Below are 144179 nucleotides of genomic sequence, written 5' to 3' on the forward strand. Positions count from 1 at the left end.
CCCCATGACACCCGGAGAAGATAAAGGGCCGACAATAGATAATTAAGGAAGTGCCGGGACCTCTTTTCTATTCACACGACTGTTTTATTAAAGGAGATTCTGGGAGGAATATTAATATAAGCTACCAGCCTGTGTGACTTGGAGACGGATATAAATTGGAAGCGGTGGAGTGAGGAATTCATCAGGGAGCGTTTTATTAGGAGCGCAGGCGGAGGCGGTGATCACGGGGCTGCAAACTTTTGCACCATCATCAGCCTCCATATCAGCCTCAAGTGTCTTCATACGTCCGTGTCCGTATCATGTACACGCATTTACGCTTTTTTAAAAATAGTTTGACATCCTCATATTTATAATAAATAAAAAATAACAAATGGTGTAATATTACTTTTCTTTCTACCTTTCCTACCTGCTATGTAGCCTGACTTTTTTACATGCCGTTTTCAACATATTCACTCACTTTCTTTTCAATTATTTCATTAGATTAAAAATATCCTGCTTTCATTGTAATCTTCCTTGCTTTTTTTTGGGAAAATTTTTTATTTCTTTTGAATCTTTCTATTTTCAAATAAGCAAGATGTATTTTATTTTTCATTGAGCCTTCACATGTTGAATCATGTGCATCTCATTGCCAATTCCTGAAGATCCTTCCAAACAAAAGATGCATTATTTTCACATATTTGACAAAACCTTCCAAGTTATTTAAATCCATAAAGCTCTGCTTGCCTCGTACTGAAAACACGTTTCTTTTGCTTCACAGACCTTGAAGTCCCGCAATAATGTATTTTCTGTTTGCTGATTATAATCATGTTTTATGCTTCTTGCTTCTCTATGAAAACAATATCTCCAAAGGGATGCCGGAGTTTTGACCCTGTTCATGTAGCTTCTATTGTTGCATCATAATTGGCCACAGGCTGCTGTACCTCCTAAAAGAAACTTGTATAAAACACAATTTGTCTGCCCATCGACAAAGTAAAGAGTCATTTTAATTAGGAAATAAACAATTTCACACTTTTCTTAGTCTAGTTTTTATTGTTGGGTAGAAGGACAAGCGTGTTTTCTCTATATAAATAACAATCACATGGAGGAACATACGGGACATGGCTGTGTGGAGGCAAAAGCATTGATCACAATGTGCTCGGGGTACAAGATGTTGAAAGTGACAGTTGTGTGTTTTGTTTAAATATCTTAAAAAGGAGTGTGTCGATTATGAACTGGACCTGCGTGGATCTGTACACTGGATGGGAAACTAACTGGAACAAAGAGAGAAAAGCTCAGAGGTCATAATCATCGGTACATTTGGATTTTAAGGTCGGCAAAAAATGTGACCGGGGAGAGAAAAAAGAAAAGATAAAAAGAATAAGAAAACAAGTAAGATGTAAGAGGAAAGACGGAATGACTTTATATAATCTGTACACATCAAAAGTCCTTACTAAATTTTGAGATGCAGTTTCCCATTGTGGTTTACAGAAATGTGAGTGGGGAAATGCATAGAAATGTATCCAGCTAGGAAACGGATCATTTACTTGTCTCCTTCAGAAAGAGGTGTTCGCCATTCGCAAAGCCACAAAGGGCCTCTGCACAAAACAGCTACGCTGCTCCCCAACGGGCCACATTAAAACAGCCATTTAAAAACGGGCATGTTTTTCAATAGTTCCCTCTGTCGCCCTCTAAGATGCTTTCCATATCTTTCTTTTGGTCCACAGATATTAAAGTCGTAATTTTCCTCAAAACACAAGTGCTCTACTGACTCGCTAAGGAACGTTTTGAAATAAGTCAAAGCTCACAATGTGTGGCGTTTAAAGCCGGTATAACTCATCTAACATTCCTACTGAAATGTTCTGCTTTCGACTAAAAAGGAAAAAAAATATGGATATAATTCGAAACTGTGCAAACGCTCGTCGCGAGCTGATCAGAGATTACTGAGCCTAATGAAACTCTCCCAATCTCCACTTCAAACAGGGTTGGTTCACAGCGAGGGATTCTTTTAATTAGACTGAGTCGGCCGCGTTGGACGGACAGATAGACGGCCGCAATGGATTTCGGGAGGAACCGCACACAAATGGGGGAGGTGGAGGGTGGGGGTCAGAGGAGGAGGTGTCTGCAGTCACACTGGGAATAATTATGCTGATTCCTCTGATGGAGGGGAATTTTCCTTGAAGGCACAGGAAAACGGTTGGGATGATTAATTAAATTATTAATATATATATGATTTTTTTTGCCAAATCACAGATTATCTACAGCATTCTCACAGACTGATTACAACCAATAGTGAATAATTATGCTTCACACGTCAACAGATTAGTACCAATTTTTCTGAAATCGATTACCAACAAGCAACGTCATGTCGATACAAACATGATACAACCAGTGGGGAAAAAAAGGTTCAAACTTGGCTTTCAGGCAATATCAACCAATTACTCCCTCAATTGTATTTTTTGGATGACAGTCCCTCATCCGATGGATTCACTAATGGTCAATTTAGTTCATAAATCGGTGGCGTTCACTGTCGTGTTCCCACGAAATCAAAAACTTTGCAACAGAATTCGGCGCAGCAGTACCGTCGGGGAAAAAGAAAGCTCACAGGGTCTCGCCGTCGCCGCCTAAGACTCCCCGACCCAAACCACCACGTTGCCCTTGACGACGTCGGTGATCTCACAGTTGAGCTTGTTGAGCCGTCCGTCCAGGATGAAGAGGGACTCTCTGGACGGGGTCATGAGGTACTGTCCGAACAGGCCGCTGCCCGCCATGGGCCTGTTCCTGCTGCTCCACGGCCACTCGGGCGACTTGGTGGCCTCTTTCAAGCTCTTGATCATCTTCACTTTGCCGGTGCGCAGCTCCACGAACAGAGCGTCCGTTTGACGGCCGGAGCTGCCGAACACGTTGTACTGGTGGACCTCCGTGAAGGAGCGCTGGAAGGCCAGGTCGGACAGGTGGAGGTTGGTGTGGATGTCGAAGGGCTCCTGGATTTCTCCCCGCTCGGAAATCATCTGGATCCTCATCAGGCCGTCGCCGTCGTCGACGGAGACCAAGTAGCGGCCGTCCGGGGACACGTACGGGGTGCCGGTGACGTCGCGGTTTTGGCCGATCACGCGGTCCGTCACGCCGTCCACGACGAGCTGCGGCCGCGTGGCGCCGGTGGAGTCGGGCCTGCAGTCGACAAAGTAGTAGCCGCCCAGATGGGTGTAGCTCACGGACTTGGGGATGCAGTTATACTCCCGTAAGCTGATGTTTTTCACGTAGGACGTGGTCTCCAGGTCGATCTTGTGGAGGACAGGCTCATTTCGGTGAAGGATGAGGCCGAACCTGTAGATATAAAAACCATAAAACGCTTTAACCAACAGACCATTTTTAGTCGTGTGAGCGGCGTGGCTCTATGGCAACGTTGGTTGGTGTCCACCACAAAACTACTGGATGGATGGACATGAAATGTTGAGCAGATATTCATTTTTCTCAGAGAAGGAAGTCAAGTGAAATATACGCTCTCTTGGACGGACTGATGGATACTCTGGAATAGAAGTCACATCTCAGATGATGCATCTTATGACTTTGGAGATTCGGTTCTGCTGCGACCAGTGAGAGTGAGTTTCATGTTTTTGATGAAATGTCTGAATCGGATTGTAATTCCTTAACTCATCCAGCACAATCTTTATGTCACATTTCTAACTTCTTAGGTTCAAACTGACCACGTGCCAGAACTACCTCCGTCCCTTCTGAATTCTGTTCAATGCTACTCAGCGTCTTAAGCGTGTTACATTGGGATGCGGAAAATGGTCAAACATCACACCTCTGTAAAATAATGTTAGCAGACCAGTTAAAAATGAGTAAACAAGAGCTAGATGAACTAAAGTAAGAAAAAAAACCAACTTACTAAGAACCACTCCAGCATTTTTTTTATATTTAAACGGTAAATCTTGCAAATTTTGTGCAAATTAATGGTAAATGATAATTTAACCAAGCTGTGTTTTTGAACATGAATTTTTCATTAGTTGTGAATGTGCCAGTAAAGTCTTTTTTTTCAAGGATATTTAATTCTGAAGCAGCAAGTGGTAATATCCTAAAATAAAGCACCACACTCCATATTTGAAGATACATTAACTTAATTTAATCTTTAGTGGGTTTTTATAGTGGTTGGAGCGGAATACGTTTTAGAAAGGAGAAAGAAATAAGCGATCCATTTCACCACTTAAATAACCAAACAGTGACGTTCTTGCATCATCTCCCTTTTGCCCTAAATTAGATTAATTCATCATAAAACCAGGATGTTAATGGGACATTACATTATAACAGTAGGGGGGAATTTGCAAGGATCTGACCGGCTTCATTTGGATGTGAGTAGCACGTGGTCGATGCTGACGGCCTTTTGAATCATTTATTGTCAAGACGGTGACACAATCATTGGTCCGCAGGGAGAACATTTAGTGTGACCATTACGTTTTGGTGGTGTAGAAATTTAAATGAGTAATTGAGGAAGGTCTATTATTTGAGTAATTCCATGAATTAGTTTTGGCAAAATCTTAGTTATTATTTTCTATAAAATGTAACTATTGGATGTTCGAGTGTCTTGACTTAAATGTCGAATCAAAGACATCATGAACATCTAAATAAGAAAATGCGCTGAAAGCGCTGTGACAATAATCCTACTCCGTCCCATCCCAGCTTTATTCCGCCAAGATGTACGAATTTATATAGAAATGGTATTATTTTTTTACTGTGCAGCTTGAACCTCCACAGATTATTAAATACCAAAGTGACAATTTCTTTGTGTTCATCCTGCTGTGACAGATCAATGCGTAGTGCACGTGTACCGAGATATTCTGGAAACATACATGGAGGTTAAAGGTCATCGGTGCATTGAAAAGATTATTACATTGAACACATTATTTTTTTTACTCAACTTAATTCGGAAAACCATGTACGACGATGACTGACTAATTCTCTGCCCTGGCTGTGACGTTATTGGCAGACACAGATCGCTCTCGGCCAAAGTGACAGCTGCTGTTTGTCGTTTGTGCCAACGATTAATGCACTAAAGAGTCTCCCCGGTCCTGATTAAGCACTTTTAACCACATTTAACCACTCGACTTGGTATCAATATCTGCAGTTTCAGAAGGGACTTTGTCTCAAAACTTTGAACAGGAAACGGGGAAGAGAACCACGAACGCCGCGCGGCAGAAGAAATCCACCACGCAGCAGTTTCTCATTCAGTCCAAACCAGCGAATCAACATCTGGACCGGCCTGTTGTGCCGAGCGGCGGCGTGAGCGAGCCGCAGGGTGCCGTGCACCTGGGTGGAGGGAAAGCGGTTTTCTTTCTGCTGACTTGCGCAGGCTCCTGACTGCACGTCAATGCTTTTAATGAATGACAGACCCCAGAAGTTCCTGCTCGCCGCGGTGCGAACCTCCTCATCTCATTAAACAATCCCCAGCAGCTGCTCACGTTGCTGAATCGACTGATCAACGCTGCCTTCCAGCCAACAGACAAATGGCGGTCTGCATACGAGATCAATTCCTAAATAAACGCGAGCCACAAGGCAGCAGTTCATTTGCCCTCTCTTGCAAACAGCAACACCGATGCACATATGGATCTCAAGCTCCTTGTTGACTTCAACACGTTACTGATGCTAACGGCGTTACAGTAGACTGTTAACAAGTGTTAGTTGGACATATACATGATGCACTCTCATTCACCACCACTGTAACTTTCCTTTTCAATCGGCCAATTTACGTTTTGTATTGTAATACATTATCTTGTTTGATAAGTGATGAAGATTACCGCTTCGGTAAAAGTAAAAACTTTTGCTGTAGCTTTGATTTGGCACAATAATCCACTATTATTGGCAAAACGACCGGAATGAACACATTAAAGCCACGTTAGCGACGTTAATTATGAGGTGACCCGGCGACACAGTTCACAGTTCTGCGTTTATTGATAAGAGCATTCAAAATGACGAGCAGCTACTCGGTAAAGACGGCGATTTTCCAACACGAGGAGCCCGTTTTTTCCCGACGTGTTTCCTTCGGTCTCAGTGGATCTAATTACTGCCGCGCCAGCAAACCCACTATATACCCCACGCACAACACACACACGCTCTCGCGCAGACACACACACACGCGTTCTCCGGCCAAGTTGAGGCCGAGTGCGACACCTCAGCGGCGCGTCGGCCTTGGTGCCACCCGAGGGAGGGGGTGTGGCGCTGACCGTCTCCCTTTGGACACGTTCCCAAATGCAGATTACTAATTTCATCTTGAAAACAAATGGAGCGAAATGAATCAGTGGTCGTCGAACAGGTGCGTTGATGAAATGGTATTTGAGAAGAACCAGCCTCTTTGAACCCGGGAATTAAAGATCCAAAGATTGACACATGAAAGGTTTCTTTAGGTTCACCACGGCGTGTGTCGATTTAAAGACGGGCCGCGCGCAAACCCGCATTGAAAATGAGGTTGAGCTGCGTTGAGGCTGCATCTCTTCAGCATTCTGGGTGCTTGGCGGCATGATTACACCTGCCCCTGTTTTAGAAACACAGCAATGAGGTTAAAAGCTGAGCATTTATAATCTGTAGTCTGTATTCCCTTTGTGGACAAAAGATCAGACGGATGAACTCGTCTATCCACAACAGTTCTATACATTTAAGGTTAATAACTGTCGCTCTCTAGTTTCAGTATCCGTCGAGAGAAGCGAGACTCTCGAACTGTCTAATGAATGTGATGTTAATGAAAATATAATGATATTGGGATGATAATATACAAAAAAAAAAACATTTAATATGATGTTTTTTAGACCTTAACGTCCAGGTCCTTGAACATTTAGATTACTCATCCAACCCTGTGTTTATTTGGGAGAATAATTTATTAATTCCTCAATTTGTGCAGTAAACAAAAGTCTTTTATTCAAGAAGATCCGTTGATTTGAAGACCTGGATGTAAGTAAGTTCCTTCCACAGCTGATTATTTTCTCTCATTTTCTCAGGACCCGAAGGCTCCACACTCACACACACACACACTCACACACTCTCTTTCCCACAGAATGACCATTCCAAGTCATTACTGCGGCCTTGAGTCAGGAGCGAGAAAAAGTGAATGAAATGCTACTGGGGTGAATACAATTTGCAAATCGATCTCCATTAGGAGCGCTCTTGGATCACACTGGACGCACCTGATGTGGTTAGTGATGAGGCCGGAGGCGGGAATGAAGAAGTCGTCCACCCTGTCGAAGCGTCTGCCGATGGGCTGCGTGTGAACGGTGTGGTGGGACACTCGTCCACTGGCCTGATTGATCACCTGGAGGAGGAGTTGGGGGGGGTCAAAGCTCACAACCCAAAGCGGGTGATATTTGTAGTTTGTGTTCTATTTTTTGTGTAAATGAATCGTGTTCAGTCCATAAAAAAAAAATCAAGTCAAATTAGTCTGTTGCTATCATGCTTATCGTCGCCTCTCCTCCGCTGAGATGCTGGAGCTTCGCAGTGGGAGGTGACGTGTGCCTTTGTCGCCGCCGCCTAAATCGTACTTGTGCATGCATGACAGCGGGCGGACATTTGCTTGTGCGTAGGCAGGTCTGATTTGACTCCGTCGCAATACACAAAGACGATTGCCGCAGACCGAAGCCTTTTGTCAGCGTTATCATTTTGTTGCAGGCGATTACGAGCAGGATTTTCAAGTGAAGCCACTCAACACTCAAGCTGGATTCGGACGTCTCTCAGAGGACACGAAAGCTGCTCTTATAATAAATTACCCTTTCATTAGAATACGTCTATTTGCAGCATGATCTTCACGTCAGTGTCATGGTGACATACGTGGTGTTTCTATTTGGACAGGGTCTCATTTTACCAGTAATATGGATCTGAAATTAAACAGAACACTTCCTCCTTGTCTTGTGATTTGAGGAGAATATCCATTCCCACGTTGCAAATCCAGAAGACCAAAAGGGGCTCTGTATTCCACATCAACTACAATTCGGTTAAAAGCCTCCGACAAAACAAGTCCTGAATACTTTTAGATAATAAGCATTCAAACTCTTGAATTCAAATGTTGCTCTTCTCCCATGCTGATGGCCAAACCCGTCCACACTGCACTTTAAGAAACGATTAATTACCCGTCAACAAGCAACACGAAGCAATCAGCCACTGGATATCCCAGAGAGGATGCAGTGATTAATGCTGCATTTATGTCAAATTGTAAAAATAGGGAACAGCAGGACATTTCATTAAATGAAACGTCCTGCTGTTCCCTGCTTTTCACAGATGGTGATGATACAGTTGTTTACATCTGAACACGGTCTTTGTTTGTTGGAGGTAGAACAAAGTCTGTACTGTATGTGTGAACTATGACTTTTATGACCCTGCAAGACGACATTCCAGCCAATATGAAAGCAAATAAACCGTGACGCTCATTGTGATTAGCAAGAAGAACCTGCTGGAAAATGTTTGTAACCATTTTAGTGATCTAATCCAAAACCGAGTATGTTCAGTCAATGACACGTTATTTGAGGGCAGCACACATGCAGCAGCTTGCTGGACTCACCTGGAGCGTCGGCCGGTTCTTCTCCATGTCCCCCCAGCTAAGCAGCCACACCTGGTCGTGAGATTTGTCATAGTGAAGCTTCACGGGATAAGGGTCGGTGTCGACGGTCTGGAAAGAGGGCAAGTTGGGGGGAGGAGGTGTGGGGGGGGGGGGGGGGGGGCATCAAAATCAAACCAAGCGGAGCCTTTAAAGACAGCAGGACCGCAGAATAACAATTCAAGGCAATCGAGAGTCTGCTTTTAAGATCCTTCTTTGATGTGCGGTGGTTTCTGCTTTCGATGCATCATGGGTTGACAAGGAGCAAGTCTTCTCTTAACAAGGCGGGTGGAGGCGGGCTTTTTAAGTACACGCTGTTGTTTCTGCCGTTGAGCTGCATTTTAGATCAAGTGGTGACAGACACAGTTGCTTTGCTCCGCTGAAGTAATTGCTTTCGGCTTTTATCCGTTGCCTTGACGCACCGCGGCAATATTCCTTAAGTCAGAACAATAGGTGAGTCACACGTGACAGCAGAGGGCTGCTCGTGCATCATGTCCACCTGAGTGCGGATAGACAGCCGGCTTAAAGGGAACAGGGGAGGAGAAGACATGCAGCTCCGTATTCCCACAATCCCCCTTGACTGCAGCTCACTGTCTGTATTATTTGTGTTGCTATGCAGCCCTAAAAGTGTTGTTTGGCAAAATATATAATGCCTTGTTAAGAGAGACGGAGATGGGTTATTTCACACGAACAGGGGAATATCTGTTGTAACTTTATCTCTGAGCAAGAAAACTGTGTTTGTGTTTCAGGCTGAGGAAGATTATCAAGAATCCTGCAACAACCATGTTCTTCTGTCAACGACGAAGCGCAGAAAACACCGCGGCTCCTTCAAACATTTATCCGTGTGCACTTTGCAACGAGAGCGGTTATGAAATACAAAACACCAGCTGTTCATTCAACATTAAAACGTCTTCACTGGCACTTCATTGGTTACACATTTCAAAATGCAACTCGCTCATTATGATAGCGTTGCGTACGTCACGTGCCGCTCTCGCGTCGGAGTTGTGCAGCTTCCTGAAGCCGGCTTGGGAAAACAAAGTTCCCGCAGAAAAACAAACGCAGCTGTAAGAGTGCACTGCTGAGTGTTTGGGGAATTGTGTCTTAATCCATCAGTGAGGAAACCTGCGGTTGCCATGTTACGATATCTGCGGAGGGGGTTGCCAGGTTACGGTTTTGGTGAAGAGGCGGGTCCCCGGGGGCTGCTCGGTACCCGCATCAATGTGGCAGTTAGGAGCAGCAGGTATGAAACAGTTCGGGTCAGGGGTCAGCAGGCGAACCAAAGGTGGAGAAAATGATTCTAAAGCTGAAAAAGCAACATCTCAGTCCATCAGGAATAGAGCCGCTGTTGTTGACCGAGAAGGCAGAAACAGTTTTGAGTGGCAGCCTGTTTGATATTGAGAAGCTACAGCTACAACCTGAGATGAGGAGCAGCAGGTATGAAAGGTTCATTTAGAGTAGCTGACGCATTAGAATAACACATATGCTCACTGTGGCGCAAGCTACATGATCACTGGACGTCCTCGTTTAGAACCAGCAGGATGAAAGCCCAGGATGTTTCATATGAAGAAGCTCATTTGCCTGTGCGTGAAAAAACATTTATACTGTTTTTAATTTGTTATTTGTCTCGTTTTCCTCTGTTACAAATTACTTAAAATGTCATTTTTCTATGCAATGTTTTGTTGCATATTTACAATAAATAATACTTTTATAGCTGACAGACATGCTATGGAGTTGACGTATAGTACATATTTTACGAGGTGAAGTATCCAGGCAGAGAGACTGCTTAGCATTAGCTAATTATTAGATGGAACAACATTGTTAAATATATTAGCAGCGAGCATCCTAATGAGCCTCTGGTCAGCTAGAAACAGCAGTTTCCCTCTGCAAATAAACAATTCTATGTAGCATCATAATAAAGTTCAGCCGCCTGTCACACACGTCCTGCAATCGACCCCCTGATGAGCGGATGAAAGGTCACCAGGGACGACGTCACCACAGCAATCTGTCCTGTGTATCGCTGTCCTACCAAATAATTACTGGAGTAGAATATTATAAGTGCTTGCATATCTAATGCGCAAGCTGTTCTCAGAAAGGAAAAAATGTTCCCTGCGCACTTTAGGGTGAAAGTTGCAGGACGTCTTAGGGCGTTGTTAAAGGATTTAGTTTCTGCATGGAGGAGGACGTATTGTGTCAAATATCAAACAGGGGACAGATTGAAGACGAAAACGTGTCCTTCTTTTAACAAGAAGAAAGAAGAGGTATTTTGGAACAACATTTTACACAACAGGAAAGATTATTTAGTTTCTTTTCGCTCCTGTCAACTTCCTGCCGCACATCACATTGTTTTAATGCTGCTGAGAAAATCAACATCAAGCCGGTTTTATGTGTAAATGAATCCTTAAAACTACCTGCACAGCCTTCTGAGACTGGATGTCAACTACGAGCACTCGATCCAAGGTCGGCTGTGTCACGTAAATAAACTTGTCCTTGACGTTGACCGCCGATGCCCACACACACCTCTGGACCTCTTCTCCTGGGGAGGTGGGGCACACCTCCTCCTGCAAGGGAAGACAAACACACACATCACATCACGAGGGAATTAAAAAAACTATCATCTCCATCCAGTCGCTCTGTTTGGTCTACTGTGGTCAGAGGGGATGAACGGACGGCGAAAGGCGGCGTCCCGCCGGCCGGGTGTTACGTATTTTGGGGTAATTCATTTAGGGTCACGGGCAGCAGCAGCAGCAGCATCGCTGAGTCTGTTCGAACTCATCTCTCAACCACACAGCAGAGCAGAATGGTCAAACCGTGGCAACCGGAGCTACGGCTCTTTCGCCCTCCAGTATTCGCAGCTGTGACGTCAACGCTGTCCAGCGTTGCGCCATCTGTCGGCGTTTTTCGATCTGGAGCGGGTTCCTTCCCGCCCCCGGTTGAACAAATTGTGGGAGTCATGGAACTCTGGGTGACCCCCGCGGTCCCTTGTGCCTCTTGGCTGACAACGTCTTACTTATGTCACCTTTAGGAGGTGAGAAATCCAACATGTGATGCCCTGCTGAGGGTGTGAATGGAGGCGGCTGTGTGTGTGTGTTCCATACGTGTGTATGCGCGTGGGTGCAAAGCATGTGTTTATGTATAAACCAACAGCTTCCACAGCGGAAAGGCGTTTTTTAGCGGCTCTACCTTTTTTAAGGTCTAAATTCAAACTGCAGTAAACAGCAAGATGGTGATTTCAGGATGTAGTTTTTGAAATGGTCAAAAACACGTTTTTTTTTCTTTGCTACATTAGTTCAAACAATTCTTTACATGAAGACAACACAGCGATTGTCCTACAAATGGAAGGTTATCATTGCTCATAATGAACACAGGCTCAGTGAGTTGATTTCTTCAATCATCTCTTATGACCAACTGGTGGTGGTGTCTGTATAATTGAATGGACCCTGCCAGGTGTCTTCAGGGCAATGACCTTAATAAAGACAACTAGGTGCAGGTCTTAAGGATGAAAATGACAGATACAGCGCTGACGAGACACATTGCTAAAGTTTAGGGGAAACGCCAAGCGGCTTTGGCTTTAGCTAAATGGTAAAGAAAGCCTTGTTGTACTGGGACGGGGGGGGGGGGGGGGGCACCTTGAATGTTTAGATGAATGCAACCACAAAATCATTCTCATTGTGAAAGAGCCATTTACCAACACAGGAGGACTCGACACAAAGGTTTGGCTGGGAGAAAAAAGGAGGATGCTCCTTTCAGCTTCCTCCCGGCTGCAGAGGGAAGGAAAACAAAGACGCTTCCAGGGCCGAGTTCGGTACAATTGGACATCACGGTGTTTTCCTGCCGCTGTGTGTATCCCAGTGAAAGCACTCTATATGGCCGGAGAATTAATTGGCTGTGAAATCAATCCATGCAGCTGTGCGACGGGGAAAACGCCAGTTCCAACGGCGTGAAGGGCCGCGTGTGTTCACACCCCTCAGAGCAACGCTTCGCTGGTTGCCGCTCATTCACTTTATGTATAACAGCCAATAAGCACGGGGGGGGGGAGGGGGCTCCGGCTCCAAGGAAAACATCCGTTTGAGATGAAAGCTAACAGGTTTCTGTCGACTTCAGTGGTCGGTGTTCAGAAATCACTCCAATTACTTGAAAAATCGCATTTTATCTTTTCCTAATCCACGAAGGAATCAGAAAATGTGGACGTGCGATTAATTCAAAGGGGAACAAACGTGTTCTATCTGATGAATGGTGCCCATTTAGTGGCGTACTCCCCCTGATGAGCGATCCTTGTCTAAACTTATCACACGTATGTCGATACGGATCACGGATACACATATCTACTGTATGCGTGCGTTCTCGTCTAAAGCCGATGAAGGCGTGATGCCCGGAAAGGCCGCGTCCTCTAAACCGGCGGCTTCTCTGAACATCAGTTGAATCCTGATGGAAACTTTTGGCTGCTGGTGATTGATTTCAGTGTTCCTAGTAGGTCAGACAACGGGACGCTTGTCAAGGCCGGCGATGATAAATTACACGAGTCCCACATTATCCCAGTTTGCCTTTCAAAAACAGAAACACGCAGCAGTTTACTGACGCCGGTTCACTGACAGAAAACCACATCATAAATGTTTGGTTTCGTCTTGGTGGAGTTTCTGATTGACGCGCAGCTCCCGTGTCCACTTCTTCTTTATTACATTCTCTGTGTCCTGTAAAAGGTTTACTAATGTAATAGAGGATTTTAAAGCGAGAATTCAACTCGACGCTGGCAGGAATACATCTTTACAGTTTTCTGGACTAACCTGGGAGAGAAAGATGGGCCTGTTTGCACACGGATCATTTAAAGAAGGTATGAAGGAAACTCTTAAGGAATCGTTCTAGTTGTTCAGTGAAGTAGAACAAATGAATTGTAAAAGACGCCTAAAACTTTAAGCAGTTTTAATAAGTTCACTTCAACGTCTTGCATTTATTTTTTTAACAGCCTTGATGTCAAAACCTCTGCATTTCTGCCCGTACCAATGAGGATTATGGGTATTTAAACAAACCAAAACAAACTAACCGTGTACACGACTTAAAAAAATGCCTTTGAATTATAATCAAATGAGATGATTGAGAAATCTGATGATGTGCTAACGTCCCTCCTGCAAGCCTGAACCTGCGTGGTTGAGCTCGGCGAAGAATGAATCACATAAAAGCGAGTCAGCGTCATTTTTTTCCTTTTAAAATAATTGCACCATTTGCACGACTACTCACCTGCAGAGCCAGCAGCTTCTCACTGGGCTTAATGTGTCTTTGTATCTCACATGCCACCGGCTGAATGACTTTAATACCGTCTTCATAAAATACATAGAACATGTTGCCAATGCCCAGACCTGAAAGGACAGCACAAAAAGCCCCGTTAGCACAAAGTGCACGAATAAAATGCATCATCAGACTGCACAGGGCGAACATTTACAACAGAAATTGGCCTACAACATTGTTATCTACTTTGAATGCATCAAATCATTTAATCCCTCTCATCACAGTTCAGCAACCCCATTAAAAAAATTCAATTAACTCCGTTTAATCAACGCTACGGTGAATCAGAAGCAGTCCAGACGTACCTTCTTCTCGCCACAAAATGTTGGCCACTGTGAGGGAGAAAAAGAGGAGGAAGTGCTGTTGAAAATCAATGCGAGAATCAATGTGGTGGCTTTGTGAGCGCTAACACCCAAACGCTAACTCCTGCCGAGGCAAAGACCAAAGCAGGCTACATGGAAGTTTTATGGAAGAACAAACAATCGATAGTGACCTTTGCGAGGAAATAATATGATACCAAACAGTGGGAAATGGAGTACTGCAAAACGCTCTAGGATTTTTTTTTTCGGATGCGCCATGCTGAGTAAGTGTAGATGAAGGTAGAAGAAGTCTGCAGAATAAAACCTCCGTCATCGGACCGTCTTCCATCCGTGGGAGGTGTGTGGATCAGCTGTAGGTTTTGAGCTCAGATGATAATCACGCGTCATTAGGGGGGGGGGGATTAATGAGCACCCTTTTCAGTGGTAAAAAAAAACAACAGTTTTGGCTCTTGTAACATCATTTCTCATTAAACTCACATAGAGGCGACTAATGATGTGTAATGTCGACGAAAAAAAAGCCGCCTAACACGCTAAGTGCTTTTAATGGCCGGCCTAAAACGCAGACCAGCTGGTGGCTTTCAAAGCAGCCGATGGGCACTTACTTAAAATTACATGACTAAAGAGTGATGTGGCAAGGAGAACATTTAGAGCTATTATAAAGTTATTTCCCATGGAAATCCTGCTACTCAATCAGTCTTATCTTCTACAACACCAGCAGCACGACTGGCTTCTTAACTGTGACCTTCTCTCTCATTGTTCCTCTGCTTCCTCCCCGTCTTCCACTTTCAGGCATTTTCAGCCTACAAACCAATCTGCAGCCCCATTCACATCCGATTGTAATCTCACCTCTATTGCAACGCTCATTCCTGCAGCCTCCCGCTCGGGTGGACGGAGGGCTGCAGAGACAAAGGCGACCAGACGCCACTGTGCCGTTCAGTCAGCCTGAATCTTTCAGAAAGCGCTTCGTCGAGGCTTTCGCGTGCACCCGTGCGTACCTTTTAGCTCATTAAAAGTTGCACAGAGGGATGAGCCGGGGACAAATACAAAGCAAAACAATACATTTTGTTTGAGATTTGAGGGTGAAAATGGGAGCGAGGAGTTTGAGATGAGATCTGATGTGCCTCGGACTTTCCCAGTAGTCCACAGTATTGGTGCCATTCATCACTTGGCACAAGGACTGTGGCTGCTGCGCGCATGGAAGAGGCCCATACATCAACTTCGTCATCCATATAACGAAACAAGCCCGCCGCCACTGCAGGCGGCGGCTTCACTCTTTCTGGTCGTAATAACTGTGTTTCCGCACACGGGGAGCGCCACCGTCGCCGGGCTCACCGGCAGGTTCCTTCCCGCCAGCAAGGCTACGTGAATTCAATTTGTTTGTTTACTAGAGCTGTGCAAAGAGCCCGTGGTGCTCGCCACAGTAGCGGAGCAGTAGACGGCGGGTGCATAATATAAGTCGAGTAATTGGGTCAGAGTGGATCAAATGTAAAAAGTAGCTCGGGACGACTGCCTCCGGTGTGGAGGGCTTCGCCCGCCCCCCTCCACGAGATCATCCCGTCTTGGAAACTTTCACTGCAGTGTGCTAAATTATGCTTTCATTTTGATGCAAGAAACACACAAATGCATCGCGGTCTCCAAGCCCGCCGAGTGCCGTAGGCGGGTCGCGATGAGGGAGCGGAATGGGCGAGCCACTCAAAGAGGAAAAAGGATATTTGCAGACATCCTTTCAGCGCAGAGACGCAGAGCCACTCAGTGGGTACACACCACATATCCATTACCGCGGCTCTGCCAGAAAGGGTGTCTGGTGCTCCTGCCAACGCTTACAGTACGCCCGGGCTTGGATTAAGATGCATCAGGACCCCCTGCTTCGGCTCTTAGCAGAGCCTGTGAACCGCCAGATCAGCAGAAATGTGTGTTTATCGATGACGTCTCTAATACCATATCTCCGATTCTGTTCCCTCTTTTACACTCAAATGGGCTCTTTATATACTCGCTTTCTATAAAAGAAGGCTTTTTTTTTCTAATTAGAATCAGAGGTTACTTGGCTGACGATGTTAATTAGCTTCAAGCTCTGAGCTCAAGTAGGTTACACCTTTTGGCAAAAGCTAGAAGAGTTGCAATCCAGGTGAGTCATTTCAAATGCAATCCAGTTTTCGGAGGTTTTAAATAATACAGCTGGTTATCTTCTAGGCGACCACGGCGAACAATGCATCAGTCACAGCGTCTGTGGCCCCCGGCAACAAGCCCCATGGCCCCCGACTGCAGACTCACATCCTTAAAACAAGCCGTTTCTATTCAACATTCAGACAAAGTGCATCACAGGAAGAGAGAAAGGTCAAAAGAAGTTTAGAAATGGAAAAGAGGAGGATGAAGAGGGTAATTCACTCCTTTGAACCTCCATTGTGAGCCTTCCGCTCACTGTAACTATAATTATTTGGTACAGAATATCACTTCAGCCTTTGCCAGTGTACACACTCCACAGTACTCTGAAGGTCCCTTCTAGTCCATCCGTGTACTTTGTAGATAATATGAAATATCTTTCAAGAAAATAGCTGGTAAATACTTTACGAATAGAGTAGAAAACTTAACATCCAGCGGCAATGGTTCAGCTTTCTTTTCCTCAACTTTAAAGCACAGGGAGTTTTAGGGGCAGAAAGAAGGTCAAGCAATTCTCAGAAGTTCTGTAAGATTACATGATTTCTCTTGTGTGATTTTCACAATGAAAAAAGGTGATTCACATACTTCAGGAGATACATCGAAGTGTCGTTTTGAACTATTTCCCGTTTAAAGTGTTTTTCAAAGCGCTTATATTTTTTCATTGCTTTTGTCTTCTCTGCGCTGTATAGATTTGATGGTGCTTGAAGAATGAGGACTACCTCCAACAGCAAGTAGAACAAGGAAGCTGTGAGCCTGCAGAGGACTGAAGGCCCTGAAGAGGAAAAGCAAAGCAACAGACTAAAAGAAAGGACGTTACTGGTGGTTTTGTGTTATTGTTTCTGCCCTTTTTTTGTATTGATTCCTTTTTTAACTTGTTTAAAAACTCAATCATTACCATTATTGCATCCGTCTTTTACCGAACGAATCGTCACATTTATTCACAAACTGTCTCGTTGTGACCGAGGGCTGCAAAGCATTTCAAACTTTCCCCTGGATTTGCAATCCTCCTTTGGTGAAGTCCTGAGCGTGAAACCCAGCAGACAGGCAGGAGCCCGCTGACGCCACGGATGGCGTCACCGTCTGGGTCGAGCGCCGGGTGGCTGACAGCGTGTCCAACTCCGCGTGAAAGGCCCGCCCGTGATGGGGAGGGACGCCGCCGGTGGAAAACCTGGACGCCTGTTTTGGCAGAAGCTAAACTTCTCTGTTCACGGAGGACACGGAGCAGACGGCGTGGAGGAGCTCCGCAGAATCAAGCGGCTTTGTGCAGACTTCGGCGTGGAGCTGCGCTTCCACCGAGCCGCCGAGGCCCGAGAGATTCACGGGTTTTTTGTTTCCAATCAATCGCTTCACCGGCGGACCTCTCTGATTAAAACTGCCACTCGGCCTGAATTCAGACGGCGCCGGTTGCGATGGGAACAAACGCTTACCGACTCTTAAACGTCAAAAAAACGCTTCAGGACGACTGTGGAGATTAAAGAGTACCGTGTGGAATAAATCATTTGACAGTGGGGGCTTTTACGAGAGGCAGCGATGCTAACATGTGTGAATTAGGTTAGAGAGAATGATGCAAGTGCGATGAAACAGCGGTACAATGTACAAATTAGACCAATGAGATCAGGATTACGATTCCTTAAAATAACTTGATTAAACCTGAGCCCATAATAACAAAGGTTCAGTAACCCGAGAGATGCTCCTCACTTTTCAGCCCGCTGGAGTCGTGGAGACGTTCTTTACATGCAAAGGTCACGTGTTACTTATGGGCCTCTGCAACGAGTGATGAAGCCTTCAGTAAAGGAAGAGTCACGAGTCGGACATGAATCAGTACTCAAGTGATGCTCATGAGCTCATAAGTGCACCTTGTGTATAAAACAGGCTGTGATGTCGATGGATTAACCTGCACCTTAGTTTTAATCTCCATTTAAGCAGTAAAGAGTAAGAGTAAAAAGGTTTTCAGTGGCCACAAGGTGCACTGGGGTGTGCAACATGTCAGTCATAATGATCTCGTGGTAAACTTCATTTACAAAGCTCTATAGTATAATGTGCCAAGATTTGATTATAATGAACAAGATTGGCATCGAAAACGTCCCTGAATGTCATTAATTACGTGCTGGAGTCTACGGCGCAGATGAAGTACTGGTTCTTCCGCCATGTTGTGTCCTCTACGCCAATTATTTCCTTAATGAGATCCAATCAAGAATGAAACGGCCACGCGGTGCAACCTTAATATTTGGGATGAACTGCTCGGCGCATTACCTACACAGCGTGAACAGAACGGATCTCTATTTGCGATGACTCATCACTGTACCTGAGGAACGGTTTTAGCGCCAGAGGCGGACGGCGCTCTGCCTCCTGGTGACGCTGACTCCGATGCTCGGGTACGTCGGAGAGAAACAACACAATTCGCCGGAGAGAAGGTTTTGACCTTCACGTTCCCCGCAGGAGAATTACTCTAAAAAAGACGGCTCATGCCTCGCTCATCAGATGAGGTTTTTTTCAGTTCATCTGCTGCTTAATACCTTTCTCAGACCCTTTGACGACGGGCTCAGTTAGTTATTCGCCGCCGTCTCTCATGCAGGCGCCTGAATGAGAGACGCCCCGGGCGGCTCATAAACACCGCCGTTTCACAAAAATGAGATCATTACTTTCCACAAAGTCACACTTCAAGCACATTTCCAAGTATGATGGCAGCGCGTCGTTGGGATCTGCGTTTCACGCCGGTGGAATTGGATTTCGGGGTAGTCCGGCACCAGCACGCGGCCGTCCGAGGGATCAGAGAACGACGTTAGAGACCACCGTCACCCATTTAGAGGCAATTAAAGTGAGTATAATGGAGACGGGAACACAAATAGCAAAATGTTCATAAGCGTCTGACAGATGCTGCGTTTTGTCTTTGGGGTACAAATGCTCTACGTTTCAGATTTGTAGAGTTGCTAAATACCAACTGCTCATTGGCCACGTTTGTGTGCGCCAGTGGAGGTTGAGGATGTTTTAGTTTTTTTTTGTTTTTTTTTAATCTCCCTGAAGTTCCCTGCTTACTTTCCTTCACCTGAGAGACGCACCGAGCCAGCAGACAGGAGATTAATGAGCAGGTGACCGAGAGCCGAATCAATCCTCCTCCTGCTGCTGCGCCGCCTCAGGTGACCTCGGCAGAGAAATGTTCATTCCATTCAGATCTAAGAAATGAAACAAATATTTGTGGTGACAGGATTTTGCGTCTTGTTTTTTCGGTATTTATTACTTGTGCTGATATACATTTTGCATTGCATGTATTGTATTTTTCATTTAAACCGTAAATATTCTCCTAATATTTTAAACTTTTGAATCTTAAATTGTAAATAGGTGTAATGAATTAGCACCCACGATGGTGAAATGACTTCACTTCCTACAAGTACTATCCAATAATCTAAAGCTAGTTGGCAGTTCAATCATCACCACATTTGTACTGTGTAATATTTAGTAACATGAGCATGAGAATACGTTTACCAATTATTATATAGAGTTATATATATGTATATATAATATTTAGTTGATGCTACACACAAACAACCTCGTCATAAGCATCCGAGAGTACCAAGAGATGAATAAGTGTTAGTTTTAGTTGATTAATACATTAGTCAAAGTTGTATTTGTTGTAGACATTAATAACATGAGATTTAAAGGGACATTTTAGGACTCGGTGAGGGAGCGTTTGATATTTATTTCAGCTTCTGCAGCGGAAGGGAATGTTTCACGGGGGCCTGCAGGCTGTGAGACTCTCTGAGACAGCTGGTCCAGGGAATATGTTGCTCACCGGTGGCACGTAGGGAAACTACAGAGGCCCGTGTACGTCAGTCGGATTTTCATGCCAGACTACGAAGACGTAGTAAAACAAATGAACCTTCCTTGACGTGAAACTGTGTCCGCTGACTCCCATCCTGGGGGGGAGGGGGCTGCTCACACCAAAAGGCCTTATGCAACGACCATCTCCCAGCACCATTTCGGCCCCGGGGTCCAGCCACAGAAGGCTGACACCCGACCTCGGCGAGCGCGATGGAGCGGGCGGAGGAGGAGATCTAAGTTGGCCGTAGCAGAGGTGAGGGGGGGGGCGACGGACACTCGATGTGCGTGACCCCACTGCGAGGTGAACAAGTGAGCTTTTTGGGCTCCCTAATTACCCAAAGGAAAGAACGTCACGCTAACAACTGGTCTTCAACCCCGAAGACAGATCCTGACATTTCAGAGAAGGTCAACGTTAATCACCGCGTGTGAGACTCTATTCGTGTGGAGAGAGAAGGGTGTCTGGGGGGGGGGGGATACAACGGAAGATTGTTTGTGGCGAGAAAAAAAAGGCCTCCAAAGAAGGTTACTCGTGTCACAATCCAGATGTGACACGAGTAACCTATTGACAATGCCAAATACCAGACTAACCAATTAAGTGACAGATGTGGAGGGACGGAGAGGAAAATACGTGTTGAGCAATCAGTCCTTCTGTTGGTTTGTACGTCAACCAACATCAGACCCTGATGGCTTGTGAGCGCTAATTTCCGTTTTACCTTTTGAAGAAAGAACTATCCAACAGGACATATACAAATCAGGGCTGCTGCCAATGATTCCTTTCATTATCAGTTAATATGAAGATTCATTTGAGTTATTAATCAATCGGTTGCACAGAGACAGCGAGCACCAAATGCCCGGCATGCGGAGGATGAAATGTGCGAGAAAACAAAATGTCGCAAGAACAATTGATCCCGCTTCCCGAAACAGGAGACGATGAAAGCAAAGATGGCATCACCATTATTTCCATTGCGGAGGCTCCAACGCCGCATCTTAGGAAAAGAACATTTATGATCTGACGCGATGAATTATGAAGAGCTCCACTTGCATGACTCCATCATCCTCTGAACATAACATGCCACCGCCATGACTTATACATACAGGTTTTGCGAGCGGAGTCCTCCACGAATAGCGAAGAGATGTCCTCGTCTACGCCGGCATCATTTCTGGCGATGCAGGTATAAGCGCCGGTGTCTTCAAAGTGCACGTTACTGATGTGCACCTCGCTTCCATTGGCTTTGAGGAGCAGTAGACAGAGAGAACAGACTGTTACACAACAGCTCTCCCACATGTTGGGGGAGAAGGTGAGAAGGTTATTTTAGGGGGAATTAAAGGAGGGAGCAGTTCAAAGTAAGAACGCGTCGCGTGGCTGCCGCTTGCTGCGTTTCTGAAAACATGTAAAAGACTTTTGTGCCGAACATCCAAGGAACATTTGGCTTTGCTGTTATTTCAAAGGACAATAAAGGCATTTGAAAATGAATCTTTCACGCTGTGGACAAGCAATTAAAATGACACTATGAATCTACTGATCCATGGATTCAATATGGAGAATAGCTAATGTCATCCAACTGGAAAACCCGACCAATCGGAAACTAACTCCTAAACAATGTGAGTTAACATGAAAACTGAAATTAACAAGGTACTTAATATCTTTAAAACATGTTTTCTTTTTTCTTTACTGGGTATTTTCCTTTATATAAACCACTGTTTAAATCCTCTGTCATAAACATGAAGCTATCTTTAAATAGATACCTACAGCCATTTCATGGTGCACCTCTTATTTCATCCACCAGTAGGAAATAAATAACAATGGAAGCTGCTGTGGGAATAAATAAAAACAGTGTGAACGCAGTTGGAGGAGCACCTTGCAGGGTGAGCTGCTTGGACAGCTTGCTGGCGATGTCCATGCCGTTCTTCATCCAGGCCAGCCGGGGGCCGGGGATGCCCTCGGCGTGGCAGCGCAGGCTGGCCGTGACGCCCGGCTCCCTGGCCTGGCTCTCCGGGTAAACTCGGATGATGGGAGGAACTGGAGAACACAGAGGACAAAGAGCAGGGAGAGGGGGGAGGGGTGGGGGAGGAGAGAACGCGAGGTGAATAAATGCAGAGAATCCCGCAGTGTAGTTTCCTTAAGTGCCAGTGGAGGAGCGAGGCGAGCGTATTGAACGAGGAGTTCCAGAGGAGATGCCAAGTCCTGAACTTATGCTCTGGCATTAGCATCGCTGAATGCCTTCAGGTGAGGTTACCACTCCACCCCCCCCTCCCTCCCCTCCCTCCCTCCCTCCCTCCCTCCACCGGAAGCCAAAACCAATCAGATAGATAAATAAGGCAGAGAATCTCCGTCCGGAATCTTATTGATTTTGTTTGGTAGCCATTGATTTCACGTTAGCTTTTGTCAGGAGGAAATGACAAGACGGATGATGAGAAAACCGAATGTGCGGAATAAAGAAAAGTCACAAACTGAATGTCTACTACAAAGTCGTCCAAAAGCTGAGTGGACGCATTTCTGCACCTTGTGCCACCATCCCGCAGTTTCACTTATTTACGTTGCCCTGAAGCAAAAACAAACCAAAAACAAACTATACCGCACGCTGTATTTCCAACATAAATCAATAAAGCCCACAGATGCATTAACAATATGAATTTATACAGATTACGCCAACAAAAAGTCCTACAGCCGGTGGCTAAATGTTTAGTCTTGAGCCGCAAAACACGGAAAATACCAGAAGAGTGATAATCCTTCAGAGAAAGTCGCCTCCTCTCAGTAGCATGACAATGATGAAACCTTTTTAGAAAAACCAAGTAGCATCTCCGAGGACAGATGCTGACTGCAACTTGGACAGGGACGAGGCGCCGCGTCCAAGGCGACCCCAAGAAGCCCGCGTGAGTCATTCTGCAGCCGCCTGTCGCTTAGGAGACGACACAACGCACAGTCCGGGTTATTGTGAGGGGCCCTCAGCGGTAACAAGGACTGGACGGAGCCCACGGAGACACTCCTTTTGCACCACCATCTATGGAGTGGAGATTATTACTCACGCTTAATATCCTCCAGCTCTCGATCTGCTTTTATTATCCTTCTTTTCGTCCCTCTGCGTGTCGTGCGTTCACTGTCAATCACCTTGTGGCGGCGGCGGGAGGTGGAGTTGCTCCGTGTATGAGGACAGGTGGGAAGCAAAGCTGCACCCCTGCATCAGTCTTCCTGGATGCTCGCATAATAAAGAGAAGCAATCTCACTAGTCCTGAACGGTGTATTCTTTAGAAGCCCGGTGTAAATGGTACGATTGGATTTTGCTGCTGATCAGATGCTGCTGCTGCAGTTGGTGGTAGGTAGTGTGAAAGAAAAAATAAAATAAAAGTGTCCGATTTACACTGTGAAATGAAATTATAGCTGAAAAAATTATTTTTCAAGAATAAATTCCATGCCAAGCTAGAAGATATGCTGCTCTGGCTTGTACTAAATGACTGTTGATACTTTGGGGATTTAAATTGGTCTCGAAATAATAATAATAATAAAAATGTTTTTTTTTACATTTCTTGAAAAATTGTTTTTATCTTTTTCCTCATCTAAATTCAGCACGCAGCCAAGAACCGAACTGAGTGAGATGTAACAGACACAGAACTGCCAGATCTTTGAGTTGAGGAGTAACTCACACTGATGCAATCAAAGACTTAATAATTAGAGGATAATTAGACTATCTGCCTGAATAAACATGTTCAACTAAACTCCATGTCAACTCAATTCCCCCAATGTGATCGTTACAAGTGCACCAGATTCTGTACTCATTATGAAGGCCGGTCAGCGCTGAAGTTGGAACAAGTACATTATGCTCAGCGTCGAATGAATTGGATCAATCGTGGTTGTAGTTTTTGTGCGTGTGGCGGCGGTGGGGGGCAGATTTGGGGGTCTTTGCTGACTTTGATGGACAGTCGTACAGCGGGAGCACGGATCGACCGGCTTCCCTTCAGCGCCTCATTATTAAAGCCTCTGAGGAAATCCTACAAACGTTGTATTAATTGGCTGTTGGAGTTAAAGCAAAACAGATCCACAGGACTTTTAGTTCAAGAGAAAAACCGTGGTGCCTTTGAGCAAAATAGAAATGCATTTAAATAAAAGTAAGGCCATCTTACATTTGAGAACTTAGATGTTCTAAAGAGTTTGACTAGTAGTAGAAATGATCTGAATCTATTTCTGAATGAATCAAGGTCTTCAATGGCTTAATACACTGATCCTTATCATACCACACACACACATATATATATATATATATATATATATACACATGGTATGATCGTGTATTTGTCTAACCATAAGAATCTAGAAACAGAGGAGACAGAGAAGAGATTGTATCATCAGGATGGCCTGATAGGGTAAATAGAAATATCTTCTGATGCCATTGAGACTGATAGAAAATAGATGGCACGGCATCGAGCTCACATCTCATCTCACACACCTCTTTGAGCAAATTGCTGGTGAGCGTCGAGAAGATGGAACTGGTTGGTATTTTGTGCTGAAAATCTGCACTCGGGGCTGGAGTCAGAGAGGTCGCGGTGGAAGAGGAGGTGCGGTAATTGCGCGTGAGTGTGCAGGTCTAATCGGCGGCGTGGATCGCTGCGCAGAGGTCGGCTGAGGCAGAGCAAGAAGTTTTCAGCCGAGTCCTCAAAGCAGCGTTTTCATTGACACAATTCAAACAAACACCTGCGATGGGAGGGACGCTTGAATGAAACCCGCTCTGGTTTCCTCAAACACCCCGACGTCACATCGGTAAACATCGAATGAAAAGTGAGCGCGTCGGACAAACACTCACTCGCTTTGTTAGAGGAACAATTTACCAACCGAGGTACATTTATTGATGCTATTGATCTATTGACTCAATATGTTGTGCTGCCGCTTTCAACTCGTAATGCCTTTGGGAGGGTGAGTACGTCACCTGCTATCAATTAGCTGGACTGTAAATCATTAAAGCTTTTGCAAAATTAAAATACCCCTCCCCCCTCGTCCCCCCCTTCCAACCACCAACGTGGGATTGTCCTTGAAAACCTTGACCTACTGGGGACGGCTGTTGTCCTAAAAGGCTTTAAATGCATTGAGTGAAAGGAGTTGCTGTTAAAATTGAGGTAGGAAGTCACACGGTGGGAGAACATCGTGATGAACATGAGTGAATTCATGTTATCTCCACTAAGTGCTTCCCGAAGATCTAAAAAAAAAAAAGGGTTTGCGTTTGCATTGTATTAGCTTCTCAGACTCTTCTGTCGGGTATCTGCTCGGCACATCTACCTAATTTACCCATCTCTACTTTGAAATGATCCGCTCTATGTTACAGGTTGATGAGAGGGGGGGGGGGGGGGGGGGGGGGCATCAGGATGCCAAATGTATGAGGAGCCAAGTTCTTTCCCACTGGCTTTATAAACGTGACTCCTCAGTAAAAGGCCCATTATCTGAGGGAAACCTTGTGCCAATGAATATATTATATTGTGACTGAATATGGGAGTGAAAGCACATCCTGGGTGTCTTTAGTCGTTCATTAACCTTATGGAGGTTCCAACAAACAGTCACTGAAAGTGGTCAATTGTAAATGTTTTAATTTCCCCTTGAGGAAGAATTGAGGAATGGCCACGAGCCAAGAGTGAAAACCTAGTTAATTACAAAAGGGATTGATTTGATGAAGATTTGGAATTCTTCTTTCGGTCAGATTTACGTTCGGGGGTCGGTTCTTCTAGAGTCCAATATGACAGCTGGGGTTTGGTACCCGGCGAGCAAAAAGAAGCGAGGTCTCACTTTCTTTATGCATTCTGTATATATTCGACGGCACTACATGATGAAATGAATGCAGTGATTAGAATATTGAGATACTTTTTAAAATCTTTGAAGACATACATGAATATTCCTGATTTCTCAGAATGAATCGACATCTTGTAGATCTTGCGCCTCACAACCTTATTGTCCACAGAGAACCCTCTTAGTGTGTGAGGGTGTGTGAGGTACTCCAGTGTGCATGTGTAAACACACCCGGACGGTCCAGAATAGGAAGAGAGCGGGTTGGTCAGTGGGACGAAACTGGACGCAGGCCAGACGTGAGAGAAGTTGCACTCTAAAGTGTTTCTGAGTGTGGCGACACAGCAGGGCGGAAAGCGGCCGGCCGGCCGTCAATCAATCAGCGAGGCTCCCGTCGGCCTCGGCGCTCTGGAAGACGCTTTAAATCAATTCCAACACGCGGCTGCCTGCAAACCTGGCGGCCGTAATGACTGTTGCATTGAGACAAGTGAAGAACACAAACTGGAACAACACGTGATCCCTCTCCGTCACGTGCACACAAACACTCACCATGACGTGCACGCACACGCACACGCACACACACACACACACACACACACATGATGACAAATGTGCTCACACCATGATGAGAGCTGTCTCTCGCAGGTGTGATTACTGTCCCACCTGAGCGTCACGCCTCATGGAGACATGTGGCAATAATTCAACGGTTTTATCCGGAACCTGAATTTCAACACATTACATGCGCATCACATGGCCGACCAAAGTTATATTTTCTGTGAAACTGCTGGAGCTGTTCTAAAAAAAGATATAGGACAAAAAGGAAGAAGCATAACGGATCTCCAAGTAGCAACACTACGTTTGCATCACGTCTACCGTGCAGGAGATGTCTTCTGCAGGCTCCAATGTTCTTTTTCTTTTAAACATTTCCTTTGATCCATCAACCACTGAAAGGATTCTAAATAATACAATAAAAAATAATGCAATGTGGTGCATAGGGAACGTGATTCTTAAAAGACAGATTAGCAATAAATAAAATATATATCATCTATTTATCCTTTCTGAGGGAGTCGATGAGCTCATTGGACATGTTTGCGTGTGCACACTTTACATTGCATGTCATTTAGATGACGCTTTTATCCATATCGTACAGACATATACTACATATACTGTATGTATATGTGTATTTATTGGTTTCCCAAGATGCTGACAACAGCTCAGTAACCGTGGAAACGAACAAGGCCATAGGTTCTCTGCTGAGCCACAGTCGCTCCACTCGGCGCGGCTCCACCTCTGTCCTCCCACTGGCGATATGACATCACAGGTCATGTGAGGGATCAGCACAGCACATCCTGCCACAGGCAGCGAGCTTTGCAGGCTTACACGCTGGCCATTCTCACGTCACCTCCCAGCAAGGCCTCCTGGGTAACGGCTCGCCCGCTAGCAGCATCGGGTCTTAACGTTAAACCCAGCAACATGACAGCCGGGGTGACGGAGGCACACAACCCCCACCCACTCCCACCGCCGCGAGCTGGTAATTCCCAGAAGGGTGTTGCTTGATCGTTCTCAGAAACAGTGAGAGGGAAAAAATGATGACAATGACAAATAACTGCTTACGTACTCCGCATGAGTAATACACGTGATATGCATCGTGGATGTCTTCGAACAGCGAAGGCTACCTTTGGAACGATGGAGCTGCCAGGCAGAAGTAAACACGACATTAGGATCCCATCAGGAATAGTTTCATTTCAAAATGATGTTTTCAAAATGAATGCAGCTTCCAGAGGTGGTTCAGACTTTCATCAATTTCCCCCCAACAAAAAAACAATTGGTTGTCTGCTTAAGTGTCCGGGAGAGTGGCCAAAGTTTGCAGCCCAACCACAAATTAAATGCAACCTCATTGATTCCTGTGTGTAGAGGTCACTGCAACAAACACAGAGCTATGGATTAAACGAAGAAGATGGTAGACGTAGCATGGCGCACATCGTGAATAGTCATGAGCTAAGAGTGTATCTCGAAGACAAAAGTGCACGACGCAGAAAGCCGGTGAAAAGACACGGGACCACTCGCGAAGGGCATGCGTGCAATCCACAAGGGGCATTGTGACGACTGTGTGTTTGTGTATCTGTGTGTTTGGGTGTGATGAAGCTGTCAGGAAACTCGTAATCTGAATCAAATCCAAAGTTGTATCTCTTGTCCTTCTCATGTGGCCTCACAGTGATGGACACCCGTCCGAGTCCAGTTTCCCACAATGACTCCTTCAGCTGTTTTTCGTAATTGACTTTTATGAAATTGTCAGTAGTCACGACGGGGTGATGAGCTGGTTCTCAGAGACTCCCCCCCCCCCCCCCGCCTATGAATTTAAAATGTATAGTCTGCAGTACAAAAGGTCATCTGGAAGTTTTGGTATGAATTATGACTGAGGTCACAGGTCCCTTGAGATTCGCCTTGTTTCTGTAAACACGATACTTGTGTATAATATAGTGAGTGTCACGATAAGACCTGTAGATCATTGCAATTAACTTTCAGGCAAGTCTTTGCAAGAATGATAATGAACTGTCTGTCAAATGTAATGAAGTTGTGGAGCTATCGACATCGCCGCGATGTGGCTTATTAACACTCAACTCATTAGGACCAGAAAACAGGCTCATTCCCACTAACTCAAGGCGCGATGCACCTTTGCCCTCTGCTTCACGTGCAAGTTCACCGTGATCTGTAATTAATGAGCAGTACGAGTTACGAATAACATTGACTTTCATTCGTAACTCTTGCATCACATGAGCCTGGTAGAGAGCGGAGGAGGAGGAGAGAGCGGCGTGCTGCAGCAAACGCCTCCGTTAGCTTAATCCCACATGTCTCTATTCGTGGGACAGGTGAGTTGCTGCCTGTTGGAGGCTGGTATACGACCACACGGCTCAGTGCAAATTGAACCTTCTGGACCGGACCACGAACTGTTACAATACAACAATAACTGAGTTCCTGGTCGTCATATAGTCTTCATTAATAAGGAGGAACATCCACAGCTATTCAAGAAGTGCCATCGGGTTAAGGACCATTAAGGAAAGGACCTTTGTGTCCTTTGAGTCCTAAGCAGTGGGTTTTCCTCCAAAACCGTCCAAGACCACTACACTGTTATTCCACACAAATTGCGTTTGGCTTAAAGATTTCTGTCAAAGGAAAAATACCAGTTTGAACAAATCCCTTCGACCGAGGACAAGAGACAATGGTTCGGCGTGTGGTGGCTGATGGTGTGTAGGGAAATATTCGAAATCTTCCTTTTTCCACGTTTTGTTTTGGTCGACAGCAGTCAGGCTGTTACGCCGAAGGACGTGAGACACGCCGTCGTGTCTGCACGCCGTTTCTGATTCACGCCTGATTCGGTCGGCTGCACCTTTGGTGCGCGTCGGTCGGCACAGACGGACAGCAGCGTGGCACTAGCGGACGGCAGGCGATGGATGGATTGATGAACGGAAAAGTCTCTCACCGTTCACTTGAAGCGTGTGGGTCTGGAAAAGCTTCTCGTAGCCGTCGGCATGACAGGTGTAGTTGCCCATGTGTGTCGTGGTCACCTTGGTGATGTACAACGAGCCGTCATCCCCAAAGTCCTACCGGCGAGAGAACGGAGAGGAAAACAATCGTCATGACTTATAGAAAGAGCTGGCGGTCTCTTTGCAACACGGGTGTTAGAAGCTGGAAATGAACAGTTTCAATATAAATGCAAAAAGCCTGCAGTGTGCACGACGACAAGATGAACATGTTTCATATCACAGGGAAATGTTTGCACTCGTTCATAAAGACACATTGTGGAGCAATGTCCATTAATCATGAGTCAAAAGTTGAAGCCATTTGGTGCCACAGAAAACAGATGAGGAGAAAGTCACAGTTAAGAGAAATCGTTTTCTGGTACGTGTCATTTTTTCAATCAGAGGGAGGTGATCTGATGAAAAAGGACGGAGGCGATAATTGATTAGCATATAAATGACACAGCGTCAGCTGCTCCCAAAACAAAAACAGGGAAATATTGTGCTGCACACATGCAGTCAATCAACATAAACGACATGCATGTCCCACAAATACACAAAACGTGTTGCACATCAGTTAGCTACACTAAAACTGAAACTAAAATATGAATTGTTCATTTGCCCTTGTGCCTGACTTTGAAAAAGTTGCTCTTACGCCGTAACTAAATAAATATATAGAAGTATTATTGTTTTTCACTTTTTTTAACCCAGAAGATCATTAACTTTAAAATGTTCATTTTATTGGTTTGTTTTTCATAACAGTTTTCTAAAAATAAAACGTAGAATTATTCTTTGCAGGAGGGTTACGTGGGACTATTTAATAATAAGTTACAATAAATAATAAAAACAATAAATAATTGCAATGAAATACTTTAAAGCAGTGACATAACAAATAAATCCAACAAAATGTTCCTTTTCTAACTAACCTGTTTAATTGTACTGCGGTTTAAAGACATGCATAATAGAGCGTAAATTATTTGCAAGCGAGTATTTCACAATTTTGGGTAATTTTCTTTTATAATTATATATCATTTTTCAATGGGGACATTCGTATCGCTCGCTTTCATAAGAGAATGTGGAGCAACGCCTCTACATTAAAAGCCAGATATAATTGAATGTGTAATTGGATGTAATTGGACGTGGAATCAAAAATTGTGGTTTTGATTGTTCTGGTGGGGAATTTGAGTGTATTGAGTATATTTGGGGGGTGTAAATGCTGGACCGAGGTTGATCCTCCTTTCACAGCTTTGCTGACATAGTGACACTGATTATGACAGTAAATTATCAAAGAATATACAAATAAAAAGCCCCAAAATGTCCCCTAGTGAGGCACAAGGATTAAGCAGGCAAACACGAATAAAATGGTGCTGGACGAGAAAAGAGAGAATTAGTTATTGAGGTGCAGCACAGATAGAAGCCCCCAAAGCTAATGAGCACAGGGACGGCTCGCCGGTGTGATGAATCCGTTTGGACAACAAAGAACATGCACCACAGTTTAAAATCAAGAGCAGTAAAAGAGCCTCCTGGCGAAGGGAAATCCTCACGAGGAGCCTTTGGAGTGAATAAACTCCTCGGGTTTTGCTTGATTCCCACAAAAAAGTAAAACATTTCTGTCCGGTGAAAAGAAACAATGTTCTACTCTAACCTTAGTCACGGATGATTAAAGGCTATTTGTCTACTCACATGCGCCTTTGGAGACGTGTTTTAGGATGACTAGACTACGGCGTTGGCCAGCAGACCGTTTGTAACCTGAATCAATATGTAATTTAGAAAGATAAGCCTACTATGCAGAATAAGGTATCATTATTCATCATCAATCACTATTAGTACCCCCTATATAGATTTATAAAGTACATTAGAATTTAGCTAATGGAGATATTGAAGTAAAATGTAAAACGGCAAATACAATTCACGGATTTGAAAAAACAAGTTTAGAGAGATCCTTGTAAATGAGAATTGGTTCTCAATTGATGTTACTTGGTTAAATAACTGCTAAAAAAACTGTGCAGAGATTATTTCTTGTAAATCCTCAGAGCACATGACCTGAAACAAGTGACTATAAGCCATAACAGAAGGTTTTCACCTCATTCCTATGCACAGCGACTTTTTAGAAATGAACGTGCTGCGACGGCCTTCGTTAGTCTTCTTCAGTTCCCGCTGACCTGATGAAGGCCACGTGCTGAAACGTGTTGCTGCATTAAAAAAACATGCAGATATAGAACCTGGCTCTTAAGATGTAAGTGCGTCCTTGTGACCCTCATCCCAACGCTGAGTCCTAATCGGCGAGTTCATGACAAAGGAAAGTGTATTTCTCTGACTGAGCAGCTTTTAACAATTTGATCACACCTTCGCCAGCTGTTTACATCTCGGCACTTAGCTCCTGCTGACAGGCGAGGACAGTCGGCCGCCGTGTGTTTACAGGCGCGTTTGTCAGTTCCCCCCCCCTCCCCCCGGCGTGCTCCGATCCAACCCGCGAGGCGGTACGGAGGGGGGAAATCGACTGGCGCGCTCCGGCCCCCTCGGGGGCTGAGAGCACATTGTGTCACCTTCTTAAATGAAAAATGAATGGGGCCAGAAATGAGACGCAGAGGAGCGGAACGAGCCGCCGCGGAGGCTGTCGGCGTGATTCCGCCGCCACCTCATCTCGCCGGGCCGACGTTCGATCGCTCAGAGAGAAAGGTACGCGGAGCGGGTAGAGGTGGATTTACAAAAAAGTCATGGCCCCTCATGAAAGTCTAATTAATAAAGCTGTCGGATGGACAGAATGCATCTTGGATCTAAAGTATTTAATAAAAGAAAGGCTGTTAGAAGAACATCTCAGCTGAGGAGAAGCTGGTCTCTGCAACCAACAGGCCACGGGCCCCATTGACCCCCCACAGTGTCTCTTCCACCAGCCAACTCCAGAACAATGGGTGCCTACAGGTATTTATACAGATCAGCAAAGGTGTGAAAGTTAGTGTCCACGCCCCTGGGAGTGGTCTGCTGGTGAGTTCAATGTAACTCGGATTTCGAATGTCTCTCAGTCAATATCAGGTAATACTTACTCACAGCTGTACGTTGGTATTATTCTATCGAGTAGAGTTTCAAAATTAGTGGTTTTACAATACTGTGATTACTTTATTGATTAGACAGTTCCAGAGTCATGGCTGTATTCTGGTGTACACTAAATGCATTTTCTTACTTATTAATTTATGAACCGGGTCGTCAGTTTATCTCTGATACTCTACAGGAGCCATGTCGCCCTTTCGAAGGGCGATAAAGAGCATCGGAGCAACGACCGCTACCAGTGACGAGGCCTCCACCAATCGGCCTCTGAGGAAGCTGCACTTATCTTGGTGATACCCCGAGGTGTGAGAGCGATGCAAATGTCTTCACCCAGGCCGACCACGAGATGGAGGTTAGTTTGACATTAAGTGCGTGTGCACTCAAATCCAAACTCGCTCGCTTGCCTCCGGGATCATTTAAGCACACGAGATTGTTTGAGCTGCGTGTAACCGACGCTTTGGTATTTGAACGCTAACAGTTTTATTTTTGGTGCTGGCAGGTTTGGGAACTAGCGTTGAAAAAAAAAAAGATGCAGCAGCGTGCGTTCTGCGAGGAGCAGATTCCCGTCACGCCGCGAGCATCATCACAGGCCTCACTGTCACTGGCATCACTTTTATCCAAGAAACCTCCCACGGAACCTGTTGACGGTGTTTTCTTACTGCTGATGAGGATATTTTCTGGGAAGAAATTCTGTTTACATTAATGAGCCACACTTTTTTCTCCGTGTTGTGTTCCTTTGTTCCTATAACAAAGACACATTTTTTTTTCCCAGCTGTTTGTGGGATTATCAAGTGTTTTCAATCAATTTTAGCTCATTTTGAAGAGCTTTCACAGCTGGGGAAGTCATGGAGGGATGGATAAACAAGTAGTTGGCTTTGATTTATTCAATCCTTTGGTTTGATCAGATTATTGGTTTTGGATTATATTGGTGCAGCAGATGGAAAAATAAAAAAAAGCATAATATTTAAATTATTTAATGCATTTTTCTGAAAACAGCACCATGCATCTGCTTTCAGCGCCTCAGTAGCTTTGTGGGCTTTTTGTGAGTGTAAAAAACAAAACAAAAGACTGAAGCAATGTTAAAACTGTCAATGACAATAAAAAAGACACCCTACCTGGGAAGGGATCTGTTGGGGGGTAAAACAGAGGTGAAACATCACAAAGTTAAAGTCAATAACAACACGGTAAATACATTTTTCACAGCACTGCTGTTGTGCGGAATGATTTGCATCATAAGATCTAACGGCAGGATCATTTAGAAACAATACGGGTGACTTCATGAGGAAAAAACTTTGTACGTTATGACATGTAAGGTTGTGGTACCCAACTGAATAAGGCGACGCGGCATTATGGGAGATAGAAACGCCGAAGGACAAACAAGGTGAAGAAGAAGGACTCACATTACAAAGTTATGTGTGTTTTTTATGTATTCCAAAGGAGTTAACATGTCCGAGAAGGATGTAATCCTGCAAAAAGTGTCTGCTTCAAACAAACTTCACAATCTTTCTGCAACATGCATCTGTTCAAATGTTCTTCCAAACTAGTTTGACCATCCCCAGACCCAAACATACACACACACACACGCACACACGCGCTTTGGCTCGGCCACTCAGGGAGGGAATACTGACAGCATCTATGATGATGCAATAGCCATCAACTGTCAACAGTAAGCTGCTTTGTCAAACGTTAGAGAAGCTCTATTGAACTCAAGGGCGCCACTGGGAATAATTCACTCAGCCGACGACATTTTTCAAATAACCAAATTCTACAGTGGGAAAGCCTTCAGGATTAAACCGCACAAACTGCATGTGTACTCAGAGGAATATGACTAATTGAGGCTGGCAGTCGATGCTCACAAATATTACCGGCCCGCAATTATACAGAAACCGTCTACGAGGCAATTTGGAATTAGTCCGTGGAGAACAGGTGCCGACCAAATCCGTTCTCCTCTCTGGAAGGGCCAACGATGATTGACTGGTAGTCTGAGTGCCAAGTAAACGTGGATTAGCCCGGTGATGGTGTGCGGCTGATGTTCCACCGGTGCCTCCTCTCTGTTCTGTGGTGTGTGTGTGTGTGTGTGTGTGTTTTTCTGATGAGCCACAAAGAGATTCGCGTTGATTCACACGTCGGCGGAGTTCAATGTCGGGGAGCAAAGCTGAGCGCTCGCAGAGGTTGTAGACTCCACGCTTTGTTCCTGCTACAAAATAAAAAATGTAATCTGACAACAGCAGACCTCCCGGGGTCAAAGCGGAGCGAGCGTTCTCAGTCTGAAAAGACGTGTCAGTCCCGGCGGTTGTTTAACGCAGCCTCACTTTATGAAGCTGAACGGGGCACCGACCTATCGGGGCTGCGTGAGGAAAGATCCTCAGAGCACCAAAGTGCTGCGGGTTAACGGTTAGTTTGATCCGTCTTTCTTTCTTCGTTGGATCTCAAGCTGCAGAAAACTCGATGTCTCCAGTACGACGGCTGCAGAACACAAAAGGCCAAGCAGGTGCTTGATTCTTTTGAAAAGAAATCCACAGTTCAAAAACAGGGTAGAGTTGTAGATTTATATTCATGTTTTACACTGCTGCTTTCATCACTCCAGCTGTTGACAAATGATATAATATATACTATAATATTAGAAGCTTTTTTTGGGCTACAATGAATAAACTGGACGCTATTTGCCAGCTTTCATCCGTGAGCTGACATTTCAATTGAAAACACACCTGTGCAAGACCGGGTGTACGTCTGCGGGGAGCTGACGAGTGTGTGTGAAGTGCAGATAAAGACCACCTCTGGTAAGAACACTGAACTCTGCTATGTGTCTGCAGGCACAATCAGCAGATGAGACAGAAGCCCCATTGAATCTGCAAAAAAAAGAAATCAATAGTTCTTGCTTGGAAAAAACTCAAAGACGACTTCTTTTTCCTACTCCTATAAATCCTCCCAAAGATATTCAGGAACATTTCCAGGAAATAATCTGGCCTGACATTTCTTCCTCTTCGTCACGTTGTGAGGTCTCAACCCCAGCGTGACGGCAGGAGGCCACTAGGGGGAGCCAAAGAACGCGTCCTCCGGAGTCAATCACCGGAATTCTAAACACCTGCGAGAGAGAAATACCTATAAAAGCAGCCCGACGCAGCGGGCAGGTTGTGAGGTATTGAATGTACACTTCTCTGCTGAACCGCTTTTTTGATTATCTACCCCTAAACCCCTTAGAACCTGTGACTCGACCTTCCGCCTGCCTCTGACCACGAACCTGCCTATTCCCCTGGACCAGAACCATCTGTTGCCTCCCGCGTTGCCGACCTACTGCCTGTCTTCGGAATTCCCACTTAGATTTGTCCCGGAACATAGTTACTATCTGTCCTTTAAAAAAATAAAGAAAGATTGGAAGCTCTGATCCTGAGTCCGAGTCTCCTTCCAGGGTCCAGACGTGACAGAATACCTCACCTGTATTCAAATGGAACCATCGGAGCTCCAACTTCGGCTCGCCCAGCAGGAGGAACGAGTTGAGGAGCTATGCCAGCTCCTACGCCAGTCCGCCACACCGGCGGTTCAACCCGCCATTCCTGCGGCATCCACCGGACCCGCCCCGATGGCTATGCCGGGAAAGTATGATGGCTCTCCTGGCAAATGCCTGGGATTCCTCATGCAGTGCGGGATGTATATCGCCCACCACTCTGCAAACTACCAAACGGAGAAGGACAGAGTCGACTTCGTCATCTCCCTGTTAACAGGAAGAGCCCTCGATTGGGCAACGGCCCTCTGGTCAGCGGGAGCCCCAGAACTTCTGTCTGAGCAACATTTTCAAGCACAGTTTAAAGAGGTGTTTGACCACCCCATTACCGGGAAAACAACGGGAGATTTGCTGTGCGAAATCCGGCAGGGCTCGCAAACGGTGTCAGATTACGCCCTGAGGTTCCGGACCCTCGCCGCTGGCAGCGGGTGGAGCGAGACCGCACTCCTGACCATCTACCGTCGCGGTCTCCGTCCTGAACTCCAGGCCGAACTGGCGTGCCGAGGGGATGTCACCCAGCTTGGCGATTACATCCGAGTATCCATTAGCGTGGGACACCTCCTCGAGTCCCGACGACCCCCGCGAGCCGGTTTTCCATCAGAGCCCACCTTTCCGGTAACACCTCCTCTGGCCGACGAGGGACCGGAGCCGATGCAGTTAGGTCGCCTGCCCCTGTCTCCAGCGGAGAGAATAAGGAGGATCAGGGAGCAGTTGTGCTTGTATTGTGGCGAGGCGGGACATCTCCTTCGGAACTGCCGACTCCGACCCCCCCGTCAGAAGGATGGCTGGACCTACACCTCCGCCAAGGTAGGACTGTCTCCAGTGTTAAACATGTCACGTCAACAACTAACCCTACCTACTGTTTTATCGTTGGGGAAAATGAAGCAGGAGGTACGTGGGTTGGTGGACTCGGGGTCGGCAGGGAATTTTATGGACCAACACTTGGCTCACCGTTTATCTGTGCCCCTCATCCCGGTGCGTCCTCCACTCCGAATCAACGCCTTGGATGGGCAGCCCCTGGGCACCGGAATGATTATGCACCAGACGGCTAACATCACTCTGCGGGTCGGAGCGCTGCACGAGGAGGACATAAGGTTCTTCATAGTGTCCTCTCCCCGGGAGCCTCTGATCCTAGGACACCCGTGGCTTGTGCTCCATGACCCTGTGATTTCGTGGAGACAAGGTGAGTTACTGACCTGGTCTCCTGAATGTATGTCCAGATGTCTGAACGTCACCTGCCGAGCCACCTCGGTGGAGGCAGCCACGGCTACAAAGACCCAGGCAGTACCCCCCTGCTACGAGACACTCCAGGAGGTATTCAGCAAACAAAAAGCCGCAGAGCTGGCTCCCCATCGACCATGCGATTGTGCTATCGAGCTGCTGCCAGAGGGACCGCTGCCGAGGGGTCGGATATACGCGCTGTCCCTACCAGAGGAGGAGGCCATGAACCGGTACGTCGAGGAATCCCTGCAGCAGGGCATCATCCGCCCCTCCACGTCCCCGGCCGCTTCAAGTTTCTTCTTCGTGGGAAAGAAAGATGGAGGGCTCCGTCCGTGTATCGATTACCGGGCATTGAATGCGATCACAGTGAAGAACCGGTTCCCTCTGCCCCTCATCCCCGCGGCCTTGGAACAGGTAGGAGGGGCAAGCATATACACTAAGCTTGATCTCCGTAGCGCTTACAACTTGGTGCGCATCCGGGAGGGCGATGAATGGAAAACGGCTTTCCTGACGGCAAGAGGGCATTACGAGTACCTGGTGATGCCTTACGGGCTCACAAACGCCCCCGCAGTATTCCAAGCCTTTATGAACGAACTCTTCCATGACATGATAAATCGGTTTCTTATTGTGTACATTGACGATCTGCTCATTTACTCCCACAGTATGGAGGAGCACGTCCAGCAGGTGCGTTTAGTGCTACAGCGTCTGCAGGCCAACCAACTCTACGTGAATGCGGAGAAAAGCCTGTTCCACGTCTCAACGCTCACCTTCCTTGGATACGTGCTTTCGCCAGGAGGGGTCGCCATGGACCAAGGCAAGGTAGACGCGGTGCACAACTGGCCTACACCAAACACCGTAAAGGAGCTCCAGCGGTTCCTGGGGTTCTCCAATTACTATCGGAGATTCATCCGGAACTTCGGGGCAATGGCTGCTCCACTTACCGCCCTTACGAGCCAGAAGAAAGGCAAACTCCCATGGTCTGACGCAGCCCAGAAGGCGTTCGACACCCTTAAGCTGGCGTTCACCTCAGCTCCCGTGCTGAACCAACCGGACCCCGACCGCCAGTTTATTGTCGAGGTGGACGCCTCCGAAGAAGGGGTCGGGGGTGTTCTATCCCAACGCACGGGGAGTCCCCCCAAGGTGCACCCATGTGCGTTCTTTTCAAAGAAACTGTCCCCGGCGGAAAGAAACTACGACGTGGGCAACCGGGAACTGCTAGCCATCAAACTCGCCCTGGAAGAATGGAGGCATTGGCTAGAGGGAGCTCGGCACCCCTTCATGGTCCTGACTGATCACCGCAACCTGGAGTATCTGAAAGGGGCAAGACGGCTAAACCCGCGTCAGGCCCGGTGGGCCTTGTTCTTCACGCGCTTCCAGTTTACCGTGTCGTACCAGCCCGGAGAGAAGAACGCAAAGGCGGACGCACTCTCACGACTATACGGGTCTCCGGCGTCTATGGGCGATCCCGAACCCATCCTACCGGACTCATATTTCGTCGGCCCCATCCACTGGGAGCTCGAGTCCGTCATCCAGGACGCGCTCCGCACAGACCCAGCACCACCTGACACCCCTGCCAACCGGGTCTATGTCCCCGCATCAGTGCGACCTCAACTCGTCCAGTGGAGTCACACCTCGTTGGGATCAGGACATCCAGGCATTACCCGAACCACTCAGCTCTTGTCCCAGAAATACTGGTGGAATTCGTTGGCCCCCGACGTGCGGGACTACGTGCTATCCTGTCCGGTCTGTGCACAAACTAAAACCCCCCGTCAACTCCCCGCCGGGGAGTTAGTACCGCTGCCCACTCCCCAGAGACCGTGGTCCCATGTGGCAGTGGACTTCCTCACCGACCTACCGGCGTCAGAGGGGTTTACTACTATTTTAGTATTAGTCGACAGGTTCTCTAAAATGTGTCGCTTTATACCCCTGTGTAACCTTCCTTCAGCCATAGAGATGGCAGAGTGTCTGTTCCTCCAGGTGTTTCGCCCGTTCGGCCTTCCAGAAGAAATCATCTCAGACAGAGGTCCTCAGTTCACGTCTCAGGTCTGGAGGGCGTTCTGCAACCGGCTGGGAATAAAGGTGAAGCTGACGTCCGGATACCATCCAGAGACCAACGGCCAAACCGAAAGACTCAACCAGGAACTGGGGAAGTACCTTCGTGGTTATTGCTTACAACATCCACATGATTGGTCCCGGTACGTGGCCTGGGCAGAATACGCACAGAACTCTACATTCCACTCGTCATTACGATTAACCCCGTTTCAGTGTGTGCTGGGATACCAGCCCCCATTGTTTCCCTGGGACACTAGGCCCGGTCCCGTACCGGCCGTAGAGGACTGGTTCCAACGCAGTGGCGAAGTCTGGGAGACCGCCCATCGTCACCTCCGCCAAGCCGCCAGCACGCAAAAGAAGTTCGCAGACCGACGACGCCGGCCCGCTCCCAGCTACCAAACGGGTCAGAGGGTGTGGCTATCCACGAGAAACTTGAAGCTGCGTCTGCCCTGCCGGAAGCTGTGGCCACGATACATCGGACCATTCAAAATCACCCATCGCATAAACCCGGTAACCTACCGACTGCTTCTACCTAAACATTATCGAATCTCGTCAGCATTTCACGTGTCTCTTCTGAAGCCTGTCCATGCTAGCCCTCTCCATCCATCTCTACCGACACCAACGCCACCTGCCCCACTGGAGATAGATGGGGGTCCGGCATACGCTATCACGGCGGTGCTGGATTCCAAACGTCTGCGGGACGGCCTCCATTACCTGGTGGACTGGGAAGGATACGGCCCTGAAAAACGATCATGGATCCCGGCCCGGGATGTCCTCTCCCAAGAACTAATAGAGGAGTTTCATCGGATGCGCCCGGATCGCCCTGCACCTCGCCCGCGGGGTCGCCCGCCGTCTACAGTGGCTCGACCGTCAGGAGCCGGCCGTGGAGGAGGGGGCTCTGTGAGGTCTCAACCCCAGCGTGACGGCAGGAGGCCACTAGGGGGAGCCAAAGAACGCGTCCTCCGGAGTCAATCACCGGAATTCTAAACACCTGCGAGAGAGAAATACCTATAAAAGCAGCCCGACGCAGCGGGCAGGTTGTGAGGTATTGAATGTACACTTCTCTGCTGAACCGCTTTTTTGATTATCTACCCCTAAACCCCTTAGAACCTGTGACTCGACCTTCCGCCTGCCTCTGACCACGAACCTGCCTATTCCCCTGGACCAGAACCATCTGTTGCCTCCCGCGTTGCCGACCTACTGCCTGTCTTCGGAATTCCCACTTAGATTTGTCCCGGAACATAGTTACTATCTGTCCTTTAAAAAAATAAAGAAAGATTGGAAGCTCTGATCCTGAGTCCGAGTCTCCTTCCAGGGTCCAGACGTGACACACGTCCTGCGCTTGCATTAATCTCTTCTGGCCATGAATTGCTTGAAAAGCAGTTTTGATATATTAAACAAAATGACATTAAAAGGCGAAAGGTGGAGCTTCCCAGAAAACCACGACGACGTCACTCGCGCAGCCGGAACGCCAGTTTGGCGCCATTCGATGGTGCCGACAGCCGGGCCTCCTCTCGCTCATTCTAAGGGTCATCAACACTTAATGACGCATTAGCGGCTTCGCTGGGTCTCCCTTCGTCCGCCGCGACGCTGTTGACTTAATTATGCACCGTGGAGTCACACTAACCGCAGTCGGACACGCGGGGGGGCGATGGGGCGATAGAGATCTGGCTTCTCTGCACCTCGTAGCACTTGAGTACCGCTGCTCCCTTTGATGACGATGGAAGGGACACGGGGGGCCCGTCGGGGGGCCGGGCATGCCGATTAGGACGCAACGTGCAGGTTTCATAAGTAGGTTCTTCCTCATGGGGCGAACCCCTTTGGTACCTCCCTTCGTGCCCCTTCTTTGTCTGAAACCCGCCTCTCGGCGGTCCCTAAACACGGACAGCATGAGCACAAACTGTCATCCTGGATTACTGTCGGACGCGCAAATACAGAGCCAGCGCCGACAGGCAAAGAAAAGGTGCCGGCGAGCCACTGCCAAAAAAATACGAAGGAATCGAAATGTTGCGAGAAAGGAACGCGGGATGAAATGATCTCAGCCGTTACGAATTGATGATGCTTCACAGCGTGAAACACTAATAATTACGCCAGCGTGAGAGCTTCTCGCCTATAAATCTCATCATCCATCCAGCGTTCTTCTTCCACGTATCTACCCATCGTACTGCATCTGTAAAGCATAAGATCAGACAGAGGGAGGCCGGCTCTTACGTTGATGTCCTCCAGGTTCAGCGAGTTCAGATATTGATGGTTCCTCTTCCACAGCACAGGAGGCCGTCGCTCCCCCGCGATGGCACACGTCAGCACGGCGCTCTGGCCGACGGTTGCCGTGGTGACGCTCACTTTCTGGTCATCCGGGAGAGTGAGCAGGTACACATCTGTTGGCGAGAGGCAAAATAAATGACACGAATGTTACAGGAAACGCTCTTCAAGGCGCAGCGGCGAAGATATGCTGTGAATTTTAATGGGAAGATTGAAAAACATCATCAGCGGGATGTGAAGAGGTTGCAGCGGCGACGCTATCTCACATTCCCGCTCTGCTGTCACTTAGTATTTGCCTCTGTTTTTTTCTTGTCTGTGTATTTAGATTGAATGGACCCTGCAGCAGAGGTAAAATACTGCCCCCTGTTTTTATCGGAGCATGTTGCACCTTTGAGAATAAGGACTCGAGCAAATTAAGCCGCTGAACAAAAGAGCGAAAAAGCAAAAAAACTTTTAGTTTCCATGAGATATCTTGAATAAAGACAAAGATAAATCCCAACAGACTCTGCCTGTACTTTATACCCTAACTTATTGGAAGGATAAATGCTTTGTTAATACTTTGCAGGATTTATGTACTGATACCATAATAGAATTTCTACTTGAAGGATGAGATCTTCCCTGAAGCACGCTGCTACATGTGCAACTACTGCCAGAGAGGCTTTAACTGGAGGCGGAGATTTGCCCAATTAAGTATTCCTACATAATACCTGAAAAGGTGTTTCAACACGTTTCTGCTACGGTTGAGATGTGGTGGTGGGATCAGCGGTCAACTATTACTCATAACCGACATTAATTGCTGCCATTAAGAAGAGGCAGGGTGGGCGGGTGAGAGGTCGGCGCGGCCAGTTAAAGCCTTTTGTGTGTGTCCAGGAGTGCCGATTAGGCCGCGTGCGCTCGGCCGTCGCGCGGTGCGTTACGTAACGCCGCCTGCGAGAGAATTCTTTTTAATCTTCCTCTGGGCTAATGAGCAACGGAGCAAGAGAAAACAGAGGCTCAATTTGTTCTGCTCCTAAGGGGCGTGAAATACAAAACCTGATGAAAGAGCAGGTCCAGCAGACGGAGCCCAGAGAAACAGGATGAGAGCACCTTCAATTACGGCGCGGCCCCGGTGGCCCCGTACCAGCAGCGCCCCCCCCCCCCCACCCCGAATGCTCTTTAACCTTCTCGCTCATTTGCGGCGTTCAGCCCGGCTCTCGCTTCGTCTTCGAACTGCGAACTCTAACCGGCCGGCCGGTCGGATCCCGGCCGATCAGCCCAAAGTCGCAGCGACTCAGGCCTCTTTTCTGTGGGAGAATCCAAGTTAAGACTTTCTGATCTTTCATTTGGGCGGCGATGAAACCCTGCTTAAGCTCGGCCAGATCTCGGCCCGGATTTCATCGCAGTTGGAGGATTAATAAAAGCCTTTTATTCTCACGGGAGTAAGACTGATTATATTGTTAATGGAGAGTTGATTTTAGTTGTCATTTTGAGGTTCACAGTTTATTGTGGAAAGAAAATCACGATCTGCGTGATTTCATTAAGTAAACGACAATTAATGAATCAGTACTCGTTCCGGTCAATTTCGATTAATGTATTACTGTAAACTGTGAAACGTGTTCTTCCTGCACGTTTACGTGTTGTTATGCAAACCCACAAAGCAACAGAACAGAAACAGCTTTGCAAAACAATAGAAAACCTGCTTCTGCTTCATTTTCCTCTCGGCTTTGGCTACAAAAACAGCCCAGAGTATGACGTAGCTCAATGCAACAGTCCCAAATGTTGACCTCCAGTACGACCACCTGAGAATGACAAAATCGCACAGCTGCATGAAGTCAGCGCATGTTGCTGTGCTGTTGCATCAGTATCATGTATTACAGATGTTCTCCGCTGCCATCTCGCAAAATCCAAGTAGTCGTGGCTGATGGGTGTGATGCGGCGCCACGCCGGATGTGGATGGTTTCTGAATCTTTTATTTAGTTCTTAAAAGCAGCAGTTTGCCCGTCACTTTGATTCATCTGAGAAAGGAGGGGTCCAAATGGAACGTGAAAAGAAATTCAACCGACGACAGAAAGCGACTGAAACGTTTCCCCTGTGGACGTCGTAATGTGACAGCGATCATTTGCTCGTTTAAAAGCTGTTTGTCAGTAATAAAGACGTGACAACGGCAGTCAGCAGGAATGATGGCAGAGCCAATATAGGCAGAGAAATTAAACGACTGGAAGGAAATGAGAAAATGACAAGGAACGATGCTGCAAGTGAGGATTGAAAGATGTGATAATAATGATGTTGAAAAGGAAACTTTAACCTTGAACTGATAAACTCATTTTAGAAACTATTCTCCATTTACTGATGGTGTCAGACCATGAATCTATACTGACAAAGCCAAGACGAACTCACAGAGTACAAAAACTAGATTAAACCCATCTTGACTATTTGGCCTAGTTTATTGAATAATTACTATTTTAAAGGGTCAGAGGCCTTAATGCATTCTTGAATATTATAACTACTACTTTGTGCTTTTACAGGGCCTCTTCAAAACCGCTCATCGCGTGACTGTAGTTGCAATAAGTACACAACAAAACGATCACAGCTGAGGAAGTGTAACAAGTTAAATCCGCTCTGGTGCAGAAAGTAAAGAATTAAGAAAAATGGATCTTCCGTCAGTCACGCTGGGCTGATCCGGTTTCTCCTCCCCTGACACTGACAGCGCTCCTGCCAGCCCATCAACCCCACTCAGCCACTTGGCGCGCTCCGTGATGTTGAGGAGATACGCTGACAGAAATCACCCGTCAAAGACGCCGCCCCCCCCCCCCCCTAAACCGCTCAATCACAGCCCCCTTGTATCCAAATGCTTGTGGTGTATCCCGCCAGCGGCTAACTCGATTGGCCGCTGATCCCCAGGGAGGACGGAAATGTGTGAAGCTCAAGGGAGGATTTGGAGAAGAAAGTGGGCAGACAGAAGGCCGGGCAGGCCCCGCTGGTGGGCGGAGGAAGGAGAGGAGGGGAGGGGAGGGAGGGAAGAAGGAAGCGAAGGCTGGAATCCGGCCTGCAGGAGAAGCTCCTCGGAGCGATGGGAGTCCGGGCTGCTGGACCCGTCTTCCAAAAAGATTTATCAGAGGAGGGAGCGGCCTTGGCTCCTGTTTTTTTTTTTTTTTTGTCTGATTCGAGGCCCGAGGGATTCCGCCCGCAGAGAAGGACCAACCTTCACAGTCCGACCTGTAATTACTGATTAACGACAGAGTCCAGGCGTTTGATTCACTCTGCTCTGCTGCCAGAGAGGGATGGCGGTCAGTGCCGCGGCCGGAGGTAAATCACTTATTGCACTGGAAGCAACAGGCTTGTCAGGGAAAAAAGCTGAGGCCTGCAGGGCGCTACGAGGGGGGGGGCGCCTGCGTGAAGACAAATTACACTATAGCGAACCCCCTCGTTCCATCCTCCAGCACACTCCCTCTCAACCTTCTTTCATACATATATGTGTGCAAGGCTGGAAGGTTGGGTACCCTCCATTGTTTTGAGTTTGACAGTTTGAAGCGGAGATTAAAGTATTTACCCTGACAATGTTTATTAAAGAGGGAAAACCAAAGTAAAAGACCCGAAAAAACGAATCTACACTCGGTGACTCTGATCTCGGATGGTTGATTTGTGCAACTCCCAAAGCAAAAGAAGAATGGAGTGTTTGTTTTGGAAGAGGAAGAGGAAGAGGAGGGACTCGGTGGACTTAAATGTTGACAGAGAAAGAATACAGCTTGAACGTTGAAACACACAAACTCCCCATTTGTCAAACCAAGGAATACTTATTTCTGCTTCTAATGTTGAAATGCTTCCACTTGTCACAGTACTGAACAAACTGCATCCCCGCAGTGCCACAAGGCAACAACAGCAACCACAATCAAGTGATCTTTGCTCCCCCGACATAATGCCTTTGTGCCAAGCGAAAAAACTGAACCCGACTGAAATCATGAAGCTGTCTAATTCTAGTTTGCATTCGATTTGTCGGTGTTTTTACGGTAAACCATTGTTTTCCGGTGAGCTGCCCTTTTTGGGCCATTCGTACTCTTTCATTTAAACAATCCTTTTCATGTGCATCATGTGCTTTACCACTTGTGCACAACGGGAAAGACAGGCAGGAACGCGTTGCAACAAACCTTTACCCTCGTCGAGTCCATGTGTGGATTCCAGTTTGTTTACCTGGAAAACTCTGCAGCTCAACTTTAGGTTGAAGAACTCTGGAGTCATTTTGAGGGGGGGAACTACCTTTGATGTGGATTGTGAGTTTTTCCACTTAAGTGGAAATCTACGAGACGCATATAGTTCCAGTATCTACTGGCATGGTTCGGTTTTTGCAGTATTATTGTAATTTCAGGCAGAGGTCGAGGGGATAATTATAACCCCTTTTCTCTCTCCTCCCACTAAAATGAACCACATCAAGATGGCTGTTAAACATTTACAAATGGCCTTAGTGAGTGCTTTACCTCTGCATGATCAGCCTCAAGTCTGTCTCCACAGCAGCTGTTGGGAGAGATCCTGAGAGACGACCAGCATTAGTATGCAACCGAGCCTGTGAGGAGCTCTAATTGGATTAATTTGATCACACCTACCTTATGGAAAGCCACTAATGAAAAATCTCTTCATCCTACGACAATAAGTAAACGATACAGCTCGATTTAGCACAAGATGCGGCTCCGCGCCCGTAAACTACGTCAGCTTTTATTTTATTTATTAGGATGTAATGTTGAGTGACACTTGTTCTTTTGCCGTTCCGAGCCGCATCAGAATCCTGTTTGCGTGTTCGTTGGCAGTACACAGAGCGTATGCATCAATTAACCTCAGCCCTTTCAGCATAGACCGCTTCTGTGCATTCTACTTATTTTGTGTCGGCATCACAGCACACTCAGATAGCCGCGCGGCTCGATTGCTGGATGCCGAGATGGCAGGAGATGTTAAACATTGAGGAAAGAGGAGAAGCTTAGCCATCTGCTTACACTGAATCTCTAAACAATCCTGACAGCCAGAAAAGCTAATTGAGTCCCTCTTAGTCTCCCCGTCGGAAGGCTTAGTGAGAATCAGACTTGTCTACTGAAGCGTTCATTCACTGGATCCACAAAGAACCGCTCGATGTCCTGAGAACGAGCTGCTGTGTCAGTGCAGGTCAAACTGTCTTTACTAGTAACATCTGGAATTCATTGGACGACTGGAATCGCCGCCTGTCATCATCACGGCTGAACGCCTCCGCCCGCCCGCCAAGAAGTGGCTCACGCATTCGTCGGGTTATGTCACCACCTTTTAGTTTACAAGCAATTTGTGTGAAGTTATAAACATTTGCTTTTGTTAATTCTCACGTTCATCAGAAAAGTGGTGCAGTTCAAATTCCCTTCATGCGTTTGTAAGAAATGTAAAAGGAGACATGAAAGTAGCCTTCAAGTAGACTTCATGAGACGTATACATGCACCTGCACTCTTCATCTCCACAGGAACTATGAAGTTCAAAGGTATCATCATGATGGGTTTAAATCCATAGGGATAGAACCAAAGGGATGATGATGATCACTATGGTCACTCATTAAATCATTTATGAACGAGAGAGAACCAATACCACCAACATTTCTACTATGCTTAGAAATACCAAACATCTTCTCGAGGGCCTCGATCTTTAAGTTGTGGTTGTGACGTTTCGTGAAGCTGTGATTCAGGTCACAACAGCTCAGTTCATGAATTAAAGTAAATACTGTGACTACTTGGCTATTTGAGGATTAACATCACAAATTCATACAATTGTGTCCGTTCAAGCCTGAAGCGTCTCAGCCCTGCGGTCAAACACGATTTATGCAATTTCAGCTGTTCAGGGAGGCAAAAATATAGAAAAAAAACATAAAAAATAAGACATACTGCATTCAAACCACTACATGTTTTTGCCTCTAACTGCATGGTATTAGAATGACGTGGGCATGTATGTAAAGGGAAGGCTCCTGGGTACCAACTCAACCAATTTCCATCCACATATTCAGAGGTGAAAGGTCAAAGGGTCTCTTTCAAATTTGCCACGCCAGTTCGCCCGTGCAAAGCCACCATGACATGGTTGGTTTCGTTAGAAGTTGTTCCAAAAGTAAAAAAGAAAAAGGCTATTGCTCTCGGGAGAAGATGTAAAATGTTGGAAAAGCACTTTATTCAGATTTATTCTTCGGTCATAACCACTCTTAGTTTTGGCAGATACGTTTTTATAATTTATTGTCCACCTTTCAGATGTAAAATTCAAACTGTCCTTAAAAGAATTACACATCCCTTAAAATAAAGATGAGGATCTTTCCTTTCGTACAATGGCTTTCAAACAATAACACTTAAACCTGAATTTACTTTGATGAAACAATCCTGCCGTCATTTTATTTTTATTGCGCATCAGATGTTAGAATCCATCATCTTAACCAGCTGTGTTAACCAGGCCGAGGAGAATTAATGGATTTCATCCAGAACAAATAAGACGCGACTTAACTCAACCATCTTAAACGACAGCGGTGGCGTAAACCGTTCCATCCCAAACAAACACATTAACAGCTCTGCATGCGTTATGCGTGAACATATAGCTGTGACAAACGCACCACCGCTTCCCTTTAGTGGCACAAGAATAATCCTCCCTCGAGAATTGTTGAGAAAATTGTCCCTTGTCCTTCAGTTGAGGATCACAAACTAAAAAAAGTAATCCAACCTCTTTTTAATCTCTCTAATACGTTCCGCAGATAGGAAAGGCACATGCTGGAAAATAAACCATGAATTATAAAACCAATTTAACGGCACTCCTCTTCGCCTGTGAATGGACTGCTCAGCAGGGGTTTAGACAAGTAAAAGCTGAGTATCCATTAATTGTGTGCTGAATAAAAGCAGAGTTTCCCTCAGTGAAAAGAGCCTCCCAGGCTGTGCGTGTGGATGTCTAATTAAAATCTTCACAGAAGTAGCAAGTCAACTCATTTTCCAACTTTGAGAACTTTCTGCAAATATAAGGATTACGCCCTACTTGAATCCACGCGTTGGTACAGCCGTCTTGTATTAAAGCAAAAGACAGTGAGCAGAATAAAATTAAACAAAAAACAGACCAAAATCTGGCCCGCAAACATTTTTTTTTTGCATCCACGCAATGCAGAGCAGAGACTAGATTTGTAGAGAATAGACGATTGGACATGAAGGACGATAGTGGACACATTCTGGTCAGCCCCCACCTTCAACATCAGCACATGGACATTATGGATCACCTCACAGTCTTTCTCACAGTTTCCCACACGTCCCTCGAGTGACCTGACGAGCGCTCCCAGGCGTCCACCCTCAGCAGAAATCAAAGCGCTGTATCTCCGGGCTGCTGTCACGCTTCAGATCAATATCACAGCACCCAAAACACAACAAGGAAGGGTGATGTATGTCCCCCCCCCCCCTCCCCGTGCACCGTGCAGCACAAATAGCATCAGCACTCTACTCGATAGGACAGCTAAGGTCATTACTGTGAGCTGGTCGGGCAGCGCACTGGATAAATAAACCGTACGTATTTGACAGACGAGCTGGAACGAGTCATACAAGTGTGCTGCGTCAAGACGGACAGGACGCGTGAATGCTGGACTTAAATGGAGCATCTCAACGGGATGAGGTGTTCACATGGGCTGTGCACAGGAAGGAACCAGCCCGAGGTTAGCGTTGTTTTCTCATCGCTGTCTGTGAAGCAGTGTGTCCAGTTGGTGCATCCAAACTAACAACATTTCGTCTGTCCAACGCGCAGGCGGAGGAAGCCCGCGAGGGTCCAGCCGACTTCAAGGGGCTTTAAACGGACGTTGGCATAACGGAAGAGTATTTCTAATCTGACCGCTGCCCAGACTAAGTCGCCCTCTATTTCGTGCCTGGTTATGGTTAAATTAGACAACATTATTAATGGAGTCCCAATACAGCGTTACAGGTTCCTTTTCTACTGCTTCGGGTAAAAAGTGAGAACAACCTTTTTTTTTTAAAGTTTTATTTTCAGCCATCACAAATATTGATTGTCATGTCACGGCTTCATAATCATTTATTTTTTTGTGCACCTGCATCACTTGTTCCAACTTGCTCTATGGACTATTGCTGCACTTCTGCTAAAAGTGTAAACCAAGATCCCTTTCTTCCCAGGTCTCAGACATAAAAAATGCAAATCTGATAATACATTTGTCAAGAAATGCTGGTTGGATGCAATAAAGAAGAAAAGCATGTGCTTGAAACTCTACCAACTTATAATAAAGTTTGGGGTTTATTTGTATGACACTTAATCAATAACCTTCTACCCTGCGACATTGAAGAAAGTTTTGGATTCATTTATTCAACACCGTAACTATTTCTGTCACATAGTAACTTTAACTTATTGAAACTGCAAAAATGATTTTAGAGCTTTACAAACAGAACTGAGGGAGAGCGAAGCTACTGAACTTTAGATCGTAATGCTGTTTGCAAGGAAACGTTTGTTCAGTTGAGCTCTATGCCGAGTGCCCCGTTGCACTCTGTGTGATGTTAATGTGTCACTAACAATCCCCCGATGTATCGGCACACTCTTCCACTAAGAGCTAATGAAGTTTTTTTATGATAAATGACTTTTTATCAGTTTACCCACGATGCACTAAGCCATCATTCACGGAATTATTCAAGGACGACAGGGGGCTAAATATCAGCAGCGTGGCAGACATCACTCATATCTGTGACATCATCTAATTAAAAGACATCACTTCTGCCAGACAGTTGCCTCACTGCCAGCTGAAGCAAATTGATTCTCAACCCCCTTCTGGTCCATGCAAAGGAGGAATGAATAATGCATGGACATTAAAGAGTTATCTTTGGTCCTGACAAACATCGTTGACACACTTTAAATATTCCACAAAGGTGTGCAGACGGTCCTCATTAGAAGAGCGATCAGACAGGGAAGTCATTCCGCATTCATTGCAGTTTGCTTCAAAGCCGGCGTCGTAATCACAGACTCACACGGATCAGCTGTGGTACTTTAGGACGGCCCTCAGATCACGACGGCGCTCAAAGTATTTGCATCGTTTTTTTTTTTTCCACGACTCACAGATTATCCCGCAATGGAAGTGAACAAATAACTTTGCATCACATGTCTGCCGCGGACGGCGAGCGCGTGTCCCGTGGGGTCAGTGTGGACATCTCTGTCCATGCTGCTGTGCTGCAACTGCTGGTCCCCCGGCTCAGCCTGCGTCAACGCGTTCCAGGTTATGACTCAAGTCCTCGTCGCCCCCCGTGGAGAAAACAAAGACATATAGCTGCACGACAGAGAGCTGCAATAAAACAGACCGGTGTTTTTAATAATAAAAAGCAACGCTTTGCCAGGCAGCCTGTTTTTTGAAAATGTGAAGCTTGAAGATAATGTGACACCATTGTGGTGTCAGGGGAGGACGCATAACGCCGCTCCGCCAGTTTGAAACCGCATATTGTGGAGCATCTACATTTTTCAAACTAGACGCTGAACCCTGTTCGAGGCCCCCATCGCGTTGTTTGAGTCACACCGAGCTGTTGACAGAGAGAGTTCATTACTGCTTGATCGAATCGTCATAAATAATACTGAGAGAGAGAGAGAGAGACAGGTTGAAGGAAACTCTTTTAATACCCCGTTTCCTTATGAGGAGTCAGGCTGAAAGGAGGCAACGAGAGAAGATTAGAAGACTGAAGAGGAAGTGGAAACTAAGGGAACTTAACTCTACAAGGAAATGCAGCTCTCGCACATCGGCCGGGGTTGCGTTATTTTCAGGATTCGCCTGAAGGGGTTTGGCTCCCACACATTGGCGCGTGATGCGCACAATGCCAGAAAGGATGATCCACTTCCCCCCCCCCCCTCCCCCCGTATCTTTGTCTGCTCAAAGAAATGCTTCAAATACAAACGACTGATGAGGTGGCGCTTGATTACAAATTCTCTCCCACCGCTAAATGCGACAAGCCAGCCGGATGTCACAACGTATTCTGTCAGAGGAGATTGAGTCGACGGAGGAAAACAAAGGGAAGGAACTGGTCCACATGTGTCGGAGTGAATCAGAGGCAGAACCTGGAATGTTAGAATGAGGAGTTCAGTTTGAACAACAGTCCTGCATTAGTCATGATCTGCTTCCTTTGGCACCGAGTCCATGCCGAACGCCTCTATCCGCCTCCCCAAGAGAGCCAAACAACGAGACCCACAGAACAGCCGCCAACCATCTGGAGTTCAAAGTAAATAATCCGCCCGATATAACTATATAATTAACACTGTTTCAATCTTTAAAGAGTGGAACTTTACAATGAACCCTGTATCCAAGGAAAGGAAATGATTGATTTTCTAAGATCAAAACTTAAATAAACTACTTTTCTGTCGTGGAAGGTTTGTACTTTTTGGAGACAGGTGGTGAAGTAGGTCGGTCGATACGATATTCTGTATGCTGAAAGATTTGCGACACTTGAATGGAAACAATAGGAGGTGAATTCAAGGTTTGAAACGTCCACACGTTGGAATTGATTTCTGCGGTTTGCATTGGCAGAATCTGGTGAGTTCTCAGCGACGGCGTTCAGGCTTCTCAAACTTTAGTTCATCGAACAGTGAAAACTTTGGACTCACCCAAGGCCGTGTAAAACTCGTCCTTTGTCAGGTGCTCGTCGTCATTGACGTCGTTGTACTTCAGCAGGTCAAACAAGGTGCACTCGGAGACGTCCTTGGACAGACCTTCTTGCTTGATGACCTTGAATGAGATTGCATCAAAGTTCGGTTAAAATCAGAGGACGGTGCTCGTGGGTATGATTGAAAAATGTCGCGTGTGCTGCCCGGATTGTTTGATGCTTTCGTCAATAAAATGAGGATGTGTTTTTATACTTATCTCGCACCGCAAAATACGTTGATACCGAATGTAATCATCGTTACGTTCGGCATCAACGTATTTGAAGTGCTCACTGACAAGAAGAAGTGCAGCACGATGTGATGCCCTTTTATCCTGCATTGCATCATGGAACCTTGCTGATTGATTGCTTAGGTTTGTTTCATATGTGTGAAAAGTTGTTGTTTTGTCCAAAAGTCCAATAGTCAAAATACACATATTTGCCTTCGATCCAAACAACCCACACAAAGGGAGGTGAATAAGAAGCAAGTAAAGTTGATTAAATAAAGGCGGATTATTTTTTCTTTGTCACGACATCCCAAAATATCAGACATTCAAAATGAATTTGGTGACCTTAATAGAAGCTTTGATGTCGAAAGTAAATTACATTCTTCTTGGCTCTATTAAATATCTAAAAATTGCTCCAAAGAACAGCACTCAAGTGAATGCAGACATGCTTTCAGCATTTATTATGAATGTTCTGCCTAAAACAGTTTCCAGTGTAATAAAAAGATAATGATAATAACATAGATATCATTACTTTCCCTATTTTACACAATTACAGTACAGGCTCACTAATTTAATTGTTGGATTATTAGCGTGCAAATACATGTACTTACTTAATATTCTCAGCCGAAATCTTTGCTTATATTCTCGGCTATAAATCAACATTAGGAGCCCCAATCTGAGCTGTGATGAGTGTCAAAGATGATGAAACACACACGGCATCAGCTGTCAGTGTAGGGTAGTCAAACTGAAGTTTTGTCACAATAGAAGGTTAAAAAAGGTCTCCAGCGATGCAGATTTTATCATCAGCCTGCTGATAGTGTGGCTGTACACACACGTCCTTCTGCACGGCCGTGCAGGGAAACATCCATCACAGAAGATCAGCTGTCAAACCAGCGATCACGAGGGACGGCCGCATGCACGGAGCCCTGCGCCTCTCCCCCCAAAATGAAGAAGTGCACCAGTGATGGTGCATCTTTAGCGTATCACAACAAGTAACAGCTTCTTTAGTGTAAATGGTTTTGAAGGGTAAAAAATATGCTCGCCTCTGTAGTCCTTTTTTTTGGGGCTTTTATTGACTCGCACCAACGTAGTTGATTTGTAAGTTGCTGCTGCTTGCTTTTTGGTTTTAACCCTTCAAATTTCAAATTCAAATCAAAGTTTTAATTATGGAGTCAACGGCGCTTTGTCTGGTTAGTCGACATCAATCTATCACGGCTTCTGCTACTTTATAGCATTTTAGACTAATTTCTGTAAAAACACGTGACCCGTGTTGGCAGGTACAGAACATATCCGTATAAAACCACACGAATCTAATCAGGCTCAGACGCCGACGCTCTGCAAATTCCTAAACAAAGTTTGAAGGTCATGTTTGTCTCTTCTTTGGGAAACTTTGCTTTTAATTTAGCTGCAGAAGAAATAAGATACGGAATAAAACATGTGTCAACCCTCTTCATGAATCTGATTAAATCCTACGCATTGGTGGGAGGACGAGGAAGGCTTTACTCTGGTGCAGAGTGTTTTCAAAGATTTCCACATTAATTACACTCATTCTGGTCTAGACGAGGATTTTATTTGCTTCAGTCTTATTCTCAGTGCGTGAGGTAAACTGTAAAAACACAAATCTTTAACACTCATACAACTGCATAACACACTCTGACTTCACTTTGTTGGAGGGACAAAGAAGAGAAAAGGACATTTCATTTTTCGATAATAACAATATATTTTTAAATCCTTATGAATTGTAGATATGGTAAATGCAAGAAGGAAAACAGTTATTATTCGGCATTTCAAAAGGCCCTAAAAGGGCAAAAAGGGGAGGAACAATTGTGTGGGGGGGCGGGTGGGGGGGGAGGGGGGGGGGGGGGGCAAATAAGCCAGGGAGAGGGATCGCTATCCTCAGATTTCAAAAGAGACCTGAAAATTATCAAGGGCGCCTCGGGGCGGCAGCAGGGTTTGGTGCTTTAAAGGTGTGATCGGCTCGTGCAATGCTCCTTATGAGGGTTTGTTCGCTGGTTTTGTTCAATATCATTTACATAAATCTCTTTCTTTAACATTCACCACTTGTCCAGTCCAAGGCGCTGAGGTTAATGGCATGCAGATTGCATCGACAATGGAATCAAAGTGAATCTGAACCTTTACACATTGTTTATGATATTTAAAACTCAAATTATTCAGAGGGAAAGGAAAACTGTGTTCCATCAAGGTGTTCATTATTTTAAAATGACATTATGTGAGAACATTTAATACGGCAACATAAAAACTCATTAAAGAGTAGATCCATAATTACATGCAGGCAGCCATATGTTGAGGCGTTGTTAACCCACAACGCCTTCTGTTTATTAAGCGATTCATCAGATTGATGAAGCAATTTTACTCCGATATTTATCACGCAATAACTTATCATGCACCAATGTTGACGTGCGGTGAAAGTAGCTCAACAGTTTCTAAATGTTTTCAGCCAATATGTGTGTTTGAATAAAAAGAGTCAAAAAACACTGAAGAAATCTTAATTTTGAAGCTAAAGACAATAAAAAATGTTGTTCTCACACAGCAATGTGTAGCTGAAAGTCAGAGGAGGACTTTGATGTTTGCAAAAAACTATTTGAATTTCGTTGAAAACTTGCAACCACCTGCAATCCTGTATTACTTCAATTTCTCGCAGTTCCAAAAATACTCGCTTATCTTCTGCCAAATCTGACGACATTCAACGTTTCGAGGAGGATAGAAGGGGCTGATGGAAAGAAGCGGTCCTCGAGGAACAAAAAAGAGCTTCTTTGTCTGGATGTGAGGAATTACTGAGAGGTGGAGTGGTACGACGTTACCTGAAGCGGAATAAATAGCATCACCGAGAGGTTTAAAAATGAACATTCTGTACAATATTATTTCATAAAACGCAGCACAACATGTTGACTGTGCATTTCCATCCCTAAATATTGATGCCTCTCATGCTGGAAGAAGGCAACTCACCAAATGTAAAAACATGTAAAAATGTGTTAATTATGTGAAAATATGGCAACGAAAAGACTTATTTGGAGGTTTTCAAGTCAAAACACTAGAAATGCATTTAAGTGAATCCAATGAGACCTCCCCTGTAGGGCGAAGGAGCGCTGACAAAGAGCGCCAAGGTGACCCCGGTGCAGATGGGATATGCTGCTGGATCAGCGGGAAACTGACCTGAGAACAGCAACTGGTTTTGTGTTTCTGAAAACCACCGCAGGTTTCTTACCCTTCCATTTATTTAACTCGTATCTGTCCTCAGGTACTGCGAGACATCATTTCTTATGCACATAATATCTCCCTAAAAAGCTTCTCTTTTATTTTGTTACATTTTTACACCCGTCCCCTCCTGGGAGCGCAGGTCAAAGGCCGCAGCCTCCCGCGAGCACGAGGCCCCTCCGAACCTCGCTGCTGTTTCAAAAGATTTACCTGAAGCCGCTTGCCGGGGCAGCAAGCGGACGGATGGGCAGGCGGAGCGAGACTGACACCACGACTCGTGTCAAAGAGATTCAGGGTCCACGTGTTCAAACACCTGAGCGCACGGGTGGTGTTTTTTCATTTTCTGCACCGTGGTCACATTTCTAAAACCGCTTTTACCACCGTTATCATTCCCTTTTATCCGTCATCCATCATTATTCTGCTGCTGGTGTTATTTCTGCTCTGACCACCATCATCCCATCAATCATTTGCCTCACATAGATCAACTATGTTGTAATTCTGTTATGTTCTGTCTACGTGGTGTACAAGGGATCTTCTTTCTGATGCCTGAGGTTTCATCCGTTAAACTGTACAACCTGTAAAGTCTTTCTGAGGCGCATTTGTGATCAGTGAATTCATCTGTAACTTGTAAATAAAAGCGACTGTGGTTTTCCGATCAGCATCCTTACCTGTGAGAGCTCGCTGGCATCTATTTGACCGTTGCTATTTGCATCAAAGCGTCTGAACATCACGTCCACCAGTTGCTTCCTGGCAGCCATGTTGTCCCCGTGGGCCCCGTGGAACTTAGAGCCCATGTATCGCTTGTCGTGCAAATCCAAAACCTTGGTTTTCAGCCGCCGGTAGTCACTCAGTCTGCAGTTATCGTCTGGGGAGGAAAGATAAAAGGGAGAGAGGCAGAATATTTACCTTGAACTGAGAGGATGTTGTTTCTTTGTCGTTTGCTTGGATTACCAAAATGATTTCAATTGAACGAGCCGTCTACAAGCCGCTATTAAATAAAGACCCTAAATCACTCCCCGCTGCTGAAAAAAGCTTGATTAAAAGCATTGAACTTGGGGAATGTCAGGCAATTACTACCTGGGAAAACAACAATTTGCATGAAGAAAACAATGAGCGGATTCGCAAAAAGCGAATCTGAGCATGTCCGTGATTGTTTGAATCACAATAACAAACGCTGAGCCTTATTTTTCCCCCGAGGGCAGAACAAACAATGTCAGCCGTGCAGAAATCCACCGCCTCGAACTAAGGGAGCAGCAGCCCGAAACACGAGCTAACCCTGACAGCTCCAGAAAGCACGCCGGCGCTGTATTTACAATCCACCATCAAAAGAGGCGACTACATGAAAGCTTCTGCGGAGTAGAGTCGAGGCGAAAGCAAAATAACGACTCAAACTACGGGCTGACACGCGTCACACCGACTTCTCATTGTTAGATCTGGAAGTGCTCCTCCTCGGGTAACAGTTATTTTACGGGATGCCGAGCAACCCCGCGAGAAAGACTTTGTTCTTCCCAGGTGGTGCTTTTCAAACTTTTAGAGGGTGGGGAAGGTGACAGATGTGAAATAATGGTTTTGGCATGATGTCTTTGTTGGAAACGGTCAGGGAGGGGGAGGACTTACGAAGACCATTGATGGCGTCTCCTCTCCGGGGGAACCGGGTGCTGGGCGGAGAGCCGATGACTAGTTAAGCAGAATCAAAATCAACCAGAAGACAAACGTCATCAGCGAGTGCGTTGGGTCTCGCTTCTCTTCTCGTTTTCTCCAATCAGCGAGCATTTCAACGAGGGGACAGAAGATGCTGAGAGGAGCTCTCCAGACGCTCCGTGGGTGAAATCAACGGGCTTCCGCTGAGACCATCGAGCTTATTTCCTCTAAAGTATATTGTCAAACCTCGTTTGGCTGGCATTGAAATATTTAGTATTATGAGTGAAAAAAGTGTGAGTTTCTAAGTCTGCAGCTGGAGGATTCGGGGATATTTTCCTAGAGTGTTCATGCAAAGTAAGAAGCTCACAGAATCATTATAATCAGTCGAATGGACTGTTATGTAAATAATGTTACAATTATATTTTTACAGATGGGAGAATAATAAAAGATCCATCAACATTTATCGGCTTCTGCCTTTTTACTCACAAAGGTGGCACAGTAACAAATCATGTCGTTTTTAATGTCTACAATGTGGATCCTCCCTCTCACTGACTTCCCTCTGTGTGTGTGTGTGTGTGTGTGTGTGTGTGTGTTGTGTCTAAAGGAAACTGCATCAGCAGATGCGGCGCGCTCAGGCGGCGGCTCGCCGCACGTCGGGGGACCGGCTCGGTTTTGACAAGCGTCAGCGCCGCAGAAGCTGCCTTGGTCACAAATGGCAGAATGAATAAAAGATAAATGGCTGCTGGCGTAACCAGGGGACACGAAGGTCAGCGGCGTCAAAGCGTGCAACTGTGCACACACACACACACACGTGTACGCAAGAACATTTGCAGCTTTTCTTTCAGCTGTTGTTGAAGTCTCCCCATCCAAGAGTATCCAGAGCGTACGTGTCTACGCAGGGAAGAGTCAGCATTACATGATGGATTCTGTTGTATTGTTTAAAGCAGATCCAGATGGACAGGTGGGATTATTGGGCCTTTGGTTGTCTCAGCCACACAAATGACTTTTGGAGAAAGATAACGGCAGCCTACAAAGTTCTGCAAACCTGTCCCCTACAGCGGTAAACCACAGCAGGCATGTCATTATTAAGCATGTATGCACATATCAATAGATAATAATACAAATCTGTTGGTTTGGGGCATGAATCATTTTTGCAGGTAGAACCATGGCTTGGATTTGACTTTGACGTTTTGCTCGTGGCGCCAAAGTCGGCAGGTTGGCTTCATTCAATCACGTAGAGGCGCACAAATTTCAAATTCAAAACACATTTAGTGCTTCAAATTAGCTAAATGACCAATAGGAGCAAATGCATCTTCCAGCCTGTGCTATCATGGACACTTTATTCCATTCTTCTGAAATATTCTCACACATAGTAATGGCAGAACGGCCCTTCTAGGCAACATCCCATTACAAGCTGAATAAACACTGTTAAAGGAGAGGTAACCGTGTTGTGGGCACCAACTGTAAGACCCCCACCGCAACACTTAATCATACCGCCGCTTCAGTCAACATCGTTCAGGAAGGAACCAAAGGTTCAGACGGAAGCAGCTGATGTGACAAAAGTCGGAGTCAGGCCACGAAAACCTTTTTTAATCCACTCGCAGCAGTTTAGACACTCAATATTTCACCATCACTCTCACAGTATCGTTTCATAGTGGCTGTTAATCTGACAACGGGCCTTTTAGTCAGAATGTAGTGTGATTTAACGGCAGGTGGTATTATTCTTTTAACACCGTTTGGTAACAGCACACGGAGGACACGAGAGTGGTCGTGTCGCTTCAGCTGCTCCATGACCTTGCTCGTGACAAACGCCGCCGGTCACGCGGGCCCCATATGCGGCAGGCGACTGGCCAAGATCCACCGAGCTCAGCCATTGCCTCTTATTAATTGCCTTGAACTGTTCTCATAATGTGGAGGTCAAGTCCCCCTCCTGGATGGAAATGCATGTCAGAGTGAGGGGGACTCATTTGCGGTGCATCCAATGAGGAGGCAACATAGGAGCAGCAGGCAAAGCTCAGTTTGCAGTTTAAAGCTACATTTGTTTAAAATCGTGTAAAATCCGTCTTGGTACATTAAGGGTGCTGCAACATTTCCAGTCATCAAAGTGTCTCCATCTTTTAGTTTTCTATGTCTAAAAGCAATGTTCAAATGGGGCGGACCTTTGTAGCAGATATAAAAGAAGTCCTTGAAGGCATCGCTGTTTTTCTTGTACATGGTAATGTTCCATGTGGACTGCGGCCGGTTCTTGAGTTAGAGAGAAGTACCCGACGTCTCCGGCACTGCGCGTCCTCTCGAGTCGACGAGATCACTTCTTGAATGAGGGCGCGAGTCTGTGTTATACTCTAAATTGAGGCATTCTGAGTAAAAAAAAAAAGCAATGTGTGGAATAAAACTGGATTTTCTACATTTCCTTTTATTTGTTTGTTCTACAAAGGTGAACTGAGCGAAGTGCTCGTATGAGTGCCACTGATACAGAGTGAAAACCAAGGCCGGTGCAAGCAGCACTACAACCATTTCGCTGAAAGCTTGAAATTAGATTTGTCCATCTGCGTGGTATTTTTAAACCACGGATAATAGGAGGGGTAACAGGTGGTCCTTTAATTGGAATGACACAGTGCCTACGTGGGCACGTTGCATCTGCAATTCACTGACAACAAATACAGTATCAACCGTTTCGCGAAAAACAAGCTTCACATTTCACTTGCTTTAAGTGCAGAACTGCTAATAAACTCAATGCAGAGTTCTTTGTAGACAGCTGGTGAGTTGCTTCTGTCTTTACACAAGCTGCTTGATTCTGTTGAAATTAAATTATTTGAAAAAATAATGTAATGCAACAGAAACGTCCTTGTACTGAGCTACAACAAAAAGGTGATTCTCCCAATTGTCAGTCATCAGGCTGTAAATTGCAAAAAGGCTTCACCTTTAGCTGATTGAATCCCTGCAAACCATTAGAGAAAGGGCCAGAATAGAGAATATAAAAACTGCAGCATCCAGGGTCCATTTGAAGAGGGCAGAGATCCAACACCTTTTAATAATTATTACAGCAAGAAGAAGCCATTGAGTTCGATCTAAAAGGCACAGCGCTTATAGATGGGCCTGCAGCGCTGGGAGTGAGAAGGGGTTGAAAAGTCACAGATAAAAAAAGGCAAACCTCATCCATCGTGTCCGTCGTTCACCGAGGCGAATCCTCCTCCGCCTGCCCCTTTAAAAGCACCACTGTTTTATTTATATAAAGAGAAGCTGGCTCAGCGGAATAACCGGAGTCCACTCTGCCGAAACTGTCCCATCTTTGCTCCGCAGAGCTCCCCCTCCCCTCCAAACCACCTCACCAGCCCTTCCGTCTCCGGGCCCCCGGACACTGCCACGGCTCACAGTACATCGAGGCGGCAAAGCGCGACAACCGGGGTCACCCGAACCAGAGGTCAGCGATTGCAATCTTTAAGAGCAACTAGAGGTGTCACTGCGGCGGCACCTGACTGAATCTGGAACGGATATCGGGGGCAGCAAACTCCTCGCAGCCGCTCCTCCCAGCGTGATGAGAATGCAAGAAATAAAGAACCTGGGGCAGAGATAACCGACTTCCGATATTATTCCAAAGTTCAGAAGAAAACTTTTTGTCTCCGACTGGCCGTCGGAGTCAAACGTACGAAACGTGAGGTTCACAGTAAATGATGAGCGTTGAGAAGCTGCTCAAACCGCATTTGGAGAGATACTCCGTTGTCATGGAGATGTAGCTTCCTTTTACGAATGTGTGCCTATGTGCTGTAGCTGGTCTTCTTTTTGTACAGTAGTGGTTTGGGTGGCCGTGAGTGTATTTCTGCAAACCACATTCTCACCAGTTATTAAGTCACTTACGTTAATTCACATGTATTAAACTGAAAAAGCATTTTTCACAATCTCTGGAAAACGGTTTTCTCGAGTAGCTTTACTTTGTTTAGGTATTTGGTAACGGCTCAGGACAGATTCCCTTCGTTCTGTCGTTTCCTCCTCGGATGCAGATGTAGTTCTCTGCCTCCCATCCTGCTGGGCGACTGCTGCTGCTCCTCATGTCTTCGTCTTTGATGTATCACCTGCCTCCCGTCTCACCTTGGAGGGGATCATTATCATCCAGGAGCTTTTCCTCCAACCTCTTCCCACCCGTCCAATTTACCCTCCCACCCTCGTCTTCTTCACTGAGCTCTGACAGAAGCCTCCAGAGGTGTTCTGGAGCCTCAAAGATCTCCCTCTAAAAGAAGTTAAGCCCCCGGGCCTTCTGCTCCAAAACACTACAGCACCCTCAAACTGGAACACTTCCACTTTAGAGGGCTTAACTATCTCTGTCGGATCCCATCCATGCTTAATGTGATGTGATCTAATGGATAATGTTCCTTTTTAATGGAATTGAAAGCTAAATAAATGCCAGATTTACAAATTCACAGCAAACAGCATGCTGGGGGACGTTGAAAAATACTTCATAAAGATCCTGTCATACAATAAAAAGGTGTGACAGGGTGAAACCGGTTGGTACCTCCCAGCCCTTCTGGACTGAGATATTCTTAGATCTGATCCCAGCGGAGTTGATTACAGCTCCTCACTCCTTCATTGGCAGGTCTTGTTTGTTTTGATGGAGGACGGAGACGCGGGGGATGAACACACCTGGGGGGTGATATCGAGTCGACGCACTGCTGAAGGTCTGAACTCCGAGCGACTGGGAAATATTGTTTTTAAGACAGATATGCTTGGAGATGGGGCATACGTTGATTGGAAGAACCTCAGAGGGAACAGGAAGGTAAATGAAAAGGGTGTGACGTCGTAGTTCTACCAGCTCTTGGACTGTACTGGCCAGCTGTCCTCCTGATCGTAACAGGCCACGACATTTACATTCCACCCAGTGTGCATGTTTGCATTTCAATGCGTTTACTTGGACCAGCCAAGTAGAGAAGCTCAGCCCGAGAAATGTTTGTACAGTAAACAGTCCGCGATAAGTTGGTTCTAAAGCAGCACGAGAAACTTTCCAGTGGTAAGAAGTGGACAGACACAACTCCACATCCACTTTCTCCTTTAGAAAGCAGATTTTTGCTGACCGGCAGTAAAGAGCATTATCACAATCCCTCCAGAGTCCTGCTTTTCACCCCACGGCGGGGTCAGCATTGGGTTAAAGGACTCTATTATCAGCCATTTGGCTCTTTGGGTACCTGTGGAATTCCTATAGATCTGCAGCCCGGCCTATGACGTCCTCTATGGCCTTTACTGATGGAGCCAGAAAGGCTTCAGCTTCGCAAACATCGATGGAAAAAAGACTGTTTTGTCACAATATTCATCTGCTGCTATTTCAACACCCACACATATCTTTTTTTTTTTTTGTATTAACAATTTTCATCAATCTTGGTTATTTGTTGAAGCGCATTTTGATCCCTGTGAACATCAGCAGGGGAGAGTAAACAAGTCCTTGTCAGCTGGTTTGTAAAGCATTTCTTCTGTGTCCAGGACATTTTTCTTACTGATGGTTTTGTCAGGAATTGGAATGTTTTTTCTGATGTATGGAGTAATCTGCCATATTGGCAGCCAGCTCAGTCACTTCAGCTTTTGAAGGACTCAAATTTAAACTGAAAGAAGCAATCAGAGGAAAAAGTCCCTCGGCTTAAATCAAAGAGGAGGCGCTATGTGCATTGCACTGTGTGCACTCAACACTTACCTGGAGCCGTTTCACAATCCGGAGAGACGGAGCGATTTTCTACATCAGAGGAATTTTAGAAGTTTGATCAATGATGCATTCTGTTGAACTATGTCAGCCTTTTACTGCTTTATAACCAAAAATGTAGTTGATCATTTTCACAGAATAATTTATAGTTATAGAAAAGATAAAACTGGACAACTTGTTTTGTAATCTTTCTTTGGGGGATTTTTGAAAGAAAAAACTGTCTTCAAACAAGCCACAGGACTCGACATCGGACAGCGAGCTGCCAGTTAACGTTTGCCACCAGCAGGCCGACGTAACACTTTTGGAAAGGCAGAAAGCACAGACCTGCACATCTCTGCTGGACACAAACAAAGCAACGCTGTAAAGAAATTCATAATAAAACTAGAAAGTCACTCGCCATTCGGAGAAAGCAACGGTGCATTCAGGTGCTCCTCGCAGGGTCCCTTTTCCAGCGTTGGGAAGTCGTCTTTTAGACATTCATGTGTTTACGAGCTTCACTTTGTAATGTCGAAACAACGTGGGCGCCACAAAAGAGGCGCGAGTTGTTGTTCCGGCTTGAAGAATGAAAACGAACCATCGAGCTGAGTTACTCAGATGTTCCAGAGAATGTCTTTGTAAGCACAGAAGATGAATTTTTTATTATATTATGCTGCTCATTTTTAAGAGGAGACTTCTTTCCTCAGGCCAATTAAAAACATGACCTTCAACTTACATTACAGAGACATTTCTTCCTTCAATTTTGCCCTTTTCTTCCTTAATAAGAGAGCCATTGCCCACTGTCCTAAAAATCACACGTTGTGTCCGTCGCTGGGTGAGATGGTTTGTGCTATACATAGAATGAAGTCAACACTTTGATATTAGAAAACGCCCACAGCGCCGCAACCCAGTCAACCCTCCTTCAACGCACGCTCTCCTCTCCTCTCCATCGCTGTGTACTTACTCATAAAACACAGCGCTTTGAGCAATGTTGGCAGCTAGTGTTACATTCATCTCAGCAAATTGTTCAAAGGTTTGATGTCCAGGATGGAGAAGGTGGAAACGAAATAGGAAGGAAGAAGGCTGAGAGCAATGAAATGGACACTTTTCACAGGAAAGGGGGAATACGGCTATTTTTTCTTTTACTTCAAAAGACAATTGAGCAGGCATCCTAAAAAGCAATGGTATGATATAAAACAATTGATGCAACAAATGTAATTTTATGCAGACTGTAAAAATGTTTTTTGAGCCCATTAACTGAAAATGAACAAAATGAAGGGTAAGTATTAACTGGTTACGAATGCATGCTGAACAATTGGAAAAAGAAAGTGAGTTGGAGAAGTCAGAGCCCATTTCAAGGTCCTCCATTAAAACATTCGACCCCCAACTGCTCGAGGAGAAAGTGCTGCAAGACGTGTCTCTTTGTAGCTGTAAAAATAAATATTTACCTGAATACCTGACTGAGCTTTGAATGTTTAGAGCTTTTTTTCAGTTTAATCTTTTTTTAACTATGGTTGTAATTGCTCTCATCTTTTCCACAAAGGCATCTTGTGAACATCAACACAATGATTGTGCAGTTTCAAACACCTGACCCGCACAACGGGAGGGAGGAACATCAAAGATGTTTAATTGGCTAATTTGTCACAGGATTATTTGGGATGTGTGGCCCGGTCGTGTGCACGCGCCTCTGATGGAATAATTGGTAATTTAAGGCACATAATGAACATGAGTAGAGGACGCTTTGAAGCCGAGCAGCAGCTATTAATAAACCCACCGATCAAAGACACCACTCCCTCGTCTAGAAGTGTGCAAACCTTTCACTGGTTTAGGAGTTTTCTGTGTCAAGTCAACAAAAAGTTGCACTAGAAATTGGTTTTAACCAATATATCTCTGAAAGTGACATGAGTGTGAAAGAATAACATATATATATATTCAGGTTCTCTTCACATATTTTCTTCAAACATTTCTTTCATGTTCATGTCTTAGTATCAAAGCTGAGCTTGTTGTCTTTCAAATCAATGCAGCACAACGACAATGTGTAACATTTTTCTTGCGGTTTTGGTTCTCGTTGTTTTTTTACATTCACCGTATCGATGCTGCTAATTCAGTCAATTAGTCCACGGAAACAAACGTGTTTATTGTCTATTGTCAATATCTTTTCAATATCCATGTGACTGTTTATTTGATAGTTCTGCCTGACACGGATGTCCCTTGTTAGCTTGGAACTCTTTCACACTCTTGAGTTGTATATTTGTAAAGCTTGTGTGGTATTTTGTTTGGTTCTTAGTGCTTTAAAATGGTGGTAATGGATATTAGATTAGATTGTCTTTTGTTAATTAAGTCTATCCTGTATGTTCAGGAAGAGAAGCTATTTTTTTTTCACTCAATTATTCCGAGACCTTGTAATGAAGACCTCTAAACTCAATTTAATTCAACTTAATTGATTTTGTATAACACCAAATGACAAATTAGCCTCAGAGGGCTTCACAATCTTTACACATGTAACATCCTCTTCAAATCATGACTGAAATAAGACAAACGTCTGCTCTTTGCCTCACATACAATAAAGCAAATCATCTTTTTTTCAGCACAGTGCAAAGCAGCTGGTGCTAATTGTTTTCATAAATAGGGTAAAACCAAGCCTCAGGTGTACTGACTTTGTACTACAGAGAAAGCGTCAAAATATTACTGAATCCACTGAATGAATTCAATATATTTTTACGAGCACCCCTGAAGGGTTCCTCCTTTGCTAAGAATAAACACTTTGTTACATATTTATTTATAGAAAGATACGGAGAGATGGGGGAACAAAATGTAATCAAGACAGTATAATGATAACTGTATGCAATGCAATTCTTCCGCAGTGTGCAATATTCCACAGCCTGTGCAGCCCCTCCTCATATGTTTAAAATATAAAGCACCGCTTTTTATTTTCTGTAAGCAAGCATAAACGTAAATCTCTGACTGCTTTGGACAAAGTATGTGTCAATGTGCTAATGTGGTCTTGCACCAGCAATTTATGGAGGCGTTATCTGCCATCGAACACTTCTACGATTCTACGAATATTCTCCATCTGCAACAAACGAAATGAAAACTAAAGATCAAGAAAAAAGGCATTTGAGCGAGATTAGAATAAAATCCCATCAGAGGAATCCCTCGCCGTGAAGCCAGTCGAGTGACATCACTAATGTCCTGCGTCCTGTATTTGTCTTCATCACCGTGCAGTCAAACATCTTTCCTGACCTTCTAAAACACATCACAATACAATAAAAACCGAGATTTAAATATTCTGAGTTTGAGTTTGAGAAGTTTGAGTCAACCATCGATATCCAGTATAATTACCGGTGCATCTCTAGTTGATGTTTGATGTTCTTTTACAAAAGGGAGGATGAGGAAGGAGAAGAAGGAGGAGGTGCCACGTAGAACGGTTTGGAATAACAACGAGGTATTTGGAGAACTGTTATCCCCTCCAAATCCCTTCTCTAATTGTATTTGTTCAGGGGCATGCACGCATTCTTATACTACATGTGTTGGATCTGAAAATTACATATTATTTCTTGTATCTTTTTATCCACAGACAACATCGGCGGCCGGGATGAAAGTATTAGACTTTGACAAACCCCGGGAGAATGTTCAGACTACAGCAGGCGAGGTTGTACGTAACACAAAAGAATGTAATGTAACATATAAACCTACAGTCGACCGATTCCTAACCAATGACCTACCACATCCTTCAGGGTTTTGTCACAATGACAGTTATTGGGACTGTGAATAAATAAACCATTTAAAATTAGACAACTGTCCTCCAGGCCGCATCCTTCAGTATAGATTACCCGTCCTCTCCGTCTGCGGGGACGTTTCCCTCTCTAGTGCAGTACGGTACGTACAACACATACTATGTGGTGCAGGTCTCCGTCATCATGCCTCTTCATCAATAACACGAGTGAGTCGAATACACCTGAATGCGTTTCAGAGTTGGAAATGTCTTGTCAGAAGGTAAGTCTGAATCAGACGTTGAGTGTCTCGAAAAACAACGAGGCTGCCGATTTTCAAATGTGAACAGGTGTGGAGTTTTGATTCGCCATGACATAACGTTTCACCCTCATCACATTTTCCATTTCTCCTCCTAATCCAATCCACGTTATTGGTCAATCACTTTCCTTCCCCAGCGCATCCTTCCAGGCGGTTCTAATAGACGAGCGGTTCCTGCGAGCCGAGACAAAAAGAGTGATGAGACCATTGTGCTCTGAAATTTCCCTGACCACATCAGTTATCGACAAATTGGCGTGTGCTACTCCCTACAGCTGTGTCAGAGCTCTCCGCTGTGTTTCTACTTCATCGGTCTCCTTCCAGCTACAATAAGCCAGTGGTGCCGTATGCCTTAGTTCCATTGTAATGAAAGGATGTGTTCTTTTACTCAAATGACAATGTGACAAAGTGTGTCACTGCTCCAGATCACCTTTCCAGGTGTGGTTGAGAATTAGTCTTGGTCAGAGAAGAACTTTGACTTGCCTTTGTCTATCGTCATGTCAACATTCTCTTACAGGCCCAATGATGCATGCCGAGGATCCTTTATGGAAATATTGCTCTCTGATCAAGTTCATCGCTCAGGTGAAAAACCTTTGTGCCGTCGTTTGGTCATACGCTTCTATTTGGTGTCAATGTCAAAGCCTGATGGGTAAATGGACTGTACTGGTTTGGCGCTTTGCCGATCGTCCGACCCTTCGATGCGATTCAACGCCGCATCACTCACCCATTGACACACCGATGACAGGAGCTACCACACACGGTGCCACGTACAACCCACACACCGTGATCACAGCTACCCGAGTCATTTTGGGTCAAGGACACGTCGACGCGGGTACTAGTGGAGCCGAGGATGGAACCCATCCGTTGATTGAAAGAGGACCCGGCTCTCCACTCAGCCGATAGTCGTCCCCTGGATTTACATTTGGACGCCGGTGAGCTGAAGACAAATTGCAGCCACAATTTAGGGAAATAATACTACAGTAAAATTATACAAAACAACAGCAACAGTAACTCAAAACATAAGGAAGTAAAAATAACAATTTCTTCAGGAATAATCGAAAATTGGTCCTGCACATGTCCTGTCCTCAAAACGTTAAAGGCTGACACATCCACTTTCACAGAACACTCACATACATGTGCCAACATAAGGCATGACTTGGTGCCAATTTATATTTTTCACAGGCTCTGTAGTGCCCCTGTGTGCATGAATGTGTGTGTGTGGGTGTCGGTGTGTATGTCGCTCTTCTTAGTTGCGAAAAAAACAACCTGATCCTGCATCAACTGATCTGATACCCAGCAGATGAGCACATAATCTGGGTAGATTGAACTCGAACATTAATCTGCTGCGCCCTGAGCACTGCTGAATTGAACGTTGAACATTTAGCCAGTTGCCACAGCCTTGAGACTGCATTTCCTCAACTCGTAATAAGGTGTTTGAAAAATACTTTGAAGTTAATCTCCAAGACGTGTTTTGCGTTGGTCTCAGAAAAATCGATCGAAATTTCATTCCGGAGCAAATCAACAAAGCGGATCAAGGACAGGGACTTCGCAGGCGACCGCTACCAATGGTTTGGGCGCCCTTGCAGACTTAATGATCTGACGGCTCTAGATTTTAATGGTGAGCTTGTTCTTTGGCGCCGGTGTCAATGACAACGCCAGGTCTCGCAGAGAGGTCACCGGAGAGTCATTAAAAAGAAAGCAAGAGCGCACACGAGGCTTTCCGGGGGGGAAAGACAGAGACGCATTGCTAATGCAGAGGGTCTCTGGAGGAAGAGCGTGTTTTTCTAGGCAGATCCGGGGGGAGTCGTCCACAAAGAGTGTTCTCCGCCGAGACGCCAGAGAGGCAGCCAGCAACAAAAGCACTGAAGTTCAAAAAGCTCTGCTTTTATAGACACAGCCTGGATGTTAAGCCATGCAAGTCTAAGTACACACGGCCTGTACAGTGAAACTGCGAATGGCTCATTAATACCTATCTTTGGGAACCTTTGTGTTCATTTTAACCGTGCTTTATAAATAAATTGGATTGGATTGGATTGGATGTTCTGTGTTGCTGTGTGGCATATATGGGCCTGGTTTGTTGTACGATGTAACCGCGTTGCACAGTGGCTACAAAACAATAGTACAGGAACAAAAAAACACTTATAAGTTGTTTGACTTTGTTTGTCAAATACCAAAAATGATATTTTTCTCTTAAATGCAGAAGAAAATGCAGTTCACTCCTCTTTTATCATCCAAGCAAGGTCAGTTAAAGTAGACTGGATAAAAATGACCTGATCCTGAGACTGTGACTTAGATGGAAGGTAAGGGACGTTGCTGGTTTTGAAAGTGTTCCCACTGACAAAGAAATTAACCTTGATTTGCATTAGTTTGTGGGAAATAAGCATTCGATTCCCCAACAAAACGTGACTCATTGGAGAAGCAGATGTGAAGCACAGAGGTCTTATTGTCGAGCTGATAACAAAGAGCTCGATTTTCATCATCGCCTCCTCCCTTAGGCGTCTCTGATTCACTCAGGTGTTCATTGGCACACTGCAGACGGGTCTGTACATGTGCCTTCTCGAGCGCGGGCACCTGCCGAGCGCCGCAGGATTTTAATCCATTGCGGCGTTTTGTGTTAGCAATGTTTTTCTTGGGGACTGTGGTCCCAACAGTCTTGACATCATTAACAAGGTCTTCCGTGTGCTTCTGGCCCGATGTCTCACCTTTCTCATGATCAATGACACCACACGAGGTGAGATCTTGGGTGGTAATTTTGTGCTTCTTTTGTGTTTCTCTCTGTGCTCGTGCAGGTCTACAACCGTATCCCTGCCGTCCTGAGACGGCTCTTTCTTAAAGCGAGAGGACTAATCTACGCTTTGTGGGAGTCTTGTTGGTTGGATTAGGGATCAAATAATAATTTCCTTCAATGAAATGCAAATGAATGTAAGACTTTTATATTACATATTTTGATTTGATTTATATTTTACATTTATACATATTATTTTTGTTATATTCATGTATCACTGTTGGAATAAAGCTACCTTTGCAAGTTCAAATATTTATCTCCTCCACTGTATATAGCTCTAATGTAAGAGCCGATATACTCAGTGTATTCGCACTATTTTTAAGTAGCAACTATAGTGAAGTGTCTGAACACGGCAACGCAGATTTATGTACGCAAATTAGACGGGAAGCAGTAATGGCTTTATTCACTCTTTTTCTGAGATTCTAAAGACAGATTTGGGAAATGACGCCATTCAAAGAAGCTGTGACTCTAGGATACACGAGCTGCCAGCATGCAGGTGGAATTGTTATGACACTACAGAAAGCCGAGCTGTTACAATAGCGTTGTAATTATGAAAGTTAGTTAATACTCATCAATCACATTTTGACAGTACTTGAAAACTCAGCAACCCCTTGATGATTAAAACTATCACTGTGATTAAAAGGATGTACTGTATAATCATGTCGGGTGTGTTAAGTTCGACACTACATCCTGTTAAAGGAAAAGTGCTTAGTTTACATATTTTACATTTTAGCAATTTAGCAGTTGAAATCTCAAAGGCTGCATGACTGGTGATTGAGTGTGTGTTTGCTTCTCTTGAGAGACGTCTTACTGTATTTTGGATTTGTTACCAAATCAAAGTTCTATGCAACTACTTACGGTCTGCAGGTGGTTTTACTTCATCGAGAGACACCGTTTGCTCATCTGACTATTGAATCACATCCCATCTAAAACGTCCGGCCGTGCTTCCCGACACCGTGATGCAATATTAAAGTAAATGATGCAGTGGCACCACACGGTAAGTAGTAAATAAAAAAATCGTGAAGCCTCGGAACAGAAGATTTATTTGGAGCCAAATGTCTGAAGGTTTTCTAAATGTATGATCTTCCAGGTAATTGGATGCGCTGAAAGCGCCGAAACCACTTGCTTTATGTGCCGCAACCTTAGCAGCCCTGATTGTCTCTGCTCGTGGCAATTGCAGAGATTGCTCGCCTACGTGCACACATTTCCCTCCGCAGATTGGACAGGCTTTTGTGCACCAGTTAATTTTCAATCAGATCCGATCCCGGTTAAGTTACCATGCAGTGCGAGGGGGAAAATGGTGGGTCACATGCTCTCCCCAGTGCTAATGAGAAGCTCCAGTCCACACATGGCTGTCATTGTTATCCTGTCCTCCAAAGATGGTATGAAGCAGAGAGAAGATTTGGCTGACAAAGCCTCTTCTTTTCCAACATACAGCCATCCAGCTGGTGCCAGAACCAGCAGTGGTTCAGCTTCTTTGCAGAGGGATGTCAGTCCAAAAGCAATCATCTCTGCCGGTTCCAGGTTTGAGGTGCCCGGGGGACTAATTGTCTGTCTATCACAATAATACAAAGCAGAATCTTTTCAGAGCTTTTGTGATACTCTGGACTTGTGTGATATTTGGTCCCATTGAGACATTTCAATGTAGGAGATAATGGTACAATTTTGTCTAGAATGAACTAATAGCACTTCAAAATGAGAATGTCCTGCAGCCCTATTTCTACTTTCAAAATAGAATGTTGGATGTGTGTGAGATCAGTAGGAATAGCATACCTAAGAAATCCACACATCCACTGCAAACACACCAATCTTGTACTTTGGAATATAACAAACATTTGTTTTCTATGTATTTCCATTGGATGGGGTATAGTGTTTAATCAGCAGTTGTCCTGTGGAGCATTTTAGATATATGGAACACATATGGGTCTAAAATAAGGTGGCCTGCACATCTGTATTTTAAATTCGGTGTGCACTGATTATTTGTCCACGGAATTTGGTGTGAAGGCAGCTGATAAATGATGGAAATACATCCCCTGTTTTATTAGCATCGAACAGCAAGGGGCGTATTAGTGGAACCAGTATATCATCCATTTGCCATTGACAGTTTATTGCACCGTGTACCAAATTTAACAGCCTATGGTTAAAGATTACAACCGGTGTAATATACTGAACAAGGAAAGACTGTATGCGGCTGTAATGACAAGCTTTCCGTGCCGTAAATTCAGCCAATCAACAACTAGGGGATCTGTTTATTAAGATTGTTGCACCTGTTTTTAGGTGCAAATATGATGCATTCCACACCAACTGAAACTCGTGTGCTGTATTTTAAACAAGTTTACTTATTACTCGTTCTACTGTCTGCAGGGAGTGTTTTCTCCTCACTGCATATTCAATTAAAGGAAGGGAGGTTTGGTGCAATTCTCATATGAGCTTTGAACACAGCCTAGACGGGATTTAACAGTGCTATAGGAAGGTGTAATGTTGGAAAGAAATAAACGGCCAACAGATATATGGTCATATCAGGAATCAGGAATCAGGATCAGGAATCAGGACTACAACTACAAAACCTGGTTACTTGAAACAGAAATCGAGCAATAAGGCACTTTCACCTTCAAATGCTAATATTTTCCCCTTGTGCATTAAAATGTTGGACCGAGTGATAGCAAAAATAGCATTTTATGACAAAACAGAACTATGAGGACACTTGTGGTAAGACTCCTCGGCCCCGTCCTCTCTGGACAGTTACTGTCTGCATAAAGTTTCATGGCGGTTGCTCCTTTGTTGCGAACAGAACAACACTTCCTCCCCTGGCTCAGCCGAGTGGTTCGACTGTGATCATCGCTTCTGGACCTCATGGCGCGACCTTCTGCCAGGTTTCAGTGGAACCTTCCACCATCATGATAATAACTAATATTGAACTACGGGATACTCATTTGTATGCTACAATAGCGAGAATGCATCTGAAGTGACACATCTGACATGCCATCGAGGGCAAATTCCGTTCCACTCACTAATAACCCCCGAATCATAATCACATCTAGATTCTGTCGTGAGATCAATCCTGTTTACCCGATCATCTATTTCCTCTGATTTCCACGGTTCCTTTTGTTCCCTTTGAGACAAAGAACAAATCCCCTCAGGCCGTGTAATATTCATGCGATCCCTGGGTTTTCCGGTGTAAAGATTTAAAACGGCAAACAACGTTCGGTAATTTCCGATTAGATTTATTTTTACATTTAAAAGTGTAGAGAAGAAAACAATGCCTTTGGCAGAGATTACTAATGGTGCCCTGTGTCCTCTCTCATCCAACGAGAAATTGATTTTACATCCGTCACCGTGAAAAAGAAAGAAGGTCTGGGCCGAGCGAGATGGGGTGGTGAGATGACGAGGAGAGAAAAAAAAGAGCTTCCTCCGGCTGCTGTTGATCTGATATTGATCGACTGACATCGGTCAAGTATCCCACTCTGCATGCAGATAGATGCCGATCGGTCGATGAAGCGGGTCCGACAGGATGCATGAAACAGTCTGATCGCGGCTGACTCCGGGGCGGTATCACTGATCTGAACCTTTTTCTGTGATTGGGATGAAACAGATGCTCTAGATTGTTATCAGTGGCTCATCCACACGGTTTCACCTCCGGCTGCTGTAAGCGCACGCCACGACCACGGCGCCGCTCTCTCAAGGCGATTTGAATGTGTTTTGCACTTATTTCCCTTTCTCGCTGTGAGCTTTTATTCATCGCTAGATTGAACAATTCAGCGGTGGCAGATTGTCACAGTCCCGGGATGTCGCACCTGAAACCCTCACTGAGGTAGAAACACGAGGAGGTTTCATCAGCAACGCGGTGTGAAGCCAAAGTGGTTCGCAGGTAAGTTGGGTTACTTTTCAAAGTGAGCTGGGAAAACCTGTCGAATCAATCGCTGGTGAATATTATGAATATGCTGTCTGAGAGTAGTTTGCGACAACACCCGTTCTTGCTTTACAAAAGGGAGAGTGGCCCTGTATCCAGAGACTAAAAATAATTGGTGTGTTTATACAATCAATGGTAGGAAGCAGTCAACCTTCTCTGGGGAAATATGAACGCTGCCACCTGCTCCCTCCTGCAAACGGAGCTTTTGAGCTTCACTATCTAGTTTCAGATTGAGTCATCTGATCTGTATACTTTATGTATTTACAAATTGCAATGTATCTACATTTGCAGTAATATATGCATCTACAGAGAATAGAGATAACCACACAATTTACATGCTGAGTTTGTCTCTGTATAAAACTCCCACATGCATTTTCAAAGGATTTATTTTATCTTTTAAAAATAGGATCTCCTCTTACTAAAAACATTGTTACACCAGCTGATATCGAAACATTAACGATGATTAAATGATGATTATCTGATTTGAAAGGATGTGTATAACATGGAACATGTGAACATGTGTATATATATATATAAATGTATACTAGTAGAGCCGGTGGGTGTTCCTGCAAAATCCAGTCAATTATTGCTGCTGTTTGTTGGTGAAGTTATTGTTTTATCTTCATTAGAGTGACATTTTTTCAATACGCTATTTAGATCTAGGGTAAGAACCTTTTAAGTCTACAAGCCAAAATGGACACTTGCAGTATCTTAGTAACCAAGTAGCTGAAAATGGGCTCCGCCTGGTTAACTGCCAAAGAGGCTGATGGAATCAACTGGCCCGGCAGCCAACATTTGATTGATGGCGATTTCCCAGACTGTCCATTGGCCCACAGATGTTTCAGTTATTCCGCTTCGTCTAAGTTGAAGAGAATGAATTTCCCTTTAGGTCGTACATAACCTAGATTCAGACACAGGACGGGTTGTGCATGAGACTAGCACTGCCCAGGGATAAGCGTTTGTGTCCCATGGAGGGGGTTCCTGCAGTAAAACTACATGAGTTTGGGTGCAACTTGTCTTCCTTTACAGTGTGTTGCTTAGTTTTCCTTCATCGCACTAAAAACAACTCACCTTCGAGTGGATAAGTTCTCCAAGCAGAACATTTTTTTTTCAGCCAACAAACAAAATTGTGTGGAATCTAGCTTCAAATATCTATACTGTGGGTGTAACAAATGCCTGTCACAGTACGAGGTCTCGACGGGAACCTGAGATGCATCGCAAAGGGCCCGGTGGCAGACGCGGTACAGCATCCAGCGGGCCACACGTAGCATTAGAGAAAGGTCACATGTGCTCTTACCTTTATAGAAGCACTCCTCGCTGTGCATGATGGTAATCTTCTGCCCTCTGAGGCAGGAGGCTCGGTGGAGCTCACAATGGTTTTGGTACAGCTTCCCGTCTGAACCGCACACGGGTTTGTAGTGCGGCTTGCAGTAATCCAAGCACCTGCACTCCCCTTGACCGGTCTCGTGGTCGGCCACGCAGTGACGCCCCAAGCCACAGTACTTGTGTTCGCATGGACTCGGGTGGCCATTGTGTCCCATGAAACCTGCAGAAAAACACGCAGAAGTTTAAATAATCACAAGCTGTGATCAACGTGTACCAGAACAGATTCTGAGTTTAAGCTCTCGTCACAATCCGGATCTCATTGAGAATCTTTCACTGCCGTCAACCCTCAGGGAAATCCCCATTGATACGGGATTGCATTCTTAATATATTTATATAGTATTTTCAACCCAGACAGACTGTAATGATATCATATAAATGCAAGTACATTTAAATGAAATTACTTAATAAAAAGAGAAATATGTGGGTACGGTAAAACCTCATCATTTCTTAGTTGGAAAAGAGGCTTTGTCATCTTAATTGGTCCAATTGAATCAAATGAGTTAGTGGTGAGGTGAGTGAGCTTAAACTAAAACAGAAGATTCAGTGCTAATAATAATAACACAGTGCTAATTCTGACATCATTTCAACACATTTGCCTTTTGCTGGATCTTTGAAAGTTCATTATGGTTTCATGGAAGATGTTGTGACATTGAAATAATTTATAAATTATATTTGTGGCTTTTTGCCTCAAAACCCCTATTAAACTACCAGCTTGCGATAGACACAAAGGGGATGAGAGAGATTCAAACTCAGGCTCCTGCGGAAAGAAGTCAGCCTGCACAGAGCGCCCTGCTCTATGTTTTATGCAGGCTTTGACACTAAAAAAGAAACGTCTGCACCGTAATGCAGTGCCACACAACAGCTGGGGGGGGTGAGACCTCTGTGTGTGTACACACAGTGTTCATACAGGTATTCATCGGGCTATCGCATAGAGCAGTAGTTCATAATCCTTAGGTCGACAGATGAAACTCTGAGGTAATCTTCACCGAAATGAAAAGCAAAGCAAAAGGAAACAGGAAAATAGGAAAAGCGCCCTTGAGACAGGACTCTTATTCCCTGCAGCGGAGCCCGAACCCGGACCACCGCATGGCGGAGCCGAGAAAAGAGGATTTCTCTCCGTGGGGTCAGTGAAGCGAAAAGCACCAGACCCAAACATCGCAGCTCGTGTGTTTTTCCAGCCGCAGTTATTTGAAGAAATATAACATAATAAAAAATTCATAAAAAACAGTAAATACTGCAGGATCGTGAGCGTGACTTCATATTCAAAACTTTTTATGAAAACAGATTCAATATTGTACAATAAAAGTTTGGTGTTGTTTTCTTTGAGGACGTGAATCTGTTGAGGTTGGACGTTTCAACCTGTATGAACACCAATAAGTTTTGACAAGCCACCGATCAGTCTGTGCAGCAACCCATGAACTACATCCAATTATTGGCTTTCTAATAGCAGCCCGCTCACTCTTAGATTGCCCTTTGCAAAACTCCTCAAGGGATCGGCGGACGGGTACGGTGAGCAGAGAAAGAACTAAAACCCAACATCCCTCAGAGCGGATGCCGCTGAAAGCTGCAACGTTATGAAGAGACGCACCGCCCTTTACAGGAAATGCATGATCCCTTTGACTACTTGTCAGTGTGTAATTCCATTGGATTCCATTGACTATGTGCCCATGGATTTAGTTTCCTTTGAAAACCAAGCCATCTACAAGACTCTATAAGCATTCTTATTTAAAATATCTATCAATATTCAACCTCAATTCAACATGTTAAAGAGAAGGTTGCTTCTAAACATGCTAGCGACGCGAATTGGCCGCACATGACCGAGGTTGCACTGCACCACGTCTCAGAGAGTGTTGAACTCCAAAACTGTGACGGAAGAAGGACAAAATCAGTGAACTGCAGCACATACAGCCTTGCATTACACTCTCTGCGCTCACATCGCACACGCCGTCGCACTGACCCGTGAATATTAGAGAGAGAGCGGCGCTTCACTGCGTCAGTTACAATCTGCGATGCGGTTTGCTTTGAGCAGAACGACGAGATATTTCAACTCGAAGAAAAGGCTGAATTAACACCCAACGCAACCACCGAATACACAAATAGGTTTAACACTGTCAGATAATTGGCCTCTTTCTTAGATGCCTCAAACAATTGGCGTCAGTGTTCATTAAAACACGACAGGAAGCTGCTTTTGCCTTTCCACTATTTATACACAGCCTTCCAGGAACCAGCTGCTGCATACATGTTTTACTAAGTATAAGTTAATGCAATCAAAAGATGTCTGAGAAAATAGTCGATATTAAATCGTAAAATTTCCCTTTGGTTTGTGGTGTTGCGTATCCCAGCTTCAGTGGCTGTACGCCGCGGTTGAAACACTAAGCGCTGTGCCCAACATCCCCCACGCAGCGTCCTGCATCATCATTGAGCCGTCACAGAGGGTTTAGACGAGATACGAGCGCGCACGCTGTGACCTGATTGGAGCACAGTCAATTTGCTAGTTTATTAAATCCCCGCGGTGGCCTGGCATAATGATTATTCAGTGGATTTGTGTCGCACAGCCAGGCATCCTCTGCCGCCAGGAGGGTCAACGAAGGGCGCAGTCATTTGTTATCAGTATGCACATCCAACCGCCTGGTCATCAGCTGACATCAGACACAAACGAGGACTGCCATTCATTTATTGATGACCTATTACTTTTTCAGAGCAGCACGGCAGAAAGACAAGATGCTCAGCGGTGAACGACAACCCCGGAGGTCGTTATGGGGATTTTGAGCTGTAACTGCGCACTTGTAAACACGATTAGGAGGACAAAACATGCAGGAGGGGGATCGGGGGGGGGGGGGGGGGGGATTATTCTCTGCTACTGCTTTGTTCATTTTAGTACAAGACACAGGAACCAAACGCTGTCAAATATCACAGTAGTATCCAGTATGGGTGATATGATGGGGGATGAGGTGGCTGCGTGTGCTTCTAATGCGCACAACTGGGAAGCTCATTTTTACCTATTAAGAAATCATGAACTGTTGTTGAAGTTTAAATGAGTTTTCAACCAGACTGCAGCCCAAGAAATAAGATGACAGAAGCTTTCAGAACTGGGACATTTCATCCAAATAAATGTAATAACTGGGCCGTAAACCTTCAAATGAGGGATTTGAAATCAAAGACTTTGCGATTTAAAGTTTGTAAAGACATGATAATGATCGTGTATTAATGTAAATTAGTGGCTTACTTGACATTAGTCAATATTTATATTTAATTGTTTAATCCAAACAAAGCTCTACAGTATTGTTACTGATAATATAAGTTGCCAATGTTTTAAAGACAAACTGCAGGTAAGTCAGACAATGTTTCCATACAACACGTGACACCCAAGTAATTAGTTACTATTAAATTCCTGCTACTGTTGATCTTCATTACTGGAAATATCTTTCAAAATCCCTCATTGAACACAAAGCATAAAGAACAGCATCAAACGCAAAGAAATTATCGAATTAAATACATTGCAGCCAGAAAATGAGTCCCTTTAGAGTAAAATGTCAACCTTTAGTGAGAGCAGGTAAACCAGGTGTGTCTCCAGTACTTCATTTGAAGGGCATCAACCGTGGAAGCATTCCTAAGGAGATGAACGCTCTCCGAAAGGGCAACAGAAGGTCCGATATAATCACATTTTACCATGATATCAAAACGAAATTGTCCACATGTTTCTATGTTTCTGCAGTCAGTCTCAATAATGATGAATGCACACGGATGAGTTCTCAAAAGTGTTTAGTTACTGATTTGCAGATGACTCGAAAAAATATATCAAAAATATATTTAGTGGACTGTACTTGACTGCGTTGCGCTTTCCTTGTCATCTGACTCATACGGGGACGGCGGGGGTTACATTGCAAGGTGACACCTGCCCATCAGGACTGACTGACAACGGGAGCAATCTGGGGGGTTAAGTGTGTCGCCCGGGGACGCGTCTACATGGGCCAGTGGAGCCGGGGATCAAGAAACCGCCGATCCTCTGATTGAAGGATGACCCGGCTCTTCCGCCGAGCCGCCGTCTTCACCTTTTCTTCATCGCCGTTTCATGTCACACTGCCAAATCGGTCGAGTCAATCTCGATGGAGCTCTGCGCCCGGGCTCAATGAGATTGTCACTGCAGGTGGTTTAAAGCATCGCTGTACCAGCAAAAGACAAAAAGCATTAAAGTGGAAACTTTGTAAAAGTTGAGCGGCCTTCTGACGTTGTGCTCACGCTACATCTAAACGTTCAACACCACTAATAATATATATATATATGTATATATATATATATATATATATATATATATATATATATATATATATATATATGCACATATATGCACCAAAGGTCAGCAGCAAGAACGCACGTGAAGTTTGACCAACAAGTAGCAGCGGACCGTTATTTCCTGGGCAGAATTTTAGGCTTCAGTGTCTCGATCAAGGCCGCTTCAACATGCAGACAGACATCTCTTTTTCCACGAGCTACACTGCGGGCCCTATAGGGCCTTTTTCCTCTTCTCTCTCTAAACTAAGAAGGTTTCGCTTGGTACGCATCGGATGTTTTCCACTACGGCAACTCAAGAGTCTCGAGGGAGACACCCGAGCGTGCAAAACAACACTCTGGAGCTGCAAGCTCACTCGGCACACCCACAGTTAAGCTGGCCCTCAAGGCCCATGAAGGAGTACAAGGGGATGCAACCCGGAATAAACAACTACTGACGCAATGCTGAAATTGTACGTGGCCCATAAGCAATGTCACATTCCTCACAGCAGCAGACACTTCTTTGAAACAGGCGTTGAGCCGGTGGGCCGTGCGCAGAGCTGCAAGTACAGGTAAACACAAGCATCTACAGCAGCAGCGGCGGTTGAGTGTATTTTTAGCCAAGCCGTTGTCACGCGAAAGAAAAAGTTGATCTTTGTAGCCAAACCTGAGATTTTCTGCCACAGCGACGAAAATAAGCTGTGACCATTAGCAGGGTCTCGCGAACAGCCAGATCGTGAATTTCAGATATATTCGTTGACACTGAATATATTGCTAGTGACGCATGGATGGAAGCCGGATTCATTCGCCCTTTGAACACTTGAACGAACAACCAGACATCCCAGCTGTAGAACATTTGGGAGATGAAACTACAGCCAATGTCTTAATTTGAGGTTCCTCGTGCATCGCCTGCTGCCAGCGAGTCGATCTTTGGGCTCCGCTGTCTCTGCTTGTGGCATGTCGGAGCTTGAAAAATGAAGAAATGAAGAAGAACTGCTGTTCCGAATCAATTGTGTTGGTCGATTAAGAATCCTTCAGTGTTTTATTATTCTTTCACACGTTTCTTTTCATGCAAAATTACTCTCATATAAAAGACAAGTCAACCAAGAACGTCTTTGCTCGAGGACAGCGTCCCTGCAGTCAGTGATTTCCATGCAGAGCCCTGAAGCCGCGCTCACGTTTTAAGTCAAAGTTCATTAACACGGAACCAGTCACATATTTTAATTGCAACATATCAACACTGCACATCTGTAGGGCCCCAGCAGAACATCTGCCAAGTGTGCAGTAGATAAAATAATGGATACCCACACACACAGACTATTATATATATTTTAAGATGGTGTCTGATTCACCGTTAAATAGGTGAAAAATATAAATGACATGTTTGTTAGAAATATCTGAAAATGACGCACTTTGTTATGTTCAATAATCTCCTCAATGTGAAAAAACAGCTGCACTTCCAAAGGTTAAAGTTAAGCTTGAAGCCATTTTTCTGACTTTTTTCATTTAATCATTTAAAAAAAAAATGCACAGCTCATGTCTAATGGAAAGTGTCATGGATGCAATAGCAAATGAGCATAACTAGTACTTTCTCAAACTCAGTTGTCAATTTAGAAAGCTTCACTGCTTTGAAATATGGAAATGTATGCAGCCACCTCGACACAACTTCAGTATTCTTGGAAATGATCCTTGCGTGGTTACACGTTGTTGTGCTTTTAAATGTCAGAAAGGCAGCAGGTCGTAGCTTCGTCGTCCTTCAGCACGCGCGTGTCAAAGATCTCGCTCCCCAAAGCGCTGCCGGGAGACCTTTCGTCCATCGCCAACGTGACGGAGGTGCTGTGTGATCACCTGCTCTTCTCCTTCCCCCCCGACATTGCTGCTTATTGCAGAGACCCGTAACACTTCTGCTCCATGGGGACATAAACAGCTGGTGAACATTTTATGAGAAGCTATTTGAGGCATAAGAGCTTTTTCCACCCTTTGGAGCAAAGTAACCCACTACGTCTAAAACATTGATGACTTCCCTTCCGCCTCAATGGGTCCGTTCCGTAGCCCTTCCTCTGAAGTGCACATCACAAGCGAAGTCATCTCTTATATTTAGCAGGTTCACACTCCTCAAGGGAAAGATTTCACTAACCATGTAGTTGCAGGAGTTATCATAGCTCTAGTTTCATACTGTAGCGTGGTTGGATTGCAAATGCAGATCTAACTGTACCAAACAGGGAAAATTCATTTAAAAAAAAATGTAATTAATAAAAGATGACACACATTCCTTTTAAAGCTTTGCCGCCTGCTGATCTGACACCAAATGTTTTCTGGCTTATCAACGGTCCCAAAATATATTAATGCCCAAACCATGACTCTCCTCCCCTGTGCCCATTAAAAGGACCCCACCAATCATTGAGGACATGTTTATAGTTTATTTCTGTACACATTTGAATAAAAAAAAAAATTGCCGCAGATCAGGTCTGCAGACCTGAAGTGGGTTGTTGGGAGAACCTGATTTTTAGATATATTTGATAGTAATAGTTATTAAGCTTTGTGCCAGGAACATAAGATGAAATAAGACTAATAATAGACTATAATGTCACGGGTGCGGGTGGGAGGCAGGACTCAAAATGCAGACTTGCAGGAACAAAAGGACTTTAATTGTCAAAGGTCAAAAATCCAAAAGGCCAAGGTGCAAAAACACACAGGCATGCAACTTACAGATACCCGCAACAAGGGACACGGACATGCATGGCGAAAGACTGACGCGACAAGTGACACAAGAGACACACGGCTTAAATACACAAGGGAGGTGCAGGTGATTGGACACAGGTGGAAACTATTAGACGATCACAGGGGATGACGGGACAAGGCAGGAAGTGAAGTTACCCGGGGACACGAGTGGCAGAAAACTACAAAATACAACAGGAAGTGAACCACACCGTGACACTATAATAAATAAGAAAATATTGCTTGCAAATGGCCTACAACTACATTTTGTTTTGCATCCCTGTGTTGCTAAGGTACAATAAATTCTGAATGCTTGTTAATATGTCCAACACATTTCCATGGTAGTCGGATCTAATTAGTATCCTCTAATGAAGCTGGATGTTTTGCAGCTGTTTGCTGTGAGTGATACTTTCGGACCTATAATACGTGAAGTCATTATTTTTGTGTTAATTAGTTTGCTTATTGGATCCATTGTTTTAACTGCTAATGTAGCTTGAACCGTCTTCCAATGGAAAAATGTCCAACATATTTCACAAATGATTAATTAAACAGACAGATTGCTACGGTGTTTTAGCAGTAAATGGATGATACAAAGCATTGCATACAGGTCATTGACTTGAACAAACTGTCTAGTTCCTACTTCTTAGGACAACAAAATGTCACGCTAATTGAATCCACAATTCGTATTTTTCATTCAGTAATTCTGAACATCCGTTTGATAAACTGGTAGTTTTCTTTTATTACTGTTGAACTCTAGGAGACTGAAATACAATCTAAACGGGAAATGGAAAACTCGACACTCTAATGTGCACCTGCTTTATTTGGGTTGCTTGTTATTTTCTCTCCAGTTTTTCCAATACACTGAAACAAGTAGTATATTCACCACTTAAATGTGCCTCGGCAGATGCTACACACCATTCACATGGATTCAACTTTTTTCAAAAGGCTTCCTGCTGGAGGAGTTGAATAACAAAAAGGGATGAATTACAAAAACGAGACAAAAAGAGATGAGTTACTTCCCGTCTCCCACTGTGTGCTGAGTGTGTGTGTGTGTGTGTGTGTGTGTGCGCGCGAGCTGCAGAGTGGATGTGAGAGCACCTGGCAGCCACTTGGCAACTTTGCGTGCCATTTAATTCCTCCTCCTAATGACTGAACGTGGGCGCGGCTCCTCTCATTCTGTCCACATCAGGATGCAGCGCTGGGAGCGTTCCCACTGACAACCCCATTTTCACATTGAGTCGACTAATTGTAACCACCGTCCGTGCTCCACATCACAGCGAGCTGATTGGCTGGTTGGCAGAACGGCAGAAAAACCAAAAGAGTAGTTGGTGCTTTATTTCTTTTCAAACATCAGCACGTTTGAGCAGAGGTGACTGATTTCTCACAAAAGCGAGGACACTTTAAAGAAGAAATCAATCCGGGGTTAGCGAGGATGATTGAGAGAATGAAGCCATTTGTTTCTCCGTTCAAAGCAGACTTACGGCCGAATATAACGGTGGCTGTGGGTCACTTTGTCTTTTTCCACGGATTAAGTGTCAGTTTAATGTAAAGTAGATTTTCAGCAATGATGTCGTTAAAGTTAAGACTTCAGTACGTAAGACGTATGTGCCAGTGGCGGTGAGCTAATGAAACACACAGAGGAAATCCGGGCAAACGGATGTTTTATTATCACAATGCACGGCTTTAGTGCTAAATTCTGGGCTAAATGGTCTCATCTAGAACATTCAGAACTTGCTTCGGGATCAAAGTGATACTGAAGTGTTTGTGATAAGAGGGTACGAAGGTTTGCAAATGAGCTATGAATAATTTTCAGAATTCTGCGTCTTTCCCTGGAGAAAGCACTTCGTGCAGATGGATCTCCTACAACTCAAACTAAAATATCAAGATCTTTATTTTTCAAAAGACGTTTTATTTTCCAGGTTTCCAAGGCTTTTTTAAAATCTGGCCTTCAGTTTCGTACCGTTAAAACCCAAAAAATAGGACACGGAGTGAATAGCAGAAAGATTAAAGCACAAAATGCTCCTGTCTGACAGAAACAGTGCAGTCAAAGAGATTTTTTTATTATTATTTGCCATGATGAAACACATGAAAGACAATCAAGAAAAAGAAGAAAACAAGAAAAGGCAGTTTTTGTTTTCCCCCGCCAACTGCAACGATGCGCTAAAACCCCGCTGAGATCAAAACCAGGCGAGGCGAGAGACTTCTGTCACTCAAGTCGACTCCTCACATCTCCTGACGTGCGAGCAGTGCCCCCAAAAAGCCAGCGTGCCGGAGACACCAGGGCCTCGGCGGCTCTCAGTCACATGGCCTATTGATGCCTCCTCAATTTACCACAGAAAGCCGCTTCAGATATTAAAGCCTCCGTCGCCGCTGTGAGGCGAGTCAAGTCAAGCTTTAACCAGTTTTGTAAGCCGCAAAACCCGCAAAGTCGCTTTCATTTACCACATAATGTGCAGTGGAAAACCATGAAATATCTCCTGAGAAAAATGCTTGAGTGCATCTCTCACTCAGTTCATTTGAGTTTGGACACTGATGACGTCCATTCAGATAAAAAAGAATACTGTTCCTTCAAATGATTTCGGTGACTTTCAGATGGAAAAAGGCGCTGCCATAGCAAAGCCTCCATTACCCACTGTAAGTATACCACCAGATCACTAAGAATCTCGCTCCGTTTAATCCAATATTTTCAAATAAGAAGTTTTGAAGCCTTCAAAGAGCTGAAATTAAACCGCATTAAAGTATATTAAGTTAAGGCTGTTGAAAGCCCTGGGACAGTCAATGCTCACTGGCATTAAAACACATCTTCAGCAGCCACGCAACTGTGAATTGAAACCAGGATGAAACATCCGCAGCGCAGAGCGTTTTTTTTGCTGCTCTGGTGAGGACGGCGAATATCCCACATTACGGCTGATAACAGGAAATCAGTCCTCCATCATTTTTCGGTGCAGCAGTTTCAAACCACTCAAGTGGATTCGCCCTGCCGATGCTGAAAAGGATTTTTCGACTTCAAACTGGAGAGCAGAGGCAGTCCAACGGCTAACTACGCGTTCGGAATGTGTGTCCAGGGACCAGAGCAGCAAGGGCTATCGTATCTAATTGGCATCTAAAAAAAAAAAAACAGTGGAACAGTTTATTAAAGTCTGTGCCCGGGCAGGAAACATTTGATGGAACTAAAGCGCGGTTCACAGGACGCAGATTCCTGCTGCTTTACATCTAATTAAGAACGGACTTTTACCTGGGACGCCAGGGCCGGGCAGCTAACGAGCAGGCGCCACGGAGAACTCTGCTTCACACGGACTTCTTCACACCATCGAAAAATTAAGCGGATTTCGGCTGCACGCCGAGCTTTAGGTGTTCACATTAAAGCCACAAAAGAACTCGTCGTAGGAGGAAAAAGTGAAACTTTACTAATGATTGCAGCCTCTTTTCTACCGCAGCGCTTTTCCTTCCATCGTGCTTTATGGAAATGACGTTAACATGTAGCTTAAGCGCTAGTTCAGTCAGGAAGACAATCCGTCTGACTCTGGTTGCCTCCCAGGTAATTACTCTATAAGCTGATTGAGGGGCGGGCACATTTTAGTAACCCAATCAGATTCTACACACACGGTTTCCGGGAGCCAATCACGTAGTTGCGGTCAAACTTGTAAAGGTGTCCTCCTCTCTGTTGGCTGTCAGCTGTCATTCCTCCACCCCAGTCACCTCCGGTCAGCATCGGCGTTGTTCCTGGTCCATCAGCGGGTTGCTGCTATTCCTTTAACCACCACCACCAGTGCCTGGACTCCAGGGGGATTAGGCCTAGTGGACCTCAGTGTCCCTGCCTTCTGCCTTCGGTGATAGTACTTCAGGACGGAGTCCAATCGGCAAAGACGTTGCACAATTCATATTTGATGCATGTGTAATAAAGTATTATTCTATTAAATGAGTCTCTCCTGATTGAAATGATTTCACTAGCTGAAGGAGGGGGGGTTGTAACGTTAGCTTGGACAGTTTCATGTGACACTTGATTAATGGAAGTCTCCATTTCTTAAGTGCTCCGCTTATTTTTTGTAGGTGACATTCTCACGTTAGTATTATATAACGTGTCTGAGTTTTTAGGCTGCTATGAAGACAGACAATGCTCGGAATGTGCTAAACGGTACAAATCAAGCGAAAAGTACGGTAAGTGGTGGAGGGAATGGATGGAGGGAATATAACCCTTGGTCGTTTCATCTTAAAGGCTTCGTTCGTCTAGGTGCAGACTGGAAGTGGAAACCTTTCTGCGTACTTGCTCTATTGATCAGCTGACAGGATGGTTTCAATAAAAACGTATTTTCCAGGAAAAGAGTGTTGGAAAAAATGGTGTCTACAACCAAATCTACGGAGATGTTAATCTTGTGGCGGGTGTGTTTATGACATCGCTGTCAGTTCATATTGCGATGACATAATTTAAGAGCAACATACCCGTCATCTACAAAACATAAGCAGACCTGCGCCGTGAGCACCGCCTAATGCTCTCCACCACGAAAGGTGTAGCCTGCTCTCTGTGCACAGGAGGTGACGGAGTTGAACCGTGTGGTATTTAGGCCGGACACAGCTGTCCTCTCGTGGCTTAGTGGGTCAAGGAGGACAGAGACCTCGTGTGGGAGTTCAGAGGGAAAATCCCAGAGGCCTTTTTATTAGTCTTTACTCGGCAGCTCGTCTAAGCCTGTCAATGGTGGTTGCAGATGGCGCAGTGCGGTCCCACAGCCTCTCTTTAAAAAAACCACAGACGATTGATCAAGACTTACCGTACGAAAGCCATTTCAAATTAAATTGTAGCCAAACAGTGAAAAGGCTAGATTAAGCAACAGGGGGGCTTCCAACAGTTCTGTTGGAAAAAGGTGCAGTGCAACGCAGCGTTCAGCACTCTGTGATGAAGTATTAAAAGTGTAACCCGGGCCCAGGGGGTGGTGTGTAATTTTAGAATTAATATACAATTTAGAGCTCCGTGTTTGCAGCCTCTGAATTATTCAAATGCGGCTCGGCTATGGGCTCGGGTCTGGTGGGGGCGAGGCAGCTGTTGCGCATACAAATTGATATATTATGTCATTAAATGAGAGAATAGGAGATGGCATAGATTATGGAAACATAAACGTTGGTGCTAGGCAACTAAACAACATGTTTGCTCTTGTGCAGAGATCAAACCTGTAAAGAAAACTGCCATATTTCTATAGGGAGTTTGATTATTTAAGACTATATTGCAGTGTGTCTGCGAGGAAAATCTTTCTTCAGCAGCCATATTTACATACTGTACATGAATTAGTGCGTACCGGTTACCCAGGGGTCCTTCGCCAGTTAATGCATGTCAGGCCGCTTATCGAAAAGTTCAAAACGCCGGATTCCTCCAGTGTTAAAATAATCTACCTGATCACCAAGAATTAAAGGTTTAATCAAAATACAAACTAAATCCTGAGGAGAGATACCAGTACCGGGGCAAATACTGTGCTCGAGTACTCAAAACTACTCTCGGTGTCTGTAATGATATACTCGGTTTCCACCAGAGTATTCAAGTATTGAAGGTCCAGTATACGAGTATCTCCTCCAGAGAGAAGGCTTGTTGACGAATATGAAGATAACTGTTACAATAAAGCTGCAGTTCATTTATTGCTGAATAAAAAAAACAACCGCTACTAAATTGAACAAAAAGCAAAAAGTCCACGTAAATAAGGGCAACCGCGCATTTCAGTGACATTGAAACATAAACTCAAGATTTATAAATAATTACAGTGTCACATTAGTTGGGTTCCTTCCCAAATATGTGTCCTAACCATGGATTGTCTGAGGTACGGACATGATTAAGTTGTATTTTAGCGCTTAAGGAGCGGCTACAATGTTAGCATAGACCAGTGGTGATCTGACACAGTGAAGCGTGTGGTGAAGCTACGTTGCCATGACTACAGCATTGCATGAGTTACATGAAGAAAACAGAGATGTAACTACTGCGTACTTTCATACCCTGATCGTCCTTATATATCACGCTATTATGGGAGCAGACGCTAAACTCTTCTGGGATGCTTTTGCTGTCGAAAGTCGTGCACACTGATGTTTCAAGCCATCTCAATGTGCGAGCTTACAAAGCCCCATATTGCACAAATTGTCTTGTCTCCTTCTAAGATAACAAAGCACCAACCAAGTAAGGCAAAGTGACGTATTTTTGTCTTTGACGTGGTAGATTGTGTCAACTAATCGCTGCAGCAAGTCTGGAAGCATAAAAAATCCCACTTACAAGGAGGCCAAAACATCGTTGGCGTGATTCCTGAAAAGGCCCCTTTAACTCGATATAAGCAGAACAGAAACAAATGTGTCGTTTGTTGAGATAACAGGGCTTTTACCTTATTGTTAGCGCCCCATAGCGGCGCACGTCATCCCTCATTGCAGTGTGGACATCGCTGACATATTTCACATGTAATGAGAAAGGCAAGTCTATCTCCATCAGGTATTTATTGCTAAATCCGTCTATTTATTTCAGAAAAAAATTGCATTTCACCAGCGGGCCAAGGTCTCGCCGCAGCCTGCATAACAAGCCCGGTTAGTGTGGCGCACGGCTCGTTCTGGGACTCCAATTACCGAGCATCCTGGAAGCCGGCCTTCATTTGTCTGTCTTTGTCTCCTCCGCGCTGACATTCAGTTATAGCCGGTTGGCCGCTGCATTCTGTAATTATTTGCGTGTTTTCACATCCACGCTGCACGTGAGGGTGTAATATCCATCCATCTGAACTGCTCATCTTCTTCAGGGTTGCGGCACATATTAGGTGAATTATTGGGGCGGGGAAACGACTGGCCGGGGTGCCGGTGTGACGCAGGCCAAGGACTATTACACTGTCGGAGGAATGAACACATTCAATTATGTGTGACTCTCTGGCCCAAATGGTTTTGATTTTGAGGAAGAAAAGGAATATAAAATAGTTTGATATCAATTCTCCAAAAATATGCGTCTTGAGGTGTAATTACAGAAACATCAATAATTGAATTCACACATTTCACCCCTTCCTCTTCTCCAACAGGAAATAGTTTGCCCCTCTTTGCTCCCGTCTCATCCTCATTTTGACTTGCTAGATGTCCGACCCAAACGAAGGTGGTCACACCGCTTGTAAAATCAACGCTTTAGCGCTAGATTGACCTCAGCTGCATAATAACCAGAAGACTCCAATGCACGAGGTGATGCTTGAATTATTTATGATTCTCTCCCTGTCGTTTGCTGGCCTTCTCGTTATTGGGGCTGGAAATGAGTTTGCTGAAATGTGGCCAAAGTGAGACCCCCCCCACCTCCCCCCCTCTCGGCTTACGCGGCACATTAAAGCGAATCGCAGGAGACAGCTGTGGCCGCCCTTTATGGTGATGCACCCTCTGCAATTACTGCTCCGACCTTCCCCGCTGGAGAAAAATGGGGAGACGACCATTTAGCGGCCCTTTTTCAAACACTTAGTGGCAGACGAGTTGGGCAACGAGACCACCTTTTTTCGCCTGACATTGACTCTTGTTTAGAGGAGACAGAGGAGACATTAGCGAGGGGACAGGTTGAGAGATGGGACGCATCCGTCAAACAGCAAGAGGACCACGGCGCATTATTGCATCCACACGCGCCCTGTTGCATGGCGCTAGATTAAGCTGGATGGGGATAATGGCGCCGACTACAGCCGCAGCTAATAGCCATGTCCATTAAAGACTCATCTATTGATTATGCTTTAAAGTAATTCATTGTTTAGAAAATGGAACAGAACAACTTTGCAGATGTTTGACATTTGGAAATAACTTCACACCAACACCCCAGAACTTAAAGATATTAAACTACAATAATTTACACATTTGTAGAAGCCAAATGAGAGCGATTTAGATTAGGATTATCTGATGAGATCTTCACATTTAATGGGTTTCCTTTAGTACAGAATTGTTGTTTAAAAGGTGTTCTCTGGTTTCTGTTGCTTTCTATTTGAAGATGCCTGCATAAATCATTCACAGCGCAGCTACGGAGCAGATGTGTTAGAGCAATGCCGTCGAACCCGCATCCTGTATAACGTTGGTTACCTAAATCGCATGTCACAGGAGAGTTAGGAAGAGCGGGATGTGAGAAATAGAAGCTCACCTTTTATCCTCAAGCTCTCAGGGATCACGTCCTGCGGGAACAAGAGCAGAGAGGGGAAAAAAAAGAGATCACAGTTAAGATCAACCACAAAATCACTGCATCAACGACATAGTTCCATTTGCCAGAAGGAGGGAAATGTTTGGTGTTTTTACCATTGAAGTTGTATTTCAAAGACCAGCCAACTCTTTGCAAATGTTGACGTTGGGGTCTAATATTTAATTCCCTTAAGTGGTCATTTTCCTAATTTGCATGCGCAATGCTGATCCTTTTCACTGCCACTACCAGACTTTTTTTTTTTTTTGCATTTACACAAAAGTGTGCCCACTTGAACAAATTTGCAGTTTCATAAACACATAAAGAGAGCAAATAACCGTGACCACTGGAGTGGGTGCACTATAAAATACGCTGCATACGCTGGGGCATGAATATTGATGACGATTGTAGAAAACAATGTTATCAGGACCATTATTCTGCGGAGCTGCTCGACGCAAAAAGAAGGAATTCTGAACAAAGAGAAAGGCATTAATGTTTGATTTCCCTCCAGTGAAATCTGCACAGCTCATCGTTTCGTTCTTGTAAAGAACATTCAAACTCGAGCACGGGTGGTGTGATAGAGAAGATGCATTATGCAACAGGTCGATGGTCAATAAGAACAGTCTGCAGGCTGGGACTGCCTGCTGAAAAGGGCAGATTACCACATGCAAAGAACACGTTTTTCTGTTTCAATATTTTTGATTTTGGAGTCAATTCCTTTTTTTTGAGCTTGCAAAAACAAATTCAAACTATTTTACAAATACGAGGATAATGATATGATATTGCTACCTGTGTAACAACCTCAATCTCCTAGTTTCAGTATTTCCTGGTCTGTTCACTTGTATCAATAACTGCTGCTGCTAATGAGACCAGTTCTAAAAGGACGAAACACTCACAACACTCCTAACGAGTCAGACAATGCGGGTGAAAACCAACTGCTCTCTGCAGAAAAGTGTCAGTAAAATTCCACCATGTGAGTCATAATAGTAGAAGTTACACACGTGGAGAAACAACCTCCCAAGACACGCTTTCAGAATGGTAATATTGACATAATGGGTATTGCTGCAGGGTCGCAGAAAGATTCTTTACTTTCACAGAGACGTCTCGGTGAAATCGAACACATCTCCGGAGGTGAGAAGTGAAGCGTACGCTGACGTGCCAAAATCTGCCGATGATCAGAAGGACGCTCGAGTCTCCCACAGAGTACGAATTGAAATGTGAAACAAATGTGTTATTCTTGAAAACTCATAAATCAATTCATCTTGTGTCATCTCGTAGGTAAAGCTTTACCTATATATATATATATATATATATTGACTGTATCCAGTAATGTCCTAGTCCTACTAAGGAAAATAATATTTAAGATTTTTTTTAACCCAATTTGATTAATTTCCCGTATCGATACATTTATTGTCATCACATTGAACACTTTGCATGATGTAGAAAGTAGAAAAAAATGTTTGTAATAAATGACCTGCAGTTACCCGATTGTGGCTGATTTTGATCAATTGTTTCAGCAACTCATCGCTCAACTTTCAGTTTCAGATTTAAAGCAGTTGTACATATTTGAAATGAATCCCTTCATATTCAAATCAGTCACAAATATTTAACATTGAAACTTCCCTTCAGGTGAAAAGAAACTCCTTTTCCACCAGCTGTTTTGAAATAAAAATTTAAAAACGCTTTTGATGACATCGTGGAACTAAAAGACGACCGTGTGAAACATGAAGCTCTGATAATCGTCATCTTTCCAGATGTATTACAAAATATTGTCGACAAGAAATCCCCTAAAAGCGCCTGTGGCTCCCGGACATTCTTTGTGCCCCTCGTCCCCCTGGAGCAGGTGACGTCCAGAAACGCTGCACAGGTAGAGAAGATGTCACACGGGCCTATTTGCACACAGCAGCCCGTGTTCACACTTCGTTTGTTTGAGCAGAGTGATTTCCCCCGCCGGGTCTCCGCCGCCCCCCCCCCCCGAGACGATGAAGCACCCAGCTGAGCCACCCGTTCATCTGGCCCGGGTCACAGCTCGCTGGCTGACCGCCGCCCACCTGCCCGCTGCTCTCGCCCCTCCGCACTGTGTTCTTAGCTGCAGCTTATGAAACGGCCTCCAGAGGATGAGGAGCAAAGACACAGTTACTGATGCAGCAGATTGGACTTTACACGAGCCGCTCAGAGACTAGACGGCTCCCGGTGACAGTCACATTTAACCCAAACATTGTCTACAGCAGCGTTACCCAGAGCTCCTGCACGTCAAGCTACTGTGCGTTCATCGCGTTCCTTCCTCCCATTCGATGTCTCTTTATCTCGATCTCTTTTGCACCCCCCTCCTCCCACTCTCTCTCTCTCTCGCTCATCCCCTGTTAATCTAGATTTGCCACGTGGCCAAGCCGGCGCTGGACGGATGGGGCTTCTCGCGCAGTTGCCCTTGCCTCCATTTTGTTTGTCCCGACATAAACAGCTTGATGTCAAACCCGACGAAACGCACAGAAATTGCTTTTTTTCTTCTTTTTTTTTTTTCCCCCCCGCGCCTCGTGCACACAGCGCGTCGAGCCGCAGCCGTCACACGCCGGGCCTCCTCGTCACTCTTTACCGCTGCGAGCGCCGTCAAAGAGCTTGACTGCATCGAAGGGGAATCTCCACGTAGCGGAGCAGTGACTTCCAGCGGAATTACAATTAGCAGTGGATCGTGCTGGCTGGGATCCGTGTCCTCTTTTGTCTACTTTGGAGGCAACTGTTATCTCTGTATTGCCCACTTAACCATATTAACAAGCGGATGACCCGAGCCGCCCTGCGATCCAGCCGGCATTCAGCTGAATCAAATTCTCTAAACCAAAAGGCTCGATGACATATTTTTTGCAGCGCGACCATTTTTCTCCGAAGCCGTCTTTTGACAGGCGGATGGATGAGCGCAGCTTACCGCTGTCCTCTCACAGGATGAATTGTAATAGTATGCAGATGCTGTAATGACATTCGTCTGAGATGCAATCATAGCGCCGGGCACGTTCGTTTCCCCCCCCCCCCCCCGGTGGAAAAACACATCAGTCTCTTTTGTTGCTTCTCGTCAAATCGCCGCTGCATCCATTACTTTAATTATTAAAGTCACTCCGGTTCCAAACCCGGCCAATAAAAGCGGCCAAAAGTTGAAGTCTGACCAAGAGATGTAAAACAGTGTAAAACAACGGAGGGTTTACGCAACCTTCAAAATCAAACTTTAACATGAACTTTCTTATTTTTTTGGATGTAACTGCAGATTTGCCGTAGTTTGAAATATGATTCTGGCAACAAGAAAGGCTTAAGTCATCAGAATCAAAAGCATAAACTTCACAAGATGAAGCCGTGAGGCACTGAAACCTCCATTTATTTCGCCTGTTCAGCGGGATGTTTCAGATTTTATGGTGAAGTGCCGCACTGCACAGAAGAGAACAGCAGTTTAGACCTTTAACATTCAGCTCTCTCTTCCCTTTGGTGTAGTGTGAAGGATCACGGCCAGCAGGAGTTCCACCTGTGCAGTTTACCCAGATCATATTACAGCATTTATTTTTTGGGGGGCGGTTTTGTCTGGAGTAGCCGAGGCCGGTAGGATGCAGAACTCTCTGTAAAGCATCTCTCTGAATGAACCGTTCTTTCAAAAATGTTTTAGACCACCGTGTCGACTCAACAGCTTCGCGTGGCTGCCGGCTCCTCCGACGCGACCCGATGAGGCTCCGACCATCCATCCGTGGTTTGGAACACGTTCTAAATACAATATTTAGGGGGAAAGTGACAAAATAAAAGCACTTTCTGCTGCTGCTGCACACACCAGTGTTACTTTTTTATTTAGGATTTTATAGAAAAGGTTACTAGTCAACAGAATGGTAGAGGAGGGTTAACCTCTTTACAGAACACGGTGCGTTCCCCTGAAGTCTACTAAATGTAGCTGGTTCCTTGTGATGCAGCCTGAGCGTGATTGTTTCCTCTTTCACCTTAAACTCTGAGCTAAATGAGGCCGGTCATCATCCCAGCTGAGCCTCGCATGAATCCCATGTGGTCTGAAGTCATTTTCAGTGGGCAGAATAAAAAACCACAGGAGAGCCGTCGAATGGAAGACCAAAATGACTGTAGTTAGTTTCACACAGAGGTGGAAACGGTACTGAAAATGTTACATTGCTTAAATTGTACTCAATTACAAGTAAAAGCACTAGTGTTAAGAAAATACTTAAGTAAAAGTACAAAGTACTCTTCTCAAAAGTACTCAGAGAACAAATGACTTTTTAACCGATGGATGTTTTATTGCATCGTCAATAGCAGACATGCGATGTATAAAAATCAAATTCAAAGCACATTTCTCAGGCGAACAATGTAGAAAAATTACAGGCAATTTTACGGTGGCCGACACGTGCAAACGCGTTGCAAACGCAAGAGAGAAACGCTGCAAGTTCACTCAGAACCCAACGGAAGTTCGCCAGCCCACTAGGGGGTCTGGACCTGTGGGATAGTGGATGGACTTCGGGAGATCGGTGACTTGTCCTCCGTCTTTTCTTCATTCTTATTTTCCCGGGTCACTTCTGTCTCTATTTTGGCTTCTTTCTCAAATTCTCAGTCCGCTCTTTACACCGCTGTGTATTTTACCTGCAGAAACATTTGCCCGCTGCAGCAGCGAGTTGGCCTTCGCTTATATTACGTCTTAAAATAATCGCCGCAATCGCGATCTGACAGACAATAAAGATTTGCATTAAAAAAAAAAAATCTGACAGTTTGAATATTATTTCAAATTGTGGTAGTAGATTACACGATGTAAATTGCACACTTGAAGAAAATATGAAAGCAAAAATCCCCAAAAAATCGACTTGATTACAGGAACGTGAGTATTTGTAATTCATTATTGGTTTCACACTTGGCACAAGCACACTGGCCTCTTGGCGTGAACGGCGAATGAAAAGGGGGCGGCGATCGGTACCTTGTGCCGGAACCTCACGACGGGTCGATAGAGCGGTGACCTGAGTCCCTCCTTGTCGGGTCGGGCCTCGGCGCCGAGCGCGGCGAGGCCCAACAGCAAGAGCGCCGCCGCCCTCCATCCGGCTGCCTCCATTGGTCTCTTCCTGTCGAGACACAAAACAGACAAGAAGGGTGAGGGCTCATCTCGAAGACGATACATCCCGCTGGCGGCCGTTAAGTAACGCGAAACCAGTCGCTGGGCTAAGCTGAAGCTGTCAGTGCGCCGCGCACTCGGCGAGGAGATTAGATCTCCTTTTGAAATCAATTAAGGGGAAATAGACGTCCTGAGAAAATAAAGAAGAGACAAAGAGCCAATATTATGGCAATTAACGGCTTTGGTTTAATTAGTCTGAGTGTCTAAGTCAAGATACTGTGATGAAGCGGTGAGATTACATCTTAAACTGTTTCCTCTCACAGAGCCGCAGCCCAAATATATTTATTCAACTGAGCGAAAAGATTCACTTCTGCCTTCTTATCAATAGTTAATTGCGATGTATAAAAGTTTGACCTGCACATCAGGAACTAACTAAACAAAAAAAAAACATACTGAGTGTCACAGAACCAGCAAACCGAGGAGGTAAAAATAGAGGAAATACTGTACGTGTCCGCTGGTGCTCTCATGGAGCCTCAAACAAACCCACAAATACAAAAACACACGTTCATAGATGTTCTAGTCTGGAAAAGGTTTCTCATTGGTCATCCTTTGGCGTCATTCTGCGTTTGTGCCTCAGTTCTGTGCCCCCCCCGAGTCACAAAAAAAATCCCCTTTGTTACAAGCTTCATGAATCAATTTGACTCGACGTGACGTAGAGATTTTACACCGAGCTCTTCTTTCTAAGCCGCGTCGAGCCGCCGCTGCCGCCGCCTGCTCATCATCCTCCAGCGGAGAAGATGAGTGACAGCAGGGCACTGACCCCTTCTGCTGGAGTGGCACCGAGTCGGAACAACAATAGAGCCTCTGTGGGCCCGCCCGCCATCCGCCCGCCATTCGCCCTCCATTCGCCCGCCATCCGCCCGCCATTCGCCCTCCATTCGCCCGCCATTCGCCCGCCATTTGCCCACCATTCGCCCGCCATTCGCCTGCCATCCGCCCGCCATTCGCCCGCCATTCGCCCGCCATTCGCCCTCCATTCGCCCGCCATCCGCCCTCCATTCGCCCGCCATTTGCCCACCATTCGCCCGCCATTCGCCCGCCATCCGCCCGCCATCCGCCCGCCATTCGCCCGCCATTCGCCCGCCATTTGCCCACCATCCGCCCGCCATTCGCCCGCCATTCGCCCGCCATTCGCCGACCATTCGCCCGCCATTCGCTGGAGGTCGGGGAGTTGTGCCGGCAGAGCAGCTCGATGCTGCAATGTGCCGGACGAGGAGCGAACGCCTTTCTTTTTTGTGAGTTTGTGACTCGTATCACAGCGGGCGAAAAACTGTGATTCAGCGACCACGTTGCAGAATTTTTACCTCAAAGAGGTATACAAAATACAAAGATATGTATTTAGAAGGATTATGAAACAAGCGTAATGATTTAAACCCTGGTGTTCAGCCTATATTACTACAGAACAAATCCATTAGCCTTTGTAGATTGAATGTCTCGTCCACTGTCCCCTCACTCCCGTCTCTCCCTGTTGAGTGAGGAGGGGACATTGGAAGTGTCCTCACAATCCATCGAGCGGGGAGGTTTAATTCCAAAGTGTCGAGAAATTCAAAGGATCTTTGAACCTGGCAAAGTAATTGTTAAAACGCTGTTAACCATTGCAAACCCCCTGCGGACATATAATGGTGGCTTTGTGCTGCGGGGAACTAAAACTCGTACTTGTCGCCTCTTTAATGTGACCGTATTCATTGTCTATGCATTTCTGTCTCCAGATCCAGGCAGGCGGTCCGCCTGCTGCTGCTCCACTTCTCTGCTAACGCGGCTCCTCCGCCTCGCGAGGTGGATTATCATACCTGCTAGTGCGATCAGTCAACTTGTTCCACTGTTAAAAGGGTTATTAACAGAGGAGCTCTTACAGAATGCTGTGTCAGCGACATGGACGGTTTCAAGGAGGACAAATGAGTAATGCAGCGCAGCTCTTTGCAGACATTTAACTGTTTGTGAGTCAAAACTTCAGCGCCTACACAAATCTTGCCAGGTTTGTTCATATTGAGTCATTAGCAACCTCTGTTGCAAACAATGCTGCACTGAATAAAAGGCTTCCGTGTAACCTTGAATGTGTAGCTGCCAACGTACATGTACTCGTTACGGGCCAACATTCAAGATGCGGACTTGCTGATGTTTTGTGTTAACACATAAAAAGGACTTCCAGGGTTTAACTGACATAGACCGCGTTATTAGCCTGTCAAATAACTCGATCGATCGACCAGTCGATCTCGAAGGCAGTACCGGTCGATCACGTGCCTTGAATTTTTTTAAAATGACGCCACGTCATGCATGTGCGTCCTACCGCGGGAGATGACCGGGACTAATGCCAATGCTAACTAGCGACTCTCGCTTACTAAACGGACGCATTTCATTTCATTCCAAAGCCACCCAGGCTGACTGCAGTAAGGCAATGGCCGATTGCGGCCCTCGGGACAATATTTTGTGGCCCCCCCACCTTAATATGAAAGCGTAATGTTAGTGTGGCCCGTGAGTTAGCAGCCACGGCCATACCTCATTTGAGTTTGAGACCCCTGCGGTAAAGCTCTATACACTGCGAGGCATTGTAAATATTCAATAGCCTTATTCATCCACCTTGAAAGCAGTGGAGACACAAACAACCTGGGAGTTCTCCCTGGACCCCCCCCAGGGAGAGTCATCATAACTTTGCCTCGCGGTTTTCAAATTCCCCGCAGCACGTCTGAGCTTTGGCACTGACTTTCAAATGAAGACTACACATTTCCCACCACCTACACTATGCATCATGTCTTGACAAGCTCACAGACGCTCTCCTCCACCGCCCCCCTCCACACCCCATCTGTCTCATTCAGCAGAGCTGTGCCTGTCAATGCACTGGCCGACCTCACAGGTACTATACACATCACCTGATGGCCACATGGGGGGGGGGGTGACTGGGTTTGACTGTATCCACACGTGCAAGTTAGTTCCAGCTGTCAATGCGTGTTTAGTAAGTCATAGCTCTGCAAAATAGAAGAAAAAACTAAATGAAAACGTGCTATTTTTCCCCAATGAGCCTTAATTGAAGAACACTCGTCTCCCACATGAGTATGCTTGGAATAACTCTGACTCATTGCTGGTATCTCTCCAATTTACAGCTTTCTAATTACAGTCAGTTTGTCTTAAACGTAATTACACAACTCAATTCTGAACGTGGACGATAGTCTGCTGGGGAAACTGTTGTGTTTTTCAGACAGCAGTGCACGAGTTCATGATTCCCCAACAAGACTGTGAACAATCAAACAACTCACGGCACAAGTTTAGACAGTTTAACCCCGTGCAAAAAAGGCAATTAAACGAGTCTTTTGTGAGTCTGGGTGTCACATCGTCTACGTATCCCGTTCATGAGATACACGAGGTCACACCGAGGCCATTTTAGTTCTCCTTACTCGCGTTTCTCATGTTGCCACCAAACAAAGCGCTGACAGACGGAACGGAGAGACAAGGAGCGACGGCATGAGCTTCCCGTCGACGCCTGAATGGAGAACATTCGTTGAAACAGTGTTGTTCTAAATTGCGTCTTTGAATTCTTTGCAAGCCGTTTTAAAACCTGTCAAGTAAGATGACTTCTGAGGCTTCATTCATCCTTTTCCTGCGCCTGCGTCTTCCTTTGCACCGTTTATCCTATTTTGTTTCATTGCATTCTGAAATGCAACGTGTGAAAGGAGGACAAACAGCAGATTGCATTGAAGCCTTCATGATTTGAGACAAATGAAAAGTGTCTCAAACACAGCCTACTTTCCCTTCTGATGCTAGCGGTGTTTGCTGTGGACTGAACATTCATTCAGTCATACCATATTGTCAAGTTTTACTCAATTTTCCTTTACTTTTAGATCCAAGGGACCTTTGGAATTGCCTGCGCAGTTGACTTTACATTCATTTTTTTTACACATGTTCCAGCTCTCCTTGGCATAAAACAACTTTTCAAATATGAAGCAGTACATGAATACAACATATTTTACCACAAAATGATCTATATTTTTAACAAAGTTTTGAAAAGTTATTTTTTATCGTCGATTGAATCTGATATTTAGTTTCTAGAAATACGGATTCTGAATGTGGAGTAAAAAATGAGCAGACTCATCTAAGCTCATTGATTCAAGCCTCCAAAACTACGGTGTCTCTCTCCGGGCTCATGAACGGAGCCGCCACGGGAAACTGCACTGCTGCAGTGGCACACAGGCCTTCTTCCACTAGCCAGGATGCTCCGCGGGCCCCCAGTTTGCTCTGAAAAACAAGTGATTTACTAAAAGACGTTTGCTGGAAATGATTCAAATTGTCAGCGAAGGTCACCGGAGGGGAACTTGAAGTCAGGAGATAAGCGGCTCTGCTCTCCTCTCTCTCGCTATTTGCAATGACGGACACACCTTCCTGACCTCCCCTGTCTCTTTAAGCGGCATTAGATCAATTCAGCCGTAGCGCCACAGTTTGAGAACACTGGAGCGCCGGCGTTTGTGTGTGTGTGTGTGTGTGTGTGTGTGCTGCCCGAGCGTCCTGCTGCAGCGTGTCTTATTTGGGCGACTTATCGCGGCGCTTCTCAAGCTCGTAGTTCCCCGGCAGCGATGTTTACTGATAACGGGCCTCTTCAAGTTCAAAGCACGTCCAAAACCACAAGCAACAGACTCCCCTCCCCCCCCCCATGGTGGAGCGTCCGTCGTTTGGTCCTCGTTCCTCCCTTACAAATGCAGAAACTGCCGTGCCAATCTCTCAAAAAGAGCACGGCTGCTGCTTCGCCGTTGTTTTGGTGCATAAAGGAAGCGTCCCCAGTCTTTCTGGTCCAGATGTTCATGATATGCATGGAAATGAAACACTCGAGGTTTGAAAAAGGGTTTTTTTCTGCTTTAGGGGGAAGAAAAGGCCTTTGACCACAGTGTTCTGGTGGTTCTTGGAGGAGTAAAAGACTGACAGCTTTGAACGTTCCCATACTACTCTTCTCCTTCTTCTTCTCTCCTCGAGAGCTGCAGGCAGTCAGTCAGTTAATAAATGGCAGAGTGGCTTCATAAAAAGGGGCAGCACTTGCCCGGAGGTTACAGACGCTGGTGAAATGCAGCCTTGTAATCTTATATGAAGCCCATATAAGCTCTGGGAAACTGGTCTTTAGAGTAAAGGGGCAAAAATCTTTTCCTGTAAAAAATACCGCTGAGTTTCCTCCCTGGTCGAAGCCCCCGACCCTAAATAACTCCTGTGAAAAATACAAAACGGGCCACTAGCAGAAGAAATGTCATTGATCCAAAGTATGAACGATAGGGAGAAGCTTTCTGTACGATAACATTTTTCATTTAACCGCAGTACATAAGTAAACACTATAAACTGGGCAGGTGGCCTTTGTAGGATCACATAATAGATTCAAATGGAGCTTCATATCGACTGTTAAACCGTGGTCCTAAAGCTGTTGTATCCCCCTCCAGATTGAACAAATCAAAGTTGTGAATAACAGCACAAAGGAGTGCGCTGGTAATTCAGTAATGGTGCAGATTGGTTACAGTGCCGACTTGTTTGGCTTTCTACCATTATTTTCTCCTAATGCGTTTTGGACTTTAAATCACTTCACTGTTATACTTTCGTACAAAATTTAGCCTCTATTAAATGAACAATTGTGGCCGTGCACCATTATATTTTCTGGCCAATGTGATTTTCCCAACGTTTCTGCATGTGTCTGTCGATGGGACATGGTGACTGGAGCTCCATCACCAACCAGCCCATCCAGACCTAAAATGCATTCATTTCCGTGTGTCAGAAGACTATTTAATACAAACATATGTGCTTACTAGTAACTAGGTGATTAAATAGACAAATAATTGTGGATGAAATTTGTCACAAAAAGGATACTCCCTGAATCACAATTCTGTTGCATCTCTTGGTAATTCAGAGTAAAAACAGTGTTTTTTTTAGTTTCTAGCTGATGCTTCGGTGAGGGCACCGCGGCGTCTTTTGGCCACGAGAGCGAGCGCTTCCGCTGCAGACGCCCAGCTGTGCCTGCAGCTGTATCCGCCGAAGGCCGGCGTGGATTCTGCTTTGGGTGCAGCCTTCGCGTTTCCTGAGATCTGCATATTTGTGGGTCAACGCAGACAGAATGATGTATGACCTTTAGCTTATGCGCAATCCTCTTTTAATAGGCGAGGTGTCCCTGCTGATGTGCAGAGGGGAGATAATGATCCACTGGTGCTTAAGTAGGCTCCTGTGAGGTTATAATCTGGTCCCGTTTGGTTTGGTTTACTTAACATCAGAAAAAGAAATGAGTGTTTTCCCGATAGATTCGACAAACACAAACTCCCCTTTAGGACGTCCTATTTGCTCAAATGGATGAAATGCCAAAGGAAGTGGAGGACTTTATCCTGGTTTGTGCAGATATAATGAGCAACGCTGGCGACTGCATGAGGAAATAGTTGGAAAAGACCCCTTTTTAAAACCTTCCGCTTTGCCTTCTTTCTTTCTTTTCATCTGAGGAGCAATTTTCTGAAAGGGGGCTTTCTTTCTGGGGCTTAAATTTAGTCCAAATAGTCGAGCCAAATCTGAACAGGCCTTGATGCCGAAACCTGGCACAGCCCTCAACATCCTTCAAATGTTCTGGATCACATCCGAAAAACGAGTCACTGGAATGTCCTTCAACAATCACCACGATGCATTTAAACTAACGATCATCAGATCATGAATCTCCCACCAGGTCATGACCTATTCGCTTCTATAACCAAGATGCTGCTCTGGTGTTGTCGATGGTTCATCGCTCTGAACACGAGAGTCCACGATGAGGCGGATTGAGCAGAGGAACCTCCGCAATAAGAGAGCAGCTATCTGAGTGACTCGCTCACCTGCTGCTGAGGAGCACTTCACTCACTCGCCGCCTCAGTGGGGCGGCTCGGTCGCCAGCTGGTGAAACCTGCGCTCATCCAGCCAAGATGTCCTTTGGGACTGTGGATGAAGCGCGGCGTCAATGCGCTTTGTGAACCTCGTCCGCGCCAGCAAAGTGTTTAGACATCTGAGACCTTTTAGACAAATGATCACATTGTTTGCCTTGTTGTTTGACTTACGTTATTCTGTAAGCGGCAGTGAAATCTCCAGGAATCTCAAGTCTTCTAAATGGGCTTTTTGGATCCTCAAGAATTAAAGCCAACGTGGATGAAAAAGAATATGGCAATATATCGTTTTAATGACTCGACTGATAAACATCACGTAAGGAAAGTCCTCAGGAGTTTCTTTATTTAACAACTACAAACACGTACATGAAAGCGAGTGAGGCATCACGCCTGTGCAGCTGCACTAACTGCCTCATTAAAAAAGGGCTTCTTCTGTTTTCAACTGTGCTATTAGGTATAACTGTCTCCCTGAAAATGTATTTCATGGTCCTCGTGCCTTTTGATTCATTTGCAAACGGCAGCCGAACGCCTTCGACTGTGTCGAAAAAAAGCAGCACGGCGGCACCTCAGCCGGGACGCCTCATCATTCGAAAGGCCTCGTATCAGCGGCACCTGCGTCCTCGTGGTGCATTTTACGAGCCACGAATAATTCACTCAGACGTCTCAGGATCCGCGAGCCCTCGCTTCGACTGGGCCGCCTCCGACTCATTGGGCGGCGGCTCCCGATGCCAAGCGGGCGACGGCGGAGCGTCCCGGTGCCACCAGGAAGCAGACGAAGAAGGAGATGGGCCCTCGTGTAGATGTGTTGGCTGCGCGTTGTGATGACATAATTCATTATCCCGCAGCCCTTTTACGAGGCAGTTATCTGTCCCGTTCAGATGGCTATCTGAGGCGCATAAAATGTGATTACACCGAGCTTTGAACTTGGCGTGCTGCTTCCTCTCACTAAATCCTTTTGTGCACCGCAGTCACACGTTACCACTGAAGGGGAAACGTCACACGTGCCTCCAGGGAGGGTGTTTGTTGTCTCCTCTTCTGACCGCTTGACTGTCAATCTGCTCTTTTACGCCACCGCTTTCTTTGAGAATGTTCAGTTAATATGAGGAATGGAAGGAGCGGGCGAGAAATTTCTCTTTTTTTTTTTGCGACCGCAGAAGCCGGGAGCTAAATCACTTCCAAAGTTAATCCGCTATGAATCCTGGCAGCCAGTCCAAATCCAGGCAGAGAAACTTTGGAAATCAAACGTGGAATTTCAATGATCCTCAACCCTCAGATAGCTGTTTTTTCTCTCTCGATGGGACATGAGAGGACTTCTGCTGGAACCACTGCGGCGTGAGCATTGAGAAGGTCGTGAGGGCAACGGGAGTTCAGCTGGTCAGCCGCTGGAGCGCTAATGAGCCTCCGATGTGTTTCAGACAGCAGCTCGCTGCTGCGTCCTCATCGTTTGTGTAACGGACGGAGACATTTCAGTGGTGCAATGAAACTATTTTCTAATAAAACAGCAACGCGCCATTGTCCCTTTCACCTTTTCCGTTCCTCTGCGTCACAAATTGTCAACAGAAACATGATGGAAATGGAACATTTGTGGAGAATGTGCAGGCCGAGCGTCGGGCTTCGCTGCATGACGCCGTCCCAACTCAGGTAACGATATTTGCCTCAGGCCAGCGGATTTCACCCTCTTCCCGCTGTCTGTGCAAGCGGCCGCTGGTGGTGGCTTCATATTTACTGCAGCGACATCAGAGTCGTACTGATCTTCACATTAAACTAGAGCTCGACAGCTGAGGAGGATCAGATCACACGATTGGAGACAAAGAACAGCTGCTAAATGGACTGTTTGTCAGTAACATCGTTACTCTCCCTGTGATTCAGTTTCCTGTCGTAACAAATGTGAATCAAAAAGTCTTTCAAAAGTATTCAGCAACACACTGTAGCCGTGCATGTGGATTGAATTCAACTAAAGGGAATGAAAGTAACACTAGACACAGTAACACTTGAATCGGCTTTAACTTAAAGTTGTGGGACTTTTTAGGATTCTAACGACTAGTTTTGAAGAGGCTCTAGATTCTCACAGACTATATAATTCATCTTTTATCCAGCCAGGCCGTCCTTTAGAAATGCCAGATTGCACACTGTGACCAGTTTGTGCTGTGTGAACAAACTAAACTAATCCATCCTCACAGTGTGTGCGCGCATTATTCGTCACAGCTCTAAAAAGTGAATCTAATATATCTTTCGCCATGCACGAGATTTACGTCTAGCCTGGTGCGACATCTGAGTTATCAACAGCCAAGTGTGTGCTTCCAGCTCCGATCGTGCTGTAAAAAACGCCACAATTATCAACCATTAAGATGAGCGAGCACCACAACAACCGGCAGACACCCAACACTCGCTTTTCACACGCGGCGGTTTTGTGCCGTGAGTTCTGTATGACAAAGGTTCTTTACGATCGCCGGAGTCCGGGCAGCAGGAAGGACCTTGACTTTCCTTCCACAGTCCTTTAATTTATAGACCACTTTGAATGCGGCGAGCTGGTACAGCTCAACAGGAAGAGGCCTGGCAAACAATCATCACGTTCCTCGGAGGGATCGGATGTACTGTGCGAGGAACACTGGGCCAAAGCGGCGGCGCGCACCGAGGTGCCATTAAGATGCAAGGCACGGCCGGACCACCAACGCGCGTTGGAACGCTGGCCCCACCGCCGGGGGCCTCAGGCCGCGCTCGCTACCAACGCACACACCTGCCGGCCTGTTGACCTTCGCCCTCAAGGTTCCTGCAACTACTGTTACGGTCCGACCCACCCCCCCGCGCCGCTTCAGCTTTAATAAAAAAGTAGCCACGAAAGCTGCCGTGCTGCACAAAATGGGGCACGACAATAACAATTTAACCATCCACACTAAATCACAGCAAATGAGATTTAGATTAGATGTCAGGGTGCTGATAGTCCAGATTACGCATTTGCCCAAACGTTTTTTCGCATGTTTGTATGTTTTCATCGACGGTCGACTCGCACGTGGTATCAGCTTTTCACCCCCCACTGCTTACCAGGAGGTAGTTCCTCCCAAACATGGCAGCAGGGTAACATGTCTCAACTGCACACTAAGGACTCCACGTATCGGGGCAGGGGAACGACGACGCAGCGACAGGGACGCAGATGGGAGTTGGCGGCTGCAGCTTATAGCTGTGAGTGGGATGAGTGGAAAAGGGAAAAGGGGAGAGAAGTGTTGTTGTTGTTGTTGAGGTGCTTCGGGCTTTCAGACCCATTTTAAATGTTGATTCCGACAGCGAGAACAAGCGTTAGATATGTTGTTGTTTTTTAATATGTGACCTTGTAAAAAGGTCATGTACCCCTGAATGGCAGCGGTGGAAAGCCTGATAAAACAATCTATAAATAGACATCACACAGAAAGCATCAATGGCCGGTCGATATTTTGGTAACTACGCGTATTCTCTTTCTTGCCGGGAGACTGAAGGTTTGTTACCACTTTGTTTCCTTACTGTGTAAAGCTTTTTCTTATTTGTTGTCTTAGTTCTGAAACATGTGTTGGGGGCAAATAGCTGTTCACGCTTCACAGTCTCGTCATCTGTTTGCGGTTGCCCGAAAAAATATAGTGGAGACACAGAAGTGCTGAGTGGAGGGACAACATGTCGGTGTTACGTGTTATAACTGCCCCTAAAAGCACAAAGTCTCACTGCCTGTGTGCAGACTGCACAAGTGAGATGCAACACATTAACTAGTGAGCTGTAGGCCAGCTGGTAAAACGTATTTTGGGATTTTGGATTGAACCAGATTATCCGTCTCAAACTAGACTAATCACCAACCAGCTCTGGGCAAAACACGAGAGGAGTATTGATCCTCCCATCTAACGCATAAGAGTGCTTTACAAGGGGAAACCCGTTTCTCACTCCAATCCATGAAGAAAGACTTCATGGGCTTTTCAAAAAACATGCAAATTACACCCAAAGCGTCATCATAATTGCAAGTTTGAATCTTTAAATATTAAACATGGCTTTGGAAATATGTCCAACATTGTGACAAGAGGTGAATTCAGAATGTTATGCAGTGAAAAGTGTGTAAATCTGCTTCTGAAGAGAATTGAGGAACCTTTCATTGAATAAATGCATTGAAGCTGCCATAGAAATGCTGAATTCCTGCTCACCACAGAGCCTTATTCCATTATGTTTTCTTCACGTTTTTCCTCAGTAGCCGTACGATGGTTCTTTACACGTTGACTCAATGGATTTCATAGATCCCAAAGAAGGAAGCTGCTGGAGCTGCAGTGTATTTTTTTTTCTTTATCTCCCGTGTTTGTTCAGCATCGCAGTAAAAAAACACTGGGAGGTTAAAATAGACAATACAGTAGTCATAAAAGGACTAGTGCACGATCACAGTGGTGGGGAACGGAAAACACCTCTGGGACTTGACTTGGCTTTGAAAAGCGAGATGCCGAGTGAGTGGATGTACCCAACAGCAGCGCAGAAAGCCATAAAACATCGGTTAAAAATGTGCTTAAAACCTGTTTGCTCTCTGAAGCAACCCCGTTACAACATCTGAGCGTGTTGTTGCAAAAGAATCCGATGCAACGCGCAATAAAACGGTGCTATTTTTAGCCATTGTTCTCCATAACATACAGCTTCATTGTCGTGTCAACCCCCACCACACCAGTCGCCTTTACTGAGCGCCCGCACCTTCACAGGCTCACAGCTTCTGCTCTCAAATCTGAAATGCTTTGATCAGTTTCCTAACATTACTTTCCTCCGTTCCAGTGAAAAGAAAAATGGACTTAAAAGCCTTCGCCTCCCAACGGCGCTCTAAGAAAGTCATTGTAATGAAATGGAAAAAGAGCAGCGGCTCCATTAACACCTGCTCGGCCAACACCGTCTCCTACCTGTTGTTAAATGGATCTGAGCTAAGGAGGAAAGAAAGAGTGTCGGTGTGTCATAGACGGCCTCCCTTTGACAATATACAGTAACAAAAGCAGTTTGGCGCTGTTGGGAGTCCTTGTGGGTTTGAGTGAGTCAGATTCATCTGGACAAGTTGGTATTCTTACTCTTGTGTGCATATGTATACAGAGTATGCAACCTATATAAATGATACGTGGTTGCTAGTCTGCATTGAAGTGGAGATTCAATTAGTCTGTGCAGCCGTGAAGAATAAACCCACGCATTCATCCAGTGTGCCACTTTCACAGATGAAGTGAATGCATTGTAGGAATAAACGAATGGAAATCAGATTGCAAACGGCCACAGATGGCAGAAGGTTCAATGTGGATGTCTATGCATTCAAACCTCCTCTGCGGGAATTTTAAATTACTGTTACAATGAGAGGTGAAACGTCTCACTAGTCTGTATAAATCACAGAGAATGTAAAGAGGATGTAGAAATTTGCGTGCATGCATAATGTTTTTAAAAATTAAAAAGTATAAAAAAATTTGGAAAGTGTCAAATGACATTAAACAAATATTATGATGTTATTCAATTTTTTTTTCCAATAAGTTCTATACAGGAGCTGGATAACTTCACAGTGATTCTGTTGTATCTTTTGTCCTGAAGCTACAGCAGAGAACCGGCTGTAACTCGGAGTCGTATCTATGGCCGAAGTTAATCCGTCCTTCGGTTTAGCTCTTACTCCATCTGCTGCACCATCGCAGCGACACAAACACGCACAGCAACAAAAAAAACACCGCAGATTTCATCCGCCAACAATCAATAAACACAATTAACGCACTGACAAATGAGTCAGGCGCAAAACTGCGGATGAAAAACAAAAGTATAATCCCGCCGCTGCTAACGGTGTCACTCAAGGATTACCGTGCCAGGATGGAGGAGGGGACGGGGGGGTAACGCACTAAGTAGTGCGCGGATAAATTAAAAGCTCTGGGCATTGCAGCGTGTCTCCAACCACTAAAGAAAAAGATAGGGTTAAAGGACGTGTTTGTGCTCCAGGGTTTCTGACAGAATAACAGCGATTGATCTCAATTTCAGATACCCTGATATCCGTGGATTTGAGCCTCCACATGACACTCAATTGAAATCGTAAAAGCTCGAGGCGACAGATCGGGAGATGTTCTCCTCTCTGGGTCGAGGAGGGTGACCTGCCGGATTATTGGACAGGAGTTGTGGTGCGTGGCCGATGATGAGGGGTAAACCTGCTGCCCGATAGCGCGCCGGGAAGAAAGGGGACTTTGGAGGATGGAGCTTTGGTCGGACAGCTTTTAACAAAATGATTCCACAAAGAAACAAAAAAATGTCTCTTTACCTGTGCGTCCAGACGTTCAACATCCAGGAAAATAATCCAAGAGCGAGATTACTGGCCGACAGAAACACTTCTCAACAAACTATTATTAGTGATAATCTCGAACCTCTCGTCAAATCCACGGTTAGTGTAATTCCCGCTGTGAGTGCGTGTGTGTTGGGGGGAGAGAGTGGGTGAGAGAGAGATGTCCTCGGGAGAAGTTTGCACCTATAAAACAGCCAGAGGGCAGGTCGTTAATCCTCTCCCAAAATACCACCCGAGCAGCACGGAGGAGGAAGGCGCAGGACGCGGAGCAGAGCGGTCTGTGCGGTTCAGCACCACGGCGCAGTGGACAGCTCCGACGGCGCAGCGATCTCACCTCGGCCGCTCTCGGGTCTCGTTGTGCGCCAGCGAGTCAGGAGCAGCCAGCCCCTACCTCACCCACCGGCTGAGTCCCGATGCGGTCACGCGGGAGGGAGGAGAGGGAGGAGTGTCCCGTAGTAGGCAGTATAAGCAACCACACGAGGGCACACTGACGGGCGGAATGCGCAACGAAAGTGCCCTGGACTAAGAGGGGTGGGAGAGTGGGAGAGCTGGGTGCGTTCAAGGCCGACCCACTGGCTCACTATGCGCGCGCACACGCATGTGTGGCGCGCGTGCCCCGGTGGGGAAGGAAAAGGCGTTTTATTCTGTACATCGACACACTGCGCAGTGTGACCTCCAGCTGATCATCGAGAGTGCAGGATGACCGCTAAAAACAAATCATATTCTCTTACGTGTATTTTATTCATTTCATTAAAAAAACCTTTTGGTTTCCAGGAATATGAGGCAAAAAAGTTTAAGCTTATAAATAGTAGTTAAACTTCACATATGAAATATATTGTGGGAGCTATTATTTAATTATTTATTAATTGTTATTATTGTTTGGTTTCTTAGGTTGATAGTATTAAGATTAAGTATTACTGTTTTTCTGTTTTTGTATTCGATTTAGTTTAATCATTTTTTGCATAGTTTAGTTAATTGTTGGGTTAATTGAACCACTAATGGCGTTATACTGTGGGCACCTGCGAGGTCACCGAAGGGCATACCCAGGTACAGGACCAGCATGCACTTGGGTGAGTTTTTTTAACAGCGAGCCAGTCAGTCGGAGCAGCACTGCATAGGAAGGCAGCAAGTTTTATTGTATGTGTTTGGTGGCTTCTGTGGAATTAATGCGAAACAAAGAAAAAGAGCACCCGGACAATCCGCTTTCTTCCTGCGTGAAAGGAACAAAAGAAGGTGCAGCAGTTGCCCTTTGACATGTAATGATTTAATGGTCTGAATACTTAACTGCGTACAAATACATATGATGTACTGGAAGGGACCCGACGGGCAAAAGAACCCAAATTACAGACATTTCTACAATCAGGTAAAACCGCGCAGAAGGACTGAGCAGAGTGTCACCCGGCTGCAATAAAGTGGGAGATGCTCTAAATTCTAGTGTGTTTTGTTGTCACAGTTTTAACGCATTGGTTACTGGCATCTAGTGCTCTTGCACCTCCAGTTGAGGTCACGTTCTGGCAACTTGTGCTTCTTCTTTTAGTTTATACAAAAGGAGTCTTGTCAACAAAACAACGTTAACTCAGCAAGGGAGAAAAAACCTCAATAACTACATTTATATACAGTAGAATACTTTCAGGTCGTAAAAAGAGCCCTCTGTCAAAAGTACTGAGGAGACGTGATGCAACTGCAGTGATAAAGTCAGCCACTTTGTATTCCCAATACGTCGCCCCCTCTCTGGCTTGTGTGAGGGGACAGATGCTATTTACCACAAGAGGTCACTTGTCATAAAACAGGTCATTTTAAGCATTTCCCCAAACAGCAAACCGTTGTTTTCCAGTGAGGACATTCTTCTCCTGTGATCTAACCCGAGCCCGAAATGACCCGAGATAAGAAGGGAAAGCTGGCGCGTCTTCGTTTAATTGAAGGAACTGGAATCGCATCCAGCTATTGACTTGTTCTAAGCCGCTTCACCGAGGGACCACAGTCACTTAGTGGAAGAGTCAATCCCAACGCCGTCTGCATGGCGGCGATAAGCTGCGTTGTTCTCCCATTTGATTTCGACCTGAAGAGAAATGTCTTCCGTCCAGTTCTAGCCGATGGCCTCCTCCTCCTACCTCCACTTCCACAGCATTGCCTGGTAGTTTCGGAGTGCTGACCAAGATGAGGTATATTTGACACATCGGGATGACAATAATTGTGTCAAAGAAGACAATTCTTCAATTCTTCAAAGACAATATTCATCAGACGGAGCAGGAGAAACCCAACAGTAACACGTTTTCATGCGAGCCCCTGTATCTGGTTTTTGGTTATTATTCAACAATCTTGTTGAGCGTGTGTGTGTGTGCGGATTTTATTTTGACGAGTTAAATTTGCGGAAATTGCGATTCATCTCTCCTGCGCCTCCTCGGCTTCCGTAGTCCGGTTTTTTCCTTCACAGAAGCGTTACTCTGTTGAAGACCGTGTGTGTGTGTAGGGAGCTGATGTGCGGAGACCAGAAGGCAACGTCTGTGTTTTATTGTCTTCTGCGGGAGCAAATAAATGCTGAAAAGATCAGTACCTGAGCGGACTGCTTCCATGCCCTAAACCCATGTGTTACACCCCGACGAAGCAAGACATGAGCGCCATGCGTGACAAAAGCACGCAGAGTAATATCACTGCATAGAACCAAGCACGGTGCACGTGCCCAATATGTCTCCCTGCTCTTTCAAAATTAAGTTACAGCATGATTCATTAACGGGGGAGTTCTCCCTTGACATTCTCCCTGCAAATCCAGAGCTCACGTCTGCGCATCCGTGCTTCTATACAACCCGAGTGTGTGTGTGTGTGTGTGTGTGTGTGTGTGTGTGTGTGTGTGTGTGTGTGTGTGTGTGTGTGTGTGTGTGTGTCACACGGGGGCTGCTGAGATGGCTGTAATTTATCATGCGGACAATTAAGCGGCTGCATGTTGAATAAAGAAGAGGGCGGAAGCAATTGTCTCCCCAGGATTTTGTAGCGTTAACTTGTTATCTGTCTGCGTGTGGGATTCTGTGTCAAATGTGGCACGAGAGTCCACTTCTGCCTGTTTGAATGCTGCTATTTGCATCAATTGATGCATGTTGGCTGGCCTTTATCTTCGTGTGTGTTTGTCTGCGTTTAAACAAAAGAATGGCAGTGAGATTGATCAAAGTCTGTGTGTGTGTGTGGGTGTGTGTGTGTGTCAGTGAAGACAGTAATAGATTGTGACAAATTGCACGGGGAGCGTCAGCAGGAAGCCGCTCACACAGATGTGATATGTGACCAGTTTCACATCCCGTTGCCCATTAAACTTTGTCTCCGGACTGCGACGTCAACTCGAAGCACGTCCGCTGCGACATGCCGCATTAGGACGGACCACGTGGCTCCCTCTCTCCCGCGCCGCGACTCCAATCCGGCGGCATTAGTTTGGACCCGTCGTGCAGAGCCGAGGCTTTCCATTTGACCTCTGGGAATGAATCCCCCCCCCCCCCCCCCCACCCCCACACTCCATCCCCGGATCCACTCTGTGGGAGCTTAGAAAAAGACTCCGTTGGAACGTTGAGATGCACACAAACAAGTGAACGCTACAGTAGTATGAACGGGTAACGAAGGAAAATACTGATTCAGTGCTGAAATATTTTGTCAATGAAAAGCTTGATTGTCAGCAGAAAATCGTAGGCGGTCTGACTCCGTTTTTGGGGGCATTTATACATTTTATAAGCCCTCATTTCATCTTTTTACTGGCACGTTAGACGTTTAAATATCCCGATGCAGATGTTGCAACAGGGACATTTTTGAAAAACAATAGTGAGCGTTTAAATGCAACTGAATGATGTACAAAATCTAACCCAACTTCCAGTCTTGTATCACCATATCGATGAAACATCCATATGCTGCACAGTGCTAATGTGATATGTTAGAAATGCACTTGACACTGATACCTGGACTCTTCTGATTTGCAGACTCACAGCAGAAGTGGACGTTGTGCATCCAGCGTCGGGCGTTGAGTTTCTCTGCTCTTGAACGCTTTCATCGGGCCCTCGCACACGACAGTTTTCAGCTCCCAGCATTTATGCACGGAGGGACACTTTAAAAGCGAGTGAAAGTCTTTTCCTGATGGAACGCTCGGCGGGAGCATTCACCATATTGTGGCGGCACTTTAAGGGAAAAGCTTTTGTGTCTCACCGGGGTCAGAGGCCAAATCCGCTGTGATCACGAGCTACAAACAGGGCCTCTCGGTAGGACACGGCGGCCTGCTGCTTCGAGGCCCACTCCACTTTAATTGGTGGCCAGTGTTTACCACATCGTCCGGCCAAAGGCCGCGGTCCACAATTCACGGAAAACTTTAATCTGTGCTCAACGGATTGACTTTATTGAATTTATTCTAATCAGGAAGCAAATACCATGAAAGGGAGGACAAAAATCTGAACATTTAGTCATATAGATCAGTGTTGTTTTGGACACATTTGTGATTGCACAAAGATTTAAGTGCTTCCCGACGCTCTCAGCACAAATACTTGAGCCAAACGTTTTGCCCAGAGGATGCGGACCGAAAATAAGTGGATCATCGCTGATTAAAACGTTTTTTGTAGCCACTAAAACTGAGTGTTCTAGTCTTTTGAAGTGCTTCTTCAGCCCAGCATTGTTGCCCAAAGGAGGTGGAATGGAATCACACTCAGCTGAACGAAAAAACACAAAACATGTATTGACCATAGAAAGACAAAGAATAAATGCAGCCAGTCGAAAATGAAGAATCTGGCAGCATGAATGAATTTGACATCCGCTTATACCCTCGTGACCTCGATCCCGTGCAGATGAAGATTGGGAGCACTTCATATTGCCTCTAAGCATACTGTAGCTAACCGACCGAGCTAACAGTGGCTATAAGGGCTCACGTGCACTAACGTGCACTGAAACCACAAGCAGCTGGCCGGTGATGTCATCTGAGCAAGGCGAAGCTCAGGTTACAACACACACACACACACAGAAAGCAGCTCCCTGCTCTGCTCAGGTGGCCACTGCACTACTCAGAGAACGGCCCTTCAGCATGTAGTGCATTGAATTTGGATTTCCTACGTGGCTAATGAACAATCCAATCACGCCTTGGCTCTTAACTTCTGTGATTTATATGCATGTCTGCATTTTGTCCATATTGTGATCTGATCTCATTATGCAGAGCAAGCGAACATGGCAGCTTTAGCGGTGGAGCCAATTCTTCTTTTGCTGCAGGGGAGGTGGGAATTAGACCAAAAAGCAACAGACGTGAGGACGAGGCTCGACGCGGTTGGATGTACTTTTCATCGCTGGGGGGGGGGGGCAGAGGTCGCGCTGACTGAGCCTCTAGTGAGGAAGTGTAAGTAAACACCATGCCGGAAGTCGTGTTTTACTGTGTGCTCTCCTGCACCTGTTAGGAACACCTGTAAGAGTGATGAAAAAAATAATCATCACAATATAAACTCTGTAGAGGAGGAGAAGTCTTTAAAAATGAAGTAAAAGAAAAAATGAAGGGAATAGCTGATGCCAAAGTTGTCAAGATTTTTAAACTCACAAGCAACTTCCAAAGAATGACTTTCTTTCTCCCTGACAGGCGACCATGTTGTTTGCATGTCTAAACACGCTTGAGAAAAGTTTTTCTTTGCCATAACTGAAGAAATGAGTTGTGTGAATGAATACGAGCTCCTTTGTCACATCGTGCTTCACGTTGATGCTTTTCTTATTGTTCACAGTACAAGTTCTTACTGGTGTCTTCACAAAAACACGCTGGTGTCGCTCGTCTTTTGTGAAATGACTTGCGTATGAGCACAGAAATCTACTGAGACGTCCTCTGAGGAAAGACAGGATTTGAGTGATTGAACATTAATAAAGTGACGGCGTTACCGCTGTGATGAATAGTTCACCCCTCGTTCATCGCATAGAACAAAACTGCCGATCAAACGTCTCAAATTAGCAGCGCTCATCTCTGTGATTTAATATTTAAATCAAACATCTGATTACAGTTAATGAATCCAATGCTCACCTTTTATAGATTCCCTTTAATACAAAAAGTCCTCATTGATTTCTTTCTGCCATCAGCTGGACCAGCTGCCCCCTTAATGAGTCAATAACCTCTGGCGCTGGTTGGCGTGTTGGCCAACACGTCACACATCCAGCAGACACGCAGCAACATGGGCTTTCAGCTGGAATCATGTTCCTGTTGACCTGCTCAATTCAAATCCAATATTCTCCCATCGAGATTAGCTTTTGGTGTTGTAAGTGAAGGGCGCCGCAGGTCAGAAGCAACGGAGCAGATCTCTGCTGATATTTGGCTGTAAATGTCAAGCCTCAGTCCGAAACGAGGCCGTTATCTCTTCCCCGTTTCTGACTGAACATCAAAAACACGTGAAATCCTGTTTTGTCAGTCGGGAAACCTCTGCGAGATAAGTTTCATTCTTATCTTTTGCTCGGTGGAATTCATTTTTATTTTTTTTCTGCGTCGCGGCTCGTCTCTTCTACAGCAGACAAAGTCTTTAAGGAGACACGTATTTTCTTAGGGAACATGCGGAATGCGACGCGCGTTGAATACATTCATACCGGCCGTTTGAAAATGTCTCGCTCTTCCTTCACAGAATGATTCCATTGTAAAGAGACGTAAGAAGAGTGTAGTGACACTTCTGCCTCAGAAAACTCTGCTTCTTTCGTCACGTTATTTAAAATAACTTATCTGCCTGCAGACGTTAATTAAAAAAAAAGCCTAGTGTTTGTCAATTCATCATCACAAATTAAATGAGCCTCATCAACCGAGATGTAGTGTTGGGAAGTGAAAGTGAGGTAAACAGAAGATATGATGAATATGCTAATAACAGCTTGTCTTCCCTGCTGAAATTTGAATTGCTGTGATCCTGTGTTTTGAAACAAGTCAGTCAGGAGATTCAGGTGCGCAGAAGAAGAGAAGCCCTTCGTTAGATTTTTGGGGCGTAATTAATTCCAACTACATCGCCGACAACAGAAAGCATCTGCTGGCGCTTGCGAGGTGCATCCTGCCTCGCAGTCCTGCTCCGAGCCCCAAATCGCTCGCAAAGACGAGTCAATCCGTGTCCGGGAAAGTTAGCCTCCTAGAAGCACCTGCACAGGTGACCTCGCCTCCGTTCCTCTCTCCCTTCCCTCCTGCGAAACGTCTCCACGCGGCTCTTCCTCCCACCTGCCAACATACACCTGCGTTGCCTCTGCGCCGCATCTCGAGTTATACTTTCATCCCACATCGACCGGCCGGGTCTCCCGCCGTGTCCGACAGCAGATTCCTTTTTTCCTCCCATCTCTCTCTCTAAACGACTCAAAACAATATCACTTTGATAATCCACTCCAGGGCGAGCGCTGCTCTGAGATCTGAGACATCGCACTCCTCGAGCTTCGCCGTCTAATCCTCTCTGTTTAGCTCCCCTGACCCACAGTGCAGCAGCTTGTTTGTTTACAGGCCTCGTTCAGCGCGCAACGCCCTGCGTTTGGCCCCCGGCGCCTGTTTCACCTCCCGTTAGCGACGCCTTCCCCCATTTGCATCCACGTGATGAGCTTTAGAGGAGGAGAAGCAACCAGACGAACAAGAGCTTGAGCCGCTTTCAGTTCTTTCAAATGCTCGCGGGGACATCTAGTGTTGGCCGACGAAAGGAAAAGGAAATGCTTTTTTTTTCGCGCACCCTTCTTTCGAAACCAACAGCTGACATGTTAAATCCTCAACTAAAAGGCCGGCGTGCTTAAGAGGAAGGTTGTCCAGGCTGGTCACCTTGGGGTGATTCACACTTTAAAGAAGGATTATTGATGGACCACGTATGTGGCCACTAGATATTGAAAGATATGTGAGGATGAAGATGAACGTAAGACGAATCCTCACACGCTCTTAAATCCAGAGTTGTGGTTTGTGGTGCTGTTGAAGAGTAATGCATTAAACAGAGAACACGTTGTGCCATTCATCATGCCCTCTGACATGGATCGATTGCACTGAATAATAGAATCTCTAGTATCTCTCAGAAGGAAGCCGCACACGGACCGACTGCAGCCCCCCAAATCGCTGCGCGGTAACGCAATAACATGAACATTACGCCCTCCACGAATGGAGCATTCACTGCAGAACTGCATTAGTTTTAGCTTTGGTCCTGATGGAATGGTAACAGAGTGCGTATCTCCACGCGGCTTCCTCTCTATCTTGCGCCCCGTTATCACTCTCTTTCCTCCCCCCCCGCTGCCCACTGCTTTGATAAGCTCCCATCAAGAAACCACTCCAAGCCGCTCCTCCAGCAGACACATTTACTAGTCAAAGAGCACCACAATCAACAAAGTTCACGCCAGGCCGAAACCCTCCAAGTGGCCACTTTGTAAGCTGCTACTATGAAATGAAAAATTCAAATGGCGACAAAAGTGATGCTTGAGACTGTTCGGGGGGGGGAGCGAGCGGGAAAAGTTGCCCAGGATTTGTGTCTCCAAAGCGTCGCAGAGAGGGAATGGAGCTGCAGCACTTCCTTTGGCAAGAGTCAAAAGGGAATCAGTCCGAACCGTTTGGCTGGATGGCGTCACAGCTGGAGACCAAAACAACATCTTTGGTGGTGCAGACGGAAAGCCAAGCTCACCGATTCAACATCTGCAGGAAATGAGCAAGTGTCAATTCAGACAAAAGGGGAAAGAAATCCATGTTTGACAAACACGTCGCAGGATGTTGCGACTATTTGTGTTTTCCATTTCTTCTTTGTCCCCTTTGGCTCCAAACACACAGTACTGTTGATGTAAATCCGGGTAAAGCGCTTCTTTCCTTTTCCTTGGACGCTGAATGTAGGAACTTAACAGGGAAGATAAAGAGAAGAGGCGAACAATGAACTAATGTTTTCATACTCGTGGGGTCGCATGTTGTTCTTTAGTTTGGCAGCACTCGTTTGCTCAGGAGGAAGAATTTCTACAGACGCAAAATATTGCATGAGATCTCTTTGGTCTGGTGATTAGAAAATGTTTTATTATTATTTTGTTTCTTCCACAACTTGTCTTACATTGTACTTTGTGTTGTTTATGCTATAGGCTATAAGAACAGCACAAGACCTATTCCATCACCTTTCATAGTAACCAGATCTAAATAATATGTTTGTTTTTTAACAAATGTTAAATGTTTTCTCCATAATCATCAAACATCTTCTCGATTGACGTCGTTCGTCCCTCTTGTAGTGTCATTGTCAGGTATTGAAACACGGAACAGAGGGGTGAGTTTCAAATGCAGCTTTATTGTTGCAGACGTCGAGAGGAAAGTAGGTTGTAAGACACGGGGTGAATGGAGAATCTTAGCTGAAAGGCGAGGAGTCCTGCTTGCTCTGTGACGGATGAAGACGCCGATGGAGGTGGTGAACAGCTGATGATGACGCATGGAGTTTCAGGAAGCTCAGGAGGGTATCTGGGAAGACACGGAAGTGAGCTCGAAGAGTCTGTAGTCATGGAATGACGAGATCAGACAACGGGTGAGTGATGCATGTAGGGTTATAAAGGAGTGCTGGTGATTAGGCTCAGGTGAAGGTGATTAGTAGTCAGGTGACCGGGTGATTGAATGAGAGGGAGGAGAATGGAATTGAGTGGGAGGCGATGTTGAACGGGATGAGGGTGGAATCCTGACAGTACCCCCTCCTCCCGAGGCGGCTCTTGACGCCTGCGAAGGATGTTGTCGGCGACGAGGTCTACCCCGACCTCTGGGTGCAGGACGATCCGGATGTTCCTCGTGAAACAGAGAGAGGAGCGTCGGATCTAGGACGTCATCACGAAGTACCCAGCATCGTTCCTCAGGTCCGTAATCCTCCCAGTCGATGAGGTACTCCAGTCGGGGACCTCGCCGCCGAGAGTCCAAGATGGTCCGGATCCCATAGATGGGTTCATCCTCCACAGGCACCGGAGGAGGAGGTACATCCACCGAGGGGTCATCTGAGGGACAAGGGGAGACCGGTTCAATGAAGGGTTTTAACAGCGAAACATGAAATGAGGGAGATATACGATACTGTCGGGGTAGCTTGAGTCTGTAGGTGACTTCGTTCAACTGCCTCTCGATGGGGAATGGTCCAATGAACCGAGGATTCAGCTTACGACAGGGCAGTCTGAGTCGAATATTTCTAGTAGAGAGCCAAACCTTCTGTCCTGGTTGATAAATAGGAGTTTTTAGTCTTCGACGGTCAGCTTGTGTTTTGTGCCTTCTGACTGCCTGTTGGAGTTGAACGTGAGCCGAGTCCCATACCCCCTCGCTCTGATGGAACCAGAAGTCGACAGCTGGAACCTCCGAGGGCTCACCCGACCAGGGGAAGAGAGGTGGCTGGTATCCTAGTATGCATTGAAATGGGGTGAGCCCGGTGGTGGACTGTCGCAGGGAATTTTGGGCATATTCCGCCCAGGGGAGGTATTGGTTCCAGCTGTCCTGGTACTGGTGGCAGTAGGTCCGCAGATATCGACCAATCTCTTGGATCTTGCGTTCAGTTTGGCCATTAGTCTGTGGATGGTATCCTGATGAAAGGCTGACAGTTACCCCGAGGAGCCGGAAGAAGGCACGCCAGACTCTGGAGATGAACTGGGGTCCCCTGTCCGAGACTATGTCTTCTGGAATTCCGAAGTTCCGGAAGACATTATGGAAGAGGGCTTCTGCGGTCACGAGTGCAGTAGGGAGGCCAGCTAGCGGGATTAACTTGCAGCCCTTTGAGAAACGATCCACCACTACTAGTACACACGTGAAACCATCAGAAGGAGGAAGGTCGGTCATGAAGTCGATTCCGATGTGGGACCATGGACGACGCGGAATCGGTAGAGGCAATAATTTTCCCTCAGGCAGTCTCCTCGGGGTATTGACGATGGCACAGACTGAACATCCTTTGACGAACCTTGCGACGTCCTCCGAGATGGTGGGCCACCAGTACCGTTGACGGAGGAGTGAGAGGGTCCGCTTGCTACCCGGATGTCCAGTGCCCGGAACAGAGTGGGCCGAGTCCAGAAGGGGGGTTCTCAGGTGTTCAGGGACGAATTTGCTCCCGTCTGGCCCTCCCGGCGGAGCAGGATGGAGAAGGTTGTCCTGATTGATCTGGTCGTCAAGGTCCCAGATGATCGGACTAATGAAGAGAGCTGGAGGGAGGATAGGAACCGGTTCGGCCTCGTCCGAGGAAGCATGATGGATTCGGGAGAGGGCATCTGCCCTGCAATTCTTACTTCCAGGGCGATATGATACCATGAAGTCGAAGCGGGTGAAGAAGAGAGCCCAGCGGGCTTGTCTTGGATTCAGTCTTTTAGTTTCACGAAGGTATTCAAGGTTTCTGTGGTCAGTAATTACCTCAAACTGGTGATTAGCCCCCTCCAGCCAGTGTCTCCATTCCTCAAGGGCTAGCTTGATGGCGAGTAGCTCACGGTTTCCAATATCATAATTCTGCTCCGCCGGGGCAAGTTTCCTGGAGAAGAAGGCGCATGGATGGAGTATGGGGGGTTCGCCCTGCCGCTGAGACAGTACTGCTCCTACACCAGTAGATGAAGCATCAACTTCCACGATGAACGGAAGTTCTGGGTTGGGATGAGCTAAAACAGGTGCAGAGGAGAAAGAGTCCTTTAGTTGTTGGAATGCTTCCATGGCTGCGGGTGTCAAGGACAGGGACTTGGGCCGGCCCTTCAGAGCAGATGTGAGGGGAGAGCTGAGGTGACTGTAGTTTTGGATGAAACGTCTGTAGAAATTTGCAAATCCTAGGAAGCGCTGGAGTTCTTTAATGGTGGCTGGCATGGGCCAGTCCTGAATGGCGTCTACCTTCCTCGGGTCCATTTGGATTCCCTCTTGGCTGATGATGTATCCCAGGAACTGGACGGTTGAAGTGTGGAACTCGCACTTCTCCAATTTGAGGTATAGTTGGTGTTCTCGTAGCTTTCGTAGTACTTGAAGGACATGATTATGATGCTCAGATCTGGAAGAAGAATAGATTAGTATGTCGTCGATGTACACAATGACAAACCGGTTGAGGAAGGGCCGGAGAACTTCGTTCATGTAGCTCTGGAAGACAGCAGGAGCGTTGGATAAGCCGAACGGCATTACCTGATACTCGTAGTGGCCTGAGGGGGTCACGAAGGCAGTCTTCCATTCATCGCCATGACGGATTCGTATCAGATTGTAGGCACTTCTCAAGTCTAGCTTGGAAAAGAGGCGGGCGCCACGTAGCTGTTCCAGAGCGGCAGGGACCAGAGGAAGGGGATAGCGGAATTTGATGGTTTGTGAATTCAGGTGACGATAGTCAATGCAGGGCCGCAAGCCCCCGTCCTTCTTAGCCACGAAGAAAAAGCTTGAGGCGGCCGGGGAGATGGATGGACGTATGAACTCTTGCTGTAATGCCTCTGCCACATACTCCTCCATGGCCCTTTGTTCCGGGATGGACAAAGGATATATTCGGCCCTTAGGAAGTGTAGCTCCGGGTAGCAGGTCAATTGCACAGTCCCCTGGCCGATGAGGTGGTAACTTGGTTGCCAGTGCTTTACTGAAGACGTCCTGGAACGTCCGGTACTCCACTGGAATTTCACATTGGACGTGGGTCTGGGAGCCGGTTTCAACTGCAGATAACACAGGAACCGCGGCCTCGGAGTCGTCTGGCGAGGAAGAGGAAGAAGAGATTTTCTTAACAGACTTCAAACAGGAGTGGTGACAGTCATTACCCCATCGGAGGATTTCGCCGGTTTTCCAGCAGAGTACGGGTTGATGTTGGATCAACCAGGGTCGTCCCAGGATGAGTTCAGCGGTAGACTCCTCCAGCACCATAAAGGAAATTTTCTCGGAATGCAGACATCCTAGTTGAAGAGTGATTACGGGGGAGCAGTAACGGATACGACCTCGGCCTAGCGGTTTGCCTTGGATGGTGTTAATAGAGAGATCGTGATCTAGTCGTTTTCTGCTGAGATTCATCTTCTGAAGGCAGGTGAAGGAGATGAAGTTCCCCGCGGAGCCTGAATCGATGAGGGCTTGCGCTGGAAAGCACAGTTTATGGGTTAGGAGATGTACTCGTGTTTTCACTAGATGTTCTACTGGAGGGGCTACAGTAATTGAACTCACTGCTAGGCGCGGAGGTCGAACGGGGCAGTTGCTGAGCATATGCTGGTCAGAAGCACAGTATAGACATAGATGTTGTTGCATTCGTCGAAGGCGCTCAGAAGGGGAGAGATGAGAGGCGTCGACTTCCATAGGAATTGGAGCCGGAGGAGAGGCCGGGGAGGAGTCTGTTGCCGGCAGCGGGGAAGGTCTCATGTGTGTGGGCCGATCGCAAGCAGTGAGTAGTTGTGCTACTCGAATGGTTTTCTGGATGAGATTTTCGATGCCCATGACATCATCATACACCACAATCAGCTGACGAACCGTCGGGTTTAACCCCTGGCGGAATGCGGTGATTAACGCGGGCTCGTTCCATCCACTAGCTGCGGCGAGGGTGCGGAAGCGAAGAGCGTAGGCGTTCACGGAAGAATTCCCTTGTTGAAGTTGGAACAATTGATCGTGAACAGATAATGAAGCCACTGTTTGGCCAAACACCTCTTTTAAGTGACGGAGAAAATCAGGGAGAGATTTAATTACCGGAGAATCGGATTGCCACAAGGCTTGAGCCCATTGAAGAGCGGGGCCGGACAACAGTGATATGAGGAAGGCCACCCGAGCAGGATCGCCACAGAATTGATGTTCATTCATGGTGAAGTATAGAGATGTTTGTAAGAGAAACCCACTGCAATCCTCCGCCTCACCGGAGTAGGGCGCGGGCCGGGCCATGGGACTCGAAGAGGCAGAGAACAAAGCTGCGGGTGTACGCGGGAGGGACTCCGCTGCCAGAGGAGCTGAAGCCGGGGGAATTGGTAGCGGTGGATCCTCTCGTGCATCCGTAGAGCGTTGCATATTGCGGTCTGATCTTCTGTCAGGTATTGAAACACGGAACAGAGGGGTGAGTTTCAAATGCAGCTTTATTGTTGCAGACGTCGAGAGGAAAGTAGGTTGTAAGACACGGGGTGAATGGAGAATCTTAGCTGAAAGGCGAGGAGTCCTGCTTGCTCTGTGACGGATGAAGACGCCGATGGAGGTGGTGAACAGCTGATGATGACGCATGGAGTTTCAGGAAGCTCAGGAGGGTATCTGGGAAGACACGGAAGTGAGCTCGAAGAGTCTGTAGTCATGGAATGACGAGATCAGACAACGGGTGAGTGATGCATGTTGGGTTATAAAGGAGTGCTGGTGATTAGGCTCAGGTGAAGGTGATTAGTAGTCAGGTGACCGGGTGATTGAATGAGAGGGAGGAGAATGGAATTGAGTGGGAGGCGATGTTGAACGGGATGAGGGTGGAATCCTGACAGTCATAGACTAAAAAATATGTAAACGTGTACATTTGTTTATCCCATTTGTAATCTAAATCTTCTGGTGAGGTTTTTACCTTTGCTGAAGCGCATTATTCCCTCAACAGCTTTAACAAGACCCCCTGTTTGAACCGCCTCACTCTATGACCCCGTTCACCCGCTGCGACCTCGAGGTGACATAACATTTTCTTCCAAACTGATCAATCGTACTTCAGCCGTTTAGCGGTGAGGTAACTCTAAAGAGTGATGATGGACTGACGGGATGTGACGAATGATGACGTGCAGTCGTGCATTTCCCTCCTCCGTGCCGAACATGGAATCTATCTCATCGAATGGGGAGAAGGCTCCGCACGCGCCTCCTCCTTTTAGCCCTTTTGGGAAATCACGTTTTCTCCGGCTGGCGCATGTGCCGTGCACAAGTTTCTTTCGATTGTGTTCTCGCTGTTGAATCAAGTTATCAAGCTATATTTGTTTTATTATAGAACTGTTTATTATGAGAAAAACATATGAAGGAGAACAATTTAAATCTCAGCACCCCCCACAGTCCTTGTAGTAACTGGAGTAATCAGCGAGTAATGTGTGCATTTAAAAGTGAGTAATGGCTTTGTTAACTTTACACAGTATAAATCAACAGCTCAGACGTGTGGTTAATACCTTTATGGACACAACAACCCTCGAAATACACAACAAAAAACACAAATAAAGTACCTCACAACCAAGATGAATGCCCATGATCAGCAACAAAATAAAGAGCGCGGCTGAGTAATGGCAAACAGTGTGAGGCTAAAGGAAGACCCATTATGGTGTTGGGTAACGCGAGGAGGGTTACAACAGGCCTAATAATGTTAGCAAATGGCATGACAGCTCTTAAGCTAATGTCCAAAATGAGTGCGAAGAAGGTGCTTAAAAGCCTGAGCTTCTTTGAAAATGTTGTCAAAAGGTTAAACTGGGCATTTGATTCTTCTTCAGCGTTTCGTCTTAAGTGCTGGTTTTTTCCACTGGAATGAAAAAAAAACATCCTACTTAATGATTTGATTTTGACTTGCTTGTGAAAATACCTGTACATGTCTAAATGAACCAACCGCACGCTGCCGATACAAAAACAATACTAAATATAGAACGCTGAAATTCAACCATCCAGACAGAAACTAGCGGGTCCCCTCAGCTAGTGGGAAGAAGTTTCCACGGTGACCAAGTTGGGGGCCCCGGTGCCCGTTTTTAACCCGGCTCCCGGTCCAGCTCTCTGACCGGCAACCGTTGCATCATGTGAGTGCCGTACTCATTATTGTGCCCGCGTCTCTCAAACCTCTCCCCTCTGGAAATGTGTGTGTGTGGAAGTCAAACTAGACAAGCCAAGCAGTTGTTCCCCTTTGTAAGAGTGCGTGTGTGTGTGTGTGTGTGTGTGTGTCACATCCAGGTGAGTGTGACAGATCGGGGGCTTCACTACAGAGTCAAGGCCTCCATCATGAGATGATATTATTCATGAGAGTCTGGGTTGTCTCGTTGGCACGCCGCGTCGGCAAACAGCATGTATGGAACAGCGGCACAAATAATGGGAAGCAGCAGCGCGGTGTTGTAGCAACACCTGGTGCTCACTGTGTGAATACTAAACGATCTGCAGAAACATCTCAAGTGGGTTCGCCAAGTCTCCGCTGAACGGTGGTTTCCTTCTCAAAGAATAACCAGGAAGGAAAAATTTGAACTTAAGTATATTTTGTTTCACGGCAACATTTCACACTCGCCCTCCGTGCTGACGGCAGCGTCTGACACGTGTGTCAGCACAAGTAGAAAGAAACTACAGGCCTGATTTTCATGAAAGGATGCACGGGGCCAAGGATGAGCCTTTTACATGAGGAGCATGAGGAGATTCACGGGGCAGATCCACTAAGTATTTCTTCAGTCCAATTATTTATTTAATTAACATTGGAGCAGAGGACGCGGCGCCGTTGGAGTTGTAAGCTCCACAAGTTCCATTCAAGCTTTCCTTCTAATTTCACATAGTTCTACATTTTTCAAAACTATCATGTAAAATAACCTGTAAATTATTTCAGAAAAACTTGAGAGTTGCAGAGGAAAATGTTATTGCTACTTGGCGTGCTACATAGCACGCCAAGTAGCAATAACATTTTCATTACATATATATATATATATAAAATGTAAGGCTTGATGAGTCGACTGTCAGCACACGGTGGGCATCTTGCTCCCGTCAGCTCGCTCTCCCATAACATGTGTTGCTAGTGGTACATGTACTTTTTAAAAAACCTATAACTTTTCAACCCGATTTTTAAACGGTTTGGCTTGTTATAAACGTCAGAGAAACTTATGAATAATGATGGTATGTTCTAGAAAATAAAATGTTCTATAGTAGGTACAATATTTCCCTTTACAAATATGCATCAATGCTACATATGGAAATCCCCATCCTGTACAGAGATGCATTTATGTTTTCATTTGAAAATAACGTTAAGCAGAACATTATGCAGAAGTATGCAGCCTCCCTTAATTAAAATGATTCCTGCACATGAGAATGTCTTGACATTTTATAAATATTCCCCCACACAATTCTCTAGTTGTTAATGTGAATATACTTACATTACCCACCTTTTGTCTTCCCCAATGCTGCTGTGGTTGCTAATGTAGGTCATCTGTATGCACTAAATAACCGTGATAACCCGCCGAAAGAAGAAACCGCGTGGCTCCTCCTTCTGGTCATGTTGTTATTTCTCCGCTTGTCTTTGAACGCAGCACCAGCTCCACCAACCTGTTGCACCGCCGGGGGAGGGAAACGCCTCCTCCTCCTCCCCCCCCCGCCCCCGCCCCCCTCCTCCCGTCTCTGTGAGCTCCGCCTCGGCTCTCCCTCACACCGCTACTCGCCTCTCGTCGCCGCGCACACATGGCCGCTCACCGGGTGATCGTCTACGGGGGAAGAGGAGCTCTGGGCTCCAAGTGCGTGCAGCACTTCAAATCCAAAGGATGGGTGAGTATGCTAACGCTAGCCGGATGCTAACGCGGCGGCGCTGCGCTGCGCGACCCCCCCCCCTTAACCGCTTAACCGAACCGTGTTCGCTCCCGTCATGTCGGCAGTGGGTCGCGTGCATCGACATGGCTGCGAACGAGGAGGCGAACGAGAACGTGGTCGTGGGGTCGAGCGGAGATTTCACCGAGCAGGCCGGACAGGTGAGCCGCGCGCGAGTTATTCGCGTTACGCTTTTATTTCCGCGGAGGTTTCTGTGTCCTCGACGTCACGCCGGAGAGACGCCGGGTCAGTGGCGTCGGATGAAGGCTCGCTTTCGTCCGGGATCCGGGATCGATCGATGTGATGTGTTTTATATGTGTTTTTGTTAATTGCTCACGTTTTGCCAATTGGTATGCTAATGCGGCGTTCAAGTCACCTCTGAAAAGCTCGTAAACAACTGTTGTTGTTGTTAGTTTTAGTTTTTTCATTGATAAATTAAAAAAAAACTTTTTTCTTTTTTTTTAATTGCACACCTTTTCGGGGGTGGAGGGGCTGTTATAATGGTAGGGGACACACTGGGTCAGTATATCAACCATATTTGTTTTATTTGGCTTGTTCACATGATTTTTTTTGTCATGTTGCATACCTTGTGTATATGCAGCTATCCCCTTTATAATAAACCAACCGGACGTTATCAACACACATTCATCACCTGCTGTGAATGTTTTTTTTTTTTTTTGCCGTCCTGAACGCAGAATGTGTGTTGAATGTTTCCGGCTGGTGTTCGGTTTCAGAGGCCGTCTCTCTCCGTGGCGTCTCCGTGAAAAGGAGTCAGTGCTTCTCTCTCGTTTGGTGCAGGTGACGACAGATGTGGCCAAGTTGCTAGGCGAACAGAAAGTGGACGCCATCTTCTGCGTGGCGGGAGGGTGGGCGGGAGGAAGCTGTAGTTCCAAAGGTCAGAGTTCAACCTTTTTGTTTGCTGTAACATTAATCATCAGCTGTGTCTCTCCTGCAGCCAAATCACGTGCAAAATATATAATATAAGTAGCCACATAATTAGGATAAATCTTTTTTCGACTCCCTGTCTCGCCCGTCTCAGATTTATACAAAAACGCAGATCTGATGTGGAAACAGAGTGTGTGGACGTCCACGATCTCCAGCCACCTCGCCACGCTGCACCTGAAACCAGGCGGACTGTTGACTCTGTCCGGGGCCAAAGCGGCCCTGTCGGGCACCGGAGGTAAGGAAAACAAACAAACACCCAGACGACGCACGTCCCCCATGGCGATGACCTGGTCGGGCCCGCGAGTCACGTCGGGCTGGCGGGCCGCCTTTGATGTATCGGAGACTGCGATGTGCATATAGCTTTGGTGTCCAACCTGTCGATTCAAATCACGCCGGTGATGGAAAACACCGCGGGGCTTTGACCCGGCGAATTGACCTCCCAATCACGGGGGGGGGGGGGGGGGAGTCTCGCACGCTCTCTTTGAGGGGAAGAGAGGTCAATAAAATGGATCCGAGCATCAAAACAAGAGGAAAGGAGACACAATAGCCGCTGTGTGGAAGTAGACGTTTGCCTGTGTGCAACCCTTTACTTTGTTAGTGTCCTTGAGCGTTTAAATGTGTCATTTCTCTCTGCGAGGGCGGCTGAGTAACAAAGATGTGACCGATTAGGGTTGATTAAAGCGGCTGAGGAGGACTGACTATTGAGAAAATAACCGGAAGGTTGAATGATAATAAAGATAATTTTTAGTTGCATCCTTATTGGGAAAAAAACAAACATGAAAGAACAAATTGTATAATTACGATGCCTTGAACTTTTATATAATTGATGATTTCTTAATCCTTTTTTGATAGTTTTTTTAATTCTTTTTGGACATCGGTCCCGTGGTAAAAGAGGCGGGGCTTGTCCTCTCCATAGTAAACCATTGTCCATGTGACACCAGCCGGCCTCCAGAGGGGATTTGCTTCTGTGTCATGTGATGTCCAAGCTGACCGCCCGATGGGGCCGAGGTCCACCTCCAGGGCCTCTCAGCACGAAGCCCATTGGCTGCTGGCTCATGAGGAGGGTGACTCAGCAGTTTCTGGCTCCGCACACATTCTCCACCAGGACGGCCCGCGTTAACTGCACGGACGCAGTTCGGCGTTCCTGGTCTATTGTTTTCTTTTGACGGCGGTTGTAAACATGTTTATATGGAACCTTTCTGCCCATCAAACAAAAATATATTTTGTGCTCTCAATCAATCACCAGTTGCTTTTTTGAAATTGTGAAGCCAGTCGGTTGCCCGACCTCGTGCAGGGCTTTTTAATAATCCTCCCCTTTTGGATTTAGGGTTTAAGACGGACCCGAGACCCAGACGGAGAGGAGCCTTTTCTCTGCTCTACATGTGACTTTCTGTTTTTTTTTTTTACATAATCCCCAATCTGATTATTCTGTCAAATATGCAAACTATATTTGTCAGTGTTGTGATGCACATATACCCAATGGTCCCTGATGTAAAGACGCTTTGTCCACCTGCTCGTCCCTCCCTCGTCCCCGTGAGAATAATCCTCACAGTAAAAGGTTTGGTTTATTCAAGGGAGGCTTTCCACCCACGCTCAGAACGTCCCTATGCGTGTAGGGCTGAACATCTGCCCATCCACATGTGGCCCGCGGGGGGGGAACCAGGCGTCTGAAGCTCCGGGTCGGACGTGTGTTGTGTCGACGTCACTCGCCTCTGGACTTCAGCGCGAGCGCCGTCTGGAACTCTCGGGCCTCCTCGTTCAGATTCTCTCTCCTGGTGAAAATCTTGAGGACAAAAGCCGCGTCCCCGCCCCCGGTTCCCATTGGCCGTGAGGTTGGCTTTAGTCGGGAGGGCGGGGGGGGGCGGATGCTTGGCATTCTTCAGAAAGCTCCACTTACTCTTTCCAGATGCTGAAGCTGCGAAACTTTCCTCCCCCTTTATTCGGTTTCCTCATCAAACTAGAGGGAAGACTTTTGATACGACTTCATCCTTTAAAAGCCGTTTTCCACGTGGTCTCCTAAAACTCATCTCCCACCTGCCTCCCCCCTCCTCCCTCCCCCCTCAGGCATGGCGGGCTACGGCATGGCCAAAGCTGCCGTCCACCAGCTGTGTCAGAGTCTGGCAGAAAAGAACAGCGGGATGCCGCCAGGAGCCGCCGCCGTGGCCATTCTGCCGTGAGTACTGCAGGGGGGAGGACCGGTGACCCCCCCGACGCCAGCAGCCCGTGGTTGTACCAAGCGAAGTAAAGCCACGACTTACCCGTCACGGATGCACGCGTTTAAATACACAGGCCGCCTCGCCCTGTCGTGCCCGGCGGACCCGCGGGGAAGGGCGAGCTTGTAGATGGCCTGGCTGTCACGTGGTTTGTGCGCATGATCACATTTAACTGACTGACGCACACGCGGAGGCGTTTGCGTCATTGCGTCGTCGCCTCTTCATTGAATTCAGCCCATTTGTATTTCCTTTTTTTCTTTTTGCGCCGTCGCGGTGTTTTCTCTCTCGGTGTAGCTTCTTCTCTCCGGCGCGCTGCAACATCTGTTCGGCATTAGCGGCGTGACTTGCATTTCTGTTAAAGACAAACCCCCCCCCCCCCCCGCCCCCCCTCCTGCTGCACCGTTGCGTACCAGCACTTTGCAGCTTTAGTGCATGAGGGACAGTCCAGTGTTCCAAAGCTTAAATCTATTCATGTATTTACATTTTACATCTGGGAAAAATGACTGCGTCATATTTGATTTGTCACAAATCTGATAATGAAACACAAGGCGAGTTGGAGCTCTGTTTCTGTTCTCTCTGCCCCCCCCCCCCTCTCTTGTTCTCTCTGCCCCTCACCCCCTGATTGCCATCTGGCTTAATTTGACAGGGTTACCTTGGATACGCCGATGAACAGGAAGTTCATGTCCGACGCAGACTTCGGCTCCTGGACTCCGCTGGAGTACATCGCAGAGTGAGTGCTGCGTCTCCTCGGCGTTTGCGGGCCGCTCGACGTCATTGATTGATTGATTGACACAGCGGTGCCTGTTAATGTATTATAACACACACACGTAGTCATGTAACAAAGTCTTCGACGGTACGGTTGCTTGTTGCTTTTCATGGGACCAATGGAAGATGAGACCCACACGAGGCTCCGCCTCCCAGACGACACTAATTCCTGCCGTTCTGAGCCTGTGGGTGTCGCACTAACACTGGACCGCCCGTTGTTGGGTAGGACTGATGTTTGTATTTCTCTCTTTGGTTTTATTTCCAGAATGTTCTTCAACTGGACCTCAGGAGTGAACCGGCCGGCTTCAGGGAGCCTCATCCAGCTGCTGACCTCCGGGGGGGAAACTCAGGCTGTGGCCGCGCAGTAGAGGACACAGACACAGGGGGGGGGGATGGAGAAGCTCAGAGGCACTCGCAGAGGGAGGGGGGTATGAGGGAGAGATGGTAACAGGGAGGAGGTGGACGCCATAAGGAGGTCTCAGAGCTCCATCTAGCTGTGGGTCCTGTTTTGTATCCAGTGATGGGATTTGCACTACAAGCTTGAAGTCCTTTTCAAGGTGTTCTTTGAGAAATCAGTGAAGTTAAACCAGCTAACACCCCCCCGCTGCCAGTGTGACATGACATCTGTAGACTGTGTTTTGTGTTTTTTTTAAGTCCTTCCTCCACTGCGGAAACCTCAAAGGTCAAAGAAAAACGGCGTCCCCTTGTGTGTGGGAGGGGGGAGGGGGGAGGGGGGGGGAGGCGACGTGGCCTTAATGTCTGTCGTGTTGTTGTAACTGTGGAAATCCCAATAAAATCGGTCCCCAAAAAAGTCTTGACCTTTTTTATAGGCGGTTGACAAAAATAAAGCAACAAACCTCATTACAAGACTTACAATTGAAAGCTCCAGACCTGCTTCTGATTGGACCTCCCGCCGGGCCTGTCGGGTCAATCAGAGGATCAGAACATGGGAAAACCAACTCTAAACGGATTTTAAAAAGACTTGATAAGCGCTGCGTCTCAACCAGCACTCATGTGTTTGGGCAAAGATAAAAGTCCGAACCAAATGTGCTGTTATAGTATTAATAATAAGACATTAGCTATTCCTGTTGGTGTTGTCTTTTTTTTATAATAGTAAATTAAAAATCGGTCCAAGAGGTTTTCCATTCTTGTGTTTGGCACATATATTTGTAAAAAAAGAACCCAAATGAATCTCCTAAAACGGAAGTTTTTAGTGAATGTTAATAATCAGTCTGCATACAGAGGTGAAGCTCCGGCACGATGAATGAGCTGTCAGCTTTTAGCTTCATATTTACAAGAACTACATTGCAAAATCCCCAGTCTGACACCCACCTGTGTGTTGTGTAAACGGCCACTAGATGGCGCTCTGATCTTAAGGTGAAGTCGCCGTCACACACATGAGTTGACAGCGCATCCGAACACGTGTCCACAGAAAGGAAGTGACTCAAATATCCTTCACTGTGAACACTGAACTCGGTTTAATTAAAAGTTGGAATATGATGGGACTATTTACAGGTTATTTTAAACACACACACACACACACACACATGAAGTACATGTGATTTGGGCCTTTAGTCTCACGGTCCACAATTCCAGGGGACTTCATGTTGACAAGCACCGTGCCATAAATCACCATGCTGAGGATTAATAGCAAGGAGCAAAGCGCCCTGCTTACTGTACCTGATATGTATTTATTCTAGGTAGCGTGGTAATTCATCTCCCCGTGTGTGTGTGTGTGTGTGTGTGTGAAGGCCCGAGGCGAACACGTCTGCACACACTCCCTCCCGTGACGTCGGCATGCGTGGAGGGACGGAGTCAACGTTTATCACACAAAGCGTCTCAGCGGATCACGCGTCACCGCTCAGGACGCTCGGAGAGAGTCTGCGGTGCTTCTGAGTGTCGTGCACGTCTCACCTGTGACGGAGGACGCGAGAATGAAGGGCGACTCATGTGAGTTAATGTTTTGTGGTGGGGGGGTCACGCCAGGTCAACAGGGCCATTTAACCCAATGGGACAAGCAGCTAGGCCTTTTTCACCACAATGGACCTCGTAATGTGCTCAATGCTCTGTTGGAAGTATCGAAATAACCAGATGTGAGTCGTGAGGAAGTGGTGATGGTCCCTTGTCTGTATTATCTTGCTGACCTTGATTTGCACGCCGCCGTCCTCTCGGCTCATTTATGGACTAAAAAACGCTGATTTTTTTTGGCATATGATCCTCTCCACCTGAGCGAGCGTGAGCACCTGTTGTCTTTAGGGTGGCTCATGATTTATGAATCATATTCATCTAAGAGACACTCTTAGACACAATGAAATGAAGGTCAGATAAACGATCAGTTTAGAGGAGACGCAGGATCCAAAGCTCAGCGCACCGCTGTACTGTTTCATTTCCATCCATCCATCCATCCATCGTCAAACCGCTTATCCTGCACACAGGGTCGCGGGGGGGCTGGAGTCCATCCCAGCCAACTTCGGGCGATAGACAGGGTACATCCTGGATTGGTCGCCAGCCAATTGCAGGGCTACACAGAGACACACAACTATTCACACTCACATTCACACATCTACGGGCAATTTAAAGTCCCCAATCAACCTGATCCCCAGAGCATGTCTTTGGGCAGTGGGAGGAACCTGGAGAACCCGGAGAGAACCCACGCAGACACGGGGAGAACATGCAAACCCCTCACCCGTCTGTGTGCACGCAGCAGCTCGCATGTGTCTTTGTGGGACCACGTGGGTTGTGCGTGTGCGCAATGCTGCTTTTGTGAGGTTTTTCTTTTTACTTCAGATTTTGTCACTTTGTGCAGACAGACGTTTTGTGTATCGCTGTGTGTACCTGGTGTGCGCCTCCCCTTTGCGCCCGTGTGCGTCTGAGACGGCGGGCCGCCATGTGGAAGCCGTTGGGACCTGGGGCCGGGGGGGGGGGGTGAGCGCGGTAGGTGAGTCCAGATGGTAGTGGTTAGCCCTTGGCTGCTCTGGGTAACCCGACCTGCGGGGGCGGACCCCCTGCCTCCCGAAGGAACCCCCGGCCCTCCGCATGCGTTGCGTGAGAGTAAGTCTCCCCAAACCCAAGGGCCGCCCCTCGGCTTCCTGGCTGACCCGTTTTCATAGGCGAGGATCTAAAACAACAAAGTGGGACGGCGGATCAGGCAGCCGAGGTTCAGCGGGTCACACGGGATCCGGAGGGCCGATCGAGGTGTTATCAGGAGCTTAGTGTCAGATGCTTCTACCTGCTGCCCATGCCAGAGGAATGTAGATCTACTAAAGAACTGAGCAACTTCCATCTCATCTTCACTTTTACTCCTTGTGCATCACATCGTCTGATAGGTAACCCACCTAGTTACCCGCCCACTCTTGCTTTTGATGCTTTTTATTTGGTTATGCAATAAATTCACTTATGTGTGTACAGACATGTAATGGGTCTGATAGGGTTTGCTTTCCTAGAGTGTAACTCTTAGAAATACTGGATGGAGGTTACGTTAAAAGCCACAACTTGCACTCAAATGTCTCTATAGAACGCAGAGTTCAGTTCCAATCCAGGTGGAAAGGTTTTATTATTATTTATGATATGAATAAACTGTATTTTCCCGTTCAACCATTAATCTCTCTCCGTTAAAGCACAAAGCAATATGAGCAATTCACCCCATGTCCTCAAACAATAAGCCGCACAGCGCATAATGAGGACGGATGCTGCGTTCTCCTCTGAGATCGGTGCGGTTCTCCTCGTGGTCTCTAGATGGCACTAAGTCATAAGTCTTCCTCAAGCGCATGGGAACATAATTAAAAACTCAGCGATATGTTTTTGATTTAATTAAAGCTGCACCTTGCAGCGCCGAGGCGGATGGGGAACGTTGTTTTCCTTGAGAGGACAACGGAAGGTCCACCGCCTCATTCCGGAGATGTTCCTCTGAATCCAGCTCAATGAACACATGACGGCTTGATAAAGGCCTCCTCTCTCGATGTTCCTTTAATGCATCAATTAGGTTGAAATTACTGAACTAAACCCCCCCCCTCCTAAAAAAAGAGTGAGGAATTTGACAAGCAGAGGCGTCGACACGTGGAGCGCTTGGAGGTGTGATTGCACCGAAGTTCACGTGGCAGCGGGCTTCATTGTGGCCCGTCGGGGTCGTCGCTAATTCCTCACTGTTTCCTGTCTTGGGCACGCGGCATAATGCATCCCGTTAAGTCCCATTGTGCCGCGATTCACCGTCCAACCAGAGGGACCCGCTGCAAAGGACACCCCCTTTTAAGAGTGTCTCACCGCGCTACTTATCAGTACAGTGCAGGAGCACATGGTGTATGTTGCACGCAGCTGTATCTTCGTAAAAGCTTTTTTTTTACCCTCCTATCATTCGGCATTACGGCAAAGTGTTCTCAAATATATGAATCCTACAAAAAAACAAATCCTAAGAGCTGTATTTCTGAATCATAAGTAAATGACACCTTCACACACACACACATATACTCATTTTTCTCCTTCGTAGGGCCCGAACTTATTTGACCCAAATATGGGGTCCACCATTTCTAGTGATGCTACACCTCTATAAAACATCAGGTAAGATGAAAAACAATATATATATATATATATATATATATATATATATATAACCACCATGACTTCAATTTATTAAAATGAAGATTCATTTTTCCTCTGTCTTGTTTTTTGTTTGATCTTTGGCTTCTGTCCTCATGCTCGAGGACTCTTTGACAAGTGGACAAGAGACGGCGGCGATCAAACTACCGACCCTGCAATTAATGAACTAACGCTCTCCCTGGTGAGCCACAGCCGCCCAACGCTGAATCAGATGCAGCATCTTAAATGTTTCATGTCAAAGAAACACTGGTGGACCGTAAGCACGTTTTATAAGATGTTTCTGAAGTGATACGTCCATAATTTGTCGAATCAAGCTGCTTAAATGTGAGGATTCGCCGCTCTATCATTTTGAATTTTGCTTTTTTCTGCACCTATATTCCTACTATCACTTGGAGTGTCTGAAGCAGACATTTTACTGTCGCGTTTAAGCAACTTTGGAGTGTCAGATGCATCTGATGCAGCACGTTCGGTCCTTGGTTGCCTTAAACATCTGCGCTGTCGGATCGGAAACGTAGCCCACTGCTGCTCTTAGTTAAAAATATAAATTCTTTTTGAATGCCTCTTGCCAAAGTGGACTTGGCAAAGCCAACGAAGGCAGGCAGCCATTAAAGGTAATGGTCTTGTCATTAGGCCCGAGGGGGGGGGGGCGGGAGATAATGTGCTGCTACATGGTACACGTCAGTAATGTTTAGGGACGTCCTCACCGAAGCAGCGTTTTGATGTCTGCAACATTTCCCCTGAAACGCTGCTGTCAACATGCACCTCTACGTCCCCTCTGCACTTATTGTAAGTCGCTTTGGATAAAAGCGTCAGCTAAACAACCTGTAATGTAATGTAACTTGAAATAAACTGTACATGTGGTTACTACACATAGGTTTTCTGACTTGTAATCAAAAGATACATCCATGGCAACTAGAAGATAAGAATTCTTCGCCCCATTGACTCTGATTACAGTGGGAAATGCATTATATGAAAAAACGCTGCATACATTCAACGTGCAGTTCTGAACGTTACAGATTTGCATATGAAAGATATGTGTTTGCATCCTGCGATGGATGGACGGATCAGAACTACCGTCACTAAGAAGAAATGCACCCCTGTTATGGTTGTTTCTACCACCATTTCCCATTTCTAGTCCAATCAATAGTACAGTCAGTTGCAGCCACTGCTGTGACTTAATGGTGAAGGTAAACTGTAAGTGGCCTCGGTCATTCTTTTTAGTCCCCTGCATCTGACAGTTGTAGAAGTTGCTTTATTAAGATTTCAGGCAGGACACGTTTGCTGACTCATTCGGATGCATCTTCATAGATTAACGGGAAAGTCAATATATAAACTTATATTTACCCGAGGGCACAGTTCAGTTCTATAGGCGTCTTATATGTGTTAAAGTTTTTACAGCCATAGTTCACACGAGGCCTCGTTCTCGGGCAGCATTTAAATTGCGTTGCTGTATGAACTACATATTGCAATACAGTCATTAAAATCCAGTCGAAACAGCTGCCGCTATCGCTTCTACTCCCACCACTGTGTGTTCCTGCCTCCACCAGCAGCTGCCGAGCGGCTCATCCATTCAAACAACGTTAATAAAAGCACAATGGCAAAAAAAACCTTGTTTCCCTCTTAGCCGAGTTCGCCGGCAGGTCCGGCAAAGTTTTATGTGGGCGGATATCGAAGGTTGCAGCCAGTCAAATCCAGGTCGGCGAAGTGCGTGTGTGTGTGTGTGTGTGTGTGTGTGTGTGTGTTGTCTTATGCACTGGACGAACGATGTGAGCGCATTGAGGGTTTCCATATAAGCAACAGGCTCTGACCAAGATAAGCCTCTTGGGAGTCGTGCGGTCGTCTCTCTTAGGGCAGATTAAGTACACACACACACACACACACACACACACACACACACACACATCTGTCCACATGTCCGTCTCGCTGTCATTCTCTCTGTTTCTGCCTCTGTGGACCTCCAAAGGATGGTGCGTCATGTAGAGGTAGAGGAGTTCTGGGAATTTTCTGGTTATTCCCCCCCTCCCCCTCCCTCCTAACCTCTAAAACATCTGTTTCTCATTTACATACTGGGGCTAAGTTCAGTTAAATGCAGGGGGGGTGGAGGCTGGAAAGCTTGTGTGTGGCGTGTGTGTGTTTCTCGTATAAATACTGTTTCCAATATGTGATCTCCAACATGGACGAACACTCTTCCTAAATTATTAAACAGCACAGATTTGCCACCAGCGGGTTCTGGAAGATGAAACCTCAGAGTCCCACAACAAATATCCCCGGCCGAAACTAAAATGTAAGATATGTCGTGGTCATGATTCCAATCAAAGAAGTCAAACTGATCCATTAGAAAAGAAAGGGCGAAGACTTATATGTGCGAAGGATCATTCTCTATTAATCTCTATACATTTACTTTGATGAGGCCAGCGGTGGAAGAAGTACTCAGGTCACTTACTTAAGCAAAGATAACAATACAACTGTGTATAATTGTGCTTAATCACAGTACTTCAGTAACTGTTCAGTAACCACCTCAATTATTGTTTTACCACATATGGGGGAGCAAAGTCGAATGACATTTTACCAAAAGCGACGTCCTCAATATCAAAAAAGTTACTGCACTTTTTCCAAAATATATCACTCAGTAATCCACATGGCCGCGAACCTTGATTTTAAAATCTATGAACTGTTCTTCTATAAGTGGATCTGCGCGTGCTGGATGACGGCTGTGTGACCTGATGCAACCCTTTGCAATGTACGTTTTTTCACAGCAGACATTTGGACTCCTTGAGCTCCTTCAACAAGTGTAACATGTAATGTTTGTTCAAACATTTTCTGTCTACAACAAACCAAAATGTTGCTTTTGACTGCCGCAGAAAATCGGATAGTTGTAAGTCGTTGTTATAGAAGACATCTTATAGGAATTTATCATCTCCAGATTCAGGTGAGGAACCTAATGCTAGAAGGTTTTATCCACACCACATGGTATTTACTGCTTTTCTAACAAAACCGACCACCAAGTCAGCCTGAGCTGAATAAAGTGGAAACAGGAGCAGGTCTACGTGTCCTGTGAATATGGGATGGATGTGTTTTTTATGCCTTTAAATACACTATGATTAGTCAGTCACTTGTAATGCAATCACAGTTTTCCCCAAATAAAATGTCTCAGAGATTTCTCTATTCCTTAAAACACTGCATTTCAAAATACATCATTTGCTACTAAAGATTTGGCTACTATAATCTCACTTTTAGATATACATTTTTTTATATAGGGCAACTTAACTACTTCAATATATTTAGAATGCATATCTGGTGTTACCAGTTTGAATGAAATTAGATTAAATAAATGAAATGCAGATAATGCTAAACTCATTCATTGCATTGCAGGGAGTCCACTGCAGTATATTTTAGTCATTGCTGGAGTAGCTGGTGGCAAATAATTCAGTTGTTAAGAACTGTGCGGCCTATTTGACCACACAAAGAAATGTTTCTCTTGTGTTGCTAAATGAGGGATTTCTTTGAGTCGAAGCTTTAAAGGGGCTCTCGTCCTTCATTATTCATGTTAATTAATGCACCAGAATCTCCGACTAATGCAATTTTTGAATATGTAAGTGTGTCTTGGTCCGGAGTAATGAGATATGCCAATAATAATATGCAAATCGGAGAATTATTGAATAGGCAAGACTGGGGATTTCTTATTAGTTTGTATGTTTATCTCACAAAATCCATCAATTTTTCAGAGCTTCTTGTGCCTCATCCAATAGGTAAATCTAATCAAACACTGAAATCAATAATTCAGCTGTTTGTGTGCTGCTCTTGTGTGCGTCTGTGTGTGTAGTACAGTAGATTACAGTCTCCAAACTTTGTGGGCACCGATTCCACTGTAATGAACTCACGACTGATGTGAAATCAATACGGTTCATCAACCACTCGCGGCTTCGTTTGGATCACTCGTCATCAGCTGTTGCAAGAATTCTGAAACCCTATTGAAGCAGATGGAAGCGGCAGTGAATGTAGATTGTGTGTGATATATTGCAGCCAATGTGGCAATTCGGTAAAAAAAAAAAATTAAAAAGCTGTTCTAAATGTATTTTTTTCCGTCTTCTTCCTCATCGTCTTCTTCGTCTCCGTTCCCCTGCCTCATTTGCAATGATTGCGTTATCAGGGCAGCCAGGCAAAAGGGTGGAGCAACCATAATTTCAGCGCGGGATTAGGCAGAAATAACGAGGTCACCAAGTTACAGTTGCCATGGCAACCACACATCCAAGAACACAGGATGCCATTGCTTAAAAAAAAAAAAAAAAAAAAAAACGAAAATACAGAAGAAAAGGGGCCCAAGGATTTTTTTTCCTCTCCCTCCCTCTCTGGCTGTTTTTTTAATACCCCTCCCTCTCCATCTTCCTCTCTCTCTCTTTCTCTCATCCTCTCCTATTCCCTGCCTCGTTTTTTTTTTTTTGAGTAGCAGAGGGGAGCAGTTCACTTTCACTCCTTCTATTTTCCAAAGCCTTTTGTTTCTGAACATATTCAGGATTGCAAATTCACTGTTGAGTACATTTACATCTTTGTTCTTTTCATATTTGGTGGGAGGTCTCTTCATGTTGACCAGACTTCTTTAAAGCTTATTAGAGGACACCCCCCCCCCCCCCCCCCCCCCCCCCCCCTCCCCCTCTTACCTACCATAGTCTTTAAAAAACAAACCTCTTGAGTGCTCCACATTCTTTTCTTTTAGCAGATTTTTGTTTTGGGGGTAAATCTATGTGAGGTGATCGAAGTCAGGAAAATAAGAAAGCTCCTTTTTGAGGGGAATCAATGCATGTGGTGTCTGCTCTGAGCATTGATTTGGATTGAAGTTTGCCAGAAGCTCGGGGCTTCCTTTCAAACAGATATCCATTCCCATGTTACACCTGGCTGCTGGTGGGACCAGAGCAAGCCGACTGAACGCATGCAAAGTCCAGATGGAGTCGGCAGCCAGTCCAGCCCGGTCATTTCGATGCGCTATTGATTGTCTTTGGGATGATGCCAATTAAACGAAGCCTGAAGCTTTCTGGTTTGTAGGATACTCGGTGAACCCTGCAAGGTAAACACCGGGGATGAATTCAGCTGTGCAGCGTGATGTGTGCGTCCGGCTCGGTGACAGTGAACCACAGTGGACGTAAGGTACAATTTAACACGTCTTCGCTTTAGTGCATCGTACCGACTCACAACCATATAAAGACTTCATACACTGTCTATGTGTGCACGCAGTATTTAAGTCATTAATGTCAGTGAAAGTAGCACAAACGTACATTAGTATTATTATAAATTCAAAATGTACCGTATTTTCCGCACTATAAGGCGCACTTAAAAGAGATACGGAGCTGCTTTCAGGGCGCGTCGGAGAAACAAAGCTGTCGTTCTCGCCGAGCACTTCATGAGATTAAAGAGCGAGAGACGGCGCCCTTTTCTCTACAGTAGCTGAACCATCTTAACGGGCAAAATAAGTTATTCTAAAAGGGGCCCGTGGCAGGCGGCGCGGCTGGAGAGCAGCCCAAGATTTAAGGCGTGGATGGCGAGGGGGGCCGGCGGGAGCGGACGCTCCTCGCAGCATCGATCGGACCCTGAAAGCACCGTCTCCACCTCCCCACAACCCCCCCCCCATCCACCCGCCCCGACGCCAAACGTTTGACTGCAGTATCTGATGCGCCTTACAATCCGGTGCGCCCTATATACGAAAAATGTTCTAAAATAGGTCGTTCATTGAAGGTGCGTCTTATAGTGCGGAAAATACGGTACAAAAAATATTTTCCGACAAATATATACATGTACATACATTACATATACAGTATAAACAGTATTTTATTGTATTACTAGCTAGCATTTCAGCGCTATTTGGTAAATGTGGACAAATTCAACGGTACAGTATATGGTGAACGTATCTATTTAATTGGGTGGCCGCTAGATTTGGAGCGGATCTATGGCTCTCAACATGGCGATGGCTTAGCTCACAGCTAGCGCTGCTTGCAGCTAACAGTGCTAACAGCGGTAATAGTGCTACCTACGCCAAGACTGCTAACAAGCCTAACAGCTTTTGCCAGGGGGGGGGTGGGGGGGGTACCTACACTTAGGTTGGTTCCTTAAAGAGAGCGTGTTGTCTACAATAAGCTTTTACAAACCTCCGTTCATGTATTTTGTGTTTCTGACCACAACTGACTGGGACTAAGGGCACCAGAGCAAACCCAACTTTAGTTTTCACCGTTTCTCCAGCTGGGAATGTTGGTATGGACGCGGGATCTTCAGTGAAAGGGCCCCAGGCGCAGGTTGCCTCTGGTGAAGTTTGCCCTTGGTGTTTTTTATCTGAACCAGAATATATTTCACTGGTGTCTCTGACCTTGAGTAGCCGTGTGTCATGGTTGGTGTATTTCTGAGGACCTCTCTGAGTTTTGCCCGTTCTGAACAGACGCGTTTTCGGGGGCATTGCTCTATTACTTCAAATGAGCGGAAATAAACATTGTCCTTCTTCGTTCTAAAACATAAACACTACATGAACACACACACAAGCCTGTGGCCAATTTACAGGCTTTTACATATCTGAGTTCACCTGATCTGCATGTTTTTCCACTGTGGGAGGAATCTGAAGCACGTCGGGAACATAAGAAGTGTACACAGAAAAGATATTTGCACACACACTAGAGAAGGTTTTTTCCAAAGTGCATCATGTTCACCCAAAGCTCTCAGTAAAAACAGTTATGATCTAAACAATACATGTGCAAACATGGGCAGGATTCAGAAATAAATGGTTAGAAATTGACTCATTATCTCGATGATGGAGATTCCCCACTTTTAACTTATCGATTCATCTATATTTCCTTTTTTATTGTGATTTGAGATTTAAAAAGGCCTCTCTTGTTTAGAATGCAGTATATAATCCCCGAGTCTCTCTCCAGTGGTCCAGTAGCAGACCCAAACACGACTTCAGTACACACCAACCCATTTAAAAAAGAAATATATGAAAGCCAAATCTTCAAAGTTAAAAATCTCATCAAATTAATAAAAGATGACCTTGTGCAGTGATTGAGCCCTGAGTTGGCTCACTGGGACCACCGCAGACCACCACAGCTGCTCCCTGCCTCCGATCCGGCTCCTTTAAACACTGTATTTATTCAGCGCTGAAGCCATAAACTTTTCCCTCCCCTCTGACTCTTTGTTTTCTCTTCTTTCTCCAGCGGTTTAAAATTCATCCTTGATAATAGCAGCGGCTTTAAACACATGCATGGATTTGATTTGAACTGCGGCGTGGTTTTCTGTTTTTGTGTGAATAGCAGAGGAAGATTCATTGTGTTTGGATTCTGGAAAATTCTCCTCTGCCTCACATCAGGTAGCATAGCGAGATGGGCTGTGTGCGCGTGCGTGTTTGTGTTTGTTAGTGTGTTTATGTGTGTGTGCTCTGTATGCATGTGTATTTGTGTGTAGGTGTGTCCATGAGCACGCTTGTATGTGTGTGTGTGTGTGTGTGCATGCGCGTGTGTGCAAGGCTGCTGCCATGCCTACGAGATGGGGGATGGTAGCAGCACAGCCTGCTATTTTTCTTTCTTTCTTTGCTGAACATCAAGTTTTGTCTCTCCGATGAGCCTCCGTCCTCTGCAGAAAACCGCTGGCGCGAAAAGACATGGAGCAAACGTGTATTGATGAACCAGCACGTTAGGCATGATATGATTATTGATCAACTCAGTGTGGTACAGATGTGTATCGATCCATGCAAATATAACACATGTTGATGAGGAAAATGGTTTTGGATAAAATCATCTGTTTTGCTGAGAAGGAGGGGAGAGGTTGTGAAAGAAAGTATGAAGAGCGCAGATGTTTTTTGTCTGATCGAGACGGCTCTTAATTGACGCATGTGTTGATTGGCACACACACGACAGACACACAGTGTCTGATTCTTAAAAAGCAGGATAGGTTACGAAATGAGTCAAGTATTGGTTACACTAGTTCCTCTTCCGGGCCAAGATGATTGACACTAATTGCCTGTTTCACCTCCACATTTTGACATGTTCCCATCCTTCCCCCTGTACTTGTATGTACTTAGTATGCTGAAACGCAACACGGGGATTTACTCATAACGGTAAACAAGTGACTTCACCTATTACATTAAATTCCTTACGGTTGCATTTGCTTGAAACGCGTTGTTCTTATTTTGTGGGTATCGCTGCTTATTCTTCACAGACGGCTCGACTGATGCCAGATGGTGATTGGTTTTGATGACAGAATAGTGAAGATAACAAACCTGTGAACACTACTGTGCTGCCAGTAACAAACAAATGGTATTGTATTCTGACTTGATTCTAACCAGCTGCTGAAATGAAAACATCAAGACAACAATGTTGTCTGTGTTGCCAAAACCACCTGCGGCACTTTCTGTGTCATTCCGCCCCGATCGCGGTAAATTCAGCCCATTCGGAGAGTCACAAACAGCCGTCATCGGCGCATAATCACCAGCCAACGACTGGGCACGCGTGAGACGTGAGGTGCGGAGGTGGAACCCTTGGAAGGTCTGCGCCCTTGTCTTCTCTGGGGTGGTGCCATGTCGCAGAGCAGGTGCCTGAAATCCACAAACGGCGGGGCGGCTGGACACACAGACGGGCCCGTTCGTTGGGATTCTGCTGCTTTTTCTAATCACTTAAAGCGGAAAAAATGCTTTTCGCAGGGTTGGATAAATGGGACCCTGCTTTGTGCACGTCGGGGGGGGGGCTCACCTCTGCACGACCTCCCTCTGACTGAGGAATGCTCGCCAACCGTCGGCCGGGCACCACCAGCACCACCGCCAACGCCGCCGCCGCCGGCCCGAGGGCGGCATTTCGCCGGCACTTGGCAGTTGGGAGCAGCTTCCTCACTAAGAAAACACATCCAAAACATCTGCAGCGGAGGGAGCAGAGAGAGGAGAGGGTGGTGGAGGGGGAGGGGGGGGGGTGGTGTAGGATGGGGAGATGCGGTGGAGATGGGGAGCAGGAGGGAGGGGGCGGTGGGTGGGGGGGGGGGGGGCAGAGATGTGGGGGCGGCAGGCAGCAGAAGTCTGCTCTGCAAATCTGACGAGGACTTTTGAAAGGCTAAGTCCCAAAGAGGGGGCTGCCGCTGCCTCGGCTTGCTGCACTACAAACAGCCGGAGCGGAGACAGGCTTCTTCTTCTTCTTCTTCTTCTTCTTCTTCTTCTTCTTCTTCTTCTTCTTCTTCTTCTTCTTCCTCTTCTTTCAGTGGAGGTGCTCCACGAGAGAGAAGACAAAAATAATTAGATTGATAACCTCCGTGTGCTGCACGGGACTCGTGCCATGGGAAATATTTACAATGCAAAAAAGTGGGCAGTAATATTTAATATGTTGAGTGTGAGGGTTATTGTTTGAAACGTTTTCATGGTGTAAATGCTGCATTTCATGGAAAGGCACTCATGGGGGGCTGTGATTGTGTTTGTGTGTGTTTGTGTGTGCGCGTGCACTTGTTTGTGTGTCCCTTATATGGCTTTTTTTTTTTTTTTTCCTCCACCATTTCCAATATTTTTTCCACCACTGTCACGGTGTTTTCGGGGGTGGAGAATATCATTTAGTTTGAAAAAATTGGGTTGTGTGTTTACACATTAACCCCTCGCATCTCCTCCTGTGTGAATGTTAGTTTTTCCTGGATCACATTTCCTTGTTGAGTCAAGCGGCGGGGAGGGAAAAAGTAAGACTCGTCATGTTTGCGATTGAGTCCAAACGGCAGCGACCTCGGCCTGAAGCGGCGCCCTCGTTCAAAGGAGCCCGAAAGCCGAGCGAAGACAGCAGGACGGAATCTTCTCCGGGGAACATTTCAATCCTGCAGCGACGCCGGTTTACAATCTGTGCGACGGTTGAGCTCACGCCTGACGTCTCCAGCCGGGGATCTCATCCAGACTCGGCGCACAGGCCGCGACCACAGAAAACAGGATTGGGTTTCATCCCTTGCTTTGCTCAGCTAAATCTCATCAACAAGAGAAAAATATAATCCCAAACACCGAGCTCTCAGTGCG

At 45.9% G+C, this 144179-nt stretch overlaps 2 protein-coding genes and 1 long non-coding RNA gene across 4 annotated transcripts; 1 reads left to right on the forward strand and 2 right to left on the reverse strand.

Annotated features, from left to right (window-relative positions):
* Window positions 1–1009: 1009 nt before the first annotated feature.
* Window positions 1010–108853, reverse strand: fstl5 (follistatin-like 5). The gene is made up of 16 exons (XM_040174002.2): window positions 108305–108853; window positions 95003–95144; window positions 90031–90061; window positions 74854–75102; window positions 56204–56400; window positions 52058–52178; window positions 41438–41604; window positions 29370–29490; window positions 21983–22144; window positions 21220–21354; window positions 14134–14160; window positions 13784–13902; window positions 10960–11109; window positions 8516–8623; window positions 7152–7276; window positions 1010–3303 (listed from the first exon to the last, which is right to left on the reverse strand). The coding sequence occupies exons 1-16, from the start codon at window positions 108325–108327 to the stop codon at window positions 2601–2603; spliced, it is 2580 nt and encodes an 859-aa protein (XP_040029936.2). The 5' UTR covers window positions 108328–108853; the 3' UTR covers window positions 1010–2600.
* An 8679-nt stretch (window positions 108854–117532) lies between these two features.
* LOC144406115 (uncharacterized) lies at window positions 117533–118080 on the reverse strand. The gene is made up of 2 exons (XR_013467299.1): window positions 117941–118080; window positions 117533–117719 (listed from the first exon to the last, which is right to left on the reverse strand). It is a non-coding gene; the product is annotated as an uncharacterized LOC144406115 (long non-coding RNA).
* A 7354-nt stretch (window positions 118081–125434) lies between these two features.
* qdpra (quinoid dihydropteridine reductase a) lies at window positions 125435–130183 on the forward strand. Of its 2 annotated transcripts, XM_078101870.1 has the most exons (7): window positions 125435–125624; window positions 125732–125824; window positions 126462–126558; window positions 126703–126843; window positions 128673–128781; window positions 129468–129551; window positions 129852–130183. In XM_078101870.1, exons 1-7 carry the CDS (start codon window positions 125541–125543, stop codon window positions 129952–129954), a joined length of 711 nt encoding a protein of 236 aa, XP_077957996.1. In that variant the 5' UTR covers window positions 125435–125540; the 3' UTR covers window positions 129955–130183. The 2 variants fall into 2 exon arrangements, with proteins under 2 accessions (XP_077957996.1, XP_077957997.1); XM_078101871.1 differs by lacking the exon at window positions 125732–125824 and having other exon boundaries at window positions 125471–125624.
* Window positions 130184–144179: the final 13996 nt, after the last annotated feature.

Source organism: Gasterosteus aculeatus, chromosome 4, assembly GCF_964276395.1.
Source record: "Gasterosteus aculeatus chromosome 4, fGasAcu3.hap1.1, whole genome shotgun sequence".
NCBI lineage: Eukaryota > Metazoa > Chordata > Actinopteri > Perciformes > Gasterosteidae > Gasterosteus > Gasterosteus aculeatus.

Excerpts from the sequence above, each read along its gene's own strand:
- qdpra (XM_078101870.1), top strand. The coding sequence starts at position 125,541 with ATGGCCGCTCACCGGGTGATCGTCTACGGGGGAAGAGGAGCTCTGGGC. Across the intron at positions 125,825-126,461 it reads TCACCGAGCAGGCCGGACAG|GTGACGACAGATGTGGCCAA; the intron begins GTGAGCCGCGCG and ends CGTTTGGTGCAG. Across the intron at positions 126,844-128,672 it reads GGCCCTGTCGGGCACCGGAG|GCATGGCGGGCTACGGCATG; the intron begins GTAAGGAAAACA and ends CTCCCCCCTCAG.
- fstl5 (XM_040174002.2), bottom strand. The coding sequence starts at position 108,327 with ATGTTGAACGTCTGGACGCACAG. Across the intron at positions 41,605-52,057 it reads CGAGTTTTACACGGCCTTGG|ATGTGTACCTGCTCACTCTC; the intron begins GTGAGTCCAAAG and ends TCTCGCCAACAG. Across the intron at positions 11,110-13,783 it reads AGAAGCTGCTGGCTCTGCAG|GAGGAGGTGTGCCCCACCTC; the intron begins GTGAGTAGTCGT and ends CTTCCCTTGCAG.